The following is a 107552-nucleotide window of genomic DNA, read 5'->3' as shown; positions in this document are numbered from 1 at the left end:
GGCCATGCTAAATTGCCCATAGTGTTCAGTATGTGTGGCTTAGGTGGGTTATAGGGTCTGGGATGGGATGCACTGAAGTTCGGTGTGGACTTGATGGTCCAAAGGGCCTGTTTCCACACTGTAGGGATTCTAATTCTTATCGTACTCCAGCTTAATCTGTAACCTCATGGCCCAGCATATCCCCCACTCAACCATTACCATCAAGCCAGGGAATCCACCCTGGTTCAATGGAGAGTGCAGGAGGGCATGCCAGGAGCAGCACCAGGCATACCTGAAGATAAGGTATCAACCTGGTGAAGCTACAACACAGGACTATTTGTGCACCAAACAGTGAAAGCAGTAAGCGATGGGCAGAGCTGAGCAGTCCTACAATGGACAGGTCAGATCTAAGCTCTGCAGACCTGCCACATCCAGCTGTGAATGATGGTGGACAAATAAATGACTCACTGGAGGAGGAAGCTCCACAAATATGATGGAGAAGCACAACACATCAGTGCAAAAGATAAGGCTGAAGGATTCGCAGCAATCTTCGGCCAGAAGTGCTGAGTGGATGATCCACCTCGGTCTCCTTCAGTGGTCCCCAGCATTACAGATACCAATCTTCAGCCAACGATTCACTCTATGTGATATCAAGAAACAGCCGATGACACTGGATACTGCAAAGGCTATGGACCTGACAACATTCCAGCAATAGTACTGAAGACTTGTGCTCCAGAACTTGCTGCTCCCCTAGCCAAGTTGTTATACAACCACAACAGTGGCATCTACCTAACAATATGGAAAATTGTCCAGTTATGTCTTGTACATAAAAAGCAGGAGAAATTAAACCCAGCCAATTACCATGCCATCTGTCTACTCTTAGTTATCAGTAAAGTGATGGAAGGTGTCATCAACAGTGATATCAAACAGCACCTGCTCAGCAATAACCTGCTCACCGACACCCAGTTTATGTTCTACCAGAGCTACTCAGCTCCTGACCTTATTACAGGCTTGGTTCAAATGTGGACAAAAGAGCTGGGTTCCAGAAATGAGACTGCATTTGACCAAGGCTCAAGAAGCCTCTGCAAAACTGATATCAATGGGATTCAGGGACAAATTATCTGCTGATTGGAGATATACCTGGAACATAGGAAAATGGTGGCAGTTGCTGGAGGTCAGTCATCTCGACTTCTTCGGAGTAGTGTCCTCGGCCCAATCATCTTCAGCTATTTCATCAATGATCTTCCCTCCATCATAAGATCAGACATGGGGATGTTTGCTTATGGATGCACAATGTTCAGCACCGTTCATGACTCCTCAGATATTGAAGCAGTCCACGTTCAAATGCAACAATTTCTACCTTAAACATTGGTCTGGTAAGACTCTGGTGATGTTACCTTGCCTTTACTTTCAATATGTTCAAACATTGAGCTTCCACAGCCTTCTGTGGTAGAGAACTCCAAGGGTTCACAAACCCTGAGTGAACAAAAATTATCCTAATTACAACCCAGGTCCCCAGAACATTGGTGGTTGATTGGGGCATCTCGGGGCGGGATTCGGAGATTGGCAGGGGCAATCCGGGGGCGGGGTTTTGTGATTGACAGGAGCCTCCCGCGGGCGAGATTCGGTGATTGACAGGATCCAGTTGGGGGCGGGGTTTTGTGCATGACTGGATCCTCTCGGGGCGGGATTCGGAGATTGACAGGATCCAGTTGGGGGCGGGGTTTTGTGGTTGACTGGAGCCTCTCGGGGGCGGGATTCGGTGATTGACAGGATCTACTTGGGGGCGGGGTTTTGTGGTTGACTGGAGCCTCTCGGGTGCGGGATTCGGAGATTAACAGGATCCAGTTGGGGGCGGGGTTTTGTGATTGACTGGATCCTGTCGGGGGCGGGATTCGGAAACTGACAGGATCCAGTTGGGGGCGGGGATTTGTGATTGACAGGAGCCTCTCGGGGGCGAGATTCGGAGATTGACAGGATCCATTTGGGGGCGGGGTTTTGTGGATGACTGGATCCTCTCGGGGGCGGGGTTCGGTGATTGACAGGATCTACTTGGGGGCGGGGTTTTGTGGTTGACTGGAGCCTCTCGGGGGCGGGGTTCGGTGATTGACAGGATCTACTTGGGGGCGGGGTTTTGTGGATGACTGGAGCCTCTCGGGGGCGGGATTCGGAGATTGACAGGATCCATTTGGGGCGGGGTTTTGTGATTGACTGGAGCCGCTCGGTTCGGGTGGGTGAGAGTCGGTGGCGGCTGGCGAATTGAATGAGATCGAGGAACGGGGAATTGGGTAAGTGAGAACCGTACTTCGAGTGCAAACTCTCCCTGAGCATGACAGGCTTCTTCCTCGTTTCCCGGTTACACAGTGTCTTCTGGGGGCTGTGCCTGAGGCCTCTGGCCGGCGGCGCTGGATCCTCCGTGTGTGGAGGTGTCGGCCCCGGGACAGAGGGTGGCCTCTCCCGCTTTGTCTAGGCCCCGCTGAGGGCTGATTGATGCAGGCTCAAGCCGGGACTCGGGCCCCGCGGGATTGGTCACAAACTGACTACTCCCTCCTCTCTGGTCACCTACAAACACCATCACCCCCTCCTCCCCAAGACTCTGGTTATCATTATACCCCCAACCTCACCTCCATCCCAAGCCTTCTGATCACTCAACTTTACCCTCCCGCCTGGTCATGAAATCCCCACTCTCTTGTCATCACCCCCCCCATATCCCAATTTACTTGTCATTTCAACAGGTTGCCATGGGCTAGAATGCAGGCTGCCCCTGTTAGGCTGGGTAGGCGTTATAAATTGGGAGGTATTAATTATTTCAGAGATAGTAAGAACTGCAGATGCTGGAGGATCTGAGATAACAAGGTGTAGAGCTGGTTGAACACAGCAGGCCAAGCTCGTAAGATGCTGCTTGGCCTACTGTGGTCATTCAGCTCTACATCTTGTTATCTCAGGTATTAATTATTGTTTTGTTGCAGAGCTACAGGCATGCTTTTCTTTTATGTGGTTTGCTCCCCTCACTCTGTCCCCTGAATGAAACATAACACACAAACTAGGAGCAGGAGTAGGCCATTCAACCCTTTAATCCTGCTGTGTCATTCAACTGATCCTATATTTCAACACTATATTCCTGTTTTCTCTACATTACTCTAAATGCCTTTAATATCAAAACACTAATCAATAATAATCAATATACTCAGTGACTTGCCTCCACTGCCTTTTGTGGTTGAAAATTCTCCAGGTTGACAATCTGAGTGAAGAATGGTTTCATAGAATCACAGCATTTTACAGTACAGAAGGAGGCCCCTCAACCCATCATGTCTGTATTGGCTCCTGAAAGAGCTATCCAGCTAGTCCCATTCTCCAACTCTGCCTCACAGCCCTCTAAATTCATCATTTTGTAATAAATATCCAGCTCTCTTTTGAAATCTCATATGGAATCCACCTCCAACACTATCCCAGGCAACACATTCCAAATTCAACTGTCTAAGAAGTTTCTTCTCATCTTACTCCTTTCTGCTCAATGCCTGTCAATTCCTAAATTCAATGACCAATAAATAGAAAGTGGGACATAACACCACCGCTTCGTCAGAGGCTCACTGATGATGTAACCTAGAATGGTGACGAAACGTCTGAAAACTAACCTTTCAGTTCAGTGAGCAAACTCACATCCAGGGAGTTAAATACGCACAAATTAAGAGTAGATGTAGCAATATTACCCCACATGTGTTTTGTCTGATAAATGGCCTCAACTGCAATGAAACTGGTGAACTACCACACCAACCTAGAAACTGGAATTGACAGTGGCAAACTCAGTCCTTTTCTCCTTATTTCTGGGTTTTAGTGGCCAAACGGGGAGAGCTGTCTCACAGTTTAGTCAAGCAGCAGCCTGACATAGTCATACTCAAGGAATCATACCTTACGTGCAATGTTCTAGACACAGCACCAACCCTAGATATTTCCTGTCCCACTGGCTGGCTATACCCAGCAGACGTGGCCGCATGGTGGCATTCAGTTAGGAGGGAGGTGGCTCTGGGAGTCCTCAACATTGACTTCGAACTCCATGAATCTGTTTCAGGTGAAACATGGGCAAGGAAACATCCTGCTGATAACTACGTGCCATCTTCCCACATCCGATGAATCAGTAATTCTCCATGTTGATTATCTTAATCATGAATGATCTTTCCTGTGACTTGAGACTGTGACCCTGGTTCTGAACTTCCAAACCAGGGAAAACATTCTCCCTGCATTCAGCCTCTGTCGCCTAGTTAGACTTCTATGTGTTTAAATTAGATCTCCTTTCATTCTTCTGAGCCCAAATGTATACAGTCCGAATTGATGCTTTCTTGAACTGTTGCAGTTGGCCATATGGTGAAAGCGCTCCTACAGTTCTATCAGGCCAGAATTTTGACCCAGTGAGTGGTTCCAAGATTGAAGGGTTTATGACTTGGAAGGGTATAAGCATGTGATGAAGAATGTGGAAGCTGTTAGCAGAGGGCACAGTTGAAACAAAGTATGGCTGCAGTTGAGGGGAAGCTAGACAAATAAATGAGGAAGAGGGTTACAATATTAATTGTGGAAAGATGGATGGGGACTCAATAATTTAATATTGGCATGGGCTGGTTGGGGTAATTTGTATATCTATTATATCATATCTAATCCTCTGACCGTTTTCTTGTGTCCCTACTGTCCTTCTACATAGTCCTGGTTGAGAGTTTGAGGTGAATTAATGACAAGTCTGGGTGTTCAAAGCCTGAGTGTTTGTGTGAAAAATAGCAGGTTCAGTACCTGGTCTGTGAGTGAGCTATGAATGAATGGAGGTGGAGATTGAATGTCCAGAATTGACAGCGTTTAAGAGCAACAAGTGAGAAATATCCCACAGTTCTGACAGAGGATGTTATACATAAGCAGATGCTGCTGCAGTTATGATCATCAAATTGCTGTACATTGTTTCCTAATCCTTTCTGCCCCACCCATCTCAGTTAATATGCTAACTCATTTTGGCATACATGTCAATGTGGTGTCAGCAGATGTCAGGTATTTCATCCATTTGGCTGCTGGGAGAGAATGTGGATCAGTTGTGGGATGGGAAGGTGATGGCTGAGTGGTATTGTCACTTGACTGTTAATCCAGAAACCCACACAACGTTCTGGGACCTGGGTTTGAATCCCGCTACGGCACTTGGTGGAATTTGAATTCAGTAAAAATGTCTGGAATTGGGAATCTAATGATGGCCTAGAATCCATTGCCGGAAAAACCCATCTGCTTCACTAATGTCCTTTAGAGAAGGAAACTGCCATTCCTTGCCTCCCTCCTTACCTGGTCTGGCCTACATGTGACTCAGCATGTGGTTGACCCTCTGGGCGATTAGGGATGGGCAATAAATACTGCCTGGCCAGTGACGCCACCATTCTGATAATGAATGAAGAAAAATAGGTGGGCTGCTAAGTAGAAAGGTGAATTGAAAATTATGAGCCCTTTAGGAATACAGGACTTTGGCACATGGGTAGGCTCAAGCTTACTCTGAGTCAGTAAGATAAATGGGGAAGATAATGCCATAAATAGGGGTTGTAATGTTGTCATTGCATCTGTGCTAGCACACATCAGGATGTCAATCTTGGTGTAGTTCAGTAACATGCAGATAGTTCAGCCAGTCAGCTTGTATGAGGACAATCTATTGCTGGAATTATAAACAGTAGACTTCTCATGAGTTGGATATAATGCAGACCATATTCCGCGATTAATGTTTGGAAATTGGGGAGATCATTTCGTCCTTATTTATATACTTTGGTTATAATCTTGTTCTGACCCCTGAAGTAACAGGGTACAGAGGAATCTAAACGTTGGAAAACATTAATGATGGTGAATATTCACGGGACGCTGCACATTATTTTTCAGCTTAATTATGTTAACTAAAGATTGAGTAATGTTTGTGCATAAGCATCAGTGTTAAGTGGTTCCAAAATTGTATCACGCAGAAAAATTGCAGTGTGGTTCACAATCTAACCTTAGCTGAAACATGATACCCCTCCACAGCATCAAGAGTACCCATTGCTTTGGTTTATCCCTCCAGTGTATAATTGCTTTACTCTTCCTTATCTCTCAGAGTACTGCATTCTTGCAACTTGGCCTCTTGTACAGCCTCAGTCACTTTTGTTTCTTCTCTTGGTGCCATGCTTTTCACTGTCTTGGCTTTAACCTCTGAAATTTCCTCCCTAAATGCTGTACCTCCCTCTCTATTAAAATGCTACAAAAAACCTATACCTTTGACCAAGCTTTTAATCAACTATCATAATATTTTTCTGTTTGACTCTGTTCATTCTTCTTGGATTTTGTTCCTGTGAGGCACCTTGAGATGTTGTCTGAGCATTGAATGTGCAAGATAAATGTAAGTTAGATATTGTATTTAAAATACTTACGGGGGTCGCTTCTATTTTCTGTGCACTTTAGTTAACTTCCAAGTTAATATTTTGGAAGCATGGACACTACTCCCTTCACAATCTCTAAACATTCAGATGTTCCAAGTGAAGAAGTATGGTTGCAATGTAGAGGGCCATATTTTTGGACCATTAACTGGAATAGAAGTTGCAAATGATATAAAGCTAAAATACCAGAAGAATTTGTAACTTGGAAAAATCATGTGGTGAACATCTTTGTATGTGCAAGGAGATGCTACTGTTGCAACGAGATTCATACGTTGTTGAGTCTGAGGCACCAGGAATTTTTGAATTCATGAAAGACACCCCTCAGATTGGTCCATCAACAATTTGCAACAGTTTAAGTTCAGAAAAGCCAGAGACATTCAGATGAAAACATCTCGCTTCATGTCGCTGAAAAAAAAAGAAACTGAGGAAACCTTAAAATAATTTGAACAAGACCTGGATCTATCCAATCAATTATTGAAATGAAGAACAATCACTTTATCGTCAATAGTGTGTCATCAAAACAAAATGAGACAGAATTTAATCTACTCTTAGGAACCATACTTTTGATCTTCAGAATTTTATTCCTTGTCTATTTTTTTTAATGCCCATAATATCTCAAATTATGTTTTAATTTGGAGTTGCATATTGGAGATTTATCGGCCTTTTCTATTTGTTAAAGTTAATTGTGTTTACAATAAGTAGAGTAATTGATGAATAAAACCTGGTGTGAATTATTTTGTCCTAAATAGCAGTCAGTCAAGCAAATTGATCGTAGCTGTGGTCTCATTGGATGAGGGGCAGATGCGTAGGAATGCCATAAACACATCTGCAAGTTCTCCTCCAAACCGCTTGCCATCCTGGCTTGGAAAAATATCACTATTCCTTCATTGCTGTATCAAAATCCTGGCACACTCTACCTTTGTTTTACTCATTTTTTGGGGGGTACAAGCATCTCTGGCTGACCAGCATTCCTTGCCCATCCCTAGTTGCCCTCGAGAGTGTGGTGGTGAACTGCCTTCCTGAACTGCTGCAGTACAGCTGCTGTGGGCTGACCAACAATGCCATTAAGGAGGGAATTCCAGAATTCCAACCCAGTGATAGGGACAACGATATATTTCTAAGGCAGGGTGGTGAGTCGCTTGGAGGGGAACTTGCAGGTTGTGGTGTTCCTGTGTATCTGCTGTCCTTGTCCTTTTAGATGGAAATGGTCATGAGTTTAGAAGGTGCTGTCTGAGAATCTTGTTGAATTTCTGCAGTGCGTCTTGTAGATAGTACATACTGCTGCTACTAAGCGTAGGTGGGGTGGGAGTGGATGTTTGTCGACATGGTGCCGATCAAGTGGGCTGCTTTGTTCTGGATGGTGTTGATCTTGAGTGTTGTTGAAGCTGAAGTGGGGAGTATTCCATCACACTCCTAACTTGTGCTTAATGGATGATGGACAGGCTTTGGGGAGTTGGGAGGTGTGTTACCTGCCGCAGTATTCATAGCCTCTGATCTGCTCATGTGGCCACTGTGCTTATGTGACGAGTCTGGCCAATGGTGACCCCCAGGATGTTCATAGTGGGGGATTCAGTGATGGTAATACCATTGAATATCAAGAGGTGTTGGTTAGATCAGCTCTAATAAAAGACAATCCTTGCCTGGTGTTTGTGCGAATGATATTTGCCACTTGTCAGCCTAAGCCTGGATATTGTCCAGATCTTGTTGCATTTGAACATAAACTGCTTCAGTATTTGAACAGTTGTGAATGTTGCTGAAAATCCCCACTTCTTTCCTTCTGATGGAGGGAAGGTCATTGATGAAGTACCCGAAGGTGGTTGGGCCTAGGACACTACCCTGAGGACCACTGGCAGAGATGCCCTGGAGATGAGATGATAGAACTCCAACAACCACAACCATCTTCCTACGTGCTGGGTATGACTCCAACCAGCGGGGAGATTGCCTCTGATACCTATTGATTCCAATTTTGCTAGAGGTCCATGATGCCACACTCTGTCAAATGCAGCCATGATGTCTAGGGCTGTCACTCTTGCCTCACCTCTGGAATTCAACTGTTTTGTCTATGTTTGAAAAGAGATTCACACCAGATTTTGGTCATCAATTACTCGACTTATCGTTAGCACAATTAACTTGCTGCAAAAATGCCATCCCCTATTCCCAATTCTTCCGCCTCCGCTGCATCTGCTCCCAGGATGAAGCATTCCACTCCCGAACATCTCAGAGGTCCTCGTTTTCAAGGACCACCACTTCCACCCCTCAGTGGTCGAGAACGCCCTTGACAGTGTCTCCCACATTTCCTACAACTCATCCCTTACAACCCCTCCCCGCAATAACAACCAAAACAGAACCCCCTTCATCCTCACCCCTCACCCCACCAACCTCCGGATCCAACACATCATCCTCCAACACTTCCACCATCTGAAATCCGACCCCACTACCAAAGACATTTTCCCTCCTCACCCTTACCTGCTTTCCGGAGGGACCACTCTCTCTGTGACTCCCTTGTCCGCACCACACTCCCCTCCAGCCCCACCATGCCTGGCACTTTTCCCTACAACTGCAGGAAGTGCTACTCCTGCCCCTACCCCTCTCCCCTCACCCCTATTCCAGGCCCCAAGAAGACTTTCCACGTCAAGCAGATGTTCACCTGCACATCTGCTAATGTGGTATACTGCGTCCGCTGTACCCGGTGTGGCCACCTCTACATTGGGGAAACCAGGCGGAGGCTTGGGAACCGCTTTGCGAAACACCACACTAAGTTCACACGAAACAACTGCACCTCCGAGTCGCGAACCATTTCAAATCCCCCCTCCCATTTCTCAGACAACATGTCCATCTTTGGCTTCCTGCAGTACCACAGCGATGCCACGCGAAGGTTGCAGGAACAGCAACTTATATTCCACTTGGGAACCTTGCAGCCCACTGGTATCAGTGTGGACATCACAAGCTTTGAAACCTCCCCTCCCCGTACCGCATCCCAAAACTAGCCCAGCTTGTCCCCACCTCCCTCACCTGTCCTTCCTCCCATCTATCCCCTCCTCCAACCTCGAGCCCCACCACCATCTCCTACCTACTAGCATCATCACTCCGCCTTGACCTGTCCGTCCATCCTAGACTGACCTATCCCCTTCCTAACTCCCCATCTACATTCACATTTACTGCTCCATCCTCGCCTCTTTGACCTGTCTGTCTCCTCCCCATCTATCTTGTCCTCTATTCATCTTCTATCCGCCTTGCCCTCTCTCCCTATTTATTCCAGAACGACCTTCCCCTCCCCCATTTCTGAAAAAGGGTCTAGGCCTGAAACAGCAGCTTTCCTGCTCCTCTGCTGCTGCTTGGCCTGCTGTGTTCATCCAGCTCTACACCTTATTATCTGAGTTTTTCCAGTTTCTGTTCATGGTGGGGGCAGTGGCCTTGTGGCATTATTGCTGAACTATTAATCACAAGACCCATGTATGTTCTGGGCACCCAAGATCAAATCCCGGCATGACTGAGGGTGGAATTTAAATTCAGTGAAAATCTGGAATAAAGGAATTTATGATGACCATGAAACTGATGTTGATTGTTCGTGAAAAACCATCTGTTCACTAGTTTCCTTTAGTGAAGGAAATAGTTATCCTTACTTGGATTGATCTACATGTGATTCCAGACCTACAGCAACGTAATTGCCTCTTAGCTGCCTTCAGGGCAGTTAGGGATAGGCAATAAATACTGGCCAAGCCAGCGACATCCGCATCCCATCAATGAATAAAGACGAATAAAAAGTATCCAGTGTCTTCACCTGTTTCTTAATATCATATGGAGGAACTCGAATTGGCTGAAGACAGGTATCTAGGATGCATGAGAGCCACTTGGCACTTCTGTCTGAAGGTTGCTGCAAATGATTCATCCTTATCTTTTACACTAAAAACAGAAAATTCTGGAAATCCCTGTGGGTCAAGCAGCATCCATGGCGAGCGAGTAAGGTAACATTTTGGGTTTAGATGACTTCATGAAAGCTGTCTTTTACGCTAACATGTTTGGCTCCCCCATCATTAAGGATGGGGATATTTGCAGAGCCCCTTACTCCAAGTGAATTGTTTAATTGTCTATCATCATTCGTGACTGGATATGGCAGGGTTGCAGAGCTTAGATCTGATTCATTGGTTGTTTGATCGTTTATCTCTGTCTATGAATTGCTGCTTATGTTGTTTGGCTTGCAAGTAGTCTAATTTGGTTGCTTCACCAGGTTGACATCTCATTTTCAGGTATACCTGGTGCTGCTCCTGGCGTCCTCCTGCACTATCCATTAAACCAGGGTTGATCCCCTGGCTTGATGGTAATTGTTGAGTGGGAGATATGCCAGGCCATGAGGTTGCAGATTCTGCTGGAGTACAGTAGCACTAATTCTTAATTCTGGCTGTCTGCTTGTAACCCTCAATATACTAACCTCATAAAGGTTGGGCAGTAACTTGTTGTTCATTATGCTCAAGAATTGATTCAATATTTGTTCAGCAAATCTCACCAGTTTTACTTCTCTGAAAGAATTATCCAGCTTAGTCTTATTGTACAGCCCTTTGTATTTTTTTTTAGTTTCTAATTTCTTTTTCAAACTTTATCCCCTTAGCTTAAAAACTGCAGCAGTTTGTTTTTTGTCCTCACTTCCAATAGTACATTCCACATCTAAACAACTGTCTGTATCTTTTACCCTCCCTTAGTGAGTTATTTACATTAACTAGTATTTGATTTTGACCAGCTGCCTTTTCTCTATTTACCATCTTAAAGCCTGCCTAACTACCTCATTGATTTTGTTCATGTCCGGCAAACACAGCAAAAGCAGTAGTTGGGGTCCTCCAGGGCCTGTGTCACTCAAACATTTAATGAGAAAAGGAAGAGACAATTCAACCCCTTGAGCCAGTTTCTTTTGTGGATGAGATGACAATGTCCACAGCTTTCACAGTGACAGGACTAGCATGTCTGTACTCTTATTGCATGCTGACTTATCGGTACCTTTCGTTATTTTAAGTTTGAATTTTTTTCAACTTTTCCTTCACTCTCTTACCCATCATAAACTATAATACAGCAACTTGTTTCCTGCTCCTCCTCCCTGGAAACAAACACTCATCATTCCAGGGATAATGGGAACTGCAGATGCTGGAGAATTCCAAGATAATAAAATGTGAGGCTGGATGAACACAGCAGGCTCTCTGATGAAGGGTCTAGGCCCGAAACGTCAGCTTTTGTGCTCCTGAGATGCTGCTTGGCCTGCTGTGTTCATCCAGCCTCACATTTTATTATCTCATCATTCCAGGACTTTGTAAGCTGCATTGGCTCTTGGAAATAATATGAGGCACTTTTTTTTTCGGTTCATTTTGTCGGATGTGGGCATCGCTCACTGGCCAGCATTTCTTGCCTATCCGTGGTTGCCCTTGAGAAGGTGGTAGTGAGCTGCCTTCTTGGTCCTTGTATAACCCTTGTAGGAAATGGTAATGATAGCAATATGAGATTTATCAAATGCTTAAATTCTTTGTGGGAATGTGGGTATTGCTGACAATGACACCATTTGTTGACAATCCCGAATTACCGTTGGCTTGCTAGGCCATTTCACAAGGCAGTTAAGTCTTATTTCTGTGGGTCTAGAATTACATGTAGCCCAGTCCAGGTAAGGACATTAGATTTCCTTCCTGAAAGTGCATTCTTGAGCTAGATGAATTTTCCAACACTTGATATTACCATTCAATACCTGCTGTGTTCATCATTACTCAGATTAGCTTTCAATTGGAATATGTCTCGTGGCCTACATTTATCAACATTTAATTTGATAAGTTTGTTTCTGATATGTTGCCTTTTAAAATTTAGCAATCTCATTCTAAAAATGGATCTTGGGCTTTTTCTCTGCCCTTTTTGTTGCTTTTGTACTGACAATTGACTGTCTTTGTGGGGTTTGCACATTCTCCCCATGTCTGGGTGCTCTCTCTTCCTCCGACAGTCCAAATATGTGCTGCGTGGGTGGATTGGTCATTATAAATGGCCCATAGTGTCTAGGAGGTTAACTATGGCAATGTTATGCGAATAGGGTGAATTGCTGTATGGTGGCAAATTCAATGGCCAAATGGCCTTTATCTGTATTGTAGGGATCCTACAGGCCGATGAATTCCAGATTTATCCACTGAATTTAAATTCTGTCAGCTGGCACAGTTAGATTTGAATCCACGACTGTAGGGAATTAACTTGGATGACTCGTCCCATGGTGTTAGTACTGTGCCACTATCTCCCTTTCATATGTTTACACAAATACATTGGAATTGGTTGGTTGCTTTCTCCTTCACTGATGCAGAATTTGTCCTTTTAATCCAGAGGCCGGAAATGATATGTTTATGGAGCAAAGTAAAATATGAGCACAGAGATAATAGAGCTTCATATTGACGCTGACATCATAAAGTAACATACACTAGATTCAACGGCTTAAATACGATTTTTAAAAAATGTACAAGCAAACCCATTTGCAATATTCTTTTGGTTTAAAGTTGATACAGTATCTGTATGGTGTAAGATCATTATTGGAGCAATCCTTTTGATCTTTTTATAAAATGCAGGATATGGCAGACTCACTGCTAGGCCACTTGCAGTAAGTAAAGTGCTAATATTCCAACCTTAAGGTGTTGTGTTTTTGTGAAATCTTTGCTTTTTAACAAGCAGTTGTATTCTTCTCAAAATAGTATTATCTTTTTAACTGCTGTTGTTTTCCCTATTGTGTAAGTAGTGCTGAATCTGGAGCCTGCAGGAGGGTGTTGCTGTGAAGATGTCGCATCTAACTGGTGACTGCATTCACTTAGAATCAGTGGGCGAAGTAACAAAAGACGAACTAATCGAGAAATCTCATGTAAGTTGCATAAATCTCGTTTTCGGGAACAAATCTTCATTTCTCCACCCATTTTTATTCCCCACATATCCTCAAGCACCCAGTAAGTTTATTTTGCTTTTGCCGATTGTTTTTGTGTTACCCTTGGGAAAATGTGGGCTCCTTGTTCGTAAACAAACTGATCAGGTCCTTGCCACTGTATTGTGTGAAGGATAGTGAGCAGCATTACTTTAGCAGAGTATTTCTTTACCCTGCTTGATGTCTGTGTGATCTCTGGGATTCACTCTTGAAAACTTATCGCCACTGTTCCAGCTGCATTACCGGAAAAATGCATTAGGCAAATGTGAGATAACAAGGTGTAGAACTGGTTGAACACAGCAGGCCTAGCAGCATCAGAGGAGCAGGAAGACTTGCGTTTCGGGCCTAGTCCCCTCATCAGAAAATGAAGAAGGGTCTAGACCTGAAACGTCAACATTCCTGCTCCTCTGATGCTGCTTGGCCTGCTGTGTTCATCCAGCTGTACACCTTGTTATCTTAGGCAAATGTGACTGGATTTACAACGGCAGAGCCGCATTCGGCTTTAATATGAATGAGAATCTAATGTTTGAAAAAAAAGTGTTCTGCAATACTACGTCTTGGTAGTTTAACAGGTTAACCCTGTTTTAAAATTGAGTTTGCTATTACAGTGTAGATCCACAGATCTAAACAGTTTTAAACACTTCTGATGGAGTGAGACAATTGAGACAAAGATAGCATCATTTGCAACCTCAGAATATTGCAAACTGCAAATATTGCAGTGAAATACTATATAGTCACTCCTATAATGTAGGGAAAACAGTTGGGAATTTGCACATAAAGCCTGACAAAAAGCAATATAACAATAATCAGATCTGTGTAGTGCAAGAAAAGGGACAAATGTTGGAGAGAGATAAGTTTGTTATTCGAATGGAACCATTGCCATCATATATACCAATCAGAGCGGCTTAAGTTTAATGTCTCCTTTAAAAGACAGTAGCCCAACAGTGTAGTACTCCTGTACTGCATTGATTCCCAGTGATCTGCCTGGAGAAACCTTCATATTGTCCACCTCCAAAAAAACAATTTTGGGATCACTTTGTAAAAGAGCAAATTGAGTAAGCCATGTTCTGGTTCAGGACTATATGGATCACCATGGAAAATATACAGTAAGGATTCCAAACATGTCTGTCAAAATCCTGGAAATTACAGGAAGAGAGGAAATAAGGACCCCCAATTTTTGTAGCCCATCGAATATGAGTTGAATTAATTACACTTGCTGTATATTTCATTGTATGTGTGCCCTCACTTCTAACATTAGCCCAAGGGATGCACTTTTATGTTCTTGCCTTTCTACAGAAATATCTATATTCTCTTTCTGTCTCTGTGTAGGGTACTTGTCAAGACTGTAAAGTTGGAGGGCCTAACCTATGGGCGTGTCTGGAGGTAAGATTTTATGCGATCTGTGGGTGTTATGCATCTGTATGTTGTTGAAAATTATTTGTTCTCATTCTGAGTTTCTTTTCTTTGTTAACAGAATGGCTGTTCCTATGTTGGTTGTGGAGAATCCCACTCTGATCACAGTACCATTCATTCGCAGGTAGGCATGGAGCTTTGCTTTTATGAATAAAGAAGACAGACTTGCACTACTACGGAGTATTTCACAACCTTCAAACATCTCAAAGCACCTTACAGCCAATTGAGCACTTGTTAAAATGTAGTCAGTGTAGTGATGTAGTAAGTGTTGCAAGTAATTAATGCACAATAAGCTCCCATACGTGACAAATGACTAGTTAATCTAAATATCGATCAAGAAGCCACTAAAAATGCCCTGGTTGTTTTTCAGAAGAGTGCCTTGGGATATTTTATGTTCATCTGAGAGGGCATATGAAGCAGAAAGTAAATAGGTCATCAGTTTTTGGAATGCACCACAAATGTGTGGTATCATTCATATATTGATGATATTATTTTTTCCAAAAGTTTTTAAGCCACCTTTTGTCATGACTCTATAATATTGACATTGCAGTTGTACTTACACCACATGACTGGAGCTCAAAGCAGCTCTCTGCTGCATTCTCCATGGTAGTTAAGAACCGGCAATAACTTAGCTAAACTAGTGATGCTCACATAAAAAAGCACTTGTGAACAGGATTAAGGAGAATCCTAAGACATTTTATAAATTCGTTAAAGGGAAGAGGTTAACCAGGGAAACAGTAGGCACCGATAGGGAAACCTGTGTGTAAAGCCTCAGGATATTGGAAGGGTTTTAAAGGAATGCATCTCGTCAGTCTCGACTTTGAAAAAGGAGAACGTGAGTGTGGAATTCATGAAGGGGGACTACAAGGAATTTGCACAGTTTGATATAGGAAATGGGGAGGTGTTGAAGGCTCTGTTGGGGTTAAGAATAGACAAATCCTCTAACATGGATGAATTGTATTCCAGGTCACTGTGGATGATGAGGCAGGAAATGGCAGGAGTTCTGACACAAATTTTTTAATTCCTCTCTGGCTACGGGGGATGTGCCTGAGAACTGGAGGGCGACTAATGCAGTTGCACTTTTCAAGAAGAGTAGGGATGATTCAAGAAAGTACAGACCAGTGAGTCTCATGTCAATGATAGGGAAACTATTGGAGAAAATTCTGAAAGAGAGAATTCATATCCAATTAGAAAGGCGTAGGCTAATTAAGGGTGGTCAGCATGGTTTTGGCAAAGGTGGGTCATGCCAAACAAACTTGTCAGAATTGTACGAAAATGTGATCAAGTGTCTGGAGGTGGGAAAGTTCAGTTGATTGTAGTTTATGTGGATTTTAGCAAAGCTTTTGACAAGGTCCCGAATGGGAGACTGATTGAGAAGGCTAAAGCACATGGAATTCAGGGAAACCTGGTGAAATGGATCAGAAACTGGCTTAGTAATAAAACTCAAAAAGGGTAGTTCATTTGACTGGAGGCCTGTGTCCAACAGTGTATTACAGGATCAGCACTTGGAACTCTTGTTTGTTATGTACATCGATAGAAATGTAGGGGGAATATTAAGCAAGTTAGCTGACAATAGCAAGATTGGTAGAATGTTTAATAGGAAGATATAGATGGGCTGGTCAGATGTGCAGAACACTGGCAGGTGGTATTTAACCCTCATGTACTTTGGAACAAGAAGCAAGGTGAATGAGTATTTAATGAATGGCAGGACACTCGGTAGCTAAGAAGGACAGAGGGATCTTGGGGTAATTAGTCATGGCATACAGTATAAGAGCCAGGAGGTAAAGTTGGAGTTGCACAGTGTGTTTGTTAGGCTACAGCTGGAGTATTGCATGCAGCCTGGTCACCTCACTGCAGGAAGGATGTGATAGCAATAGAGGAAGTACAGAGCAGATTCACCAGGATGTTGCCTGGGATGAAGAAGATGAGCTATAAGGAGAGAGTGGATAGGGTTGGATTGTTTCTCTTAGAGCAGAGAAGATTGATTGGGCCTGACATGATTGAGATGCATAAGATTATGAGGTGTATGGACCAGGTGAATAAAGAGCAGTTGTTCTCTTTGTTTGAGGGGTCAGTCACAAAGGGACAGATTGGTGGCATGTTGGCTCAGTAGTTAGCACCACTGCCTCATAGCACAAGTGAGTTTGCACGTTCTCCCTGTGTCCGCTGACTGCACCAGTTTCCTCCCACAGTCCAAAAATGTGCAGTCTAGGTGGATTGACTGCCCATAGTACCCAGGGAAGTGCAAGTTAGGTGGATTAGCCATGGGAACTGCAGGGTTACAGGGATAGTGTAGGGTTTGCTCTTTGGAGAATCGGTGTGGACTCGAGCTGAATGCTTCTACACTGTAGGGATTCAGTGATTGTATAGTTTTGGGATTGGGGCAGGGGCATCCCTCAGGATGATGTGAACCTGGAATGCACTGCCTGGGAAGGTAGTGGAAGCTTAAAACTTTGACCTTTTTTAAAAAAAATTGGATAAAGGGCAGTTAGGCTTAGCTCCATTTTCCTGCTTCTTGTCCATTACCCTTGAACTTCTCCAATCATGAATCCATCCTTTTTTAAAAATTGTTTTATATGTTTCATTTATTAGCTCAGGTTTACAGATCCTAACAACTTCTGTGTTTTTGTTTTTGGAAGAGGTAGAGGATGATTTGATTAATTTTGATTTGTTACTGCCACGTGTATCAAGGTCTGTGAAAACTGATGTTTTACATGCTTTAAGGCAGGTCGTATGTACATGTGCAGCAGGGTAACAGAACAGAATGCAGAATACAATATTACAGCTGCTGAGAAGGTGCAGAGAAATCTCAACATTAGCATTAAAGACGCCCATTCAGAAGTCAGACAAAGTGGGAAAGAAGCTGTTCATACATGTATGAAATCTTTTTGATACCTTCTGCCCGACGGAAGAGGGTGGAGGAGAGTATAACCAGGGTGAGAGGGGTTTTTGATTGTGTTCATTGCCTTCCCTATGCAGTGGGAAGTATAGATGATCTCTTTAAAAACTTGAATTTTTTTCATAAACAGTTTTAAATCTGTGACCTCTTTATTGGAAAAGGAAATAATGTTTCTTTATCTATTGTGAACCTCAACATCATGAAGCACTGAAATCACCATAACAACATTTCTGATGAATACTTTGCCTGCTTTTCCAACCTCTCCTTGAAATCGTATCCTTTGTTATCAGTAACATTCTGATAAATCTCTTATGTAATCTTTAAAGCCTTTATGTCTTTCCTGAAGTGCAATATCCCAGCTGAGGCCTAACCAAAGTTCGTTCCAACTTTACAAGACAGTTGGCAATACCCCCTTTAAAATATTACAAATGGAATCAAATTGATTTGCTTTAACCACTTTTGAATGGTTACAGTCCTGACTAGGAATGATCAGCCTACCACTGCAGTTCTTTTACCAGACTTGCTCCCTTATTACCCATTCCTTGGGTTCCGAAAGTCCTTACTTACAAATGTCTCAATGCTGTTTATGACTTTCTCCAGTGCGTATTCACTGTTCTTATTTCTGTTCACCCCACCTCTCCTCCACCTTTGGTGTTTTACACTAACCATATTGTCTGTTCACTCAAAAACATTCTTTCTAAAGCGATCATTAGCCTTTACCAATCAGTCCAATGATATTTTGATTTTAAAGTTCTCATTCTCATTTTTCAAATATTTCCATGGTCTCAGTCTCTGCATGTCTCTAATCACTTTCAAGGTCTCAGCCCTCTCAGATATCTGCGCTGGTCTAATATGGCCCTCTTGTGTATGCCCAGTTTTAATTCTCCACCACTGGTGATTGTGTCTTCAACTACCTATCTCCATGGTGTTTAGCCCCCACCTTAGGCTGCTGTGCCATTTTACATTGCTTCCTTCCTTTGAGGCACTTATCCTACCTCTTGGGCCAGATGACCAAATGTTGGTGAGATATCTCCTTATATATCTCTCTGTCATACTTAATTTTATGGAGTACCTGTGAAGCGGCTTGATGTTTCATTACATTAAACGTGCACTACACAGTAGAAATTGTTACTGTATCTCTTGTCCCCCTTTTATTCTTCTTATCCTTGTCATGCTCGTTTGACGCCCATTCTTTAAAATGCCTTTTGATCAAGTAAAATTGACATAAATGCCAAAACATCTCCTGGCTTCTTCAGGAGCATTATCAGAAAAAAATTGCAGAGTGTAATACTTACTGTCAGGCTTTCCACATTGTATTTTCTCTCTGTTCTCTATATAACAATGTGTGTTCCAACTTTGAGAATAGCAAGAAGAGAGGATGGACCAGTATTCAATAGACAGCTGCCAAAGCTTAATGATCACTCTTTCTTCAAAGTTTTAGAAATCCATAATTTTTATTGTCTGGATGCTGCAAATGGTTGGCTAAAAGATCATCTCGTTATTCATTGATTTTAAAAACCCAGAAAGTTTCCATTATGGCATTAAGGATAACACTAAAAACAGATTCCTATTGAACTGTGATGACACAGGTGAATCACTAATTTTTCTCCCCTACTTGTCTCAAGATTGTGATTGTCACTGGCTTGTAAGTCCACAATGATCACTAACTTGCAGTTGGCTGGTTGATCATTTAAAGTGGTGCGTGATGGGTGTAGGTGGTGTCTGCTGTCTGGAGAATGGGGTTGGGTGATTTGTGGGGGCCGAATTGGTGTCTTCACCTAAAAGTGGCAGTATTAATCTAATTATCTCCTACTCAAGGAGTTGTGTTTGGGACAGCTTGCATGTATTCTACAAGATAGATAATAACACAATAATGAACGAGGGAATGGTTTTTCCTTCCACACAGTTCCACTGGTTTGTGGTGGTGAAGTCTTTTCCACCTGGATGTAATTTATGGATGCAACAGTTATTTTCAGTGATTCTTCTTATTTTATTACAAATGGCCTTGCAAATAAAATATTATAAAAGCTGTTGTCTGAAGGCTTATTCTATAACTTAGTCCTACCATGACGTTTGTCTAATTTTCCAGTAGCAATCAGTGCACAGTCTTCAGATGTGAGGACTTAGTTGATTACATTTTCATGTTGGTTGCAGTTACCCTTAAGAAAGATTCTCCTACCTTCACTCTTTCCGTCACTGTAGTGTTGCTCACCATTTTAATGTTTTTCTGTCTTTGAGAAAGAAACCCGATGTCTGTGACGTTGCAGCTTACCAACAGTTTTTGCTGTTTAAACCAGGCACGCTGTGAAGAAGTAGGAACTGTTCAACCAAATCTTTTTCCAGAATAGCCCCTCTGTTGATTTCTCCTTCTTCCTCTGCCATTTCCTACTGTACCCTGTGACCATATTTGTCCAGCTTTGTGCATGTTAGTGACATGTGGTTTTTCAAACTAGAAGATGTATGCAGCTAGAGACAGTAGGAACTGCCAATGCTGGAGTCCGAGATAACGAGGTGTAGAGCTGGACGAACAGAGCAGGCCAGGCAGAGGAGCAGGAAAGCTGACGTTTTGGGTCCGGACCCTTCTTCGGAAATGGGGGAGGGAAAAGGGGCTGTGAAATAATACAGAGAGGGAGAGGCAATGATAGAAATTGGAGGGAAGGCGGACAGGTCAAGGAGGTGGGGTGAAGCCAGTAGAGGTGAGTGTAGGTAGGGAGTTGGGATGGAGGTTAGTCAGTGAGGAGGGAGGGACAGGTAGGTGGGAGGGAATATGGACAGGTCAAGGAGGCAGGGATGAGGCTAGTAGGTAGGAAGTTGGGGTAGGGGTTGGTTAGTGAGGTGGGAGGAGCGGATAGGTGGGAGAAAAGATAGACAGGTCAAGGAGACGGGGATGAGATGGGCTGATCTTGGGATGAGGTTGAGGGTGGGAGATTTTGAGGCTTGTGATGTCCACATTGAGACCATTAGGCTGCAGGGTTCCCAAGCGGAATATGAGGTGCTGTTCCTTCAGCCTTCGGATGGCATTGCTGTGGCACTGCAGGAGGCCCAGGATGGACATGGAGTGGGAGGGGGATTTGAAGTGATTCGCAACTGGGAGGTGTTGTCATTTGTCACCTTGGTGAACATCTGTTTAATGTGTAGGGTTTTCTTGGGGCCTAGGATGAAGGTGAGGGGTGAGGTGTAGGGGCTGGTGTAGCACTTCCAGCGGTTGCAGGCAAAAGTGCCAGGGGTGGTGGGGCTAATGGGGAGTGCGGAACGGATGAGGGAGTCGCAAAGAGAGCGGTCCCTCTGGAAGGCAGATAAGGGTGGGGAGGCAAATATACCCTTAATAGTGGGGTCATATTGCAGGTGGTGGAAGTGGCTGAGAATGATGCATTGAATGTGGAGGTTGATGGGGTGATACGTGAGGACAAGGGGAATTCTGTCCTTGTTGTTATTGCGGGGAGGGGTTGTGAGGGCTGCGGTGTGGGAAACGTGAAAGATGCAGTTGAGGGCGTTTTATGTATACAGCTGATGCTCCTGTGCAAGTTAAGCTATTTGTAACTGAGTGATATCAGTGCAGACCTTCTCTTCCTGTGACATGGGGAAATGCACGATGCATTAAGTGAATGTATCCGGGGAGCCTGTTTGGGGCAAATAAAATAAGATACAAACCAGTTTCTAGAATGCATGTGCCACCTTGTGGGAGATCAGTGTTCCTGCTGCAAAAGAAAATGAAGTTTAGAAGAAGCCCAGAAATAGTTGATGGTGAATTCTGACATTAACTAGGGAAGAGCTCCCTTTTTTATATGTAGACATTACTGTGCAAAGAGTTCATGTGCACACTTTTAGTTGGCAAAACGTGCCCTCTCACCAGTCACAAGTTAGTTGCAAAAGAATATGAAGTGCAAGTGTTTAGCCTTGGCCTGTTCAAATAGAATCTGATTTTTCTTGTGAATTACATTTTTTTTTATTTTCAGGAAACTAACCACAATCTCACTGTTAATCTTACCACCTTGAGAGTATGGTGTTATGCATGTGGAAAGGAGGTGTTTCTGGAGCGGAAACTTGGACCTCCACCAATAGTGCAACGTGGGAGAATACCACAGGTGCATGAACACCAGGTAAGGCTCCATTCAAATAATACCACAGGTATGAAAGAGCCAGATATTGCCGATTTTACTACAAGTGCATGAACTCCAGATAATACTCTTTTCAGCTACTACAAAAGGGCTATTTGCGGCAAGTACAATTTGTGCTTTGAACCATTTGTCACGCTGAAATTATGAATTGAAGTCACTTCCTGGGCATTTGTAGGGAATGCATCAGAGGAGATTAAATGTGTTGCCTGCACACAAGCTTGTCAGTCAGACTCAGAAATTGGTGAGTCTTAAAACCACTTGTATTGAAATTGAATGGCTACTACTCATACACTAACTAGTTTCTCCAATAGAATGCAGCAAGATTAAGATCTACTGACTGTAAGTTGGATATTATTGCAGAGTTACATTTGTCTTTAATAACTGGGACATTGAGGCCACGTCTTTAGTCACTCAGAATGTGATGTAGCGATTGTACAATTATTTTCTGTAATTTGTGCTCTTCATGATTACAATCGACTGGCCATTGGCTCTCTCATACATCAAATTGTTCTTATCTTTATTTATGTGCCCTTGTGTGTGTTTTATTGTAGGACCCATCTCCCTGTAATCAGATGCTGAAAGCTCCTTATACGCTAGTGGGACATGACCTAGATGCAGAATATGACAACATGAAGACAAGAGGTTTGATCATTAAAAGTTGTTGCTGTAAATTCCCTCTTTGGACCTCTACTACCTTTTATTCCCACTATTGTTCCATTTCCTCTGTGTAAAAGCCCTTGAGTTGGGACAGCCTTTTTAAAAGAAGTGAGCGATGATGGTGAAAGTGTGCTGCTTTGTAAGTAACATTCTGAACACAATTTCCTTATAAAAGTTTGAATTTTTCGAACTTTTGTATGCTGTCCTTCCAGGTCTCACTGGATTGAAAAACATAGGAAATACTTGTTATATGAATGCAGCTCTTCAAGCTCTTTCTAACTGGTAAGATGAACTTCTGACAAGCTTTCTGAGAACCATTACAAATATTATAGAATGCAAACTGATTATGCAAATGTAGCTCAACGTTTCTTTGCTGTACTCAAAGTACTGTATCTTCCTTTCATACATTTCGAAGACCCTAACCTGTTTCCTGCATTGCTAAATGTCAATGACAAGCTGAGTTGTTAAGAACTGGCTGTTCATTGCTTCAATCCCAGGCTATGCTGTCCAAAGTTTTTGTGTCAGTTAGAGGCACTACAAGCAATTCTGTTGACCTATGTAGAGGAAAGTCAGATGAGATCACAACCCCTGATCAATAAGGCTGAGAAAGTGTGTGGACGTCTGATAGGAGACGGCTAGGCTCAGTTTGTCATTTTTACAGTCGATCAAACCTGTTGTCCCTGGTCATCTCCAAAAGAACTGTACAAGAATTTCACCCCCGAGAAATGGAAGATTAAATTCTCGCGTTGCTTTTGTGGGGGGAAATATAACTATTTGATAAATTTAGACACTTCATAAGGTACCACATTACAGGTGATTACAAAGATTAAAGCAATAAACAGTCATTCCTCCGTAACCATCCCGGAGAATCCCTGCAAATGATGAAATTCGTGAGCGCAGAGCTTGTTTAAAAATTGAGAATATGCAATTTTTGTCTGCGGATGTTGAGTTTTGGTTGTTTTCTGGTGTGGATAGGCAAATTTGTGATTTTGTGGATAAAGAGAAGGAAGGAAGTGATTGTCGTATGATCTAAGGTTAACCAGTTGGGCCTTCACTCGTTGGAATTTAGAAGAATGAGAGGTGACCTTATTGAACCATGCAGTATTCTTAAGGAGCTTGACGGGGTAATTGCTGTGAGGATATTTCCTCTAATGAGAGAGTCCAGGACCAGAGAGCATTGTCTCATAATTAAGGGGCACCAGCTTAAGACTGAGATAAGGAGGAATTTCTTCTCTGAGACATTTGTGTAGGAGACAATAGCATGGATAAAGGATTGGTTAGCTAATGGGTTGCAGAGGTGAGTCATTAATGGCTATTTCTCATATTGGCAAAGTAACTAGCAGAGTGCCACTGGCATCAGTATCGCGCCTTTTGAGTATTTTTAATCGATATCAATGACTGTGATGAATGTACTGAATGGTACCTAAATGTGCTCATGTTAACAAAATTGATAGGATCATTGGCTGCCAAGAGGTGGTAGAGAATCTGCAAATGGACCTGTGTTGTGAGTGGACAAAGTTGACAGAAGAGTATAATGTGGGAAAATGTTCAGTTTGGGTGAAAGAATAGGAAAGAAGTATATTATTTAAATGAGAGAGATTGCAAAACTCTGCAGAATGAGAGAAATGGTCTCCTACAGGGAATTGGAATCACAGACTTGTTACTGTGTAGAAGAATGTCATGCAGCCCATTGTCTTTCTAGCACGTTGACTTCATGCCAAACGTCTCCCTTTTTCCCATAGCCTGGCATATTGTTTCTAATTAAGTAATCATCTCAAGCCCTCTTCAATGCCTCAATTGAACTTGCCCCCACCAGACCTTCAGTGTTTTTCACGCCTAGACCAGTTGCTGTGTGACAGCTTTTCCTCACCTTGAAGCCTTTTACAAAATAAGTAATACGCAACTATGTTCTCTGGTTCTCGAGAATGGAATATAAAAGTAAGTTTTGCTGCAGCTGTACTGGGCATCAGTGAGATGGCATCAAAGTGCTGTGTATAGCTTTAGTCTCCTTACTTAAAAATTGTATAATTATATTAGAAACAGTTCAAAGAACATTCACTTAATTCATTCCTGGAATGGAAGGTTAACCTTAGAAAATGTTTAATGGTTTGGGTTTTACTCCCATTGGGGTTGAGGAGACTGAAATAATGACCATGAAACGTCAGACTTAATAGAAGCCAGGAGGCTGTTTCCTCCTAGGGAGTACGGGCATCCCCTTTTAAAAGCGGCAATGAGAATTTGTTTTTTTCCTAACATTCTTTGGAATGTGAATTCTCTTTCCCAAAAAAGAAGAGGAAGTTGGGGTCATTGAATTAATTAAAGACATCTTTAGATGAGATTATTGTCAAATGTGCGAGTCAAACGTTACAATGAGCAGATAGGTAAGTGGAATTGAGACCACAGTGTGATCAGCCATTATCTTATTGATCATTTGTAGATGGTCAGTGGTGTACCCCTATATCTGAGCTTTGTCCTGTACCCAATTCATGACATGTCAATTGATTTTCCAGCTGAATATTTATTTGTGCTTTGGCTATGGGTGACTAGTGGTTTGGCAGCATTGGTTGGCCATTCCTTGTTGCTCTGAGGAGATGTTCAGCCTTCTCCTTACACTGCAGGAGTCCTTGTAATGGTGGTGCTCCTACAATAGCACTAGTGTGGAGAGACAACAGTGTTAACTCAGTGACAGGAAAGGGATATGTCGAGGACTAAATGATGTGTGGCTTAGTGGAGAAATCATAGGTGCTGGAGATAATGGGAACTGCAGATGCTGGAGAATTCCAAGATAATAAAATGTGAGGCTGGATGAACACAGCAGGCCAAGCAGCATCTCGGGAGCACAAAAGTTGACGTTTCGGGCCTAGACCCTTCTTCAGAGAGGGGGATGGGGAGAGGGAACTGGAATAAATAGGGAGAGAGGGGGAGGCGAACCGAAGATGGAGAGAAAAGAAGATAGGTGGAGAGGAGAGTATAGGTGGGGAGGTAGGGAGGGGTTAGGTCAGTCCAGGGAAGATGGACAGGTCAAGGAGGTGGGATGAGGTTAGTAGGTAGATGGGGGTGCGGCTTGGGGTGGGAGGAAGGGATGGGTGAGAGGAAGAACCGTTTAGGGAGGCAGAGACAGGTTGGACTGGTTTTGGGATGCAGTGGGTGGGGGGGGGGGGAAGAGCTGGGCTGGTTGTGTGGTGCAGTGGGGGGAGGGGACGAACTGGGCTGGTTTAGGGATGCAGTAGGGGAAGGGGAGATTTTGAAACTGGTGAAGTCCACATTGATACCATATGGCTGCAGGGTTCCCAGGCGGAATATGAGTTGCTGTTCCTGCAACCTTCGGGTGGCATCATTGTGGCACTGCAGGAGGCCCATGATGGACATGTCATCTAGAGAATGGGAGGGGGAGTGGAAATGGTTTGCGACTGGGAGGTGCAGTTGTTTGTTGCGAACTGAGCGGAGGTGTTCTGCAAAGCGGTCCCCAAGCCTCCGCTTGGTTTCCCCAATGTAGAGGAAGCCGCACAGGGTACAGTGGATGCAGTATACCACATTGGCAGATGTGCAGGTGAACCTCTGCTTAATGTGGAATGTCATCTTGGGGCCTGGGATAGGGGTGAGGGAGGAGGTGTGGGGGCAAGTGTAGCATTTCCTGAGGTTGCAGGGGAAGGTGCCGGGTGTGGTGGGGTTGGAGGGCAGTGTGAAGCGAACAAGGGAGTCACGGTCTCTCCGTGACCCCTATCCCAGGCCCCAAGATGACATTCCACATTAAGCAGAGGTTCACCTGCACATCTGCCAATGTGGTATACTGCATCCACTGTACCCTGTGCGGCTTCCTCTACATTGGGGAAACCAAGCGGAGGCTTGGGGACCGCTTTGCAGAACACCTCCGCTCAGTTCGCAACAAACAACTGCACCTCCCAGTCGCAAACCATTTCCACTCCCCCTCCCATTCTCTAGATGACATGTCCATCATGGGCCTCCTGCAGTGCCACAATGATGCCACCCGAAGGTTGCAGGAACAGCAACTCATATTCCGCCTGGGAACCCTGCAGCCATATGGTATCAATGTGGACTTCACCAGTTTCAAAATCTCCCCTTCCCCTACTGCATCCCTAAACCAGCCCAGTTCGTCCCCTCCCCCCACTGCACCACACAACCAGCCCAGCTCTTCCCCCCCCCCCCACCCACTGCATCCCAAAACCAGTCCAACCTGTCTCTGCCTCCCTAAACGGTTCTTCCTCTCACCCATCCCTTCCTCCCACCCCAAGCCGCACCCCCATCTACCTACTAACCTCATCCCACCTCCTTGACCTGTCCATCTTCCCTGGACTGACCTATCCCCTCCCTACCTCCCCACCTATACTCTCTCCACCTATCTTCTTTTCTCTCCATCTTCGGTCCGCCTCCCCCTCTCTCCCTATTTATTCCAGTTCCCTCTCCCCATCCCCCTCTCTGATGAAGGGTCTAGGCCCGAAACGTCAGCTTTTGTGCTCCTGAGATGCTGCTTGGCCTGCTGTGTTCATCCAGCCTCACGTTTTATTATCTTGAAATCATAGGTGCTGTTCCTTTGTTATGGCTAATGTTCTCTTTCTCTGTGGTGTTGATCATGGGATTGGGACGCATTGCTGAGTAGAAACAAATTGGGACTTTCCTGGTGAAGATCATATGTGAAGCATCTTATCTCTTTCTTCCCCAGCCCACCGTTGACTTTATTTTTCCTTGAATGTGGCGGCATGGTGCAAACAGTTAAAAAGCCAGCTCTATCAAAAAGTTACCAGAAGTTGATGGCAGAAGTATGGCACAAGAATCGGTAAGCCACACAACAATACTGCATTTTATAATACCTTCCACAGTTAATGGAGCATCTGCCAAAGGGAAGATGATATTCGGCAGACTGGAAAAGGCATGGTCAGAGACAGTTTGTCTTTTTAAGTGAGTTGAAGGAATCAAGAAAAGTAATAAAGCAGAAATAGTTTTGAAAGAGTTTGAAAATTACCTTCAATGATGGAGCCAGATAGTGGGAATGAACTATAATGTGGGACAAGCTAGCTGGTTTGAGCAGACCAGTAAATGTTGGAAGAACTGCACAAGCACAAGCACAAGTACGTTTTTGGTTGTATCTGTAAATTTAATTTCTGCCACTTACCCATCAAATCTAAAATATGCAGCTGCTTACAATTGCCAATATCAACAATGATTGTATTTGTGTTAAATTAAGTTTCAAAGTTGTTATTGCCTACTACTGTTTTTAAACACTCCATTTGTTTGGGAATAGTGCTTATTCTGGCTTCCATCTCCGTAAATACAAGGGTTCAAAGACAGCAATTGGTGCAGAATCGGCTAGTTCCTATGATCATTCTTATATTTTTGTTTGGTTGAAGTGAAAAACTAGTGCAAGTTTGTTGAAATTTACATTTAATTTAACAACAGTCCAGGCCCAACAATTCCAGAAAATGTATTTTAGTACCTTCATTTGTGGAAAAGCTGAGAGTTGTGTAACTCCCTTCTCCTTGGGTCTACCCAGTTGTATCCTGCTCATGGCTTGCTTCTGAATGATGGAAACTTCTCATCTGGTTTACTTCTGATCACCCAGGATGAGACTGATGCACTGAAGCTTCTGGTCTTTCAGTAAAGAGTCCTTCAGCAAAAAGGCCATTCGAGGAGCTGTCAGCGCTGATGTGAAACCACGTTATTCCTGTCATAGAGTTACCTCTTTAGCCGTTGTGTATAATAGGACAACTGCATTCATGTGAGCTCAGCAGCCATTGATGTTGGGGCATATGTTTGTAAATATGGTGTAAATCAAGCAACATTATTCTTTACCATTCATCTCGCTGTTTCTCCAGCCCCAGCTACGTTGTGCCTACCAGCCTGTTCCAGGGAATTAAAACAGTGAATCCAATGTTTCGGGGATATTCTCAGCAGGTGAGAACTTTATCCCTGAGGAATATTTTCACGGAATTTTTTGATTATCAAATTTTCTACCCCACAATGTTCATTTATCAACCCATGATATTTGTAACCTTTTCAAATGCAAAAAAGATCTAGCAACTGAGCCATGGAGATTAGGATAGAAGTTTTCAATTCTGAATAATATTAGAATAATATTAGCTGGTCTTAATGCTTAATCCAGTTTCAGGTCAGTGATGTATTATCCAGAACTCAGTCTAATAGCCCCTAAAACTTCTACCAATTTAAAGTATGACCTGAAACTTCCCAGTTCCCAGGTTTGCTCAATGATGTTCTCTAGAATTTAGCTTTTTTTACTACAGTTGTTCTGGCTCAGAAGGGGGCTATTCAACCCATCATGCCCACACACCAGCTGTTCAAGTGAGCATCATTACCTCATGCCATTCAGATCCCCCTGCCCACCCATATCGTGTACGCTATTTCTATCCAAATAATTATCTAATGCTTCCTTGAATGTGTCTTTTGTTATTCATTGGCCGTGGATGTTAGTGGCTGGGCTATTATTTGTTGTTCATCTCTAATATCCTTGAACTGAGTAGCTTGCTAGAGTAGTTTCAGAGGGTGATTAAGAATCAACCACATTTTGCGTCTGGAGCCACGTGTAGGCCATAACGGGTATGGGAAGTGGATTTCAATCCCTAAAGGATAATAGCAAACCAACTTTTATTTGCAGTAATTGATGATATAATAGCCACCAATATTGAGGCTAGCTTCATATTACAGATTTATTAATTTCATTTCCACCAGCTGCAGAGGTGGGAATTGAACACATCCCTCAAGCATTGACCCAGGCCTCTGGATTACCAATCCGGTGACATTATTGCAAAGCCATCGTTCTCTTTAACCATCCTACTTGCTTACGTTTCAGCACAGTGGTTCAGTGGTTAGCACTGCTGGTTCAGTTCCAGCTTTGGGCGACTGTGTGGAGTTTACACGTTCTCCCTGTGTCTGTGGGTTTCTTGTGGGTGCTCCAGCTTCCGCCCAGAGTCCAAAGATGTGCAGGCTAGGGGGATTAGCCACGAAAAATGCAGGATTACAGGGATGTGGTAAGAGGGTGGATTTGGTTGGGATGCTCTTCAGAGGGTCGATGTGGACTTGATTGGCTGAATGGCCTGGTTCCACACTGTAGGGATTCTGTGATTTACAGCAACATCTGTGCAATTCTGTGATTTACAGCAACATCTGTGCAATCATTGTTTTCAGCCTTAATCACTTTGGTCTTGGTTACTTATTCGCAAATGGTTTGTATGCAAATCTTTAGGTCAAGTATAAGTGCTCGGGGATTTGCAGCCACACTAAATTGAGAGCACAGTTGCATCCTGGACACATGTTATGAATCTTTAGTCGTAATTCTAATGGACTTTTCAAAAGCCATAGCAAGCTACTATCTTGTAAACTTAAACAGTGGTTCTGACTTCCCAAAAGTTAACTACGTTAAGCTCCTCAGGGCCTAGGCCCGAAACGTCAGCTTTTGTGCTCCTAAGATGCTGCTTGGCCCGCTGTGTTCATCCAGCTCCACACTTTGTTATCTACATTAAGCTCCTGTTATTTCACTCTTTCAGGATGCCCAAGAATTTCTGCGTTGCTTGATGGATCAACTTCACGAAGAATTGAAGGAACAAGTTGTGGAGCAGATTGAAGACCCTTTATCTGCAGCCATGGAAGAGCAGATGGAAGAAGAAAACCTGTCTGATAATGAATTTCAGTCTTGTGATTCATGCTCTGGTAGTGACAAGGCTGATCCTGAGACAAACTCCAAGATCTCAGCAGAAGACTGCATGGAGGCTGAGATGCTTGTGCGTGAAGAAATAAAGAATTGTGCATCAGCTAAAGGATGGCAACGGGAGCAAAATCTGCTGCATAAGCTTTATAGGCCCACCTCCAGAGATGATTTGGATAAAGGCATGGATACTTCAACAGGTGCTGATCAAATAATAGAGAGTGATGGGACAGTCAAAGTGCAGATACAAAGCAGATTGCCAGGTAAACAGGTATTCTTTTTTACAGTGTGGATTTAATCCTGTTCTCCTGTTTGCACAAAACAATCTAAATGTATTTCTTTTAAAATTGGATAATTCTAGCACGAATAACTCAATTAAAAGATGACTTGGGTTTCTAATTTTTAATTAGTTGTGTTCAATTTGCCAAATGTGAACTTTTTATTTATAACATTATTTTTTACTTATTAAGATATATTGTGCTCAATGTGCCAATGTTGAGATGTCACAGATACCAAGAATAACAGCAGCAGGCTTGAGAAAAACATAGCAATAGTTTGAATAGCCAGGCGGGTGGTGGATGCAGTTTAAGACAATTGATTGTGCCAATCTCTTTGAAGTGAAAACCAGGCAAAGGGCATGCTTTCCAAAGATAAACAGCGAAATACATGTAAGAATGTGCTTGGGGATTAAATATCCATTGTTCCAGAAGAGTGTGTGTGGACAGATAAAACCATAACAAAAGCTAATTACACTTCCTCTTACAAATGGAAATATAAAAACGCACTTAAAAATAAGTAATGCAAAATGCATATAAAAGCTTGGTTTAGGCCACCAAGTATTGCCTGCCCTTTGTCAAAATGACATTTATAACCACAACGTGTTTACACACAGTGCAGAACTACCAAGATGATGAATGAAATGGGAAACCAATCATGAGAAGCTTAAAATACTGGGACTAATAGGAAACTGAGACTATTTTTCCACTGGAGGAGATTGAAACGTGAATTAGTAAAAGTTTCAAAAGCTTTGGTAAGGTGAAAAAGTTTGTTCCTCTTGGTGAATTGGTGATGAGGAGGCATATCTGTTTAAAATGTGCTTCAAAGTGCTCCTGTGAAGTTCTTTTACATTCAAAGAACTAAATGAACAAGATAGTGTGATTGCAGTGTTTGTGACTTTGTTTTGAGAGGAATGCTGACATTGTGAGGCTGCAGATCAAGTTTAAGACTGTTCTGATTAATGCTGGTTGCCTTACTTTGCTGTCGTATCGCCATAACCCTTGATTCTGGTTAAACACCTGTCTATCTCAGCCTTCAATAAACTTAACAAACTTGTATGGTAAAGGATTCCACAGATTCACTGTCCTCAAAGACGGGGAAAGAAAATCTTCCTCCTCTCCATTTTAAATGGGTACCCCTTTACTCTGGAATTATGCTTTCTGGTCCTTGTCTCTTCCCTCAGGCGGAATTAACCTTTTCATATCTATCCAATCGAGCTCCCTAAGAAACTTGTATTTCAATAAGGCCTCCTGAAATTCTTCCAAACTCCAATCATTACAAATCCACCTTATTCAACCTCTTCCCAGACAAAAATCCCTCCCTACCAATCACTGAGTAAACCACCTCTCGATTGCCTCCAGTGCTGGTATGTTTTTCCCTAGATAAGGGGCCCAAGACTGTTCCCTGTGTTCTGTCCATGGTCTGACCAGTGCCTTGTATGGTTTTAGTATGACTTCTCTATTTTCAAATACTATTCTCTTTATAGGCCAACAGTTCATTTGCTTTTGGAAAGTTTAGGCATTGGTGAACCAGATAGGTTTTTACACCAATCGACAAGGGTTACATGGTTGGCATTAGACTGGCATTTAATTCTGGATGTTATTTTAATTGAGTTCAAATCCATAAGCCATGTACTTGGAACATTTGCCTGGGGTTCTCAATTACAGGACAAGTCCAATGATATTGCCACACTGCTTCCACAGAGTTACCCAGATAATACCAGGGTTAGCCACTGAATTGTAACAGCACAGAATGGCATCATTCAACCTATCCTGTCTGCACCATCTCATTGGATGAGAAGCTCGCGGAGTGCCATTCTCAGCCTTTTCCCTGTAGCCCTGCAGATTTTTTGTTCTCAGTTAACAGTTGCCCCGTTTTGAATGGTTCATTTGAACCTGCCTGAACCAAACCATCGGTTAGTGCATTACTGACTTTAACCACTGACTTTGTGAAGAGGTTTGAGATTATATTGCTTTTGTTTCGTTAGGGCCAGTGAGTGCGGTTGACTGGATGGCTGGTTTGGATGCAAAGTGCTACCAGCAGCGCAAGTTCAATTCCTGCACCGGCTCAGGTGCCATGAAAGCCTTCTCAACCTTGAGGTCTGCAGACCCTTGGGTTAAACCGTCACCAGTCGTCTTGTCTGTTGTGAGAGAACAGCACTATGGCAACTTTGGCTTACTTTCCTTTTACCTTTGCTTCTTCAACCAATGACTTTAAATCTGCACTCGCTTGTTTTCGGCCCTTCCAAGAATGGAAAATGATGCTCTCCCTCTTCTCTGTTCAAGCCCTTTTGTGATTGTTGAGTAATTTGCTCCAACAGCTTCTCAACCTTAGTGAAAACTGAAAGAACTGCAAATGCCATAAATCAGGAACACAAAGTTGCTGGAAAAGCTCAGCAGGTCTGGCAGCGTTTGTGAAGGAGAAAACCAAGTTAATGTTTCGGGTCCGGTGACCCTTCCTCAGAACTTCTGTTTGACTTTTCAATCTTGTTTTCTACAAGGAAAAGAGTTCATAACTGAAGTCCCTTATCCCTGGAACTATTTTGTGAATCTTTTCTATACTTTGCCCGATGTCTCCATAGCTTTCTGAAAGTGTGGCACCTAGTATTTGTGATGTAGTACTCCAGTTAAGGCTGACTTCTCATCTTGTGCAAATTTATTGTGACTTTCTTGCTCTTGCACTTTGACCCCTAATGGTAAGGCCTATGATACTATGTGCTTTATTCATCTCTCGACCTGTCCTGACACCTTCAATGACTTGTACATATATACACACATAAGTTTCTTTCCTCCTGTGCCTCCTGAAGAATCGTATCCGTGATTTATTGTTTTCCCATATTAGAGTCAGAGACTCACTAAAGTATGGAAACTGGCCCTTCGGCCCAACAAGTCCATCGACACCGACCCATCACCCTATAAGATCCATATCCCTGAACAGTATGGGCAATTTAACATGGCCAATCCACCTAGCCTGCACACCTTTGGACTGTGGGAGGAAACTGGAGCACCTGCAGGAAACCCACACAGACATGGGGACAATGTGCAAACTCCGCACAGTTGACCAAGGATGGGATCGAACCCGGGTCCTTGGCACTGCGAGGCAGCAGTGCTAACCACTGAGCCACCGTGCCACCCTATTCTACCAAAGTGAATCATCTATTAATGCTTTGCCATCATCTGCCACCTAACTGCTCACTTCACCAACTTGCCAATGCCCCTTGGAAGTTATTTGCTCTATCTGTGTCTCATTTCACGATGCTTTTAATTTTTTGTCTTTAAATTTAAAAATTGTCCCCTTTGCATCAGTACATCAATACATTAATTCATCAATACATTATTCATGTAATTCAGTAAAAGCAAGGGTCCCCACCCTAACACTTGGAGAACTCTATATTGACCTTTCTCCAACCTGAAAAATATTCATTAACTACTTGTGTTTCCTGTCATTCACTCAATTCCGTATCCATGCTGTTATTATCCCTTTGTTCCATGACGGAGAACTAAGTTATAGCATTGTGCCAAGATAATAAAATGTGACGCTGGATGAACACAGCAGGCCAAGCAGCATCTCAGGAGCACAAAAGCTGACGTTTCGGGCCTAGACCCTTCTTCAGAGAGGGGGATGGGGAGAGGGAACTGGAATAAATAGGGAGAGAGGGGGAGGCGGACCGAAGATGGAGAGTAAAGAAGATAGGTGGAGAGGAGAGTATAGGTGGGGAGGTAGGGAGGGGATAGGTCAGTCCAGGGAAGACGGACAGGTCAAGGAGGTGGGATGAGGTTAGTAGGTAGATGGGGGTGCGGCTTGGGGTGGGAGGAAGGGATGGGTGAGAGGAAGAACCGGTTAGGGAGGCAGAGACAGTTTGGACTGGTTTTGGGATGCAGTGGGTGGGGGGAAAGAGCTGGGCTTGTTGTGTGGTGCAGTGGGGGGAGGGGGCGAATTGGGCTGGTTTTGGGATGCATTTGGGGAAGGGGAGATTTTGAAACTGGTGAAGTCCACGTTGATACCATTAGGCTGCAGGGTTCCCAGGCGGAATATGAGTTGCTGTTCCTGCAACCTTCGGGTGGCATCATTGTGGCAGTGCAGGAGGCCCATGATGGACATGTCATCAAGAGAATGGGAGGGGCAGTGGAAATGGTTTGCGACTGGGAGGTGCAGTTGTTTGTTGCAAACTGAGCGGAGGTGTTCTGCAAAGCGGTCCCCAAGCCTCCGCTTGGTTTCCCCAATGTAGAGGAAGCCACACCGGGTACAGTGGATGCAGTATACCACATTGGCAGATGTGCAGGTGAACCTCTGCTTAATGTGGAATGTCATCTTGGGGCCTGGGATAGGGGTGAGGGAGGAGGTGTGGGGGCAAGCGTAGCATTTCCTGCGGTTGGAGGGGAAGGTGCCAGGTGTGGTGGGGTTGGAGGGCAGTGTGGAGCGAACAAGGGAGTCACGGAGAGAGTGGTCTCTCCGGAAAGCAGACAGGGGTGGGGATGGAAAAATGTCTTGGGTGGTGGGGTCGGATTGTAAATGGCGGAAGTGTCGGAGGATGATGCGTTGTATCCGGAGGTTGGTGGGGTGGTGTGTGAGAACGAGGGGGATCCTCTTTGGGCGGTTGTGGCGGAATTCCATGCTATTTGGATTATCATGTATCCACTAACTCTCCAAGTCCTGTCTTAGTGACATTCTTCCATCCTTTTCTCATAGCTCTGTATGTTATTTTGAAATAGAACAAAGAAAATTACAGCACAGGAACAGGCCCTTCGGCCCTCCAGGCCTGCGCCAGTCGAAATCCTGTGTCAAACCTGGCATCTATTTTCTAAGTGTCTGTGTCCATTTGCTCCCTGCCCATCCATGTACCTGTACAGATACATCTTAAAAGACGCTAACGTGTCTGCGTCCACCACCTCCACTGGCAAAGCGTTCCAGGCACCCACCACCCTCTGCGTAAAGAACTTTCCACGCATATCTCCCTTAAACTTTCTTCCTCTCACTTTGAACTCATGACCCCGAGTAATTGAGTCCCCCACTCTGGGGGAAAAAGCTTCTTGCTATCCACCCTGTCTCTACCCCTCATGATTTTGTAGACCTCAATCAGGTCCCTCCTCAATCTCCGTCTTTCTAATGAAAATAATCTAATCTACTCAACCTCTCTTCATAACTAGCACCCTCCATACCAGGCAACATCCTGGTGAACCTCTTCTGCACCCTCTCCAAAGCGTCCACATCCTTTTGATAATGTAGTGACCAGAACTGTACACGATACTCTAAATGTGGCCAAACCAAAGTCTTATACAACTGTAACATGACCTGCCAACCCTTGTACTCAATACCCCGTCCGATGAAGGAAAACTCGCTGTATGCCTTCTTGACCTCCCTATTAACCTACATTGCCACCTTCAGGGAACAATGGACTTGAACACCCAGATCTCTCTGTTCATCAATTTTCCCTAGGACCTTTCCATTTACTGGTTAGTTCGCCCTTGAATTTGATCTTCCAAAATGCATCACCTCGCATTTGCCTGGATTGAACTCCATCTGCCATTTATCTGCCCAACTCTCCAGTCTATCTATATTCTGCTGTAATCTCTGACAGTCCCCTTCACTATCTGCTACTCCACCAATCTTAGTGTCATCTGCAAACTTGCTGATCAGACCACCTACACCTTCCTCCAGATCATTTACATATATCACAAACAACAGTGGTCCCAGCACAGAACCCTGTGGAACACCACTAGTCACAGGTCTCCAATTTGAGAAGCTCCCTTCTACTACTCTCTGTCTCCTGTTGCCTAACCAGTTTTTTATCCATCGAGCTAGCACACCCTGGACCCCATGCTTCACTTTGTCCATCAGCCTGCCATGGGGAACCTTATCAAATGCCTTCCTGAAATCCATGTGTATGACATCTACAGCCTTTCCCTCATCAATCAACTTTGTCACGTCCTCAAAGAATTCTATTAAGTTGGTAAGACATGACCTTCCCTGCACAAAACCATGTCGCATATCACTGATAAGCCCATTTTCTTCCAAATGGGAATAGATCCTATCCCTCAGTATCTTCTCCAGCAGCTTCCCAACCACTGATGTCAGGCTCACCAGTCGATAATTACCTGGATTATCCTTGCTACCCTTCTTAAATAAGGGGACGACCTTAGCAAGTCTCCAGTCCTCTGGGACATCACTCGTGTCTCAGGATGCTGCAAAGATATCTGATAAGGCCCTGGCTATTTCCTCTCTCGCTTCCCTCAAAATCTGGGATAGATCCCATCCGGACAAGGGGACTTGTCCACCTTAACGTCTTTTCGGATACCCGACACTTCTTCCTTCCTTGTGTCAACTTGACGTAGAGTAAGCACACATCTATCCCTAACCTCAACATCTGTCATGTCCCTCTCCTTGGTGAATACCGATGCAAAGTACTCGTTAAGAATGTCACCCATTTTCTCTGACTCAGTGCATAACTTTCCTTCTTTGTCCTTAAGTGGGACAATCCTTTCTCTAGTTATCCTCTTGCTCTTTATATGTGACTAAAAGGCTTTGGGATTTTCCTTAACGATGTTTGCCAGCAATATCTCATGTTCTCTCTTAGCCCTCTTAATCCCTCGTTTCAGATTTGCTCTACATTCCCCATGTTCTTTCAAAGCTTCGTCTGTCTTCAGTCACCTAGACCTCATGTATGCTTCTTTTTTCCTCTTGGCTAGTCTCTCAATTTCACCTGTCATCCATGGTTCCCTAATCTTGCCTTTTCTATTCCTCGTTTTCACAGGAACATGTCTCTCATGCATGCTAATCAACCTCTCTTTAAAAGCCTCTCACATATCAAATGTGGATTTACCTTCAAACAGTTTCTCCCAATCTACATTTTCCAGATCCTGCCGAATCTTGGTATAGTTGGCCTTCCCCCAGTTTAGAACTCTTCCTTTAGGACCACTCCCATCCTTGTCCATGAATATTGTAAAACTTATGGAATGTGGTCGCTATTCCCGAAGTAGTCCCCTACTGTAATATCAACCACCTGGCCGGGTTCGTTCCCCAGCACCAGGTCCAGTATGGCCCCTTCCTGAGTTGGACTACATACATACTGCTCTAGAAAACCCTCCTGGACACACCTTACGCTCGCTGCCTGTCTCTCTGTCTCACTTGCACGCTCGCTGCCTGTCTCTCTGTCTTGCCCGCACGCTCGCTGTCTGGACACACCTTATGTTCCATCTTGACCCCTAACACTGAGTGAATCCCAGTCAATGTTGGGAAAATTAAAATCTCCCGTCACCACCACCCTGTTTCTCCTACACCTTTCCACTATCTGTTTACATATTTGTACCTGTATCTCACGCTCACTGTTGGGAGGCCTGTAGATTGTTACAGCATCCTTCCTATTTCTGATTTCTACCCATAATGCCTCATTGCTCGAGTCCTCCATGGGGCCCTCTCTCAGTGTGCCTGTGATATCATCTTTGATCAGTATTGCAACTCCTCCACCCCTTTTACCTCCCTCTCTATCCCGCCTGAAACATCGATATCCTGGGACAACTAGTTGCCAATCATGCCCTTCCCTCAACCAAGTCTCAGTAATAGCAATAACATCATACTTCCAGGTACTGATCCAATCTCTAAGCTCATCTGCCTTATCTACTACACTTCTCGCATTAAAACAAATGCACCTCAGACCACCTGTCTCTTTGTGTTCATCATCTGCTCCCCGACTACTATTCCCTGTAGTCACACTGACTCCATTATCTAGTTCCCTACAGGCTTTCGTTACTATCTCTTTTCTGTCCAATATTTGGTTCCCATCCCCCTGTCACATTAGTTTAAACCCTCCCCCACAGCATTAGTAAAAGCACCCCCAAGGACATTGGTTCCAGTCCGGCCCAAGTGTAGACCATCCAATTTGTAATAGTCCCACTTTCCCCAGAACCAGTTCCAATGTCCCAAAAATCTGAACCCCTCCCTCCTGCACCATCTCTGAAGCCACGCATTCATCCTGGCTATTCTTTCACTTCTGCACTGACTAGCACGTGGCACTGGTAGCAATCCTGAGATTACTACCTTTTGAGGTCCAACTTTTTAAACTTGGCTCCTAACTCCCTAAATTCTGCTTGTAGGACCTCATCCTGTTTTCTACCTATATCATTGGTGCCTATTTGCACCATGACAACTGGCTGTTCACTCTCCCCCTTCAGAATGTTCTGCAGCCGATCTGAGACATCCCTGAACTGTGCACCTGGGAGGCAACATACCATTTGGGAGTCTCGTTTTCGACCGCTGAACCGCCTATCTGCTCCCCTTAAAATTGAATCCCGAATGACTATCGCCCGTCCACTCTTTTCTTTCCCGCCCTTCTGTACATCAGAGCCAGCCACAGTGCCATGAACCTGGCTACTGCTGCCTTCCCCTGGTGAGCCATCTTCCCCAACAGTATCCAAAATGCAGTGCCTGTTTTAGAGGGAGATGACCGCAGGGGACACCTGTACTGCTTCCTGCTCTCCCTCAGCAATCCTAATCTGCGGCGTGACCAACTTGCTAAACGTGCTATCCACGACCCCCTCAGCATCGCATATGCTCCACCGTGAGTCCATCCGCAGCTCCAGAACCGTCATGTGGTCTAACAAGAGCTGCAGCTGGACACACTTCCTGCACGTGAAGGAGTCAGGGTCATCAGCCATGTCCCTGAGATCCCACATTGAGCAAGAAGAGCACAACTCGGGTGTGAGATCTCCTGACCTTGTTAAACTTAACTTAGAGAAATGAAAAAGGAATGAAAAAGGTTATTGGCCATCACTATATATATATATATATATATATATATATATATATATATATAAAGAAACGTGAAATAGAAAACACCTTACCTTATCTATGCACTACCGAGTCTTTTTTTTATTCGAAATTATTTGAATGCAATTAGAAATAATTATCTAAAGCTCCTTTGCACTTTTCAGTTGAACCTGTCTCCACCACAATTCCAGCTCGTGCATTCCAGACCTGAACTACTCGCTGTGTGCAATTTTCTCACAACACATTAACTTCTTTTCCACATTGTTTCAAATCTGTGCAATCTTGATTTTGTCTATTTGCAAGCAAGAACAGTTTCTCCATGACTACCCTGTCCTGTTCTTTCATGATTTGGAAAACTTCATTCAAACCCCCTCTAAGTTGTTCCTCCTTCAAGGAGAGCAGACACAGCATCTCCAGTCAATCCAGGGAAAAGACACTTCATTGTTATAAATCTTTCTTGCACCCTCTCAGAAACGTGTACAATCGTCCAAAAGTGGGATGGGTTTGGTTGAGATCCTCTGACAGTCATTGTGGACTTTTTGGACCAAAGGGCCTGTTTCCACACTGTAGGGATTCCCTGATGAAAAGCATGGTGCCTAGGACTGTACACAATACTTCTGAGATCTAATTAATTTCTTATGAAGATTCAGCATAAGCTCCCTGTTGCTATACTGTCGGCTGATATTGAAGAAGTATAGGAAACTGTATTTTTTAAACAATGCTATCCATCTGTCCTGCCACCTTTTTGTATGAGTTATGCACATGTACACCTAGATATCTGCTCTTGTGCATTCTTTGGAGTAGTACCCTTATTTTGTACTGTCTCTATGTTCTTTCTAACAAAATGGATCACCTCACTGAACACTTAACTAATTATACTTGTTAATGAATGCTCCCATGGCACAGAATTTCATGTGGTAGAAAACTGCTAGGGAGTTTATGAACCTTTCCAGAAAAGCAACTTTGCAGACATGTGCATTTTTGTTTTGAGAGGGAAATGGATGTCAAATGAGAACATAGAAATTGGGAAACATATTCCTGAGAATCTTCAAAGCTGCCTACTAGGAAATTCACAAATACACCTATTTTCCTGATACATAGACACCTCTTTTCCCCAGAGTGGTCACAGAACTTGGACCAATTTTGTTTTAGGATCCCAAATAATGCATCAGTGTACAGTGGAATTGAATGAAGTGGAGGTGCTGGTGTTGGACTTGTGGACAAGGTCAGAAGCCTTGTCTGAGTGTTGCCACTTCATCTATTTTACGTTCTGGCTGTTGGGCCACGGCCCTTTGAAGCACTAACCTGTAGAGCTAAATGGGGAAGGGATCCCAGCATTCACTGAGTGTACATTACCCTGTGTTGTATTGCTGCCTTTTGCGTCAGGCAGGTGATTCTAACTGTGGTGTGTTGAAGGTTGGGGCTGAACTGACAAAGCTTTGAGTGATTAGTAGGCAAGGATTTGATTTATTGGTATACTTTACATTTCTGCCCAGGGTTTTGGCTATTTGGAATTCATGGCCAGAACTGAACTCCTGGTCATATCCGAATCTCTGTCTGGATGAAATATTTTCTGTTGCCCACTTTCACTTTATGGCCTCCCTTCTAGAAGTTTATGGAATGTGCCTTTCTCTGCCAATCTTCTGGTGTGGAATCTAACTCCCATTTAGGAATACTTCGTTAATTCAGTAACGCATGTCCGAGGATGTAGCTATATCATTCCTTTTTGTTCCTGTTGAGGTAACAGCAAAATACCAGTGATGAAATAAACTGAGGCAGTACCCTGTACACAGTTTGGTTCAGGTGAGTCCTTCTCCAAAATAAATTGGTTGTGAATTTCAAATATTTCACACTTGGCTCCTGCTGCATTTAAGTAGTCACTCTACCAGAAGCTGTGTCAAAAGCCTTACATCTATGTCTGTAACTGAGTATGGGTTGAGAGTGTTTGACAGAATGTTTGGTTTCTTGATGCATTTTTTTGTATGGGGTGCTTAACAATCACACTTTTAAGTTGTTTAGCATTTTCTCAGCAATTGTATACGGTTGGCAACCTGCAGCTTTACTCTTGCTGACTGTAAGTTGCCCTGTTATTATTGATCTTAAAGTTGTTGTAAGACGTTAATTGTAGGCCTAGTTAACATGCTGCCTCTTTAAGTTTCCTGGATTTCTGCTGTCCTGAGTAGTCTTTCACTTCAAACAAGCAACCGTTATTGTCTCGAAAGCCATGCTTCACTTTGCCCCCATCTGGAGTATTGATTTCATGACCGCTAAAGATTCTGTTCGCTGTTTGACATTCTTGGAGTCCTAAACTAAACATAAGAAACAATTCTCCTCAATATACCTTGCCTTGTTGCATTGATACTCTAATCCATGTCCCTGTCTTATTTCCATACCTTTTGATATGTCTCCTCTTTTTGAAATGCTGATCAAATTCCCTCTGAAGGGTTCTGTTTGATTTAACAACTGTTTGAACTTGTCACATGACCTTCAGCATTAAATAAGTTCAGTCTAATGACTGTTTTAAATTTCTAGTTCTAAGCGTGGCTTTATATTCCTGTAACATTTATCTAGCAAGTGGTGAAAGTAATCTACCACAACTAATCCACCAGCTTGACGTTTTGAACACTAATTTTGGATTCAGACGTACCATCCTAAATTTTTTTTTCAAATCTGCAGCACTTTTCAATAGTGACACTTGAGCTACTTAGGGCAATAAGGAAGTAGGTGAATGAATACAGCTCCAAGTCTATATTAATTATAATATATATCTCTATTATACCTTTTAAAGGTTCTTTTAACAAAGTTACATTTCTCAAGGCAGTTCACTAATTGTCTGTCTGATCAAGGCACAGAAAGGAAATGTTGAGACCAGTGACCAAAGGCTTGATCAGAAGATGGTTTTGGAGAGTGCCTTAAAAGGGAAAGAGACTGGGGAGGTTTTCAGAAGGAGTTCCAAAGGTTTAGCTGAAGGCATAGCTGCCAGTAGTGGCCAAGTTTGAGTCAGGTATTACCATTTCTTTGGGTCAGAATACTTCTGCTTCCATGCCCACATAAGTCATCAAGAACAAATGACATTTGTGGGTAACTACAGGGTATTATAAAATTAACTACTTTTGTACAATGCAATTAATTTCTGTTTTCATCCCTTTTTAGAAATTGCCTCTGACGTGTCTATGCGCAGTCCCTCAAGACCAAGCAGTTCAGTGTCCAATGAAACAACAAATGCGAGGCTGTCCAGCAGTCCGCCCCGATCCACTTCAGTGTGGGGTGGTCTTATTTCCTCACATAAAAAAGGTATACTCTCTTTTGAAGGTTCTCATTGAAAAATGTTATTCCCAGTGTGTGGAATCAAGCCTATTGAGCTGTACAAGCCTATAGAAACCTATCCTCTCCTAGAACTCACTAGAATGTCAAGGGAAGGTGGTTACATTCTTTGTTGTTAGACATGGTCATGGCATGGCATTTGTGTTACACATTATTGTCATCCACCATCAAAGTTCCCCCTAAGCTGTGCTGTTCTGAATACTGTGCAATTTCTGATGAACCTTTGCACTTGGGAGTGGCATGTGGTCACCAAAGCAGCTGAAAATAATTGAGCCTAAGACATTTAGTTACTCATTTGTTCATATGATGTGGACATCTCTGGCTAAACCACTTGTTACCCACCCCAAATTCCCATGAGGATCTCCTACAGTGATGGTTTTGGGATGGGACTGGTTGGGCTCTGATAACTATGAATGTTTTCCTTTTGTGCTGGAAATGACTTCAATCATTGGAGAGTTTTTCTCTGATACTTGTTGCTACCACTTTTGTCGAACTCCTTGATGCCAACTTGCTTATCTGCTCCCATAATGTCAGGGGCAGTCACTTAAACTCTAGAAGGTGCATGTTTTTGCCATGTTTGTACCAAAGCTAAAAAAAAGGTAAGGAACTAAGTGACTAAATGGCTGTTGCAAACTGCAAAGTTTGCATGGATGTGTCAATCACTGGTGAGGGGATGCTGCAGACTGGTGTAGTAAATGGCTAGATTGGATGCTAACACTTTGTTTATGAATGAAGAGTGGTCATTTTGAGAAGGTGTGAGAGAAATGTCAGCATTTTTGAACTGTTCATTTTGACTTCTTTAACTTTAGGAGAGGAAGAGAGGTGATCTGTTGTTTTGATGCTAACCTCTGAATGTGTTTGGATTTAATGCCTACATTGCAGAAGCTATGATAGGAAAGAGATAACCAGTTTTGTGCTGTACGATGAAAAGAGAAGAGAATGGAATTCAGCAAGGGTTATGTTGCTGCTGGGAATGTTTAGATAGTGACCAACCAGCAAGTTCTGCTTACTTCTCGGGGAGAGCAATACTACTACTGTTTTCTTTGTGAAATCTTGTGCTCATTACATATGGATGACTTTGCTGCATGGGTTCATGTATTCACCAATCAAGTGCTCCATGCTTTGGTTGCAAAATAGAGACACATGTACTCTGCCCAGCTTGAGCTACTGTGTAATAGGCACCTACCCTGCCCAGCCCCAACTTGCAGCATCCTGGATAAAATTACTAAATTAGGGCAGTATTTTCCCACCGGGAGCTCGTGCCCACCCTGGAATTGGAGTTTGACTGGTCAATGTGTCTTCACAAAGGTAACTTTCTTCCTACCTGTTCTGCTTGATTTAATCCAGGGTGGTTCAAGTGAACTGGGAAACCTCTACCCGCCACACTCTTCTGTAATCCAACCAAGGCAATTGGAGCAAAAGATTGTGATTTTGTTTTATTAAAATGTGCAGTTCGTAAAATTGTTCTCACTTGAAATTCCTTTTTGTTTTCCACTCCTAGTTACCTCTTTTGCACCTCTTAAAAAGAGAAAGCAGATGAAATACAGGAGTGTTATCTCTGATGTCTTTGATGGCACAATTGTGAGCTCGGTGCAATGTTTGACCTGTGATCGGGTGAGTGTGCAACTGTTGGTAATTCCAGTATAGCCTATATCTGTATTTAACAATATTTGAGGCTTGGAGAGATCTCAGACCACAAATGGATCTTGGGATACCCTCTCCACTCTTCTATATTGCTTTTGTACTGAGTGTTATACGTATAGACTTGCCAGCTTTTAACCTTACCCCCTTTTAGTCTACCTTTAAAAGAGGAGCATTGTTATGAACCATGTAAGTGATTATTAAATGTGCATGTCGTATGTGTGCTCATTTTTTTTGCTACAGTTGAAGATTTATCTTTCTATGTTTAAGATTCTATTTTACAATGTCCTTTGAGCTAATCTACAGTATTTAGCCCCTTCCATTCTAATCTAATCTTCACGCACTGTCAATTTTTTTCTTCAAATTTTATCCTTTTTTTAAGTTCTGTAACGAATTATGTTTTCACAATTAGTTCTGGCAGGTCATCTCCTGTTTTAGTAATGTAGAATAATTTCTTCATTTGCTGAAAAATTTACTTAGATGGCCCTTATTGATCAGTAGCCATATTCTCTTCAACTTAGTGCATATTATGTCTTTTGACTTTTAAGAAGTACTTTCATCTTAGTTGGTCATTTCTGTTTTCATGCAGAGACCTGAGTTTCTGTAATGTCTCCTAACATAGACTTTTCCCCATGGTGCAGGAGTCCAAACCTCGAGGACATAGATTTAGAAGGGACCTAAGGGACAACATTTTCATGCCGAGGGCGGTGCATAGATGAAATGAGCTGCAGAGAAAGTGGTAGAACCTGGTACAATTACAACATTTAAAAGGCACCTGGATCATGAATAGAAATGTTTAGAGGGATATGGGCCAAATGCTGGCAAGTGGCATTCGATATAGGATATGTGGTTGGCATGGATGGGCTCGACCGAAGGGTCTGTTTCTGTGCTGTACGTCTCTATGACTCCCCTCTTCGTACCCCTCATAGCCTTAATTACTTTCCTTTCAGTTGTAATGAGCCATACTCTGACCCCATCTTGAGTAGCACATTCTGCATTTGCACACTGCCCCTCAGGAAGGATGTATTGACCTTGGAGGTGCTTTGGTGCAACTGAATGTTACTAGCACTCCTGAAAGGCCAATTTGAAGAGACGTTGTATAAACCTGACTTTTATTCCCTTGAGTTTAAATGGTTGGAAGGTAGACCAATTGTGCCGTTTAAAAAAACGAAAGGATTTGATGGGATAGGTACAGAGAATATTTCCAACAGTAATGGAACCCAGAATATGACCTTCAATCTCTAATTCATTTGTTTAATAGTGAACCAGGCAGATATATTTGTAAAGGGTAATGCAGTTTTGAAATATTTTTCCTGACCCAACCAGACCTTTATACCAGACCTTTCATGACTGATCCATATCCCTGGGAAACTTTGACCAACAGAAATTGATGGCATGTAATTCAAGTTGATACATTGATCAGCCATGATTGAATTGAATGGTGTACCAGGTTTGAGGTGCTGAATGGCCTATGTTCCCAGAGTGCCAAAACGTATTGCAGGATTTTGCAGCATGACTATTCTAACTGATCTAACCAGTGGTCTTCATTGGTTTGGCATTGCTTCTTTAGTTTTGTACTTTGTTCTCCTATTGATATAACATAGGGTTGCAAATATGGTTTATTTTTATACAGCTTTGTAAACTTTTAACCCTTCATCTGGTTTCCAATTGTCAGAATTACTGCCCACTTATCCCAGAACAGAGAAAATAAGAGCCTGCTGTGTTCATCCCGCTCTCGTTATCCCAAAACAGAACTGTCCAATCAAAATTAGTCATTCGATCTCTGTTGCAATTCTCCACTTAACTGGGGAGACATTGTCCTTTACCTGCTTTCTGATTGGCCTACCCCATTAAAGAATAAGTAATGTCTGAGTCTAAGCTGCATGCTTAGACTTAGAGATAGTAGGTTTTCTATTCCGAGTGTAAAATGGCATTTCATGTAAAGAATTGAATTTACTTTTTCAAATAGAATCTGGCCAAGGGCAAGAATCAATCTAGAGTTAAAATCTAACTACTTGGCTGACTGATGGATTGAGACTTTTTCTGTCAACTGTGTCATTCTTGTATCAGTAAATAATCCAAATTCTGCTGGGCTAAACCTTTCTTTTTAATAAATCAACTTGTTCAGTGTTGTTATGCACACCTCGGTAAAGGTGGGACTTCAACCCAGGCCTCCTGGCCCAGAGGTAGAGATACTACAATGCTGCAGAGGTCCCTTTGGCCGAACCATTCTGTACATTTGCACAATGGTCATCACCCATGACCTCGGCAGCCGTTTGGAGTGGAAGTGGAGTTGGCATAATGGTCTGACAATGACCATGAAATTGGGTTTGGAGATCTGGTTGGTGACCCAGGGGGTGCTGTAGATTGCATATAACGCAAAATGGGATGAAGAGACTTGATTCACATTGTTGACAGTTACCATCTGCTGTGATCGACTGCTGAATTTATGCACTTTAAAAGGCCAGTTTGAAAGAGACATTGTATAAACCTGACTCGTATTCCCTTGACTTTAAACGGTTGGAAGGTAGTCTAGTTGTGCTGTTTATAAAGTCTAAAGGATTTGACAAAGTAAATACAGAAAGTGTATTTCCTCTAGTGCTAGAATCCATCTTCAAACTCCAGTTCACCTGTTAAACAGTGAACCAGGAAGACATTTTTGTAAAGGGTAATGCAGTTTTGGAATTTTCTTCCCATTCTAACCACTGCCTTGTGCACTCATTTGAGATGATTGGTTTATCCATATCATTGGGAAACTTTGCCCGACAAAAATCTATGGTGTGTAATTGGAGTTGATATATTGATGAGCCATGATGTAGTTGAATGGTGAACTGGCACAGAGGCAGTAAAAATGCTGGTTTCCAAATGGGCACGAGTCTTTGCTCTGTTAATCATTGCTGACACCACTGTGTTTGATTGGGAAGCAGAGTCAGTCTTTGGCTTCCCATGAAAATCAGTGAATTATATTTGTCAGTTCGGTCATACATAGTGTATGATCCACCTTTCTGTACTGTACGAAAACCCAGGTAAACTCATGCAGATGTTAGGGATGCAAAATGGTGTATGCAAGATGTGGGGGTGTAATTAGAATCGTAATCAAATTATAAGACTCAATAGAATTGTGAATGTTATCAATCATCATCTCATCTTTACACCAGTACTTAGCACATTTCTCTGATAGCCCCTTACTTTTCTTAAACGTTGTGTGCCTCCACCACTCATTGTCGGTATGGACGTATGGCCTATAATTGGAACTTGATCTTGTTACATGAATCTGCACCCCAAGGTGTCTCAACTCCTTCAACGTGGAGTTGAAGGTAGATAGGATAGTGAAGGTGGTGTTTGGTATGCTTACCTTTATTGATCAATGCATTGAGAGTTGAACATAGAACATAGAACAGTACAGCACAGAACAGGCCCTTCAGCCCACAATGTTGTGCCGACCATTGATCCTCATGTATGCACCCTCAAATTTCTGTGACCATATACATGTCCAGCAGTCTCTTAAATGACCCCAATGACCTTGCTTCCACAACTGCTGCTGGCAACGCATTCCATGCTCTCACAACTCTCTGCGTAAAGAACCTGCCTCTGACATCCCCTCTATACTTTCCACCAACCGGCTTAAAACTATGACCCCTCGTGCTAGCCATTTCTGCCCTGGGAAATAGTCTCTGGCTATCAACTCTATCTATGCCTCTCATTATCTTGTATACCTCAATTAGGTCCCCTCTCCTCCTCCTTTTCTCCAATGAAAAGAGACCGAGTTCAGTCAACCTCTCTTCATAAGATAAGCCCTCCAGTCCAGGCAGCATCCTGGTAAACCTCCTCTGAACCCTCTCCAAAGCATCCACATCTTTCCTATAATAGGGCGCCCAGAACTGGACACAGTATTCCAAGTGCGGTCTAACCAATGTTTTATAGAGCTGCAACAAGATCTCACGACTCTTAAACTCAATCCCCCTGTTAATGAAAGCCAAAACACCATATGCTTTCTTAACAACCCTGTCCACTTGGGTGGCCATTTTAAGGGATCTATGTATCTGCACACCAAGATCCCTCTGTTCCTCCACGCTGCCAAGAATCCTATCCTTAATCCTGTACTCAGCTTTCAAATTCGACCTTCCAAAATGCATCACCTCGCATTTATCCAGGTTGAACTCCATCTGCCACCTCTCAGCCCATCTCTGCATCCTGTCAATGTCCCGCTGCAGCCTACAACAGCCCTCTACACTGTCAACGACACCTCCGACCTTTGTGTCGTCTGCAAACTTGCTGACCCATCCTTCAATCCCCTCGTCCAAGTCATTAATAAAAATTACAAACAGTAGAGGCCCAAGGACAGAGCCCTGTGGAACTCCACTCACCACTGACTTCCAGGCAGAATATTTTCCTTCTACTACCACTCGCTGTCTTCTGTTGGCCAGCCAATTCTGTATCCAAGCAGCTAAGTTCCCCTGTATCCCATTCCTCCTGACCTTCTGAATGAGCCTACCATGGGGAACCTTATCAAATGCCTTACTGAAGTCCATATACACCACATCCACAGCTCGACCCTCATCAACTTTTCTAGTCACATCCTCAAAAAACTCGATAAGGTTTGTAAGGCATGACCTACCCCTCACAAAGCCGTGTTGACTGTATTTGATCAAGCCATGCTCTTCCAGATGGTCATAAATCTTATCCCTCAGAATCCTTTCTAACACCTTGCAGACGACAGACGTGAGACTTACCGGTCTATAATTGCCGGGGATTTCCCTATTTCCTTTCTTGAAGAGAGGAATTACATTTGCCTCTCTCCAGTCCTCAGGTACGACTCCAGTGGAGAGCGAGGATGCAAAGATCTTCGCAAGTGGCGAAGCAATTGCATTTCTCGCTTCCCAAAGCAGCCGAGGACAAATCTGATCCGGGCCTGGCGACTTGTCAATCTTAATGTTTGACAAAATTTTCAGCGCATCAGCTTCGTCTATCTCTATCCATTCCAGCATGCACACCTGCTCTTCAAAGGTTTCATTCACTACAAAGTTTGTTTCTTTCGTAAAGACAGAAGCAAAAAACTCATTTAGGGCTTCCCCTACCTCCTCAGGCTCCACACACAAGTTCCCTATGCTATCCCTGATCGGCCCTACTCTTTCTTTGACCATTCTCTTATTCCTCACGTAAGTGTAAAATGCCTTTGTGTTTTCCTGGATTCCTTCTGCCAAGCCTTTCTCGTGCCCCCTCCTGGCTCTCCTCAGACCATTTTTGAGCTCCTTCCTTGCCTGCATGTAATCCTCTCTAGCTGAACTTGACCCTAGCTTCCTCCACCTTATGTAAGCTACCTTCTTCCTTTTCACTAGAAGCTCCACCGCTCTCGTCATCCAAGGTTCCCTAATCTTACCCCTTCTTGCCTGTCTCAGAGGGACATATTTACTCATCACTCCCAACAACTGTTCCTTAAACCATCTCCACATGTCTATAGTTCCCTTACCATGGAACAACTGCTCCCAGTCCATGCTTCCTAACTCATGTCTAATCGCATCATAGTTTCCTCTTCCCCAATTAAATATCCTCCCATTCTGCCTAATCCTCTCCTTCTCCATAGCTATGTAGAATGTGAGGCAGTTATGGTCACTATCACCAAAATGCTCTCCCACCACAAGATCTGATACCTGCCCTGGCTCGTTTCCGAGCACCAAGTCTAGAATGGCCTCTCCCCTCGTCGGCCTGTCAACGTACTGCGTTAGGAAACCCTCCTGAACACACCTTACAAAAACAGCTCCATTCAAATCTTCTGCTCGAAGGAGGTTCCAATCAATATTAGGAAAGTTAAAGTCACCCATTACAACAACCCTACTGCGTGCACACTTTTCCAAAATCTGTCGACCTATGCTTTCTTCAATCTCCCTGCTGCTATTGGGGGGCCTGTAGTAAACCCCTAACGAGGTGACTACTCCCTTGCTGTTCCTAATTTCCACCCATACTGACTCGGTAGGCAGATCTTCCTCGACAAAGGAAGCTTCTGTAGCTGTGATACCCTCTCTGATTAGTAGTGCTACACCCCCTCCTCTTTTTCCCCCCTCCCTATTCTTTTTAAATGTTCTAAACCCTGGAACATCCAGCAACCATTCCTGCCCATGAGAAACCCATGTCTCTGTTATGGCCACAACATCATAGCACCAGGTACTGATCCATGCTCTAAGTTCATCACTTTTATTCCTGATACTCCTTGCATTAAAGCAAACACACTTTAACCGATCCCTTGGTTCCTTCCCAGGAAAATCCTTCCCACTAGCTGGTCTACCTCTTGCTACTGCCTCACCTGCATCAACGCTCACCTCTGGTATACAGCTCAGGTTCCCACCCCCCTGCCATACTAGTTTAAACCCTCTCGAACTACTCGAGCAAACCTTCCACCCAGGACATTGGTCCCCTTCCAGTTCAGATGCAACCCGTCCTTCTTGTACAGGTCCCACCTTCCCCAGAAGGCATCCCAATTATCAACATATCTGAAGCCCTCCCTCCTACACCAGCTGCGTAGCCACGTGTTCAGCTGCGCCCGCTCCCTGTTCCTCACCTCACTATCTCGTGGCACCGGTAGTAAACCAGAGAACACTACTCTGTTCGTCCTGCTCTGCAGCTTCCATCCTAACTCCCTGAAATCACTTTTTATATCCTCAAACCTATTTCTGGCTGTATCATTTGTGCCAATATGTAACACGATTTCTGGCTGTTCGCCCTCCCCTTTTAGAACTTTATACACCCGATCGGAGACGTCCCGGACCCTGGCACCAGGGAGGCAACATACCTTCCGGGAATCCCGATCTTGCCCACAAAATCTCCTGTCGATTCCCCTAACTATCGAGTCCCCTACCACGAGTACTTTTCTATTCTGCCCCCTTCCCTTCTTTACCACAGTGTCAGGCTCAGTGCCAGAGAACTGACTACCATGGCTTTCCTCTGGTAGGTCATCCCCCCCCAGCAGTATCCGAAACTGTATACTGATTGCTGAGGGGAATGCCCTCAGGGGATCTCTGCACTGTCTGTCTGTCCCCTTTCCTCCCCCTAACTGTAACCCATCTATCCTCGTCCTGAGCCTTAGGAGTGACCAACTCCCGATAACTCCTCTCAATTACCCCCTCTGCCTCCCGAATGATCCGTAGTTCATCCAGCTCCAGCTCCATTTCCCTAACACGGTTTTCAAGGAGCTGTAGCTGGGTGCACTTCCCGCAGATGTAGCCAGCGGAGACGTGTGCCACATCTCCCAACTGCCACATTCTGCAGGAGGAGCAAGCAACTGCCCTAGCATCCATACCCCACTAGCAACTGCCCTAGCATCCATACCCCACGTCATGTTGCAGCTGTAAGGACATTGGTTAGGCCACTTTTGGAGTATCATGTATAATTCTGGACTCCCTCCTATAGGAAGGATTTGTGAAATTAGAAAGGGATCAGAAAAGGTTTACAAGGATGTTGCCAGAGTTAGAGGATTGAGCTGCAGCGAGAGGCTGAATAGGCTGGGGCTATTTTCCCTGGAGCATCGGAGGCTGAGAGTTGACCTTATATAGGTTTTTAAATCAGGTAGGGTAAATAGGCAAGGGAGTCCAAAACTAGAGTGCATAGGTTTAAGGGGAGAGGGAAAAGATAATAAAGGGACTTTTGGGGTAACGTTTTCACACAGAGGGTGGTGCATATGTGGAATGAGGTGCCAGAGGAAGTGGTGGATGCTGGCATGATTACCACATTTCAAAGGCATCTGGATGAGAATATGAATAGGAAGGGTTTAGAGAGATCTGGGCAAAATGCTGGCAAATGAGACTAGATTTTTGTGGGACATCTAGTTGGTATGGACAAGTTGGAGCGAAAGGTCTTTTTTTCTGTGCTGTAAATCTCTATGAATCTATTTCTGTTAGTGACTGGAAATACTAAAAGGCTTCACTTGTTTAAAAATTCTAGTCTTTTTTGTCTCTGCTTTTTCCTGCAGGTATCCACCACCTTGGAGACTTTTCAGGATCTCTCTCTGCCTATCCCAGGAAAAGAAGATCTGGCCAAGTTGCATTCCTCAAGTCACCAAATGTCCTTAGTGAAAGCAGGGTCATGCGGTGAAGCGTACACTCCACAAGGTTGGATAGCCTATGTCATGGAATACATTAAGAGGTGCGTGTTGAATTTTGGAAGAGGAAGGGGATAAAAAATTAATTCACATTATTTAAAACTGCTCTCTGTCTGTGGGAATGACGCGGTTGCAGCCATTTTGATGTTAACACATTTGTATTTATTATCTTCTGTGTTGCTAGTTGGTTCTGGGGTCCTGTGGTATCCTTGCAGGATTGTTTGGCTGCCTTCTTTGCCAGAGATGAACTCAAAGGTGAGTAGGGATTTTGTGTACACTTAAAATACTTTTATAGCTGGTCAAAGTCAGAAGTCACTTTACACCAGGTTATAGTCCAACAGATTTACTTAAAATCGCAAGCTTTTGGAGCATTGCTCCTTCGTCACCACTTTGTAGTTGGTGGAAGAATGATGAAGCGAACATAACGAGACCTGTACACTGCCATAAAAGAAAATGTCAATAACATTGCTCATTCTGAATCTATTATGTTGACAGATGTGTTATATCGCAAAGATTATATGCAAACATATGGTATAATTTGGTAGCATAATGTGTTTACATTGGCCTAATTCTGAGTATTAAGGCACAGTCCAGGGTAGAATTGTACACTCCAAGCGTAAATGTTGATGGATCAGTTTCTGAAGAGGAAATCTGTGGATGCAGTTGACTGTCACCTTGCTGGGCTGAGGCAGGGGCTTTTAAAGTTTGTCTGGTTTTTACCTGCTACTTGTCCAGAGATACTTCGTGGAAAACTTAAGTGGCCATGTGTTTTTCTCATTCATCCATTCGATGTGATCTTTGCTAGTACTGTAGGTCTGTAACCCTTGCAGAGACGTTAGCGAGCTGTCATTTTGAATGTGACCAAATGGCTTGCTGAGCCATTTCAGAGGGCATTTGTGAGCCGGTCACATTGTTGTCGGTCCAGGTTCAGATGTCAGCCAGAACAAGTAAGGGTGGTAGATTTCCTTCCATAAAAGACTTCAGTGAATGAAATGGGTTTTAAAAACAACCCAGTAGTTTCATAGTCGCTTGAATTATATAATCATATGGAATTTCTGAATTTTACAGTATGGAAGGAGGCCAATCAGCCCATTGTCATTTCAGCAGCTGTATTGTGCATCATATCAAGCTGAATTCAAGCTCTCAATTACATCCTCAATAATCAATTAACTTTCAGCCAAGACTAAATTTGATATTGTTTCAAGCACCATTCAGATAAATTTTAACAAAAGTGTCCTCGGGAGTAATAAATATGGATTAATAAAGATTTACCTACTGTAGTTAAATAATAGCCTGCCATACCCTGATTTCTGCAAAGTTTAGTGCCAATCACTGTTTTTAATTCCCATAATTGGATGTAAAATTTGACAGTTTGCTAAACCAGGATATGGTTGTTCACAAGAGACAAACAGAGGGAAGTTTGAATCTGCTTTGTTTTATATTCTTCAAAAAAATGTTTTATAATATTGCAGGTGATAACATGTACAGCTGTGAAAAATGTAAAAAGTAAGTACAATGCATGTTTCTGTTGTCAATAATCCACTTGAATTATTGTTCTCTATTGAACAGTTTCTTCGTGCATGTATTCAGCAATGTTCATCATTCTGAACTTTGCTCATGAATAGTTATCACGCCATCTTTCATTGATTATCTGAAGCTTTTAGAATTAATTCTGGGGATATTGACATTACCAGAAAAGTCAACGTTTATTGACCGTCCCTAGTTGCCCTTGAAGAATTGGCCCTGGGCTTTCTTTTTGTACCAGCTCTTAAAGGTTCACCCATGGTGCTTTTAGGTAGGGAGGTGCACAATTTTAACTTGGATTACCCATTTCCCACACCATTGTGGATCTGTTGACCAGAAGTATGTTGTGTAGTATTAGCATAGTATCAAAAAGAAATCTCTAAACAAATTTGACAATAAAAATAGGATGATCTGAAAACCACAGTTTTTGTTTGGACCTGTAAACAAAAATACCAGGCTGATAAGGCGTTAGTAGGAACTGCAGATGCTGGAGAATCTGAGATAACAAGGCGTAGAGCTGGAGGAACACCGCAGGCCAAGCAGCATCAGCGATGCAGGAAGGCTGAGGTTTTGGGCCTAGACCCTTTGTCAGAAATCTGGAGAAATCAGTAAGCCTTCCTGCTCCTCTGATGCTGCTTGGCCTCCTGTGTTCATCCAGCTCTGTACCTTGTTATACCAGGCTGATGATATACTTGCTATGTAAATCTTCATTTAAAAACAAAATATAAGCAATGATCAGGAAGAGGAAATGAATCAGAGCAAAGAATAGCAGACTTTGACGCTGACTGACATCCCCAAACGAGATGCAGCAGTGAAATAATAAGGAAAGGTGGCAAATGTCAATAGTCTGAAATACAGTAGAATACACTGGGAATACACCAGCTCATCTCTTGAAAAATGTATTCATTCTACACAATAACAGTTCTATTTACAGGGTGCCATCATCTCAAGACACTACAGGAGAAAAATTCGACACTGAACTACATAGGTTGCTAATGGGGTAGTTAATCAAAAACCTAGTCAAAGAGGGTCATTCTAAAAAATCATCTTGCATGAGGGAAGAGAAGTGGAGAGGTAGAGAGTTCTCGGGAGGAAATTTCATAGTTTAAGATCTTGACTGCTAAAAGCACTGGATGTGACTTTCTGGCAAGATTGTTAATTGCCATATCCGGTAGCTTTGAGAAGTGGTTGCGTGCTGCCCTCTCTCTTAGCAGGTTTGACGCAACTGAGAAGAGGGCAGTTAACAATCAACTGCTTTGATGTGAGACTTGGAGGATATATTGCTGTTTAGCTTTGCCACTTTGCAGTAAAACTCAGGACTGGGCCGACTCTGAATGTCAAAAGAAACAACTAAATGTGGAAACTCCAGTTATGTGCACCCAGTAAACATAATTTCATAGTTTTAGGGTGTTCATAAACTTCTTGTCTTATTTTTAACTTGGATAACTTTGGACATGCACATGATAAAAACAAAGAGTGGCTAACACATGAAAGCGATTCAAATTTCTGGTTTTCAGCACAATAGCCATCACTTGTGGTATGTTCTTCAATCAACAGTTCATGTACCTTTTACCGCTATCATGTTTAATACATTGCAACGTCATTAGTGTAACATTACAATATCAACCTTTTAAAATTGTTACTCCTTCCCACTTGCAAAGAAGCATATGACGTAGAAGCAGGGTAGGCTGTTCGGCCCTTCGAGTCTGGCCTATCATTCAATGTAGAATCATAATCGTTCAGCACAGAAACAAACTCTTCGATCCAACTCATTTGCACCAACCAGGCAACCTGGTTTCATTTGCCAATATGTGGTCCATAATCCCAGCAAACCTTTGCTATTGTGTATTTATCTAAATGTCTTTTCAATGTAACTGCACCTGCATCAACATTTTCCTCTGGCAGGTCATTTCACACAGGAATTATTCTTTGTTTAGAAATAAAAGTTGTCCCTTGTTTCCTTTTTAAAATGTTCTCCTTTCACCTTAAAAATCTGCCCCCTAGTTTTGAACTCCCCCACCCTAGGGAAAAGACCCTTGCTATTCACCTTATCTATGTCCCTCATGTTTTTATAAATCTCTAAGGTCACCCCTTAACCTCCACTCCAGGGGAAAATCTTCCAGCCTACCATCTTTTATTTCTAAACCCAAACCCTCCATTCATTGGCAATATCCATGGAAAATTTCCTCCTCGTGCCCAGGGGCATACAGGCCAGAGGGTTAGCCATGTAGATATGGGGCTACAGGGATAGGATGGGAGATGTTACTCAGTGGATTGGTGCAGACCCGATGGGCCAAATTGCCTTCATCTGCACAGTCAGAATTCGAAACTTCGAAGTTATTCAGCAATTTATGTACTGACTTCAAGTCATTTCTGCATTGTATCAGATAATGGGTAGTGGTCCTCAAAATGTTTTAATGATATTTAATTGTTTCAGAAATAGTAGGAACTGCAGATGCTGGTGAATCTGAGATAACGAGGTCTAGAGCTGGAGGAACACGGCAGGCCAAGCAGGAAGGCTGATGTTTCAGCTGACGTCAGCTTTCCTGCCCCTCTGATGCTGTTTGGCCTGCTGTGTTCCTCCAGCTCTACACTTTGTTATCTAATGATATTTGATGTTTGTATTTCAAAAATGCACATCAGTCTCCAAATTAATTTACTGAGTATTGGCCAAGATATAGGACTGACGTAATATTGCAGTGTTGTTAAATTCAGCATTACCAATGAATAACAAATTTCTGAAATAATGAGCCATCTAAGCTGCTAGACCTTACAAACCTGCAAGCACCAATACATTCTGCCCATGTGACAGGCTTGATTAAAAATTTAAAGGGATTGTGTTTTTGAATTAATCAAGGTCCCGTTGTGCTGTGATATAATTATCTGCACAGTCTGCTACGTTACCTGTTTTAGTGTCATCTGCAAACTTGCTAATCATACATCCAGCAACTCCTCTTTTGTAATGTGAGCTATCTTCAAGACACCACTAGTTATCTCCCTAACTTCCATGTCCTTCTCCACAGTAAATACTAACAAAAAAAATTTGTTTGGCATGTCACTCATTCCCTGTGGTTCCACACATAAATGACTATGTTGATCTTTAAGAGGCCCTCTTTTCTTCCTAGTTTAGTGTGCTTATAGATTCCCTTTAAATTCTCCTTAACTCTATTTGCCAAAACTATCTCATGTCCCCTTTTTGACCTCCTGGTTTCCCTCTTAAGTATACTCCTGCTACTCTTGTAGTCCTCCAGGGATTCACTCGATCCTAGCTGTCTGTATATGATGGTATATGCTGCCTCCTTTTTCTTGACCAGAACATCCAGTTTTTCTCGTCATCCAGCATTCCCTGCACCTGCCAGCTCTGCCCTTCCAACTAACAGGACCATACTGTCTCTGAACTCTCATTATCTCATTCCTAATTTACTTCCCAACCATCCTTTTGCCTGCAAATAGCCTCCCCCAATCAACTTCTGAACATTCCTGTCTAATACTGTCAAACTTGGCCTTTTGCTCCAATTTAGAATTCTAACTTTTTGATCAGTTCTAATTTTTTCCAGTAACTATTTTAAATCTAATGGAATTATGATCACTTGCCCCAAAGTGCTCCCCCATTGACACTTCAGTCATCTGCCCTCCTTTATTTCCCAACAGAAGGTGAAGTATTGTTTCTTCTTCAGTCGAGGTGCCCACACATTGAATAAGAAAGTTTTCTTGTACAAGCTTAACAAATTCCTCCATCCAAACCCTTATTATCAAGGCTGATCATCCTATTCAGTGCCTGTTCTTGCCTTCGCCCTATACCCTTTGCCCTGGATCTATATCTAACTCCTTAAAAACATTTAATATTTGGCCTCAACTGTTTTCGGTGGCAGAGAATTTTATAGGTTCACCAGTCTGTATGAAGAAATTTCTCAACTCTGCCCTAGTTTACCTATCCCATAGCCTTGGGCTGTGACCCCTGGCTCTGAATTCCCTGGCTTACACCTTGCTTCTGATCATTTATATGTCCAACGTTGAACATATGAAAAAGTACAGCACAGGAACAGGACCTTCAGCCCTCCAAGCCTGTGCTGAACATCATGCCCTAATTAATCTAAAAACCTGCCATTTTTCGATCTGTATCCCTCTATTCCCTCTGTTTTCATGTACCCATCTAGGTGCCTCTTAAATGACTTCAATGTGCCTGCTTCCAGTACTACTACTGGCAGTGCATTCCAGGCTGCTACCACTCTGTGTAAAAAAACTTCTCTCGCACTTCTCCCTTAAACTTTCACCCCGACCTTAACCTCATGCAGCCTTGTGATTGAAACTTTAACTGTAGGAAAAAACCTCTGACTATCCACCCTAACTATGCCTCTCATAATTTTGTAGACCTCTATCAGGTCTTCTCTCAGCTGCCATCTTTCCAGTGAAAACAATCCTAGTCTTTTTAAACTTTCCTCATAATCAGTGCCCTGGAGACCAGGCATCATCATGATGAACTTCCTCTGTACTCTTCCCCCAAGCTTCCACATCCTTCTGGTAGTATGGCAACCAAAACTGCACACAGGACGCCAAATGTGGCCTAACAAGGGTTTTGTATCGCTGCAACATGTTTTGCCAACTCTCGTACTCCATGCCCCAGGCGATGAAGGTAAGTATGCCATATACCTTGTCAATCACCTTGGCTACCATTTTAAGGGAACTGTGGACCTGCACACCCAGATCTGTCTGAATGTTAGTGTTCCGAAGTGTTCTGCCATTCACAATATAATGCATACTTAAATCCTCTGAAATGCATCACCTCGCATTTATCTGGATTAAACTCCATCTGCCATTTCTGTGCCTAAGTCGCCAATCTATCTCTATCCTGTTGTATACTTTCACAATTGTTGGCCCTATCAGCAACCTCATCAATCTTCGTGTCATCAGCAAACTTGCTTATCAGACCACCCATATTTTCCTCCAGATCACTTTTATATATACTACAAACAACAGAGGACCTAAGACCCTGTGGAACACCACTAGTCACTGGTCTCCATTCTGAAAAACATCCTTCCACCACTACCCTCTGTCTTCTATGACCAAACCAGTTTTGTATCCATCCAGCCGGGCCACCCTGGCTAGTTATTACATTTATGCAAAATCTTGTAAATGATCTGTATGTATTATATATTACCTCCAGTACCAAATATACAAGAGAATACTAGAGTCAAATGCCATGACGGACGAGAAATGCCAAGAAGAATTTCATACGCATCTCAACAGCGCATGCAGTTAACTTCAAGGGGAGGGCCGGGGAGACACAAAACTAGGACATTTAAGACTTTGCTGCAAGTGAGGTGGCCACTTAATCAGTGGATGAGAAAAGATATGCCAAATAACCTTTCCCATCCATCGCTATCTTGTAAGCAGACTTTCAGCAAAAGCAGTTATTGTTCACAGCATCCAGAATGGTGTGAAGGTATACTGGAAGTGATGAGTCAAGCATAGACTGGGGTGACCAAGCTCTCCATGGAGCAGTAGTATAAAGGATATATTTGCGAAGGAAACTTGCACGATTGTTGGACATTTGAGTTGTTTGAATGAATTAATGTTGTGTTTTGTTTGAATTTCGACCATCAGACATAGGAACAGAAATTAGGCCATTCAGCGCATCGAGTCTGCTCTGCCATTCAATCATAGCTGATAAGTTTCTCAACCGTATTTTCCTGCTTTTTCCCCATAACCCTTGATCGTCTTGACAATCAAGAACCTATTCATCTCCGTCTTAAATGTACTCGATGACCTGGCCTCCACAGCCTTCTGTGGCAGTGAATACATTCACCACTCTCTGGCTGAAGAAGTTTCCCCTTATCTCTGTTCTAAAGGGTCTTCCCTTTACTCTAAGGCTGTGCCCCCGGATCCTAGTCTCTCCTACCACTGGTAACATCTTCCCAACATCCATTCTGTCCAAGCCATTCGGTATTCTGTAAGTTGAACATAGACCCAGAGTCCTCAAAAAAGCTCCTCATGTTAAGCTTTTCATTGTCGGGACTATTCTCATGAACATCCTGTGAACCCACTCCAGGGCCAGTACATATTTTCTTGAGATATGGGGCCTAAAACTGCACATAATACTCCAAATATGGCCTGACCAGAGTCTGATAGGGCCTTAGAAGTACATTCCTGCTTTTATACTCAAGTCCTTACAAAAATAAATGCCAAAGTTACTTTTGCCTTCCTAACTACTGACTCAACCTGCAAGTTTCCCTTGAAAGAATCCTGGACTAGAACTCCCAAGTCTCTTTGCTCATCAGACTTCTGAATTTTCTCCCCATTTAGGAAATAGTCCATGCTTTTATTCTTCTTACCAGAGTGCATGACCTCACACTTTCCTACATGTACTCAGTGATTTTTTGGAAGGAAGCTGATGATCGGTTGAATCTATCTCTTCTATGAGTTGGGCGATAGATTCCCAGTAAATTGTGCCTGGTCTGAGAAAGATGACCCTATTTTCTCTGCTTTCTTATCTCCGTAATTTTCCTTTTCCAGATTGCGAAATGGAGTTAAATTCTGTAAAGTGCAGCAGTTACCAGAGGTAAATATTTTCAATCATGTTGTGTTTCCATTTTTAAAACTTAGCTAAGTAGTCCTTTTGAGATATCAGTACAATAATTGAGAACCCTGAGCTGTTGTTCCTCCTTTATCCATCAACAATAGACTAATCTGTGTGATTTCTTTGCCAATTATATAATTGCGGGGATGTATCTGAATTAAAGGGAACGCAGTAAGCATTATCTTGCTGATGTACAAGATTGAAATGATACTCAGTATTGTTCTGTTGACCAGAAAATTCAACATTCAATCATGGATCCCAGATAATTTTCCAGTCAGGCAGTAATATATATTTTTGCTGACTGATGAGGGAGGACAACAAGCAATCAGAGTTTCTACTTTTCTTTTCCCCGTGGATTCCTCTCAAGTTGGATGAGATGGTAGGAGTCCTCCTAGTGAACCTGCCTGCCATGAATTCAGTTGATTAAGTGATGCCATTAAGGTTTTGGAGTAGATCTGTAGCTTGGGTTGTGGGTGTTGAGGTTGCTTGGCTGGCCAAGCTGGTTTGTTGTTTTGCAGATGTTTTGTTACTGTGCTGGGTAACATCCTCGGTGCAGCCTCTGATGAAGCGTCGGTGTGTTTTTCCCACCTGGTTTTTTTATTGGTTACGTGACACCATTCTTCTTGAGTCAGAAGTTGCATTTTGAAACCCCATTCCAGTCTTTGGATATATAAGCTGAGGCCAGTTATCTTATTGCTGTGTGTGGAATCTTGTTTTGCACAGAATATCTGCCATATTTGCTAATGTAAATCACACCATTTTAAACTGATTGTGTGTATGTCAAACGCATCAGAGATCTAATAACATTGTTGTAATTGATGTATTTTATTGTAGATTTTGTGCATTCACTTGAAGAGATTCCGACATGAGCTCATGTTTTCCACCAAAATCAACAGCCATGTGTCATTCCCTTTAGAAGGTCTTGATCTTCAACCTTTCCTCGCTAAAGACAGCTCTCCTCAAATTACAACTTATAATCTCTTATCGGTTATCTGCCATCATGGTACTGCCAGTTGTGAGTATCACCAGCGTCCCTTATTGTAATATTGTAGTTTTTTTTAAATAGTGATCAAGCTGCTTTGTTGTGAAGCATAAAATGACAAGTTTTTTTGTTCATTAAAGGCTGTGTATTTTGCTTCAGATGGAGTCCAAACCTGAGATCCCATCTGAGCATTCTAGTAATTCAATTGGCATATGAAGTCCCATTTCACTATTGGAAGAGAAGGGAGTTCTGACGATGTGTGGCTAATAATTTAACCCATTAACTTCAAGATTGATCATCTCTGCGATTCATGTTACATTAAGATGGTGTTTTTATTAACCTTAATCTGTTACATTAATGCTATTCTGCACGTTTTCTTCACCTGATTACAATTTGCTTAGACTAACAAACAATGTTTTGTGTTTCTGTTATTTACCTCCCTAGTGATAATTATTAGTGATTGTCTCACTACTCAGCAAGGTCTCTGCAAATTGGCTGTCATGTTTCACATATTTCAACAGCAGCTATGCTTCAAAGAGCTTTTGAATGTTAAATGGTCGTGTGGTTTATGTCTGCAAGTCATTTTTGTTGTGATGTAGTAAAACATGTTTATAGTTCTGCAAAAATTCCGGAACTAGTTTTGCCCATTTTGTCTGTGATGCTCTCAATTTTAAATGTTGTGGCACCTGTCCCAATATTGGTAAATAATTATATATTCATTTCATGCCTCTTCAAACTTCTCCCTTGAACAACTTCTAATGTCTGTTAAACTTTGCTGATCAGTGGAAATGTTCCGTTGCTCCTTAACCACTCTAAGCTTTTAATTGTTTTAATCTTCTCATCTCGTCGATGGAAAAAGCTCTGAGATAATTTGTACCTCTCTTCATAACAATTTAATCTTTGCTGTGTTCCTAAACTCAGACCTTGCATAGTGTATGCAGTAGTTTAATTAATCCTGTGTATAAACTCAGTATCACCACCTGTATATTGTGTTCAGTATCTCTCGCTTGTATAAAGCAGAGTCCCAGATTCTTTTATTTTGTGATGCTTTTCAACTTTACCCAAGTTATTCCAAAAATGTATCTTTCAATGCAGTGTTATCTAACGAATTAAAACAAAAGGACGACACGGGTGGGGGTTTAGAATACGGTTAGGAGGGCCCTAAATCTTGGGAGTCCCTGCTTTCACCTGTGGGTAATGCTTATAGAGTGAATTGCCGAAGAGGTTGGTTGATTTTTGCTGGTATTGAAATAGCACACTGGAGATAATTCAAATCAATTGCTGGAAGAGGGCGAAGTGAGTGACCACATAATATAGGAGTGAAAATATGCCATTCAACCCATTGGGTCTGCTTCGCCATTAAATTAGATCTTGTATGATCTCAACTCCATTTTCCTGTCATAACCCCATAACCCGTGATCTCTCTGGTTAAAAAAACATGTCTGTCTCAGCCTTAAGAGATAATGGGAACTGCAGATGCTGGAGAATCCAAGATAACAAAGTGTGGAGCTGGATGAACACTGCAGGCCAAGCAGCATCTTGGGAGGACAAAAGCTGACGTTTCGGGCCTAGACCCTTCATCAGAAAGGCTTTTCTGATGAAGGGTCTAGGCCTGAAATGTCAGCTTTTGTCCTCCCAAGGTGCAGCTTGGCCTGCTGTGTTCATCCAGCCCCCCACTTTTTGTTATCTCTGTCTCAGCCTTGATGTGGAGGTGCTGGTGTTCTACTGGGGTGGACAAGATCAAAAATCTCACAATAGGTTTATTTATTTGAAAGCACTCGGTTTAGTGTGGAAGAGGAGGTATACCGACACACAATTAGTAAGCTGAAAGATAGCAACAGTAAAAATGGCTCGCTAGCCACCTCCTGTTGAATATTGAATCAGTTAGAAAGAAGATGCAGGTTTCTGTTGATTAAAATGCAAATCCCAGAAACTCTTTTCAAGTCATTGCCCTGAGATAATTAAAGGCTTTATCAGTGTGTACAAGAAGTGCCTTCTCAGGCCAGACAATGCATTTTAGGTGTGAGGCCTTGTTTAGAATCTTTCTGTCTTTTAACCTGGAGTCAGGCTGATTTTATCTTTCACAACTATCACAGATGCACACGCATACATTTATTTCATCCAAGATGTTTGTGTATTTGCACATGCAGATTCTATTTTGTTCAAAAAAATGAAACCAGCTCAACTCCAGGTGAAAAAGGATATGGATTCTAAACAAGGCCTAACACTTAATATACATTGTCTGACTTGAGCTGTCACCTGTTGTGTACGCTGATAAAACTTCTAATTATTTCAGGGCAATAACTGGAAAGAGATTCTGGGATTTGCACTTTAATCAAAAGAAACCTGCATCTCCTTTCTAATTGATTAAAAGTTCAACAGAGGTGGCCAGTGAACCATTTTTACAGATAATTTTTAAGCAGAAAGAAAACATGTCAGAATACCTCCTTTTCCACACAACACCTGAGGAAGGAGCAGAGTTTTGAAAGCCAGTGTTTTCGTATAAATCTGTCAGACTATAACCTGGTGTTGTGTGATTTTTGACCTTATCTCAGCTTTGAATGCACTTAACAACCCAGCTTCAACAGCCCTTGAGGGTAAAGAATTCCACAGATTCACAACCAGCTCAGTGGCTAACACTGCTGCCTCGCAGCGCCAGGGACCCAGATTCAATTTCACCTTCGAGGGGGCTGTCAGTGTGGAGCTTGCATATTCTCCCTGTTTCTGCATGGGTTTCCTCCGGGTGCTCCGATTTCCTCCCACAGTCCAAAGATGTGCATGCTAAGTGGATTGGCCACACTAAATTGTCCATAGTGTTCAGGAATGTGTAGACTAGGTGGGTTATCGCAGGGTGGGTCAGAGTGGAATGCTTTGAGGTTCAGTGTGGACTTGTCGGGCTGAAGGGCCTGTTTCCACACTGTAGAGATTCCATGATAGCTTTCTATGATAAAGTAGAAACTCCTTCTCACCTCCGACTTAAATGTACGGCCCCTTAATCTGAGATTATGCCCTCCAGTCCTAAACTCTCCCACAAGGGAGACGACCTTTCCACATCTATCCTTAAGAATCTTGAATGTTTCAATATGATCGCCTCTGATTCTTTTAAATTTCTTTGAATACAGGCCCAAACTGCTCAACTTCTCCTATTTAAGATTGTCCCTCCATACCTAGTATTAGGCTGGTGAACCTTTTTAGGACTGCCTTCAGTGCTAGTATATCTCTCCTTTGATAAAGGGCCTAAAGACACTCGACCTCAAGTGGAATAAGATGCAAAGTTTGAAAGGTGGAGCTAATCAAGTCGTTGATTACATGGGTTATGACTTTGGAAACTGCTCACTTCTTTGTAGTTTGCGTAAAACAGAGAAAGAGGGAAGAAATGCCTGCTTCCCTGTATTTGTGGGCAAGTGGTAGCTAGTGTATATATTGTCAAAGTGTTGGTTTTCAGGACTTCCAAAAATGTTGTTAAACATCTTCAGTTCAACAACAGTTTCAAGCTTTTCTGTCACTAAGCCAGTGGCTATAATTTATACTCGATGGTCTTTCAGTTCCTCTGATACGGTTACGGATGTTTGTATTATTCTGACTCTAGGTGGCCATTACACAGCTTACTGCCTGAATGATCTGAATAATCGATGGTTTGAATTTGATGACCAGAGTGTGATGGAAGTGTCTGAATCAACTGTGCAGAATGCAGAAGCTTATGTGCTCTTCTACAGGTAATTTCATTGTGATGGCTGGTGGTTTGTTTTCTGTGGAAAGGCATATAGAACAGTCATCTTCTATACTAATAGAGTTTGACTTATCCCAAACCCTGCAAACCTGTGGCACTGCCAGTTCATAACTTGAAATTTGTATCTGTACTTCAGGCAAGTAAGCAATGAAATGGTCTGTTTGAATGAGGAAACCTAGTGAGCGCGCTTGAGATTATGGTAATGTTTGGTCAGAAGTTTGAGAGGTACAGTCTCACTGCAGGGATGTGAGCACAAAATCCTGGCCAAATCTCCCACCTTTGGAATGGATTTTAAACAGAGACTACATAAACCTCCTCTGGTGAATGTATTTTAAAATATCAATGGAGTTCTCCTGGAGAAAGAGGAGAAATTACTGGAGAGTCTCAGAAGATCCAGCTGCATCTGTAGGAAGAAAGTTCTGAGTTCTGACGAAGAGTCATCACCTCAACATGTTAACCAATGTCCCTAAAAACCACTTATCTGGCCATTGTGATGGTGTTTGTGGGAGCTTGCTGTGCCTGATCGTGTTCTTAACCAACTAATAATTTGTGTGACCATCCAAAATAATTCATTCACTGGGCAGTTTTATAATCTTTGCCTTTTTTTTCTTGTTCCCTTTAATTTTTGGGGTGTCCTTTAATGTAGTGTTGCAGTATTAATAGTTTTTAGTCTTTGTGATGTGGCCAAGATAGTGACATCATGATCAAAAGATTTTCAAAATCATGATGGCCATAGATAAGGTGAATAGCAGGTGTCTTTTCCCTATGCTGGGGAATTTCAAGACTGGAGGGCATATTTTTAAGGTGAGAAGAGAAAGAGATTTAAAATTGGACACAAGGGCCAGCTTTTTTTGACGCAGAACTGTTTCTGTGTGCAATGAACTTGCAGAGGAAGTGGTGGATGTGGGTGCAGTTACAACGTTTAAAAGACAGTCGGATACATACATGAATGATAAAGGTTTAGAAGATATGGGCCAAATGCAGGTAGGTGGGATTAGTTCAGTTTGGGATTATGGTTGGCATGGACTGATTCAGTTGAAGGGTCTGTTTCTGTGCTTTATGACCATGTGATACTCTGAAATTGTCGTTATCCCTCTCCATTATAGCTCATTTTTTTCAACCAAGATGTTAAATTAGTTTGCATCATCTGAACAAACTATAACTTTGTGTAAATTAATTACACAGTTCCTATTCCTACATTAAATTCTATGACCCCAAAATTCTTTGATCTTAATAGATTGTTATAGAGTACAGTGCAAATCTTCAGTGATTGGAGACTGAAATGAGGACGTGACAAAGTTGATTGATGAGGGAAAGGCTGTAGATGTCATATACATGGACTTCAGTAAGGCGTTTGATAAGGTTCCCCATGGCAGGCTGATGGACAAAGTGAAGTCGCATGGAGTCCTGGGTGTGCTAGCTAGATGGTTAAAAAACTGGCTGGGCAACAGGAGACAGAAAGTAGTAAAAGGGAGTTTCTCAAATTGGAGACCTGTGACTAGTGGTGTTCCACAGGGTTCTGTGCTGGGACCACTGTTGTTTGTGATATACTTAAATGATTTGGAGGAAGTGTAGGTCGTCTGATCAAGTTTGCAGATGACATGAAGATTGGTGGAGTAGCAAATAGTGAAGGGGACTGTCAGAGATTACAGCAGAATATAGATAGACTGGAGAGTTGGGCAGATAAATGGCAGATGGAGTTCAATCCGGGAAAATGTGATGCATTTTGGAAGATCTAATTCAAGGGCGGACTATACAGTAAATGGAAAAGTCCGAGGGAAAATTGATGAACAGAGAGATCTGGGTGTTCAGGTCCATTGTTCCCTGAAGGTGACAACGCAGGTCAATACGGTGGTCAAGATGGCTTACGGCATGCTTTCCTTCATTGGGCGGGGTATTGAGTACAAGAGTTGGCAGGCCATGTTACAGTTGTATAAGACTTTGGTTTGGCCACATTTAGAGTACTGCGTACAGTTCTGGTCGCCACATTACCAAAAGGATGTGGACGCTTTGGAGAGGGTGCGGAGGAGGTTCACCAGGATGTTGCCTGGTATGGAGGGTGCCAGCTATGAAGAGAGGTTGAGTTGATTAGGATTATTTTCATTAGAAAGACGGAGATTAAGGGGGGACCGGATTGAGGTCTACAAAATCACAAGGGGTATAGACAGGGTGGATAGCAAGAAGCTTTTTCCCAGAGTGGGGGACTCAATTACTAGGGGTCATGAGTTCAAAGTGAGAGGAGGAAAGTTTAAGGGAGATATGCGTGAAACGTTCTTTACACAGGGTGGTGGGTGCCAGGAACGCGTTGCCAGCGGAGGTGGTAGACGCAGACACGTTAGCGTCTTTTAAGATGTATCTGTACAGGTACATGGATGGGCAGGGAGCAAATGGACAAAGACCCTTAGAAAATAGATGACAGGTTAGACAGAGGATCTTGATCGGCGCAGGCTTGGTGGGCCGAAGGGCCTGTTCCTGTGCTGTAATTTTCTTTGTTCTTTGTTACATTTTAACTACTGCTTTGCATAGGCAGTGCATACAAGTAAGGAAGAATGGAACATTTCTGACGAACCAGTCTGCCAGTCGGAACAGTCCAACTGTGACTGCTCTCCTTTCCAGTACAGTCTGATTTATTTTTAATGTTTAATAATTTTGATATTTAATTTCTCTCTTACTTAGGTTTAATTGGGATTAGTTGTAAAACATTTTGTAAGGAAAATTGGCGTTAACCAGCAAAGATGTCTGGTCATGTGTTTGTGATTTTATAGTTGTTTTATAGCTCAGGTTAATATAAACTTTGGCTAATAAAGGTGAAAATACTGTGTGGTAAAAAAGTTTTAGTCACAAACAACTCTATTTTAAAATGGTTTAGTTTGGTAACTTAAAGTATGTGTCTTAGATGTATATGATTATTTTGAGCTTTAACTTGTTTCAGGCATCAGCAGTTACTGTGGAGTCGCACATGGTTGTTTACATAGAATCCCCATAGTGTGGAAACAGGCCATTCAGCCCAACAAGTCTACACCGACTCTGCAAAGGGCATCCCACTCAAACCCACCCACCCCTACCCTGTCTCTCTAATCCTGCATTTCTGTGGCTAATGCTCCCAACCTACACATCCCTGGACACTATGGGCCATTCTGCATGGCGAATCCATCTAACTTGCACAACTGTGGGAGGAAACCACAGACGTGACAGAAACCCGTGCAGACACCATGTTCTCTCCCACCGCCCCCCCCCCCCCCCCCCCCCCCCCGTCCCGGAATATTGATAGATTTTGAATACTTAGATGTATCAATTGGGGTATTTGGTGATGTTAGTTAGTCACTAGATGGTGACACTGTGCTCTTAAAATGATGCATAAATTATTGGTACAACATTGTCTGTAAAGATGTAAAACATTGGCAGGTTGATACAGACAAGATGCCGTAGATGGGTTGATTCTACAAAATGATAAATATTTCAAAGAACAAAGATAGTGGGAAGTCACATCAATAAGATGGGCATTAGCTTTAGAAAGATCAGTTAGGAATTGGGTATGCACTGTTCGGCCAGTCCGAAATTCTTTGTGATGTCTGTGTATTGTCCAACCCCTTGAGCATTCCGGATGCCTCTGAAAGCATCTGCTGCCTAAATGATTCTGGAGTTTTGTTTTCGCTACACACCTCTAGTCAGTTACATACGTTTAGCTCTGTTCATTGAATATATCACTTATTGGATTTAACTTTGTCTTTTGTAATCTGGAACTTTTAAAATGGGGTTCTGTATTTATCTTGCTTGTACCTTTCACATCTTTCTGTACCTCTATAAAATCACTTTGCTCCTCAGCATATGTTAAACCACTATAATAATTCTCCCCCATGATAAAACTTTGGCAGCAACCTGACTTTGTTATGCATATCATTAAGGAGTCTGAGGCATTGCGTTAAAATCAGTTTATTGCACCTCTCGAATGTTTATTCAAGACCATTTTGTAAGTAAAAAAGCTATGAATTATCTGCATAGAGTGCAGATAATTAAATTTACAACAGTGAACTGGTGCTGCAGAAGCAAGGTAATGGTGAGCTCACCTGGCAGCAATTCAAATGTTACAATGCAAATTCATTTGAATCTGCCACGTAGTTCTGCAGTAAAAAAAAACTGATCCTGTTCATATGCAGCTGAATCAGAATGCCTTGTGGAGATGTGTGTAATTAACATTACTTCCAAAAATAATTTATTCCGAACTTCCAAATAAATTTTAGTTTGAAGTTTTATTAGCACTATACATTATAAGCAGTTATGTAAATAATGCAGTCACCACCTTGTTGCAATCTATATGAATAATGCGTGGCATGGTGGCTCAGTAGTTAGCACAGCTGCTTCACAGCACCAGGGACGCAGGTTTGATTCCACCCTCGGGTGACTGTGCAGACTCCGCACAGACATTCTCCCTGTGTTTGCTTGGGTTTCCTGGAGGTGCTTCAGTTTCCTCCCACAGTCCAAAGATGCGCAGGTTAGGTGGATTGGCCGTGTTAAATTGCCCATAGCGTTCGGGGATATGCAGGCTGGGTGGATTAGCCGTGGGTAGTGCAGGGTTACAGCGATAAGGTGGAGTGTGGGATGCTGTTCAGAAGGTCAGTTTAGACTGAGTGGGCTGAATGGCCTGCTTCCACCCCAACAACTTGTTGTCATTAGGGATTCTATGAAAATAATAAATGCTGTTTTTTAATACATTGTATGGAGTTTGGAATTTTAAAGTGTAAAGCTAATAATGTTGCGAAAAGCCATTACTGTTTCTGGCAATGCAGTTTTGTGCTGAATATTTGTACACTCTCTTGATACTTTTGTCTGCTTGAAACTACTTTTTCAGATGATCCCAGCATCAGTGTTTTCGCTTGCCAATATATTTTTAAATTTGCTGCATGTGTAAGAAACAAAGCAAGCCACCTTCCATTTCCTCCTCCTACAGATTTTATCATGTGCCCTCACGCATTAGTCATGTCTTCAGAAGACTGTAGAATAACACTATTAAAATAATTACACTTAATTTGGACTTCAGTTGGGAAGAGATTTATAATAAACTATAAAATAAGTTAATTGGAAAAGTTAAATTGAAAAAAAGATTCTAATCAAGAATGCATTTGAACAAATCACACATGATGTTTTGTGTTTGAATTGAATTTCTCCCTTGGGGCACCACCTTAGTAACAACCAGTGATTGAATTGATTGTGCCATAAGAAAGGAGAGAACACGCTCCCATCTACATCAGAGGAACTGAGGTTGAGAGAGTGAACAGCACCAAGTTCCTCCGAGTGACAATAACCAACAACCTGTCCCCGGACTTCCCACGTCAATGCGACAGTCAAGAAGGCACAATACCACCTCTTTTTTTGTAAGGCAGCTCAGGAAATTTATCATGTCCATAAGGTCCCTCACGAACTTCTACCAGATGTACCAGTGAAAGCATACTGTCCGGGTGCATAACAGCCTGGTACAGCAACTGCTCTGTCCAGGACCCTAAGAAACTACAGAAGGTAGTGTACACAGCTAGGCCATCACAGAAGACAACCTTCCATCCATGGACTCTATTTACATGGCTCACTGCCACAGAAATGTGGCCGAAGACCTATCGCACCCTGGCAATGACCTCCTACCAGTGGGAAGTCCAAGACAAGTCTTTAGTTATTGTCACTCAGAGGAATATGACGCTCGTCACTCTCTCAACCTCAGTTCCATCAGGCACCGTACTTCCTTTTCATGAAGGATTGCCCTATTTCAGCTTCTACTTGTAAGGTGGGAGGAGGGACACAGTGCTGTGGTCAGATTTTCCGAAGTGTGGGTAGGGGGTTGAGCAGTAGGCATCTTTGGTTGTGTAGTTGTGGTCCAGAAACGCAATGACTTCTATGTAGGCAGTACCCATTTTGTATACTCAATCCCATAGATAACAAGAGGAACAGATAATCAATTTCACTGCTTTTGGGGACGCTGATCAAAGGATTCAATTTTCAGTTTGAAGAAGGGCGGGTAGAGTCTTCATCTTCTGGAAAGCATTGTTCCTTCGATCAGAGTCCCCAAAAGCAGTGAAATTGATCATCTGTTTCCCTTGTTAACTGTGCGATTGTGTATGCAAAATGGTTACTGCCTGTATAGAAGTCATTGCATGTCAAAAGTATTTTGTTGTATATGAAATATAATGCACACATTCATGCTGTTTCTCAGTGTAATGTTTAATAAAATTAAACCACAATAGGGCACCTCGTAATTGGAACTTGCCCTTTGACATAACTTTGATAGAAAGAACTAGCCCCCTCATGCAATGCCTTTCACCAGGATGTCCCAGTGCACATCAGAGCCAGTGCAATACTTCTGAAATGTAGCTGTTGCTTTAATGTAGGTACCATAGCAGCCAGTTTGTGCGCAACATGTTCCCACAAGCAGCAATAAGATAATTGATTAAATCATTTCTCTGTGGTGCTGGTTGAGGAGTCCATGTTGGTCAGGAACCTGGAAGAATGTATCCGCTCATCTTTAAATATCATGGGATCATTTTTATTCATTTAAGAAGACAGCAATCACTGCGGTCGTTCTGATTCATGTTAAAATAAAAACTGCAAAAACTGTAATCAGTAAACCTTGCTGGTAATTTCTTCATGACAGGCTCATTCAGTGAATGCCCACAGGGATCATAACAAACTATCAATTATTCTTTCCTTCTGAATTTGATTATTCCTGTCTTACAGAAATGTAGTCTGAATATTTTGCTCAAGAATCAGAAATAAGTGCTAATGAAAATCTAGCAATGTAAACCTCCTTTTGTTTTTCCATTCTACCCATTTGGGATGTCACTAGGATTTGAGCACTGGGAAGAGGACAATGGAAGGAAGGGTATGGAGGAGACCAGAAAGGATGCAAAGGAAAGAGCATTTTTTTTAATGTAGTGATTTAAAATGGACTACCTGAAAGGTGGATGGAAGCGAATTCAAAAGTAAATTTCTAAAGGGAAAAGCAGAAGAGGGAAAATTTATGGGGTGTGGGCAGTGAAAGGCAGAGTGTTGGGAAGAATTGAGTAGCTCTTTCTAAAAACTGGCACAGGCATAATGAATCACTTGGCCTCCATGCATGCTGTATGGTTGCATGAACTTTGCTCTAGTTATAAATCCTCTTATGGGAGAGGTTTCTGCTATGATGGCACCTAATAGTGGTTTGCTCAGTGTAGAGCAATTTGAACTGATTTACTTTTTCAAAGTGTTTTGGTGCGGATGCCATCAATATTGGTGCTAACAGTACAGGGAGAGGATGCAATGACTGTGTGCAACGGGATCACCAGGATTCTCAGCTACTGTAGATTTTCAATGCCACATTGTGTTGTCGTTTCTATTTCACAGAAAAAGCAGTGAGGAGATGCAGAAGGAAAGGCAGAGATTTGCTCATCTACTGAATATGATGGAACCTAGTCTGCTTCAGTTCTACATATCCCGTCAGTGGCTGAATAAATTCAAGACTTTTGCTGAGCCAGGTCCTATTAGCAACAATGAATTCCTTTGTGCTCATGGAGGTAAAGTGATACATGAGATACATTCACCCAACTGTAAGCAACTGTTGGATGGATTAAGTGGATGTTTGTGAAACCACATGGGAGCAGGGTCACGCTTGGTGTAACAGGTCCTAGCTGCGTATCTTCTTTATGTAGCAATGGCTGATCTCATCCCTGCTGGCAATTGAAGCTTTTGTTAAAATTAGTCTCAGCATGGCCAGGTGAAGCCTGTTCCCAATAATTATCTATTAGTGACCTTTTTGAAGAAGATGCAAATGTCAAAATACATTAGGTTTGGCTGTGTAAGTTACCAACTGGTACGTTCTAAAGAATGGTCACTGGACACGAAACATTAACTCTGATTTTGCTATGCAGATGCTGCTAGACTGCTGAGTTTTTCCATCAATTTCTGTTTTTGTTTCTGATTTCCAGCATCTGCAGTTCTTTCTTTATTTAGAAACCAAATGGTTTCCCCTCCTTGTAGAACTTTACCCCAGCAAAGAGTCAACACCTTCAAGAAGAAGGAAGCCAGGCAATCACTAAAGAATAAATTGCTGCTATAAGCGGTTTTCCTATTGTATACTTATCTTTAAAGAAACGTAGAAATTAGGCCATGCTGGAAAATCGACAACATTCTAATGACAAAATGTATCTGTTACAGGTGTCCCACCTCAGAAGGCCAGTTACATTGATGAGCTTGTTGTGATGTTGCCTCAGAATGTGTGGGACTATCTGTACAGCAGGTAAGAAATGTGGCACCTGTTCCTTTTCCTTTTCCTTCTGTGGGAGGTAAACTTTTAGATAATCTTTCCCCTAATAACAACACATGTTCTGATTTCTGACTCAGACTTGCATTTCACAAGGCCCCTAGTTTTCATGATAAACACATATTTGCAGAAGGAAAACCTATATAAGTGGAATCATGGCATTCGATCCTGGAGTTACACAAGAGCATCCTGTAAACATTCAAAATCAGAACTGCTAAAGTGAAATTTGATACACAAATCCAATTATGATGTGGTATGTGTATGGTATTGATTTTCTATTTTTGCAAATGCCTGACAATTCCATCTTGACAGAAATTTTAAAAGATTGATGCAGAGTACAATGGATGACATGACCCTTCATAACCAGGGCACCATTTTATAGTGTCATATTTGAACTTGTTACTTTCAAATTCCTGCAATTCTGTGGTGAGATTTTTTGGCAGCTGATGTACATAAATGTGTCTTTTGATTTGCATTGTGGCACAAATTATCTGGTGCGTCAGTGATCTTGTTTCTTTTGTTTAGACCATTGACTGGCCCACCCAAATTGTGTGCTTCAATGTTTTCATTAAGAGTGGGCTTCCACCAATGGAGCAAAACACAGTCTGTCAAGCTAGTTGCTTCTTAAATCAAACCCAAATGGTTACGATCTCCACGTTCACCACTTCTAATTTGTATCATTTCTTACGCGAACACTACTTAAATCTACTTCTTGGATCTACCTAATAGTTACTTTATTCAGAGAAACAGTATTAACATATCAAACTGAATATGGTTTTTCTTCAAAATTAAAGGTTTTGTGCTTTTGACAGTGTTTCTTTTGAGAATGACTGAATCAGACTATTAAATATATCACTTTCATTCTCCGAGCCTTGGTCAATGTTATCTTGTTAGTTCTAAGTGGTTCACTTTAAGTCCAGGACAGGGTTTCTGCAATTATATTTGATTTTCTGGCAATATGTACAGTAAGCAGCTGTCAAACAATACTGTTTCATTACAAGAACCTCTCCGTTTACCTTTTGAACATAGAACATACAACAGCACAGGCCCTTTGGCCCGTGATGTTGTGCTGACCTATTATCCTACTTAGATCAAACTACCCTGCATACCCTACATTTTACTATCATCTATGTGTCTGGCCAAGAGTCACTTAAATATCTGTGATGTATCTGACTTCACTACCACTGCCGGCAGCGCATTCCACGCGCCCACCACTTTTGTTCCATGATGACTTTGTCATTTAATCTCTCTCACCCTCTACCCTATCTAAGATTTTCCATTTCATCATTCCTTTCCTCCCTCACATTTAATTGCATAAACCTTCCACATTTCCACCTTTGATGCTAAAGGAAAGTAATTTCCAACTTAAAATATTAACTCTGATTCTTTCTACGTGGATGCTGCCAGACCTGCCTGAGTATTTCCAGCATTTTCGTTTCTGATTTTTGGTATCCCCAGTATTTTGCTTTCTTTCCCTCTTTTGACTTTGTATTAATTTTTGTCCAGTTTCACTGATGTCAGACACCACCTAGGGCCACCTCTTATGCAGCATATTGACCCACTAAATTGGTCTGGTTCAACAAAAATAAAATTAGTTATAAGACAGTTCATGGTAGAGAAAAGCTAAGTGTGGAATCTACTTCAAAATTTATTATGATCCTTCAAAGAAGAACACGAAGTAAATTAATGGAAGGCAAAATTGCATTTAATTTCGGGTCACTATTGTATGCAATGTTAAAAACCTTGTTTTTATTTCTGAAGCAGTTAGATTTCTTTTTGCTGTTAAGGGATGGTAATTCTTGGGGGTTTAAGTAATGGAAGTTAATCCAGCTGCTAAGTAAATTGGCTGCAGTCACTTCAAACGTTGTATGATAACCTGCAAATACAATTTCAAATATGCTACATCAAAGTCAAATTGGCAAGCATGTATTAGTGTGCATTTGTAACTTCTCCTTGAAGCTACTCATGATTGCCTAAATCCACCCTCCCACGCCTTGCCTCAGATCATCAGCTGATCCCCTTATCCCTGTCTTTGTTACTTTGAAACTTCACTATTTCAACCCACTTCTATCTGAGATTTCTCATTCTACTGTCCATAAAAATGTCATCCAAAACAAAGCTCATATTGTTACTTGTGCCAAGTCTTATTCATCCATTTCCATGCACCCACCCCAAAGCTTGTGCTTTTTGACTTGCTGTGCTGCAGTCTTGGCCTGCTGAGGATCATCTAATTCTGGTCTCTTAAATATTGTTGATTTTTAACTTCTCCATCTTGCTGACTCTGCCTTCAGCTGACTAGCCCTGTCCCTCTGGATTTCCCTTCTTAACATCTTTGTGCTCCAACCTATCTTTCTTTCTTTCTAAACCTACCTCCTCAACCAAACTCTTGGCATCTTCACTAGTATCATTTTGACTCGGTGTTGGATTTTAATCCTTCTGTGTAGCACCTTGCGGCATTTTATCAGCATACATTTATTACTTAAAAGTTAATTTGACAATTAATTCTTTCTTATTTGTGGGACCTTCTTGTGTTTTCATGTTTCCTTAGATTGCAACACTTCAAAAGTACTTAATCGGCTTCGAAATACTTTAGGCCTGTTCCGAAGTTCAATATAAATGGAAGTTATTCCTTCCTTCCTTGTTTTGACATGTAGCAATACAGGTTTTACGGAAATTAGACTATCTGCTTTGCTATCCTGACAGGTATGGAGGGGGGCCAGCTGTCAATCATCTCTACACCTGCCAAACCTGCCAGATCGAGATTGAAAAAGTAGAAAAGAGAAGGAAGGTGGAACTGGAAATGTTTATACGAGTAAGGAAACAAATGCCTTGTTCAAAATCTTATGGTTTTGTTTTGCATTTTTTTCTTCAATGAGTTCAACCAAATATTGAAATCTGTAACATAGAAACATTGAAAATCGGAAGAGGAGGAGTAGGCCATTAAGCCCTTTCAGCCTGCTCTACCATTCAGTGTGATCGTGGCTGATCGTCTGACTCAGTATCCTGTTCCTGCCTTTCTCCCCACAGCCTTTGATCCCTTTTAGCCCGATGAACAATTTTTAATCCTTCTTGAAAACATTCAATATTTTGGAATTTTTTTGTTTTATTTGATTATTTGATTGCACTAAAATGCCTTTGCTTCCATTTTAATCGAACAATATTGGAACAAAGTCAAGTTAAGGCCTTAACATCGTTTCTGAAGATAGATTTGGTCATTTGGGCCTCTGCAGAATAGACAATTAAGAGTTGTTAGTGTGAGCTGGTGGTGACACTTTGGCTGTTTGGGGACTGTTGTGTCCGGGTGAAAAAACAAATAACTGATGAAGGGTCTAGGCCCGAAATGTCAGCTTTTGTGCTCCTGAGATGCTGCTGGGCCTGCTGTGTTCATCCAGCCTCACATTTTATTATCTTGGATTCTCCAGCATCTGCAGTTCCCATTATCACTAACATTGGAATGTCATGCCATTTCAGTGATGATGTTATCCCATTGTTAATATTAATGAACAATGAATTTAAAAATTTCAGTCAGCTATCAGGTGTCATTAATTAACCTGAATACCGAAAGAGGCATCATTTCAACACGGGAGGAAGCCATTCAATCTATTATGTCAATGCTGGCTTTGCCAAAGCTGTCCAATTTGCTTTGCTCCCATGTTGTTCCCCTACCTCTGCAAAATTTTGCTTTGGTTCTTTTGCCAGTCATCTTACAATTGTGTCCTCTGAATACCAACCCTCCTGAGAATGGAAAACAATGCATAATTTTGAATGCCTCTCCTCTTAGTCTTCCAGATTTTGAAGATCACAATCTCAGCTTGTTTACTGTCTGCATGTAACTGCTCATCTTGCATGTAGCTGCCAGCAATCCACATGTCAAAAGTTGAGTTGGTGAGATTTGCTTCAGATGTAGACATTTTTTAAAATAAATATGCCCCTGCACCGACAATGATGAAGCTTCTGTCCCAAAATTCATGCCATACTCAGAATCTGTGAAAAATTAAGTGAGTTAATTTGATGCGGAATTAGTAATGAATTGTTTTCATAGAATCACATTGGTTACAGGAACTCAGGAAGCCTGTATCTATGCTGGCTGTCCATAAGGGCAGAGGAGCTAGTCCCATTCCCCTGCCTTTCCATCCAGTTTGCAATTTTGTTCCTCTTTGGGTGTTTATCCAACTCTCTTTTTATGGAGTCACTTTATACTGAAAAGCAGCTGGATTGCATCCTTGCTCTCCTAACCTCTTTGAGTGAATGTATAAACGTTTATCGTGTCAAACTACACAAATCAAGTCAGTAAAAGAAAAGGTCAAGATTAGAAGCAAATTTACACAAGCAAAAAATGAACTGAGAGATCAACTTTCCTAAAAATGCAGTATTCAAATTGAGATGTTTTGTAAGTGATGGTCAAAAGGGTCAGCTGTTAAAGATAAATGGAAACTCTTCTATGGTAAACTTTCAAAAAGAAACATTTTTCTAATTCTTTCATGGGATACAAGTATTGTTAGCAAGTCCAACATTTGTTGTTCATTGCCCCTGAGCAAATGGTGATGAACCCCATCTTGAAATGCCACAGAGCGATCTGATCTATGTACCCACAAAGCTGGTTGGGAATGGAGTTGTAGGATTTTGACTCAGTGTTGGTGAAGGAACAGCTCTATGGTTCCATAATGGGATGCTGTCCAGATGCCTTTTTGAACTTATGAGCAGAGAACCTAATAGCAATGTTTTGGAAAGGGTAATAAAATGACTGAGTGTTATGGTGGGAACAAGTATTAAGTGCCTTAACCATGGAATCCTGATGGCTTCCAACTTGCATGAACAGTGTTGAAGTCAGTAATCCAGTCCAAATTGGTAAATAGCTTCTACCCCACTTATTAGATTAGGTTAGATTCGATTCTCTACAGTGTGGAAGCAGGCCCTTCGGCCCAACAAGTCCACATCGCCCCTTAAAGTATCCCACCCAGACCCATGCCCCTTTTGTTACACTTCTGAATGGGCCCCTCAAATTTTAAATTTAATATTGATTTCTTTGTCTCCGCACCTTCTCTACAGCTCTAATATTGTGTTCTTCACTCTCTTTTATTACTCAAATGCACTTTGTATGGTATGATGTGTCAGTGCTACATGCAAAACAAAACTTTTCACAGTGCTTAGGTACATGTGACAATAATAAATCAAATCGAATCAAATGTGTAGACTGTACTAACTGACTGTAGGGCAGCACGGTGGTTCACTTGTCAGCAGTGCTGCCTCTCAATGCCAATTCGATTCCAGCCTTGACTATCTGTCTGACTTTGGATTTTGCAAATTCTCCCTGTGTTTGTGAGGGTCTCTGCCGAATGCTTCAGTTTCCTCTCGCAGTCCAAAGGTTAGGTGACTTGGCCGTACTAAATTGCCCCATAATGTCCAGGGTTGTGCAATCTAGTTCTATTAGCCATAGGAATTGAGGGGAAGGTTTGGATCTAGGTGGGATGCTCTTGGAGAGTTGGTGTAGACTTGGGCTGAATGGCCTCTGTCTGCACTGTAGGGTTGCTGTGAATGCTATGCTATGAATACACCCTGTGTATCTCAAACATTTGGCTTTTATTTCATATTTTTAGTTGTGGCAATTTTTTTTCTCTCGCCTCACTTGGACATTTCCAACCATATTACCTTTTGTGCATAATGTATGAAGTTGATTTGTTTCTGTTTTATGGAGTTTCATGTTTGTGTGTCATTTGTATATTTAAGTACTCAAGACTAATAGTTCATTGTTAACCTTGGTAAAAATAAATTAAGCATCTTAATTTTAATAGAATTGCCCTGTCCTATTGTGTCATTTGGGAATGGTAAAAGGCAAGAAAATCATTTGTATTCCTATTTCAGATACCTTTTTTCAAAGAAAGGTTTTCACTCCCCCTTTTGAACTAGCTATTTAATAGCATGACTGTTCTCAATTGTACCACAGTATTTTAACTTTTTTTAAATAATTAACTACAGGAACTCTTAAAATAACTGTTCATTAGCAAACATAAACTGTTAGTGATACAATCTATCAAGTGCATGAACTCACTCAGTTCATTAAAAATGCCATTGGGAGCTCTTGGTCATGAAATAAGCTTGAGTAATTTTCAGATTAGACATTAAAAGGTTACTTTTATCTTTCATTGAAAGTGAAAGATGTGTTTGTTTCTATTGTGTTTTTGTCAAGTTGCTTCCTCAGTAATCTGGCCTGGTTAACTTCTGTAAAACAGATGATTCTGCCTTTGGGTTCCAGTGGAATTTAGCTTCCATTTAACTGGATAGGTAATTTTCGTTGAATTATATCTGACAATAATGCATAGCACTCCTTGTGTAAGAAAATCTGTGGCTCTACCAGTAAATTCAGTGGAACAGTGGAGTAAAGGCAATGTCTGAGATTTTGATAGTTTAAACAGTAGTCCAAGACTGAGGGATTTGAATGTGATGAAATTGCTCTGGCAATATTTTAGGGAACTAGTAGAGTTGTGTGACAATGGAGGTGTTGAATGTAGAAGAGGAATCTGGGCTAAAATAAAAATGGCGCTGTAAAAATTCAGGCTTGGCTGCATCTGTGGAGAGAGAGAAACAGTTAATTTTAGAATCTGGAATAACTTTTTCTTTGAACCTATAATTCTGAGGAAGAATTTTACAGGACTTGCAGGATTAATTGTTTCTCTCTCCACAGATGCTCCTGGTTATACTTAGGTGGGAAGGCAAATGGTGAGGAAGATACAGGGCATGCAAAGGGATATAGGGAAGTTAAGCAATGAGAGAAAAGAACTTGGCAGATGGAAAATAACGTGGGAAAATGTAAGATTATGCACTTTGGAGTTGAATGTTATTTAGACAGAAAGTCCACAGAAAGCTACACAACAGAGGAATTTGTCCTTGTGCATGAATCATAAAGAGCTAGCATCTAAGTTGAGTGGGTAATAGGGAGGAGAAATAAAATGTTGGCCTTTGTTTCATAGGAATGGAATATAAAAGTGGGGAAGTTTTGTAAAAGCTGCACAAAGCACTTGTCGGGTGACCACTGGAATAGTGCAATCATTCTTGGACCTCTTCCATCTAAGAAAAAATATATTGGCATTGGAGGCAGTCCAGAGAAGGTTCACTTGGCTGATAAAAGATATAGTGGGATTTTGTTATGAGAAAATGTTGAGGAGTTTGGGCTTATACTCATTGAAATTTAGAGGAAGAGGAGATGAACCTTCAGTGTCTCAATAATGTCTTAAAGGACTTGACAGGGTAGACGCAGAGAGGTTGTTTCCCCTTGTGGACGAGTCAAGGATAAGGACATAATCTCAGAATAAGGAGTTCTACATTTTAGAACTGATGAGGTATTTCTTCTCTGGGAGTAATGAATCTATGAATTTTGTTTACCACAGAAGGCTGTCAAAATCAGCATGTTGAGTATATTCAAGGCTGCAGTAGACAGATTTTTGATCAATAAGGGAATCAACTTGATAGAATGTATCGCTATGAAAATAGTCAGGAAAGTGGAGTTGAGGATAATCAGATCAATCACAATCTCATTGAATAGTGGAGCAGACTCGATGGGCTGAATTCCCTACTTCTCCTGTGTCTAATGGTCTTAGGGATTTGCTGAGTTGCTCCAGCACACACTCTTAATTTCAGATTTACAGCATTCACAGTTTTTTGCATTTATTTGTGAAGAATTGATCTGCTGGGTTCTGGGAGAATCAAAACTTGTGAAGGCTGGGAGTGCCTTGCATGCAGGGAAACACTGCTGAACGCATTGTGGGTGAACTGATCAGTAAGTACAGTGGTTCAATGTAAAGTTCAAGAAGATTATTCACCATTAATTTCCACAGAACAATTAGTAATGGGTAATGAATCCTGACATTGCCGGAGGTGCCCATATAGCGTGCTATTTTAAAAATCTCAATCTCTGAAGCATTAAAGGAGACCATGTTGCCACAAAAGTAGTCTGTTAAACTGAAGGATAGATTTGATATTTTTGATTTTGCTAAAGCTTTTTGTCTCTATCAAAGCTTTTTTATCTTGCACTCAGCAGGGCTAACTCATGATTGCCAAATTTCAACAATCCTGCGTGCACTAATAGCTGTGCTGACAATTAATTTAAGATAATCAGTAACGCTTCCCAGTTACACACTTCAGAAGCAACATCCATTCATATGGAGGGCCTGCTGTCTGCAAACAAAATAAATATATTCCAATCTTGAACCTTTTTTCAGTTTGCAAAGTGAGCCTATTGGTTTCTCTAAAGTAATGCCTGTGCCAATCAGAGTCAACTTGGCAACCCATCAGAAGCTTTTCCCATTGTAGTATAAATTGTGATAGATTGTAGTTTGGCACACTTCCTTTCGTCTTGATAGGTACAGAACAAAACCTTCAGCGTCGTATTTCTCTTCTCAACAATCTTCATGTTCTGCACTAGCAAGCAACTGTCTATTTCTGACTTTCCCCATTTTAAGAATAACTTCTATCCTCCTTGAGTTCCATTCCCTCAGTCTATCCAACAAACCAATTTTAACCTTACTGTTTTGAATTCCATTGTGTCTAAACAACTCTCCGCAACTTTGCATCCTCCACTCTTATTTGTCACTTGATTCCAATGCAACCTTGACTTTTGTTTATCACCACATCCTCGTACTCTGAATTCTCCTAAAAATATCTGTTTCATTCGTCTTCCCTCCCCTCCATTCTAAACACTTGACTTTCACTTCCCTCCATACAGTCTGCCTAGTGTCTTGCACCATTTCTACTTGTTCTCATCTTGTTTCTCTGTTCTCCATTACGTAGAAAGCAGTTCAGTCAGGCAAGCATAAAAAATACCATTGGACATTTTACCTGCAACTTACACATGTGTACGTAGGCAGCTGTGCCTCAAGCTCTCTATAACTTAGTCAGATGGCTGTTGATTCACTTCTTGTTCCAGAGAACTGAGTGCATACTTTAGGTGGACGCACCTGAGCATATGTAAGTGAGATTTACTGCTCTGTCAGGTAACCTAGGATCACGTGGAATTATTTAAGAGGTGTTCTCCATGGTGAGCTGGCCTGCAAATATTCCTTGTTGAACCTAATTCAAAACCACTTATCTGCTCAGATTGTATTACTGTTTGTGGGACCTTGCTGTGTGCAAATTGACTGCAGGTTTTCCTCTTTCATCAATGACAACACATATTTATAAAAATGCTTAAATGTAGATTACTTTGGAACGTCCTCAAGTCATAAATTGAAAGTCTCTTTATCTCATTAATGTTATGTTAGTTCACGCTGCTATTGCATTAACTTGCGTTTGGCAAGTTTGTGAACTGTGACAGACAAAATAATTGAAACTTTGTCCCTTTTGATATAGCTAAACAAAGCTTTCCAAGAAGAAGAATCACCTTCTGCTATTTACTGTATTAGCATGCAATGGTTCAGAGAATGGGAAGGATTTGTCAAGGCCAAGGAACATGGTAAGTAAACTATAATGTGGTAAGCATATGATATTGACTAATATATTGATTTATTTTGGCAGTTGTCTTAATTTGTAATCCAGAATTTTTATTTTAGTTCCTGTTTGCTTTCCAAGTAGATGATGCTTTGAGAATAACTTGGCGTTGGAATATATAAACACAGGAATGGAAATGAAAACCTCTCATCCGGTCAGGTCTCTAATGCAGCTCATTTTTGGCATCTGTATTGATGCAGTTGAATATTTGATCTGTCCACTCTAAGTCTGCAGTTCGGTTCAGATTGCATGTTCGTACCGTCTCTTCAGTGGTTCCTCAGAACTGAGGATGATGTCTCATGGGCTAGGTGAGTCTTTGGAATCAGGAGGAACCCAGTTTTGCATCCACAAGTCTTTTTTGTTTACAAGTAGGCTGACATTGCATAGGGAAATGGGATTTATGGCCTCAGGTTGGCTTCCTTCTCCTTTCTCTGCCACTGCCTTTTTTCTTCACGGTCAAGTCACTATCGAGCCTTGTCGTGGCTTGCGCCTTGATGGATGAGGAGATGTTGCTCTGAGCAGTTAGTGGCATTCTCCTGTCAATCAATGGTACCCCTTTAGGGCAACTTGTAACCCAACCTTGTCTCTTTTCCTTTGGCCAATGAGTGTTGGCCAGTGAAGAACTAGAAGAAGAGAACAGGAAGGCAGTTTTCACGCATCCAGATGTAATGGTCCATCCATCAGACTTGTCTTTTTTATTTCCAAGACCAGTGCTTAAATCTGGTAAACACACCTTCTGGCAGGATTCTTGCTTTGGTCCGTCCATGTTTCCATTTGATATCCAGAATGCAGCATTAAGTGCAGGTCCTGGAGGCTGTTCAGGATCCTAATGTGACATCAGTAAATGTCCATGTTTTGCTGCAGCAGAGGAAGGTTGTCAACACAGCAGCCTTATATACCAGGACCTCTAACCTCCAAAGATCCCTGTTGTCAAAGATATCTCGCAACTTGAAGGTACTGCTGGCACAGTTGACCTGGTATTTAACTACTTCAATGATAGCAACCCCTTTTGCATGGGTAGCTGCGGAGATCTGGGACATTTTGCATATACTTCATATTTACGTAGATGGTGTAAGTGATTCTCAACTAGCTTCAGTTTGATGGAGGACGAGCTTCTTAGCCATGTTTAAGGACAGGCTAGGCATCATGTATAAGATGTGAAAAAGTCAAGCATGCTTTGCAGGTCCTGTGTGAAGTGAGCCATCATGCGGCAGTCATCTGAACTGAAGATTGTGGTGCCCATGGTGGCAAGTTTTTAGTTTTTGCCTGGAAGTGACTGGAAATTGAGAAGTTTCCTGTGCAGGAAACTTTGGTTGCTGATGTAGAGTGGTCACCTCAGATGAGGTAAATGATGATATTTGGTAAAATAATAAGGCGGAAACCATTCACACAACCTTGTTTGACCCAGGTCTGGATGTAAATGGTGTCAGTTTCCGACCCTCCACTCAGGAGAGCGGCAGTCATGTTGTCGTGCAGGTGTCTCCAGTTGCCTGTTGAAGTTCGTCACCATCCTGAGGTTGGAGGACAATTCATTATGTAGAGAATAAAGTGCTTTTGTTGCCCTGACCAAAGTAAGGAGCCATTCTAGGTTTTGCTCCTGATGTTTTTCTTGGATTTGCATAGCTGTCAAGACCCATGTCTGCGGTTCCCCCGATGGCAGACTGAGTTTCTTGGTGAATCTCAGCGTCGGGGCAGAGGCAGTTCAGGAGGATGCAGGCCAGGATTTTACCCTTGATGGATTAACAGATCTGGTCTGACAGGGCTGCCATGTATTAAAGATGCAGTCCAAGCATTTTACAAAGTCTTCACAGTGTAGGAATGGTCAATGCTAGCAATTATACCGTACATTATCCCACATCCATCTCTCTTTAACCTTATTAACATATCCAAGTATTTCTTTCTTCCCATGGTTAGCTAGTTTCTCCATAATACATCTGTGATATTCACCTCAGCTACTCCTTGTATTAGTGAATTCTATATTCTTACTACTCCAGGTTTCTCTTAAAAATCTCTGTTAGACTTTTTAATGACTGTCTTGCATTTATAAACCCCAGTCTTGGAGAATCACCTACAAGTGTAACTATCTGTTCTGCATATATTCTACCAACTTTTTCATAATCTTCAAATCCTCTTGTCAGGTCGTTCCTTAATCTTCAGCTTTCTAGAGCCTGTTCAACCTTTACAGAATGGTATTTCCTTTTAGTTCCAGTATCATGTTTGGGATGTCTTGTTTGCACCTTCTGCTCTCCCTCTTTACATCCTTTCTATAAAAGAGGCCAGGCTATATTCTGTCAAGGATCCATTCTTTTTCTGTTCCAAATTGGATCAATGAGAATTCTTGTTCAAGGGCTGAAATGCAGAGCAACAGCAGTTACAAGTTGAAATAATTGTGTTGGTTGATAAACTCAAGTTCGAAATGTCCATATGCTTCAGAAATTTCCTTTTGAATATTTTCACGTTGTCACTGTTTATATCCTGGCTTCTTTTGAAACCCAGACTGGCTGCAATTTCCATAATCTCAACATGTTTATTCTCAGGGGCTCAACTGTGCTACTTGCTGCATCTGGCTTCTCTGCATAGTACGATTTTAGCATTTTAAAATAAACCTTAATATCAACTTTGTTGCTTTATCTCATCTCTATTTGGTTTTCAACCTGCACCATAGACTTTTGGACTGCAGTTACTCAATTTATTACCGAAGTATTTCCTGGCAGGAAATACTATCTTATAAAGTAACTCACTAAGCACAAGAAAGTTGTTTGTTATCCTGAGTTTAGTGTCTGGATTTCTCAGTTTACCCTTGCAGTTCTTCTAATAGAAAATGTGTTTTATAACTACATATGGAACAAACATTTTGAAATATTAATTGAAGTTGTGAAATCATGGAAGCTTAAAAAAACTGCTTATAAATGTATCAGAGATAATGGGAACTGCAGATGCTGGAGATTCCAAGATAATAAAATGTGAGGCTGGATGAACACAGCAGGCCAAGCAGCATCTCAGGAGCACAAAAGCTGACGTTTCGGGCCTGGACCCTTCATCAGAGAGGGGGATGGGGGGAGGGAACTGGAATAAATAGGGAGAGAGGGGGAGGCGGACCGAAGATGGAGAGTAAAGAAGATAGGTGGAGAGGGTGTAGGTGGGGAGGTAGGGAGGGGATAGGTCAGTCCAGGGAAGACGGACAGTTCAAGGAGGTGGGATGAGGTTAGTAGGTAGCTGGGGGTGCGGCTTGGGGTGGGAGGAAGGGATGGGTGAGAGGAAGAACCGGTTAGGGAGGCAGAGACAGGTTGGACTGGTTTTGGGATGCAGTGGGTGGGGGGGAAGAGCTGGGCTGGTTGTGTGGTGCAGTGGGGGGAGGGGATGAACTGGGCTGGTTTAGGGATGCAGTGGGGGAAGGGGAGATTTTGAAACTGGTGAAGTCCACATTGATACCATATGGCTGCAGGGTTCCCAGGCGGAATATGAGTTGCTGTTCCTGCAACCTTCGGGTGGCATCATTGTGGCAGTGCAGGAGGCCCATGATGGACATGTCATCAAGAGAATGGGAGGGGGAGTGGAAATGGTTTGCGACTGGGAGGTGCAGTTGTTTGTTGCGAACTGAGCGGAGGTGTTCTGCAAAGCGGTCCGCTTTGCAGAACACCTCCGCTCAGTTCGCAACAAACAACTGCACCTCCCAGTCGCAAACCATTTCCACTCCCCCTCCCATTCTCTTGATGACATGTCCATCATGGGCCTCCTGCACTGCCACAATGATGCCACCCGAAGGTTGCAGGAACAGCAACTCATATTCCGCCTGGGAACCCTGCAGCCATATGGTATCAATGTGGACTTCACCAGTTTCAAAATCTCCCCTTCCCCCACTGCATCCCTAAACCAGCCCAGTTCATCCCCTCCCCCCACTGCACCACACAACCAGCCCAGCTCTTCCCCCCCACCCACTGCATCCCAAAACCAGTCCAACCTGTCTCTGCCTCCCTAACCGGTTCTTCCTCTCACCCATCCCTTCCTCCCACCCCAAGCCGCACCCCCAGCTACCTACTAACCTCATCCCACCTCCTTGACCTGTCCGTCTTCCCTGGACTGACCTATCCCCTCCCTACCTCCCCACCTACACCCTCTCCACCTATCTTCTTTACTCTCCATCTTCGGTCCGCCTCCCCCTCTCTCCCTATTTATTCCAGTTCCCTCCCCCCATCCCCCTCTCTGATGAAGGGTCCAGGCCCGAAACGTCAGCTTTTGTGCTCCTGAGATGCTGCTTGGCCTGCTGTGTTCATCCAGCCTCACATTTTATTATCTTGCTCATAAATGTACTCAGGTTTATTTGTGATATGTAATGAAGTGTAGATTTACAAATTTTGTGGCTGACTGCTATTAAGTATGAATTTTTTTCAACAGTTTTGGTATCTGGGGTTTTGAGTTACCACACTTGAATTGTAGTTGGGCATCATCGATCTAGTTGAAGCTGGCCCTTCTGTTGTCTTCAATTTCAAGAACAGAATTATCACCACTTCAAATGAGAAAAAGCAACTTGTGCTGTTTACAAAGCGTATTTACAGTGATAGATAAACCTATCTTGCACTATTTGCATAAATGGCCAGATAATGAGTGATTATGCATATCTTAAATGTGTCTTTGCTGATTTAGTACACACTTAATTATTCTCTTGTCTTAGAACCTCCTGGTCCAATTGACAATGCCAAGATAGCAGTCAGCAAAAGCAACCATGTGTCTTTAAAACAAGGTATGTGCATATTCTTTATTTTGCACAGATTGGTCTTAATAGAACAGAAAGGGAGTGAAGGTACTTTATACTTTGTATTGAACTTTGATACATGTGAGGTAATGTATGTAGATTTGGTATCTGTTAAGAACTGGATTACAGGGATTGGAGGAAGTATAAAAGAATTCTAATTATAATAAAAGTCTGAAATGAAACATTGAATAGCTTGAAGCTGTTATCCCTAGAAAAGGGGAAAGCTAATAAAGGCATTAAACATGTTAGAGTTTGCTAGAATAAATATGAAGAAATGTTTCCAGGTTATGGTGGTCTAAAACAGGAAGCCATAAATACATAAGAGAGAAAGAAATAGAAGAACATTCTGATAGAAAGTAGAGTTTTAGACTTTTGTGGATCATTAGGTGAAGGTTGATGCTGAAGACAATTAAATTGACCACTCTCAGGAGATGGGCTACGTGACCTGTTTCAGTGTTGTAAATTCTATTAGGGTAGCTTTTCTGAATTGATTGTCAAGGAAAATGATGCCAGACCCAAACTTTCCTATGACAGTCTCCACAAATATTTTGAGCTGAAGTTTCATATTTGAAAAATCTTAAAGCCATTATTGGAATCAAATGCAATATCTACTCTTGATCATCAGTAAAGCGATGGCAGGTGTCATCAACAGTGCTGTCAGGCAGCATTTACTCAGCAGTAACTTGCTCAGTGCTGCCCAGTTTGGGGTTAACCAGGACCATCCAGTTCCTGACCTCATTAAAATCTTGGTTCAAACTTGAAAAAAAGTCTTGGAGAAAAGAACTGGTAAGTGAGAGTGACTGCCATTGGCATCTATACCAATATGTGGTTGTTGGAGATTTATCATGTCGGCTCTAGGACATCTCTGTTGGGCTTCCTCCAGGGTAGCGCCCTACGCCCAACTTCTTTCAGCTGTTGCATCGACCTTTCTTCCATCATAAGGTCAGAATGACTGTGTACAAAGTTCAATACTATTTGCAGTTCCTCATACTGAATCGCTTGATATCCAAATGCAGAAAACTCTCAATAGTATCCAGGCTTGGGCTGAAAATTGGCAAGTAACATTTGTGCTACACAATTACCAATCAATGACGATTTCCAATAAAAGAGAATCCAGCCATTGCCCCATGGCATTCGGTTGTGTTACAATCACTGAATTTCCTACTGTCAAATCCTGGGAGTTACCATTGACCAGAAATACAGTGGTCACAAGTGTAGGTAAGGAAACCTGCAGTGAATACCTCACCTTTCAACTCCAAAGCCTGTCCCCCATCTACAAGGCACAAGTCAAGAATGTGGTGGATAACTGGATGAGTGTAACTCCAATAATACGAAAGTAGCTTGACACCATCCAGAACAAAGCAGCCTGTTTGATTGGCACCAGATCTTTAAACATCCATTCCACCCTCCACCTATGTTCTGTAAGCAGCATTATACTATCTGCAAGAAATACTGTGAACATTTACCAAGACTCCTTAACACTGCAAACCCATGACCACTTCCATCCAGAAGGAGAAGTGCAACACAGACATGGGAACACCACCGCCTAGAAGTTCCCCTCCAAGCCACTCACCATTTAACATGGAAATATGTTGCCAATCCTTCATGTCTCTGGGTTACAATCCTGGAATTCCCTCCCTAACGACATTGTGGGTTTACATAGAGCACGTGGAGTGTAGTGGTTCAAGAAAGCAGCTCACCACCTTTTCAAGGGCAACAGGGGACTGGCAATAAATGCTGGCCCAGCCAGAGATGCCTACATCCTATGAATGAATTTTTTAAAAATACAAAGACTTGTAATCATGTTCACGAATTGCATGTATGTATTCAGCATGTTACAGAATATCCGAGCTTTGCTCTTCTCACTCTGAGCCAACTGTTAAATAAATCCATTTAGTATTATAGGGAGGGGAAACAAAATAGTGCTGATACTGTTCTATGAGTTAATACTAAGTGACTTTGAATACGCAATATGCCAGTCAGCAAGCTTGGTGGTGGTGATAGTTAGTGTTTGTCTAAAGTCCAAGGCAGCCTAGGAAAACAAGCTTGCATTTATGGTGCATTTCATTTTTGTGACCTCAGTTGAAGCACTTTTCAACTAACACCATGCTTAAGTTATTGTACAGTGTGAGGTTTGCCCATTCCTTGTAAATATGGAAGTTATTTAAGAAGTAAGCCTCTCGCACAGTCTTCATTTATCTGAATGTCTATGATATGAGTCATAGAGAGTCAGAGGACTGCAGTGCAGATAAAAACCCTTTGGCCATCAAGTCTGTGCCAGTCGAAAACAACCACTTAACTAATTCTAATGAAGTACCCAGGCAAATTACCTGACAGATTTGCGGTGAGTCCAGAACAGTGGAGTGATCAGCCAGGCCACGTGAAGGATTTGGTTGTCCAGCCCAATCCTGCCCTGTCCTAGTGAATGCCAGGAATCTTGAAAAAGTTTAGGGCTGTTTTATTTGGGTGGGTACCTTTTTAACTGGATTAGTAGTCCAATGTATCATTAAGGGAGTCTTGTGTTCTGACTAGAAGCCATGTTTCTTGAATTTCTTATCCAGGAGCTGATTCTGGCCAGATCTCCGAAGAGACCTGGAATTACTTCTGCTCGATTTATGGAGGGGGCCCAGAAATCACTCTGCGGCAGACTGTGAGCCATCCTGATCCATCTTGTGTAGAAGAGAAAATAGATGTTGAAATACGTCCGGTGCAATAATGTCAAAGGAAAAATTTAAAGTACTGCAACTGTGATGAATTATGCTGGATTCTAAGCATTCCAGGGTGTGATATATTTTTTGAAAAACAATTTCTGCAGTGGCATTAATGATTTGTGTTTTAGGGACAATCACAAAGTTAAACCCCTGTTATATAAAATAGCTTGACATAGGTTTTTGATTTGTCTGATAAACTGTCCTAAAAGGTTGGAGGTGTTTTCTCGTGGTATGTGACTAGCTTTGATCTGTGAAAGGCCCACACACTAAGAGTGTACTAGTGTGAAATGGGTTGCTGATATTAAGTTGACTCAGGAAAGCACTGATTTTTTTTTTGTTTGCACTGTACTGTACTGTAGATGAAAATTTAACAATTTCACAACTGTTGACCATGCTACTGTAAGCTGTTAAAGGAATATTCTCAGGAGAGCTTGCAAAAATTGAGGCTAAATGCAATGTGGAGGACAGGCTAACTAACAGTATTGTTCATCTACATTAGAAGCAATAGAGAAAGCCATTGCGTTGGTGCCAGTGCTAACTGTTTGACACCAGTTACTTTCTAATCCTCTTCCTATTTTGTTACAATTTAAAAATATTTATTTTTTCCTATTTTCAATATTGCTACTTCAGTAGACACTTGTATTAAACACTCTGTCTTTTGTGGAGAAAACTTCTTCCATCTGAACTCTGTGTTCGTTTTACAGATTTGAAAACCAAATTTGATCACCTTTCATTGTTTACTATGCTTTCACAATACTGAAAAGCTTCCGTCTAAATGAAAGCAGGGCAATATGCTGAACACATGTCGATTCTCCTCAGTTGGGGTACTCGCACCTCTGAGTCATTAGGTTGTGAGTTCAAACCCCAGTCTGCAGACCCGAACACACGATCAGGGCTGCGATGACTGAATTGCTACGTTGTTGGTGGTGCAATCAGCCTCCTTTGTCACTTCATGAGGAAGGGGTTTGTACGTTAACCCAGTGTCTGCTGGCTATCTAGCATACAACTGAGGTTGTCAACTTATGTATTGTCTACTGAATAGAATGGTTACAGCACAGGAGCCCAACTGCCCAGCTGAACCCCTTTTCGCATGCTGTCAGAAATTTAGCCAGTTCCACTTCCCCATTCTGTCTTGTCAACCTGTGATTCTGTGTCTCCTTTCAGGTGCTCATCCAGTTCCCTGTTAAATTAATTAAAACAGCCACCTTCACCTCACTTTGTACATTTCATAACATTTACAGCATCAAAAGTATTTTTCCTCCCCTGACATGTTGCCTTTCTTTCATCTGTAATTCACCTTAAAACAGTGTCCTTACTTCTTGACCCTTCTACCAATGGGAACAAGTGAGGTGATAGGAACTGTCATTAACATCAAGATATCATTTGATCTGAGTGTGCTGTCAAAGGACATCATGGTAGAGGTCATTCCCAGCACAAACAAAGATGGTTGTGAGTGATGAACCAGAGTCCTCTCAGACCCAGATCATGAATATGAGGTTTCTCAGGGTAGGTGTCCTAGGCCCAGCCATCTTCAGTTATTTCATCAATTTCCGTTCCTCAGTCATAAGTTCAGAAGAGGGCCTGTTCAGTATGTTTTGTAACAACTGTCATTCGAAGTGCTACAGGCCATATGCTGGAAAATGAGTAGACATGCTTAGTGACCAGTGCAAGTATACTGGGCCTCTTACTGTGCACCAAGACTCTGTGATTATGACATCCAGTGCTGAAAGCAGTTTGTGCCTGCACGCCACAAGACCAAGACAACATTCAGGTTTGGGCTAAGTGACAAGTAACATTGGTGCAACATGTTGAATGATCATCTCCAACATGAGAGAATCTAACAGTTATCTCTTGACATTCAATGGCATTACCACTGCTGAATCCCTTTATTCAGTACCTTGCTCAGAACCTGAATTAGACCAGCCATGTAAATACTGTAGGTCAGCAGTTGGGAATTCTATGGTAAGCAACTCATTCCATCTGAAAGGTACAAATCAGGACAGGAAGGAAATACTCTCCAACAAAAACAGAAATTGCTGGAAAGCTCAGCAGATGTGGCAGCATCTGTGGAGAGACTGGGTCCTGTTACCCATCTTCAGAACTGAAATACTCTCCAGTTGTCTGGATAAATGCAGTTCCAACAACATTTAGACCAGTTGCCATTTGGCATAAGATGTCATTCAGGAGGAAGCCACCCAGTAGATGCACTGAAACAAATGCTAATGGTACACCATGATCAGCAGTATTATCTTCAAGATTCAGCACCTTCCAAACCTGTGATCTCTGCCACCTCAAAGAATAAAGGCAGCAGATGCATAGCAATGCTACCACCTGAAATGACCTCTCCCAAGCAGCACCACATCTTGACTTGGAACTGTATTACTGTTCCTTGTTTTTCTACCCTGTGCACTGATTTTAAAGGCCGGGTCAGTGTAAGCCTTTTTAATCAATTTGTTTTTATCCTGTTCTTTAACAGTTCATGCACATGTATCCTCAGGTCTCTCTCTCTTTTTGAACTAAAATAAAGACCTGACGATACATGTGCATGAACTGTTAAGAACAGGATAAAAACAAATTGATTAAAAAGGCTTACACTATCCAAGCCTTTAAAATAGCCTCTCTTTATTTTAATCCATTCAGTATTTATTGCCCATCCCTAAATACCCAGAGGGCAGTTGAGAATTGACCACGTTGCTGTGGATCTGGATTCACATGTAAAAAGGTGAAGTTGCCTTAGTCTTACCACACCATAGGGCTGCTTAAGAGAGAGAGAGAACCTGAGTGTCACCATGCCTCAGATGAGGGGCACGTTGAGAAGGAGATTCCTTCAGGGTATTCTTGGCTGGCGTGAGAATTTGTAATGCAAATGAGCTGACTGACCCCTGGGATTCATGTGTAGAATGACAGATTTCCTTCCCTGAAGACATTAGTCAACTAGATGCACTTGTAAGACAGTCAACAGTGGTTATGTAGCCTCACTAAAGCTGCCTTTTAATTCCATATTTTCATGGAACTTTACATTTAATCATTTATCAATGTGGGATTTGAACACATGTCCCCAGAACAGCCTGGAATTCTGGATGACCACTACATCATGTCTCCCCAGAAAGGAATCATTACCAAAAAGTTATCACTTTATTCTGCATCAAACGTCACTTGTTATGTCTATTCCAACAACCTGTGTCCTCTTCCAAGACCACCACTGTCATCCTCGCTGTTCACAATCTTTCTGTGTTTTGTCTCATCTATAGATTTTGATATTGTGCCCTATACACTTAAGCCCACTTTATTAACTGAGATCAAGATGAGCTGTGATTGCAGTATAAACCTTTGGGAAACTCATTATATACTTCCTTCAGTCAATATAACCACTGCCTATCACTACTATTGCAACATCTCAGGAGCTCCTGAGATGCTGCTTGGCCTGCTGTGTTCATCCAGCTCCACACTTTGTTATCTTGGATTCTCCAGCATCTGCAGTTCCCATTATCTCTGACCCCTATCACTACTATTGATCCCTTGTCTCTCAGCCAACTTTATACCCAGTCTATAAGTGGCACAGATAAAATGTTTGTTTGGTATCTTTAGTGTAGGTAGGGATGAGTTCAATGTAGTATTTCAGCAAGACTGTTTTCTTGGGATCCAGACCCAGTCAGTTTCATCAATATTCGATTTGATCTTTCTGGATTCTTGCTGTGTAAAAAGCCACATTGAGCCAACTCCCTCCAAAAGTAATTCACTGTAAGCAGAGCATTTTTGTGTAATCGACAGACACTAAAATTTTCTCTTGATCTATTCTCCCACATATTGAGTCCTGTGTTGCAACTGGAATCCTGTTGTTGCTGATTCCCTGAACATTGTTTCTAAACACCACAAATGAGAGTCTCCAATCTCTAGCTTTCATTATCATCTCTGGGACTGAATGTACAGAGGCGACAGACACTAAAAAGGCAGTTGACCCCACAAGCCTGCCCTAAACTCCGGATGGCTGGAGCGTCGTGACTCTCAAAACTCAGCCACTGCCAACTGGTTGAAATAAACTTCAATGATATTGTATTAATCTGTGGGCTTCCCACTGCATGGACCAATAAAGAGAAAATTCTCATCACAGTAATAGTGTAAACTTTAATCTGCAACAAAAGGAGCCTGTATTGGGTTTAGACAGATAAATGTGAATCTTGTCAAACTTCTTGGGAGTATTCCACTAAAAGTGCAACTAATTATTCTTTAGGGTAAAGTTATGTAAACAAAAATGGTCCAAAGCTTGTTGGACTGACTAACTGCTCTTGCACCACAACCTAATTGAATTGATCATTTGAAGCCATTCTCCTTAGCATGTGCCTCGAAGGAATGTTCCGTTAAATTAAAACCATGCATTAGCCAGAATGTAACTTTTCTGTTTCTAACAGGATTTTCCCTTGAGCTTTTTTGTATTAATTTATTTTTTAAAATGAGCATGTAAATCTTAATTGTGGCTGATTTAAGTTGAACTTGCACTTTGAAGGAATTATGACTCTTAACTGTTTTTTAAAAAATAAATGCAACAAATAAAATCTTGTGTAAGGAATGTACAAGAATACCTTGACAAATGTAATTGTACAATGATCGCAGTTGGCGGAATCGGGCTCCCTCAACTCTTAGAACAAAGCACTCATTCCCATACACCTCTGCATGTTATGTTTGTGACATTAGAATCATCAATGTGAAAATGTGCTGAATTGTCACAGAAGTACAGAATTGTGGAAGTAAAGTTGGAATGCATAATAAGTGAAAGATATTCTGTTAGTCATTTAATGCTCTATAGCAATAGTGACCGCCTCTCATGTTCAATAAAAGAAATAACGTGAATTCAGCAGCAGTTATTTCCCCTTCTTTTGTTTTTAATAATGTCAAGTACCAGTTTACTTTCCTGAAATTTAAGGGAGTTTCATCGATACTCTTTTTTTTAATCCCCCAGAGGTTAAGTTGGTCAACAGTCAGCCTGCATTTAGACAGAAATTCTGCAATAAAAACATAAAATATCAGGAAATGCTCAGCAGGTCAGGCAAGTTTGTAGTGTTAACCAAGCAGCTATCATTTCAAATTGATGACCTTCATTTAGAGTGGGAACATGATAGATGTAGAGCTTTAAAGCAAATGAGACAAGGAGAAAGAGGGTGTTTACTTTGGGTTGGTGGCTGCATTCTAGCCTGAATCTCTCAGGCATGGATCTGAACCCTTTCAGTGATACTACACTGGCTGGTGAGAAAGGTTTCTTTGAGTAACCAGTGGTTTTTGACCCTTTTCCTGAAGGAGTTATTGTCAGGAATTTGTTCACACTGCCACTCAACTTGTATAATGGGTGACTCAAAGCAGTTAAAATATTACTAAAGAACCATTCGTGGGTCACAGTGAGTAATATTTTTTATTCATTTATGGGATGAGGGTATCACTAGCTAGGCAGCATTTAGTGCCCAGAGAGCAGTTCAGAGTCAACGACATTGCTGTGGGTCTGGAGTCACGTGTTGGCCAGACCAGGTAAAGATGGCAGTTTCCTTCCCTAAAGAACATTAGTGCAAGAGATGGGTCTTTCCAACAATCGATTCATGGTCATTGTTAGATTCTTAATTCCTAATATTTATTGAATTCAAATTCCACCAGCTGCTGTGGGGGGGGATTCAGACCTGGGTCTCATGAACATTATTTGGGTCTCCAGATTAACGGTCCAGCAACAATATCACTAGGACATCGCCTCTCCAGTAATAATGTGACTGGCGATTGAAATCAAGAATGTGCATTTCTTTTCTCATTCATGTTTCCTTCTCTCCTGTCACAGAGCCATCAATTCTATTTTTTCTATTTAGTTATCCATTGTGGGATCTTATTGCTTAGCCTTAAATTTTTGTGGCACGACAAGAGCTCAGTGCCCACTATATGTTGCAGCCTACTAAGTGCTGCCTCCTTTAACCATTGGTAAAATGAACTGCTGACAGAAGTTAGGGAAACTCCCAGTTAATTTCAGTAAAGTCCAGTTTAGTTTTATCCAAGCTCCATTAGGCTGTGTTTTGAGAGACCAAAGTTCCTCTTGATTCCATACGATCTCTGGTTCTCCTTCAGGAAATGCCCCACTAATGCCATTGAAATATCATTGCAATTGGCTGCAATGGTTCCTTGTATTTACATTACACGTTTTAGCAAGCAAAATATCCTGGAGCCCTTCTCAGGAATTTTATAAAGCAAAGTTTAACACTGAGTCACGTAAGGTGATATTAGGGCAGATGACCAAAAGCTTAGTTAATGGGGTTTGTGTGTCTTCTGGGAAGTGAGCAAGGCAGCAAGGAATGTTTAGAGAAGAAGGAAAAGGGCAAGACAACTGATGGTAGAGTTACAAAAATTGGGGATACTCTAGGCTAGAATCACTGGATTATAGATATCCTGTCAGATTGTCAGGCTGGAGGAGATACACAGCTAAGAGTTAGACCATGGAAAGAAATGAAAACAAGGACGCAAATTCCAAAAACAAGGTGTGGCTTATCTGAGGGAGCCAGTGTAAGCATTATTTTTTAAGAAAATTCTGCTTTTCCATCAGAGTGGAAAAGTTCACGTTTTGCCATGTTAAATTCCACCTATCAACTTCTTGCTGATTCACTTAACCAGGCTTATCACATTTCAACTTCCTTTCATCCCCCTCAGCCTGCTTTGCCAAACTAAGCTTTAATCACAGAATCCCTGCCGTGTGGAAGCAGGCTATTCAGCCCATCAACCATCCCACCGTATCCCTGAAACACTGCATTTCTCCTGGCTAATCTACCTAGCCTACAGTTCCCTGGAAGCTATGGGCAGTTTAGCATAGCCAATCCACCTAATCCATGCATCTTTGGACTGTGGTAGGAACCCACACAGACACAGGGAGTATGTGTGTGGGGAGTTTGCACAATCACACTGAGGCTGGAACTGAAACCAGTCCCTGGTGCTGAGGCAGCACTCTGCAAGCCCATGTTGTCACTAGGTGCTTGTGCCTCTAAGACATTAGAGGGGTGTAGAGAACTGACCCCTACCCCAGCACCAATTCTTGCAGCGTTTCATTTATTTCCTAACACTGGAAAAATTACTTGTTTATCTGAGTTCTTTATTTTCTGTCAATTAACCAATGCCAACTAACCCATGCTAATATCGCAGATCTCATTAAACCTAACATCATGTAATAATCTTGTCGGTAGCATCTTACCAAATGTTTTCTGAATGGCTGGTTTGAGATGTAGACTGATGCTGACAGTGTGGGTTCAATTCCTGCACCTACTGAGGTTACTGTGAAGGACTCTCCTCGAGATCGTCACTCAACCCAAAACACTATCTCTTGATTTCTCTCCACAGATGATGCCAGACCTGCTGAGCTCTTCCAGCAATTTCTGTTTTTGTTTCTGATTTGTAGCACCTGCAGTTCTTTCAGTTTTTAACCAGGTAAGAACCCCAGGTTCTCGTCCAACAGGTTTATTTGAAAACACAAGCTTTCGAAGCCTCACTCCTCCTTCAGGTGTTGGTGAGAGAGGTAGTATCAGACACAGAATTTATAAGTAGAAGATCAAAGTGTCACACCACTGATGTATTAAACAAACTTAAGATGCTGTTAAATCTTTAATCAATTTAGAAGGTTTTAATTGATTAATATGTACATGTAAATCCCCAAATTCCTTTCAAGTCACTGTCCTGCGAGAACTAAAGGTTTTATTGGTGTAAAGAGGAGGTGACGTTTTAGGCCAGACAAAGTCTGTTAGATATGAGACATTGTTTAGAATCTGTTTGTGTTTTGGTTAGGAGTCAGACTGATTTTATTTCTAAAGTAGGAATTTATAACACGCCACATTGACTGACTGTCCGTAAATTGTATGCTTTTTGAACAATATAGAATGTATCTGCAAATACAAATTCACCCCATAGATTCGTGTGTGTGTGTGTGTGCACATGTCTGGGGGAGGAGAGAGAGTGTATGTGTGAGTAGGGGAGGGAAAGAATGTGTGTGCGCGCGCACGGGGGAGGGAGAGAGATGGCGGGGGGAGTGTATGTGTGTGTTTGTGTATGTATTTGGTGGTGGGAGTCGGTGGGCTTGAAATGGACATCAGTTACAAGCTGGTTGCCTGAGATGGAGACTGAGAGTCCAGGAAGGTGAGGGATGTGCTGGAGATGGCTTGGGTGAACTGAAGGTTGGGGTGGAAGGTGTTGGTGAAGTGGATGAACTGTTCGAGCTTCTCTGTGGAGCAAGAGGTGGCGCCGATACAGTCATCAATGTAACGGAGGAAGAGGTGGGGTTTGCGGCCTGTGTAGGTACGGAAGAGGGACTGTTCCACGTAACCTACAAAGAGGCAGGCATAGCTGGGGCCCATGCGGGTGCCCATGGCCACCCCCTTAGTCTGTAGGAAGTGGGAGGAATCGAAAGAGAAGTTGTTGAGGGTGAGGACGAGTTCGGTTAGGCGGATGAGGGTGTCAGTGGAGGGGGACTGGTCGGGCCTGCGGGACAGGAAGAAGCAGAGGGCCTTGAGGCCATCTGCATGCGGAATACAGGTGTATAGCGACTGTACACTAGAATACACCTCCTCCCACCCACCCTCCTGCAAAAATTCCATCCCCTATTCCCAATTCCTCCGCCTCCGCCGCATCTGCTCCCACGATGAGGCATTCCACTCCCGCATATCCCAGATGTCCAAGTTCTTCAAGGACTGCAACTTTCCCCCCACAGTGGTCGAGAACGCCCTTGACCGCGTCTCCCGCATTTCCCGCAACACATCCCTCACACCCCACCCTTGCCACAACCGCCCAAAGGGGATCCCCCTCGTTCTCACACACCACCCCACCAACCTCCGGATACAACGCGTCATCCTCCGACACTTCCGCCATCTACAATCCGACCCCACCACCCAAGACATTTTTCCATCCCCACTCTTGTCTGCATTCCGGAGAGACCACTCTCTCGTGACTCCCTTGTTCGCTCCACACTGCCCTCCAACCCCACCACACCCGGCACCTTCCCTTGCAATCGCAGGAAATGCTACACTTGCCCCCACACCTCCTCCCTCACCCCCATCCCAGGCCCCAAGATGACTTTCCATATTAAGCAGAGGTTCACCTGCACATATGCCAATGTGGTATACTGTATCCATTGTACCCGGTGTGGCTACCTCTACATTGGGGAAACCAAGCGGAGGCTTGGGGACCGCTTTGCAGAACACTTCCGCTCGGTTTGCAATAAACAACAGCACCTCCCAGTCGCAAACCATTTCAACTCCCCCTCCCATTCTTTAGATGACGTGTCCATCATGGGCCTCCTGCAGTGCCACAATGATGCCACCCGAAGGTTGCAGGAACAGCAACTCATATTCCGCTTGGGAACCCTGCAGCCCAATGGTATCAATGTGGACTTCACCAGCTTCAAAATCTCCCCTTCCCCCACTGCATCCCAAAACCAGCCCAGTTCGTCCCCTCCCCCCACTGCACCACACAACCAGCCCGGCTCTTCCCCTCCACCCACTGCATCCCAAAACCAGCCCAGCCTGTCTCTGCCTCCCTAACCCGTTCTTCCTCTCACCCATCCCTTCCTCCCAACCCAAGCCGCACCTCCATTTCCTACCGACTAACCTCATCCCACCTCCTTTACCTGTCCATCTTCTCTGGACTGACCTATCCCCTCCCTACCTCCCCACCTATACTCTCCTCTCCACCTATCTTCTTTTCTCTCCATCTTCGGTCCACCTCCCCCTCTCTCCCTATTTATTCCAGAATCCTCACCCCATCCCCCTTTCTGATGAAGGGTCTAGGCCCGAAACGTCAACTTTTGTGCTCCTGAGATGCTGCTTGGCCTGCTGTGTTCATCCAGCTTCACATTTTATTATCACTGTCCTGCTCTGAACCAGCTCTCAGCTGCTTCAAGGTAAATTTTCTCCAGGACTCGCTTCCCCTCACCAGCCTCTACTTCAGGATTGCTTCCCTTTGCCGGCCTGCGCCCCAGGACTCAGTTCCCCCTTGTCATCCTGCCCCTCGGGCCTCAACCTCCTCTCACTGCCCTCCACTCCAGGACTGCTCCCCCGCAGCTCCAGGATTTGCCTCAGAGGCTTGCCAGTTCCTTCTTTCCCCTCCAGGTAAATAAAAGCCATTAGTTATGGGTTATGGAGATTTGGCAGGGAAGTGGAGTTGAGGATGATGAGGTCAGCGATGACTTTATTGAATGATAAAGCAGACTAAGTGGGCAGATTGGTCTCCATCTGCTCCAACACCTTATGGTCTTACCTTCTCTGCCAAGGCTGGCGAGGGGCAAAAGGTTCTTAATACAGAGAGGGCTGACACCGATCCTAATTAAGGCATATAAAGTTTGCGGGGAGGGGGTTGTCATTGGGAGAAGTGTTTGCCTTTTGTAGAGGGGTGAAGAGACATGGGGCACAGTTGTAAGGTAGGGAGCAGGAGGTTTAGAGGGGATTAAAAGAAATTTCCTTTCACCCAGAAGGTGGACGGTGCCAGGAACTCTCTGCCTAAACCAGTGTTGGAGGTGGGAGAAGAGAGTGAGTTAAGAAATGTTTAGATGAGAACTTGAAATGGCATATCATATAAAGCTAAGGGCCAAATGCTGGAAGACAGATTTAGAACAGACTGATGCTTGGTGACTGATGTGAAAGACTTTTTCAGAGCTGTTTAAAAACTTTTCGACTCTAATTACATGATAATGTAAAGGTGCTGTGTATTGAAATGTATAGGTTCAAAAGAAAATTAGAGGAAATATGGCTTTGTATCATTTAAAGCCTTGGTTTCAACTAAACATTTACTGCTGATGATGTAACTCACTCTGAGGTTCATTCAGCTGTCACCCTGTGCTACTGTGTCCCTGTAGAATAACACTTCAATATGAAAACTTTCATGGTGTTACAGTCCCTTAAGTGGCCTCATTCTGCTCTATCTCTGAGTCTCGCTCAAGACCTGTTCAGAAATGTTGTATTCCTGGTTAATCCCTGCCTCTCTCTTACTTGTCATCATGAGCAGCTTTGCTTTCAGCTTCCTGGATTCTAATCATTGTAATCCCCTTCTAAAATGTCTCTGCTACTCCTTTTTAAAATATGTTCTTTAAAATTTGTGTCTTTGACCAAACCTTCAATTAACTGAGTATCTACTCGTGTTTTAGTGTCAAAATGTATCTGGTAACATTCTTGTGAAGTGCCAGGTTAAAGGTGCCATATAAATATACATTTTTGTCAATCTTTTTAGCCTGGAGCTTGCTGATGTTGGTTTAAATACAAACCCCTGATTTGATCTCACCATCCTTGATGTATTGGCATAATGTAGGTTGAAGCAAAGTTTCGAATCTAACTCTGTAACATCCCCACCTCATTTGGAGGCTGAAAGCGAATGAGGGTCCTCTGGTGTTGCTCAGAATTCAGTTCTCTGCAGTTAGGGATAAGTGCCATAGTTCATTTACTGAGCTCTCTCTGGGGCCCAGTTCCCTGCTTGACCCTTGGTGACCAGAACTCGGGAGAGTCACACAATGTCAATTAACCAGCTGCAATATTTTATCCCAGGAGTGGACGAAAATAGGAAGACTGCTTCATAAGATTCTGAAGGTATTCGTGACCTCTTGGCTTTATTCAAGGAATGGGAACACTCAGTGCTTCCATTGGATTTTTCAGTGTCGTAGAGATGTACAGCACGGAAACAGACCATTCATTCCAACCATCCATTCCAACCCATCCATGCCAACCAGATATCCTAAATATCTCTTTTCCCATTTGCCAATATTTGGCCCATATCCCTCTAAACCTTTCCTATTCATACACCCATCCAAATGCCTTTTAAATGTTGTAATTGTACCAACTTCCACCACTTTCTCTGGCAGCTTATTCTGTATACGCACCGCCCTCTGTGTGAAATGGTTACCCCTTAGGTTCCTTTTAAATCTTTCCCATCTCACCATAAACCTATGCCCTCTACTTCTGGACTCTACCACTCTGAAGAAAAGACCTTAGCTATTCACCCTATCCGAGCCCCTCATAATTTTATAAACTTCTATAAGATCACCCCTCAGCCTCTGATACTCCAGGAGCAATAGGCCTAGCTTGTTCAGCCTCTCCCTTTAGCTCAAACCCCACCCCCCCCCAATCCTGGCAACATCCTTATAAATCTTTTCTGAACCCTTTCAAGTTTCACAACAACCTTCCTTTAGCAGGGAGACCGGAATTGAACACAATATTCTAAGAGTGGCCTAACCTCCCAACTCCTACACTCAATGCACTGACCAATAAAGACAAACATATCAAGCGCCGCCTTCACAATCCTATCTACCTGCAACTTCACTTCCAATGAACCAGGAACTTGCATTCCAAGGCCGCTTTATTCAGCCCCCCAAGGACCTTACCATTAAGTGTATAAGTCCCTGCCCTGATTTGCCTTTCCAAAATGCGGCACTTCAAATTTATCTAAATTCCATCTGCCATTCCTTGGCCCATCTGATCAAGGTCCCATTATACTCTGAAGTAACCTTCTTCACTGTCCACTTCACCATCAATTTTGGTGTCATCTGCAAACTTACTAAGCAAAGCTTCTATATTCATGACTTTAATCGCAATTTATAAAACCTTTCTGTGCATAAATCCTGATGATAATGACTACAATGCAGAAATACTTTGGCTGTGAAACACCTTGCTGAAAGGTGCCATGTAAATGCAAGTCCCTCTCATTTCAATGCCAGAGCTCACACTGTAACCCAGCTATTGTGGTAAGGAGGTGATACAGTCTTATGCTTCTCTCTGCCCATTTTCCATCCTGAGCCAGTCACTGAGGGGTACACAATGGAGCATCCTCTGAGATGGGCACAGGATGTGCTGGAATAACCAGTTTGGTTGCCTCATTCTTCCCAGATATGATAATTCTGAAAACATTTGGCATTTGATGTGTACTTAATTATTAGATTTACATCCTCTCATTTGTCACAATTTGTATCATCAAGTGGCAGATCCTGAGTCATGCAATGATCTACTGTTATAGGGTGACAACTCTTGCATTTGTATAGCACCTCATTTTGTCAAGCCACCTGGTATTTCACATGGTGGTTTATGTATGAGGCGCAGTGAGCATATTGGGTGTGAAAACAGTGGTTGTTCTGTGCCAGCAATTTCTCCATAACAGAAGGCTCACCTGATGTGTGCATTTTCCGTGACCTTGAAAAGGTGCCAGCATAATGCTACACAGCAAGATCCCACAGACACCAATTAAATAACAGTCAGGTTGTTGAGTAATATTGTCCAGGATGGCAGGAAAATTCCCTTGCTTTCCCCAGAATAGCTCCGTGGAGTCTCCGATTTCTGTTGTCGAGACCATGTGATGGTTCATGTTACAGACTGCACTTCCGACATGACAGTGTCCCCTCAAGACTGCACTGCTATACCAGCCTGGATTATTTTATTTTCTGGGGATAATGCAGTTGAGCAACTGTCTGGAATGGTGTATAATGCTGGCTGATTGGACATCTCTGGTTACACGATCACTGAAACTATTACATATCGTCTAAGACAGTCAGTGCTCAAAAGAGTTAACCATAATCATGCAATAAGCTCCACCCATCAGGATATAAAGGACATATCCTGGGACAAGCTCTCCTGTTTCTAAGTACCAGTCAATGGCTGTATGTAGCTAAACAGTCATGGGTATTGACTCTTAAGTTTATCCCGAGGTTTTGCAGGAGACTATAATGTAACTCAGATATAATGCAACCTTCAATGAATTCATGGCTGATCTGATAATCTTCAACTCTACTACTGTGCCTTAACCATTGATTCTCTTGCTCATTAAAATCTGTCTTCCTTGGCCTTGAACATACTTAAAAACCCAGCCTCTGTGACCCTGTGTGGAAAGAATTCCACAGATTGACTAGGCTCTGAATTTGAGTCATTTATTGAATCATTGAGCTGCATCATTTATTGTCACATGTAACCAGTGTAACAATACAATGAAAAGTATGTACCTTTGCCATACCAACATGGCGCCATTCACATCAATTAAGATAATAATAAAACAAAAGAACTTAGGGGGTTTGAGTCCAACTTTCTTTTCCCCTGCCACAGTCCCACTCCAGGCTTTCCAGCCCTCGCCGTGCCCCCGCATTCCACTCCAGGCTGCCTCACTGGCCCGCTCTCACCGGATCGCTCTCGATCCGCCATTGCTGCGGGACACAGCCCGTGCATTCAGCTCCCGCCATGAGGTGCCCAGTCACCTTTCAACTCCTACGGTAGGTAGTTAAAAGGGGCAGGGGTGTATACTACAGAGGGAGGGAGAAGAAGCGAGAGCCAAAAAAAGGATGGTCAAGGAAAGAAAGAGAGAGAACTGGCGAGCAAAATGGAGCCACTTACTCTGCTGCCATCTTGCCACAAGCGAGACGAGCATTCTCAGCTCTGTCTTAATTGGTGACTTCTTACTCTGAGATGATGTCCACTGGTTTGAGACTCACCCATGATGGGAACCAACCTCTTCCACATCCACCCTGTCAAACCCGCTAAGTATCTTCCATGTTTCAATAAGGTTGCCTCCCATTCTTCTAATTATTATTGTTATTCTAGGTTCACCAGGTTGACACTGAGGGATGACAGGGCTATCTTTGTTTGACTATTTTTAAAGTTAGTTCACAAGATGAGGGTGTCGCTAGGTCAGCATTTATTGCCCATCCCTAGTTGTCTGGAGGGCAGTCAAGAGTTGACCACGTTGCTGTGGGTCTGGAGTCACTGGTAGGCCAGACCAGGTCAGGATGGCAGTTTGTGAATGCGATGGCTTTCCCCCACTCCCAACAATTTGTGGTCATTAGATTGTTCTCAACCTTAGCACCCATAACCCAAGCTACAAATCTCCTCCAAAACCTTAGAGGTCATTAGATTCTTAATTCCAGATTTTTGTTTAGTTATTAGATTCAAATTCCACGGCACTATTTCAACCTCGGTTTCCAGACTATTACCTGTGTCTCTGAATTAACAAACCAGCAATAATACCACTAGGCCATTGCCTCCTGACTGTGAGATTATAACCTCTGGTCTGGGATATTCCTTTATTCACTAGAGTTTAGGAGAATGAGAAGGTTGGGGAGTCTAGAACCAGGGTTCATTGTCTCAGGACGTGGTGCAGGCCATTTAGGATGGACATAAAGATTTCTTCTTTCAAAGACTCATGAACCAATGCAATTCTCTACCACAGAAGGCGCTGGAGGCTACAACATCGAATATATTCAAGATAGGTAGATAGAGTTTTGAGATTTTAAGAGCATCCCAGGGTATTGGGATGAAGAGGCAATATGGCATTGAGATAGACGGTCAGCTATAATCACGTTGAATTGCAGAGCAATTTCATAGCACCAAATGTCCTACTCCTGCTCCAATTTTTGACATAAACTCCAGTGAGTATGAGCCCCACTAAAACATAGAAATTATGTTACCAATGAGGTAGTCACAGCGTTTTATCCTTGGGCCACAACTATTTACAACCTATATTAATGACTTGAATGTAAGAGATCTGGCTGTAATAGCAAGTAATAATGGAACTCTAACATTTATTGCTAACGATAAGGGATAAGAGTAGGAAGTGATATTGAAACTGTACGAAGCATTAGTGAGACCACATCTAAAGTACTGCATACGATTTTGGTTCCCTTATCTGAGGAGCATTTCGAGTCCATTGACCCTCCTTCAGACCTGATAGTAGCTAGAATGAGGTTTATATATGCTGAAGGTGGGGTGAGAGGAGAAAGAGTTAAATGATAGGTGGAGATGGTGCCCAGATAGAAACTGTTGTGCAGACAAAGGAACGGGTATAGGTGAGCTGGAAAATCAACAGCAGCTAACAGGGACCACAGCTCCGCCATTAACCCTATAATCCCAATTTATCTCGAAACTTTGAGACCTAGGTGTTCACTCCACCTCCTGCAACTGGATCCTCAGCTTCCAGAGAAACATGGAAGATAGACAACAGAACCTCCTCCACAATAAGCCTCAACATTAGCAACCCTCAAGGATGTATACTCAGACCTCTTATGTATTCTCTGTACAGTCATGACTGTGTGGCCAAATTTCATATGATCACCATCTACAAGCTTGCTGGTGACATCACCATGGTAGGTCAGCTATCGAATGATGATGAGTCAGAATACAGAAAGGAGATAGAGGGCTTAGTTTCATGGTGCAATAACGATCTCTTTCTCAACGTCCACAAAACAAAAGAACTCATCATTGCCTTGAGGAGGAAAGGAGGAGGACATGCTCCTGTTTACATCAATGGAGCAGAGGTGGAGATGGTCGAGAGCATCAAGTTCCTAGGAGTGATGATCATCAACAATCTGTCCTGGACCTCCTATGTAAATATGATGGTCAAGAAGACACGACAACACCTCTTCTTCCTCAGGCTTAGAAATTCAGCTTGTCCATAGGGACCTTGACCAACTTCTACAGATGCACCCTAGTGAGAATTCTAATGACTTGGTACGAAAACCGTAGTAAGAAACTACAGAAAGTTGTGTACACAGCCCAGACCGTCATGAAAGCCAACCTCCCATGTGGGCCCCATCTACACTTCTTGTTAGAATCATAGAATCATGGAGTCCCTGCAGTGTGGAAACAGGCCATTAGGCCCAACAAGTCCACCCAGACCTATCATCTACCCCTTCCATGTAACCCTACATTTCCCATAGCTAATCTGCCTAATTTACTCATCCTTGGATACTACGGGAAACTTATCATAGCCAATCCACCTAACCCGCACATCTTTTGACTGTGGGAGGAAATCAGAGCACCCGGCAGAAACCCACACAGACATGGGAAGGAAGTGAAAAATTGAACCTGGGTCTCTGGCACTGTGAGACAGCAGTGCTAACCACTGAGCCACTGTGCTGTCCGAAAATCATTGAATCCCTCAGTGTGGAAGCAGGCCATTCTGATCATCAAGTTTATCATAACATTCCAAAAAGCACCCACCCAGTTCCATGCCCCTACCATATATACACCACATTTCTCATGGCCAATTCACCTAACTAGCACATCTTTGAACCATGGGAGGAAACACACACAGATAGTCACCCAAGGCTGGAATCAAAGCTGGGTTCCAGGCACATGGGGCAGAAGTGCTAACCACTGTGTCATTGTACCACATTGTTACTAAAGTGAGGCAGCCCACATCATGAAAGACCCCTCCCACCCAGGTTCTAATCTCTTCCAACCTCTACCATCAGGCAGAAGAAACAGAAGCTTAGACTCGAGTAGTAACAAGTTCAAGAACAACTTTTTCCTTTGCTGTTATCAGACTGATGAATGGACCTCTCTAATTTCACATCCAATGTTGATCAGAGGGTCACCAGACCC

At 42.5% G+C, this 107552-nt stretch overlaps 1 protein-coding gene across 1 annotated transcript; it reads left to right on the top strand.

Moving 5' to 3' along the window:
* The first annotated feature begins 2161 nt into the window (after positions 1–2161).
* Positions 2162–95062, top strand: usp33 (ubiquitin specific peptidase 33). Its single transcript, XM_048539432.2, has 24 exons — positions 2162–2267; positions 13138–13257; positions 14644–14697; positions 14789–14851; positions 21583–21726; positions 22296–22386; positions 22614–22683; positions 27083–27196; positions 28233–28311; positions 29919–30339; positions 42269–42409; positions 43941–44053; positions 52044–52216; positions 52357–52427; positions 53645–53678; positions 60210–60255; positions 61108–61288; positions 64845–64971; positions 72351–72520; positions 73161–73242; positions 75970–76078; positions 82609–82711; positions 87419–87487; positions 90061–95062. Exons 2-24 carry the CDS (start codon positions 13177–13179, stop codon positions 90213–90215), a joined length of 2691 nt encoding a protein of 896 aa, XP_048395389.1. The 5' UTR covers positions 2162–2267; positions 13138–13176; the 3' UTR covers positions 90216–95062.
* The last annotated feature ends 12490 nt before the right edge of the window (positions 95063–107552 follow it).

Source organism: Stegostoma tigrinum, chromosome 8, assembly GCF_030684315.1.
Source record: "Stegostoma tigrinum isolate sSteTig4 chromosome 8, sSteTig4.hap1, whole genome shotgun sequence".
Lineage (NCBI taxonomy): Eukaryota > Metazoa > Chordata > Chondrichthyes > Orectolobiformes > Stegostomatidae > Stegostoma > Stegostoma tigrinum.
The sequence above is the reverse complement of the archived record's forward strand: the minus strand, read 5'-3'. Positions and strand labels throughout refer to the sequence as shown.

Bases quoted from the DNA above. Each gene is read 5' to 3' on its own strand.
- usp33 (XM_048539432.2), top strand. From the start codon at position 13,177: ATGTCGCATCTAACTGGTGACTGCATTCACTTAGAATCAGTGGGCGAA. The intron at 28,312-29,918 runs GTGAGAACTTTA...TCACTCTTTCAG, and splicing joins TTCGGGGATATTCTCAGCAG to GATGCCCAAGAATTTCTGCG. The intron at 82,712-87,418 runs GTAAGTAAACTA...CTCTTGTCTTAG, and splicing joins TGTCAAGGCCAAGGAACATG to AACCTCCTGGTCCAATTGAC.